Raw genomic sequence first — 114,931 nt, forward strand, 5'->3', positions numbered from 1 at the left:
TCCTTCCAAGTTATGACAGATCTGAGGAACCCTCCGCAGTCATCAGTAAATACTGTCAGGGCTTTGAGAGGTTTTTGACTTTGCAAGGAATTTGGGGCCAAATTAAAAGTCAAATTAAACAGCTTGTGACTTGGTTCGTGTATGGAAATTTTACCAGTGTAACTGTCTAGGGCAAACTGGAGGTGCTCATTTGTTTGGAGCAAATGCTCCAAAGCTCCGTGGTTAATGGAAGGTGTATGCATGTGAATTCGCACCCTGCGAGGGTACGGAGGCGAGCTCTTGCTCTCATAATGAGCTGAGCCATGAGTTCTTGTGGTGTGGTGATACATTTTACAGGTTGGTGTGGCAAAAAGACCCATTCAGTAATGAGCAGAGGGTCTTTTTGGGCAGTGTCCCATTGGAAAATCAGCCCATGTAGTCTGGGTGACTTACCTAAAACAACGAAATTGAAGGGCAGGGTTGGTTCAGCACGGTGAGCCTGGCGGGATGACAATGCCTGCTGGACTTTGGTAATAGTATCTTGGGCCTCTGGGGTGATGGTCCTGGGCGAGTCTAGTTCTTCGCTGCCACGGAGAAGGTTGAACAGTGGCGTGAGGTCTTCTGTCATCACTCCCAGCAGAGGACGAACCCAGTTAATAGACCCACAAAGCTGCTGGAGATCTCGAAGGATCTTTGGGTCATCTTTGATGGTAAGCTGCTGGGGTAAGACAGTCTGCTCGCCTATCCAGAGTCCAAGGAAAGTCCATGGGCAAATGCATTGTATCTTCTCCTGTTGGATCTCAAACCCTGCCTTTTCAATAGCTTGGATGGTCTGTTGCAATGTTAAGTCTAGGTAATTTTGTTCTGGAGCACAGACTAAGACATCATCCATGTAATGAAATATCACAGCCTTCGAAATCTCTTCCGCACTGGGGAGAGGATGTGGGCTACGTACCCTTGGCAAATGGTGGGTGAATTTTTCATCCCTTGCGGGAGAACTTGCCAATGGTACCTTTTAAGCGGAGCTTGCCGATTCAAGGATGGTACTGAAAAGGCAAACCTGGGTGCATCACGAGGATGTGATGGTGAAAAAACAGTCTTTAATATTGTGTTGGGTTGACCCTGAGTTGATGGACAGTCTTTAAGACCAATTACGCTTCTCACAATTTACATATTTAAACCGCACAGAAAGGCGGGATTTCCCCTTTGGTCAGAGCTCGCCTGCTGGAAGGTGGGGGGGCTCCGAGCCTCCCGGCCCCGCCGGGCCGGGCCGGGGCCACTGCCCCTTTCCCCCTTTCCCAACGCTGCGGCACGGACCCTGGGTCGCTGGGGGGGACTGTCCCAGAGCCGCAGGCAGCTAAAACCAGCCATGGACTGCTCACAGCTAAACCCATCCAGCGCGGCTTCTGGGGACAGGCGGGTCCCTCTCCTCTCCATGCGGAGCCGGCAGAGCCAGCGGGAGCTGGCAGAGCCTCCTGTCTGCAGCCAGCACACTTCGTGCTGAACTGAAGAGGACACCATGCAGCCAGCAGCACAGAGGGAGCGAGGCTTTCTCCACCGTAAAGCCTGAACGGGAGCACTCTTCAACATGGCGGCGTCAGAGTCAGAGAGAAAGAGAAGTGGGTCACGTGGGACGGAGCTGAGCATGGCGACAGGAGAAAAGAGGGCGGTGCCGCGATTCTGGCGCCCAATGTGGGGCCTGAGGGCATTAAGAGATAGAGGTGAAAAAGGAATAACAGTTCCTCGATAACTTTATTTTGTGTGCTGGATATTGGAACCTTGTTAGGCAGCACTATGTGGTCTAGTTTACCCTGGTTCGGGTGGCATGTGGCCGTGGCTATATTCTTCCCCTTTGCAGCTCCTTACTTGAATATGGGTCCTCTGACTAAGGCTACCATTGCTGTTATCCAGCTTGCGTTATGGGTCGAGAAGGTGAGGAATTCATGGGTTTTTAACTTCCTCCGGAATGTGGGCACATGGATAAACAGCTATCACACACTGAGCACATGTTTTTGGGGTTATGTTAACAATGGTGCCTTCTGTGAGGAAATGACACCAGGGGAAGTTTTCTCCCAACCCCTCAACCAGTTCTTTGGGCCCACCCCATCAATTTTCGAAGGGTTTAAATTCCCTCTGAATACTAACCATCTGCTGCTGATAGGCCTACTCTATTTAGCATTCAAGGATAAGTTGAGATTGGCTTGGATATCTACCCGGACACCAGCCCCAGAGACTAGAGATCCTGCCCCAGAACCTGACATGGCCCCAGAGAGTAGAGTTCCTACCCCAGAGCCTGATCCTGCCCCAGAGCCTGACACGGCCCCAGACACTAGAGATCCCGCCCCACAGACTGATACCGCCCAACAGTCCACCTCAGAAATGGACTACCCAAACTGGGTGGGGGTACTGGCAAAAGGGATGCAGGAGATGTGCCAAGAGATGGGTCAGGTGCGCCAGGGGATATGCCAGGAGATGGGTCAGGTGCGCCAGGAGATATGCCAGGAGATGGGCCAGGTGCGCAAGGAGATGTGCCAGGAGATGGGCCAGGTGCGCCAGGAAATATGCCAATTGCTAAGGGAATACACCTCCTCAGCTAGTGAAAAACCCTCTCCCTGCCCCAAAGAGGGTGAGTCCGATGGTGCAGCAGTGGAACCCACAGATGTTACAACCGTCCAGGCTTCAGCTGAACCACAAGGACAACCACAGCCAGCAGCAGTCGCCCCTGTGCAAAGGAGGAAGTATAAGACCAAATCAGTACGACCAGTTAATGATGATGGGCAACCAGGGCCCTCACAACCAGCAGGAGAGCCAGAGCCAGAAGTCATCACTGAGTCCCTGTCGCACGACAGTCTCCGTGCTATGCGAAACGACATTGTGCGAAGGGGGCGTGAGCCTTATACCACCTGGCTGCTTCGGGTTTGGGACCTTATGGGTACAAGTGTGCAACTGGATAGTGGTGAGGCAAGGTATCTGGGATCGTTGACCCAGGACCCAGGTGTGGACCAGATATTTGTGAGGGAGCCAGGGCCTCTCTCTCTCTGGGAGCGGCTCTTAATGAGTGTGAGAGAAAGGTTCATTCACAAAGAAAGAATGCAGGAGTATCATCATAGAATGCAGTGGAAGACACTCGAGCAAGGGATCCAACAGCTAAGAGAGGTGGCAATATTAGAGGTACTCTTTGGGAAGGATGGACAGCATGATAATGACCCCGATAAGGTCAGGTGCACAGGACAGATGATGTGGAACCTGGCAAGGCTAGGGCCATCACAATACACCACCTTCATTGCAACGATTGATGCTGACAATACCCGAGAAACAGTGGGCTCTGTTGCCAACAAGCTCAGGCATTATGACAGCATGATCAATGGCCCGCTGAAAGCTCATGTCTCTGCTGTGGTCCAGGACCTCAAAGAGGAGATGAAGGAGATGAGGAAGGAAATGAGGGAGGAGATGAGGGAGGAGATGAGGGAGGAGATGAGAACGGTCAGTGTGGCACCAGTGCGAGTCACAGGCCCCCAAGTCAGAGCCCGCCGTCCCCCTGCTAGAGAGAGAGGGTACACCCCACGAGCTGAGCTGTGGTTTTTCCTGTGTGAGCATGGGGAAGACATGAGAAGGTGGGATGGGAAACCCACCTCTGCCCTGGCAGCGCGGGTGTGTGAACTCAAGGAGGGAGGCACTAACCGAGGGGGTTCCGCTAAGGTGAAGGTAGCCTCAGCCTCCCGTGACCGAGCTGCCAGGCATTACAGAAGGGAGGATGATATGTCGGATCCCCTTGAAGGGACCTCGAGCATGTACGCCCAGGGAAAGAATGATAACCAGGGCTAGAGGGGCCCTGCCTCTAGCCAGGAAGAGGCACGGGAGAACCGAGTTTTCTGGATGGTGTGGATCCGATGGCCTGGCACATCAGAGCCACAAAAGTATGATGTGTTGGTTGATACTGGGGCACAGTGTACTTTAATGCCATTGGGACATGTGGGGGCAGAACCTGTATCCATCGCTGGGGTGACCGGGGGATCACAGCAGTTGACCCTTTTGGAAGCTGAGGTGAGCCTGACTGGGAAGGAGTGGCAAAAGCATCCGATTGTGACCGGCCCAGAGGCCCCATGTATTCTGGGCATAGACTTCCTCCGGAATGGCTACTACAAAGACCCAAAAGGACTCAGGTGGGCATTTGGGATTGCTGCTGTGGAGGCAGAGGGCATTAGGCAATTGAACACCCTGCCTGGACTATCTGAGAATCCTTCTGCAGTTGGGCTCCTGAAAGTGGAAGAGCAACGAGTGCCAATTGCCACCTCGACAGTGCACTGCCGGCAGTATCGGACAAATCGAGATGCTGTGATCCCCATCCACAAGATGATCCGCGAGCTGGAGAGTCAAGGGGTGGTCAGCAAGACCCACTCACCCTTCAACAGCCCCATCTGGCCTGTGCGCAAGTCCGACGGGGAATGGAGATTGACTGTGGACTATCGTGCCCTGAATGAAGTGACTCCACCGTTGAGCGCTGCCGTGCCAGACATGTTGGAGCTCCAGTACGAGCTGGAGTCCAAAGCAGCAAAGTGGTACGCCACTATTGACATTGCCAATGCATTCTTCTCCATTCCTCTGGCAGCAGAGTGCAGGCCTCAGTTTGCCTTCACCTGGAGGGGCGTGCAGTACACCTGGAACCGACTGCCCCAGGGGTGGAAGCACAGTCCCACCATCTGTCATGGACTGATCCAGACTGCACTAGAAAAGAGTGAGGCACCAGAACATCTGCAGTACATTGATGACATCATTGTGTGGGGGAACACCGCAACCGAAGTGTTTGAGAAAGGAGAGAGAATAATTCAAATTCTCCTGCAAGGTGGTTTTACCATCAAGAAGAGCAAGGTCAAGGGACCTGCCCGAGAGATCCAGTTCCTGGGAGTAAAGTGGCAAGATGGACGATGTCAGATTCCCACTGAGGTCATCAATAAGATCACAGCAATGTCTCCACTGACCAACAAGAAGGAAACACAAGCTTTCCTAGGCGCTATAGGTTTCTGGAGGATGCACATTCCCGAGTACAGCCAGATCGTGAGTCCTCTCTACCTGGTTACCCGCAAGAAGAATGATTTCCACTGGGGCCCTGAACAGCAGCAAGCCTTCACCCAGATCAAACAGGAAATTGCTCACGCCGTAGCCCTTGGCCCAGTCAGGACAGGACCAGAGGTGAAGAACGTGCTCTACTCTGCAGCCGGGAACAATGGTCTGTCCTGGAGCCTCTGGCAGAAGGTGCCTGGTGAGACTCGGGGCCGACCACTGGGATTCTGGAGCCGAAGCTACAGAGGATCTGAAGCCAACTACACTCCCACAGAGAAGGAAATCCTGGCAGCTTATGAAGGAGTCCAGGCTGCCTCAGAAGTAATCGGCACAGAGGCACAACTCCTCCTGGCACCCCGACTACTGGTGCTGGGGTGGATGTTCAGAGGAAAGGCTCCCTCCACGCATCACACCACCGACGCTACTTGGAGCAAATGGATTGCCCTCATCACGCAGCGCGCCCGAATTGGAAACCCAAGTCGCCCTGGGATCTTGGAAATAATTACAAACTGGCCGGAAGGTGAGACTTTTGGGTTATTTTCTGAAGAAGAAGAGGAGCAGGTGACACGTGCCGAAGAAGCCCCACCATATAACGAGCTACCAGAGAGTGAAAGACAATACGCCCTCTTCACTGATGGTTCCTGTCGAATTGTAGGCGCTAGCCGGAAATGGAAAGCCGCTGTATGGAGCCCCACACGACAAGTTGCACAGGCTACTGAAGGAGAAGGTGGATCGAGCCAATTTGCTGAGCTCAAAGCTGTCCAATTAGCTCTGGACATAGCTGAAAGAGAGAAGTGGCCAAAGCTCTACCTCTACACTGATTCATGGATGGTAGCCAATGCTCTGTGGGGTTGGCTGGAAAGGTGGAATAAGGCAAACTGGCAGCGCAGAGGAAAACCAATCTGGGCTGCTGAAGAGTGGAAAGACATTGCCACTCGGGTAGAGAAGCTATCCGTGAAGGTCCGTCATGTAGATGCTCACATCCCCAAGAGCCGGGCTAATGAAGAACATCGTAACAACAAACAGGCAGATCAGGCTGCGAAAATAGAGGTGTCCCAGATAGACTTGGATTGGCAACATAAAGGAGAACTGTTCCTAGCTCGATGGGCCCATGATGCCTCAGGCCATCAGGGCAGAGATGCCACCTATAAGTGGGCACGAGACCGAGGGGTGGATCTAACCATGGACAGTATCTCCCAGGTTATCCATGATTGTGAGACATGCGCTGCGATCAATCCGAACCCCTACAAACAACAGATGGAGATAAGGTTCCAGTGGTGCACATGAGAGGTATGCTTGGAAAAACTGTTTGGGTAAAGTCTGCCTTGAGCAAAGACAAACCCATCCGTGGGGTTGTTTTTGCTCAGGGACCAGGTTGCACCTGGTGGGTGATGCAAAAGGATGGAGAGACCCGATGCTTACCCCAAGAGGACCTTGTTTTAGGGTGAACTACCCATGGCTCTGTACTTGTATCAGTATCAGCATGTATATTTGTATATAATTTGGGTAATGCATAGATTTATATGGTTAAAAAAGTTAAGTTTCATGTAACATGTTAGTATGGGAAAAAATTCGGGGTGGATAATGTTGGGGTTTAGTTTAGTCTTAGGTTTTCCTGTTAAAGGAATTTTCTCCCATATGCATGTTGCTAGGGGACAAATAGCTGTACTTAAGAAAGACAAAAAGGGGAGTGGGGCGGGCCTGGCTACTCCTTTGTCTACACCTGGGTGTGGGTCCAGTTCGCTCTGAGCGTCCGGAGAGAGAAGCTGCAGAGAAAGGAGCTGCTGCTTCTTTCTTTTTGGCCGTTCTTTCTTCCTGCTGGAAACAACGCCGGGACCCCAAAAGCCGCTTTCCCTGCCCTGCTGGAGACCGAGCTGTGGCTGCCCTGCTCCGCTGCTGCTTCGAGCTTTCGCTACGCTGTAGCCCTGCTTGCCCTGCCTGCCTGGGCCTCCGTGGGTTTTTCCCATCTGGATACATCTCGTCCGCCACCCGGGATTTGCGTTAGTCCCTGCCGCTCCAGTCTGCCGTTCTAGCCTGCCGCTCTAGCCTGCCGTTCCAGCCTGCTGTTCCTGAGAGCCCGGGATCAGCTGCCCAGGGGTTTGTGAAGCCTTTGTTCCATCCTTTCCTGGGATCCCCGGAGCACCGGTGCCGCGTGTTTCCCGAGCTCGCTCTGGAGCGCCCCCTGCAGCCGCAAGGGAACCATCGCACCTGCCCTGCTCACCGGGAGCCGCCAGCGCCCCTGCCGGCTGCGAGCAGAACTGCACCCGAGGGGAAAGGGCCTGACAGCCGAGAAGGCTGGGACTGGGTTTGTGATTGCTGTTACTGCCATAGTTGTTGTTGTTTTGTTTGACTGGTTATATACATATATATATATATATATATAGTAAAGAACTGTTATTCCTATTTCCCACATCTTTGCCTAAAGGCCCTTGATTTCAAAATATAATAACTTGGAGGGAAAAGGGGTTATATCTGCCACTTCAAGGGGGGCCTCTGCCTTCCTTAGCAGACACCTGTCTTTCAAAACCGAGACAGATCTCAATCACAGCTAGCTTCCATGTGCGAGGCAGCATAGAGGGCGAGGGCAGGCCTGGCTGCAAGGGACCCGTATCTTCAATGGCACTGTTGATTTTACGGAGGTCATGGAGGAGCCTCCACTTGTCTTTGCCTGGTTTTTTTAAAACAAAGACAGGGGAGTTCCAAGGGCTGCTTGTTGGAACTGTATGACCCTTGGTGAGTTGCTCCTCTATGAGGGATTCAAGTGCACATAATTTTTCTTCTGGAAGGGACCACTGATCAACTCACACTGGTCGATTAGGTTTCCAAGTGAGAGATGGGGTGGCGTGCTTTTCAGTGGCCCCGACTAAAAATCCTGCGATGGAGATGGGATTTCTAGACAAGTCTCCCATTGCGATAATAGGTCTCTGCCCCATAAGGTGAGGCCAGCCTTCACCACAAATGGCCGAATAGTGGCAACATGGCCATCAGGGCCTTCTATTTTGATATTATTTGCACTCTGCATGGAAGCTGCGGACCCCCCAATCCCTGAAATACGCCCGTTTACCGGTTTCAGTTTCCAAAGTTTGGGCCACTCGGAGCAAGAAATGATAGTTACATCAGCCCCAGTGTCAACCACCCCTGTAAGATATAACTCCGAGTTTTTATTTCGGAGCCGGCACTCTAAAAGGGGCTTATTGGGACCCACTACCTCTGTCCAATATACAGCTGGAATTCTTTCTTTGTTGTTCCAATGGGGTGGGAGTGGGAAGGCTTGTGCGATAGGTGATCCCTTGGTCAGTCTCCATGGTGGATCAAGGCAAGTTACAGTCACTAGGAGTTCTTTACACACGCCCACAGTCAGGTGTTACAAATATTTGTTCTGGGCCATGAATAGGGTCTCCTAATATTAGGAAGTCTCTGGGGCCGTCTGAGGGCCCATATTGTTCTGTGGGAATCAAGTACATGTCACAATCTGAAAAGTCAATAGACAGTCCGCTTACCAGCTGGAGCCGAGTTCTTGCCTGAAGGTGGTGAAAGGCTTCAGAAACTTGACTCTCTCTGTCCCATTCACAGTGGCACCAATTTAAGCTGTCGTCTGCGGAGTCTGGGCTGTGACATGTGCGGCAGGGTTGAACGCCTTCTGATTTGATGTCACCGTGCGAGGCCGCTCTGTGCTCAGATGTCCATTTTTTTGATGCCTCTGGTGGTGATGTTGGCAAGTAGGACAGTCTGTAAGAGACACTTTACCAAGTCTTTGAGATGGGATTTTGTTTATGAACTCTGGACAGTCTTTCATAAAATGACCAAATTCCCCACATCTAAAACAACACATTTTTTCATTGGCTGTCACTGCCATTACTTCAGCCACTCCCTTAGAAACTGCCTGCGTGATGGTAATTTCTGGAGAAGTCTGTTTCGTACAGACTTCAATCATGGCATCGAGAGTGGGAGCAGGATCAAGAGGGAGAGTTCTCAAAATCTTTTTAGAATTTTCATTGGCATTTGTCATAGCTAACACACATAAGAGTTCTTTTTGTGCTTCTCTGTTTTCAATTTGTCTCTCTACTGGCTCTTTAAGTCTATCAATGAATTTTATGAAAGACTCATCAATAGCTTGCTTGATGTTAGAGAAATTTTGAGATGGAGTGGAATCGGTAGGGGTAAGAAGCAGTGCCTTCTCTGCCGCTCTTTTAATGTCTTCCAAGACTGGCTCTGGAATATCTTGAGCCTGGTCTTGAGGCTTTTCATAATTCCCCTCTCCGCATAAATGGTCGGAGGTTAGAGGTACCTGATTAGCATCCCTCTGATATATGTGGAGGAGGTCCCTTAATTGCTTTTTCCATGTCCTTTCCCACAACATATATTCAGCTGAAGAAAGGAGGCACGACATAATGTTTTTAAGGTCGTGCGGGACTAGAGCGAGTTCAGAGAAGGTGGCTGCTAATAAATTATTAAAGTAAGGGGACCCACACCCATGATCTTTGGCTGCTTTGCACAATTCTTTGAGTTGTGCATATGGGATAGGCTCCCATCTGGGGTTCCTCCCTCTGCAGTATGTGACTGGAGCGACACTGATTTTAGCAGCTAGTTCCCAGTCCCCATCTCTCATGGCTTGTCTCTTCGCCCCAGCCCAGTGATCCTCGACATCTGAGAGATCACTCTCTTCCTCTTCAGAAGAAGGGGACGCATTGGCAGCTGGGGTTCGGAGCAGCCGATGCCATTTAGCAGAACCCAAGATGGACGACTTCCAGTCATGTCTACACCCACTTCCAGTCCCAATGGCGTGGGAACCAGAAGGGTGCAGTTTCCCAGGGGCGGGGTTCCTGATGGAATGGGTGGGGACCGACGTGGGCACGCCCAACGACGACGAGGGAAGGCCCAACGAAGACCCAATGACTCAAGGAGCGGAGCAGGGGAGGGACTGAGCGCATTGGCAAGTGTGGGAAAACCGGGATTTGAGGGAGACAATATGGCGTGGCTGGCCACATTGCTGGCGCCATCTTGTGAGGCAACTGGGGAAGACACAGACATTGGGGCATAAGCAAAAGGGCTGAGGGAGAGTCTGAGACGGGGTGATCAGTCCCGTCTCGAGAAGGGGGCAAAAGGGACTGAGAGGGGGCAGAGAGACGATGGCAACTCTGCATCAACTGATGGGATCCACCTCTCCACCTCTCAATCCCTCTTGTGGAGGGAAAGTGAGTAGGGGAGCATGGGGAGAGGAAAGAGGTGAAGAATTTGCAACAGGAGGAGAAGAAACATTCCCATCACCAAGTGAATGATTCCTCAATTTTTTAACTGCAGCGTAAATTAAAACAACCAACGGAAAAAATTTCCGAACTGAAATGTAAACTTGTGGAAGAAACTTAAAAATCCAATGAACAAAACGGATAAGATCCCCCTTCGAATAATGTAAAATTTTTCCCGTAAGGGCACCCTCAACTTGGAGTTGAACTTCTCGCTGGGAACGGGTTAATTTAGCACCCATTTTCCCCAAAATACTTCCCAACACCAGATAGGAAACTAAAAATAATAAAGAGAATAAGGGTGACCCACTGGAACTTACAAATCTGGCATCAAAAGAAGCTCTCGGGGTGGTCTGCTGATCCAACCAGTCTTCACGGCAGGAAGGTTGTCGGTCGACCCTCGGAGCAGCCTTGATAAAACTCAAAACTGTCTTTGTGTATTGGCAGTACTGAAAGCGACTTAGAGCCCAGCAGCTAAAGCTACTGGGGACACTTTTAGGGACCCCTTTGCAACGGTCCCTGCTTTGGGTGCCAAATGCCGTGGGCGGAGCGAGATGGTGAAATGCCGTGACCTTCCAAAAGCATCCCCAGCCGGGGGGGGGGGGGGGGAAGCTGCTTCGGCGCGGGGGCCAAACGAAGGCACAGACACACACTCGAGGTGGTGCAGCTACTCACTCACACATCCACTATGCGGCGATCAGTGAAAAAGAAACGAGAAGGGTCTTTTGTATAGGTTCCAGCTACGAGGGTTTATTCCACGCATGGAGGGTCCCCGCACAAACAACAAAAGACCAAATGGAGAGCAGGGGTACAACTTTTTATCGGGGTTCCTAGGGGCAGGAAGAAACCAGAACCAATGGGCTGAGGGCCAGGAGGTGGGGTAAGGGAGGGACAAGGGTGCAACAACCAACGGGGAAGAGAGAAGGGCAGGCAGGAGAACAGAAACTAATAGGAGAACCAGGAGAAGGGAACTTTTTAGATGGGGACCAGATAAGGTACAAAGGGGCGGAGACCAATGGGCCAATCTAAAACACAGGAACAGCATACATTAATCTCACACACTGCAACACTGAAACAGAAATTACTTTTTTGTGTGGAATGTCAAGAACCAAAGTAGCTTCTGCTACATGTTTTGGAATTTGTTCCACTTCCTATTATGGTTTACTGTAACAATACATACACACAGTACAGGATTATTGTTTTCTCAGTTCTCTTTGCTTCCAGTCTTCAGGACTGAAGTGCAGAGTATCTGGTTATTGCACAACACTTCTGTGATGTAATATGTAATAAATGTGATATAATTAGATTTGTTGAGGTAAGCTTGACAGATTTTAAGGTCTTGCTTTAAATAAAGCACTTCTGAAATGTGAGTTTAAAAGATGCAAGTTTTAGTCTTACACTTTTTTTTGCTCTTATGATGTTTTCTTCACTTTAAATCTGTATTTTAAAGTAAAATCTGTAACCAATTTAATTATTTCAAAATATTATAGCATGGTTTTTTGACAGGTTTTTTCACAGCTTTTTATAAACTGCAAAACAGCAAGCATGTTTGATTTTATACAAATGTTATCACTTAAATCATGCAAAATACTTCTGTATCATCATGTTCAGGTTATTTATAAATTATATTAAGACAGCCAAAAATACCATGCAGTAGCTTAAAAAAAATTCTACCTTCCTCTTTTTGTGTTCAGTAGTTGCCTTCAAATCTTACCTTCACAGAGACTTTGGTTGAAATAAAGATGGTGACCTGTTTACCTTTTAAAATCCCATTTCTTGCGTGACAGCAGGGTAAATAACCAGCAGTAGCAGTTGGATCTCTCTGTAGTCAGAAAACTTTACGTGGCAGCAACTATTATGTATTATTATTGGTAGTTATTCTTTGTTTATATACCCTTGCAGATGAAGGACATACAAAATAATCCACTGCTTGGCTCACCCAGGAGCCTGTATTTTGTCAAATATTTATTTTAATGTTTCTTATCTCTACCCTTGCTTACACACAGATGTGTGAAAACAGTAAAAATATGTGGAGCAAACATCTGAGCAAAAAGAGACATTCAGTTACAAAGCACAAGGACAAGCCTAGGAACTCTCTCTTGCAGGTAAGGAGAACCAGTCCACTGAATCACTTGCTTAGTGTTAAGTATTACAGGTTACTCAGCAATGTGTTCTTCTATAGCCTTTTTAAAGATGATCAGTTTGCCAAAAATGCTGAAAGTCTGCTGATGGGAGGTAAAACTGCTCTGAAACAATTTACACTCCCCAAAAAACCAGCACAACTTATTCCAGTTGTACACAGTCCTTGAGCATGTGAAATAACATATGAAGAGAGCCCTGGGAGGGAGATACCGTGAAAGCATGAAGCAGATAAAGTAGCCTATTTGCAAGTAGGTCCAAGTGCAGTGGAAGCTCATGACAGTGTCATGAGATTTTAAATTTTTTTTTTGAGGAACACTTAATGCACTACCTCATTCTAAGCGAATGAGCTATGAAGTAAGCATTAAGTAAATGGTCACCACAACTCAGCCTGGCTGAGTAACTCTATCTGCTGCCTTTATAAATAACATCAAATGCACAGACGTTCCCTGCACACTGTGTCAGTTTGTTACTAGTTTCTGGAAATATGTGATGGTCTTGTCTTTCTTTTCCTTCTTACTCGCTCGGAACATAAGTTAAAATTAAACGTGTGTTAGATTTCTGTTAATCTTATCTTCAGCAGCCCTCCTGCTTGACTACATCATTTACGTGTTCGCTTTGGCTTTGTAACAGATAGAACACCAACCAACAAAGTCATTTTATTCTTGACTTGGGACATATTTAATGCTCATTTGTTCCTCTTAGTTCTAAATCTCTATTTTACTGCAAATATGCCAAAGTCTACATTGACCCTCCATCAAAATTAGTGCCCTAAGCTTTTAGTTTATTAACTGGGAGAGGGAAATGGTGATGGGGAGGCAGTAGGAGAAGAGGATTGAGTCGTGATTGCATTGCATCTTATTAGCCAATTATAAATGCATATTCAAAGTGTAGCTTAAGCATTTCTCAGTAAAAAACTTCAAAGGCAGAGAAACAGAAGGTAGAGGGAAGTTTATAACAGATGAGTACAGGACGGAATTGTGAGGTCTAATTCAAGGCTTCATGGTGATTTATGGAGCCACACTGAGATTTTTAGTTCATGTGTATACTGACGCAGGCTACTGGCAATCTCCTGCATTTTTAATGAATAATAACATTTTTAATTCAAAGTAGTTAGTAAACAGAGATGTAAAACCATCCACATCATAATTCAAACACAAAAAGGTCACACTAACCTTGCCAGAGAAGCAATATATAATTTGTGAGGTCTAGATTTCCAAAAAAGGACATAGTTATACTGTTGGTAGTATAAAGAGTGACACATAAAGGCAGTACTGACATTAGGACTCCAGCACACCTGTTTCTGGACACCACTGTTGTAGGGTTTGGGATCGCTTTGCACCACACCATCACAAATGATTTGGGGGTTTGGTACAAAATGAGATAAGTAAGCAAATAGAGAAAAGGAAGGAAGAGGTACTGTATTAATAATAAAAGCATATTTTTAGAAAATAAATTATCTAAAATACTATGTCCTCTGGGTAAACAAGGTAATGAATTATATATGCTACTAATACATTAAGGAAGTAGATAACAGTTTAGGTAGCAAACAACTTACTGCTTTTATGAGCTACCCAAGTCCAGTCTGATTTCTGAAGCTGTCTTTTGCATGTTTGCAACACAGAACAGGAAACCATATTTTCTTTATCATAGGTGTAGAATGAAAGATAGATTTGTGAGCAGGTAGAGGACGTGTCAAAGCAAAAGCCACTAAATACATGCTAATCAGGTATGAGAAGGAGGAACATTTTTTTGTATAAAACGTAGGTGGTTCTATTAGAACTGTGTTGCTGTAAGTGGTTCCAGGAACCCTGGTAAATAAGGTATCCGTTCCCTTTATAAACTATGTTGTAGAAGATGTATTCTAAACTGCAACTAATTTTTTGTTTTCTTATGGATTGCTGAAGACCTAAAAAGGCAAACAGGTGTGCATGCCTAAATGGAAAGGCACATGTGTGAAGCAAGGTACAGTGGCTGAAGTATAGTACCTTTACCAGTGTAGAGGTACCAGTGTACCATTAGACTTCCATCAGGTTAGATTTTGCAGCTGCTTGCCCTCCTTCCTCTTTAAAGGTAAACTGAAAAGCTTGGTTTATTCACCTGGTTCTATGACTGTGCTAAACGCATGTATTAATTGTACACTACAGCTTGGATTCCTGATACAATCTTACGAGCAATATGCAAACAAATGCCCCACTGGTTTTAAATGAGCAAAATAAGGTTAACCATTACAATGTTGTGCAGAAAAAATTCACATCACCAGAGGTTTATGTCCAAAAAGGAGATAGAGGAGTCCTTGTAACTTTATCAATAAACAAAGGGAGAGGCCATTTCCCATGGGATCTCTCAAAGTGTTGGGAGGACATGGCCCCCTTATTATCCTAATTTTCCCAGCTACATCACCCTCTCCCTATCCCCATTGGCTGAGGTACTTGGAAAGTACAGACTTCCAGACTCTCCGTCTACATGTCCCCCTCAACATGCACACTCCCCCCCTGCCCCCCTTCCCCCCCCCCCCCGCCTTGCATAAGATAGTTCTATTAAGTCTTTATTCTTTTTCTTTCTAAAGTTTGGGAATTTAGCACGACCTTGGCTGAGCAATAGTCCCTAGCAAACATTTTCTGAAACTGATCGTTTCTCCCGTTACTTCCTTATCTACAAGTCTCTGGCCCTATTTATACGCAGATTCACAGCACCTGTTTGTAAAGACACATTCATTTTACTACTTTCAGTGTTATGACTTGGGCTAAACAGCACCTGCCGAACTGTCGGTCGTGAGACGTTTTTGCCGTGAAAACACAGCCTATACTTGCCGCAGTCAAGAGGTTTTTCAGTGTGGGTCCGAGCGTCGGGAAGACTGAGGGCAGGGGAGGGCTCTGCCAGGGGCTTTACAGCGGGAATTGGCGTGGGCGCTCGTTCACGAGGCCGGTGTCTCCGGGGAGAAAGACGGGCGGCGGGAGGAGCGGGTGCTCCCGCTGCACTTTGCGTGTCCCTACCGACGGGTCCCCGCTCCTCGGGGAACGCCGATGTGCAGCGGGAGGACTCGGCGGCCCCGCCCGGAGAGCAGCGCGGTAGGACGTGCCCCGGCCCTCGGCGCAGGGGGTGGGCAGGGCAGGGCGGCGCGGCGCGGCGCGAACACGCTCGGCCCGCGTTGCCCGGGCGAAAGCGGCGGCGGTGGCGTGGGGGTCGTGCGGGCAGCGCCCGCGGGAGATGCGGCTGCGGCTCGGGCAGGTCCTGCCGGCGCTGTGCTTCTGCGCCGCCTTCCCCCTGCTGTGGTACGCGGTGTGGCAGGGGAGCCGAGGTGAGAGTGGGCGGCGGGGGCGCCCCGTCCCGTCCGTCCGGGGCGCGAAGGGCGAGTGGCGCGGTGGCACCTGCTGTGCCCCTCTCGCCGTGCCGTCGGGGCAGCGAGGCGCTGGCTCCCGCCCCGCTGCGCCCGCCGGACGGCAGCGGGGGCAGTGGGGCCGTCCCGGCCGTCGTGCGGCTCCGTCCCGCCCTGCGGCGGCGAGTCCGGGCAGGGCACGGCCGGGGTTGCGGCGGGGAGCGCGTCGGGTCGCCCCATCCCCTCCCGGAGCTCCGGACCCTCTCGGCTCTCCGGGCTTGCTGGGTAAATGACGAACCTGCGTGGCCCCGAAGCTCGGCCGTGTGTAAGGCTGAGATTGCGGGTCTCCCTTGTTCCCCCGGGGTCATGGCTTAACTGCACCCAAGCACCATCTTGCGAAACAGCTTACAGGATTGGATCCTTGGGCCGTACTTGTCCTATTAAAAATACAACCCTAAATTTAAGAAATAATAAAAGTTTCTTTTAAACTTTTTTCCTAACTCTTTTTTTTCTCCTTTTCTTCTTACTCTTTTTCTAACAAGCATCTTGCATTAAGATGGAAAGAAAAATCTAAATGTGTTTGCTGTGGCTGTCACTTTTAAAGTGGTTTTGATTTTAATGTCAGGGAGGATAAAGTAGCGTTATCCATCCTGCAACTGTATTTGTTCCTTAACGTACAGTCACTTTTTCCTGTGCATATTTCCAGGACCAGAATGCAGAGAAAACTACCTGAATTTTTGTATTTTATTTCTAAACTTTAAAATGGCACAATGTCTTTTTAATAGGTTATATAGGTGGTACATGCCAGATAGATCTACATAAAGCCATGTCTAAGATTCTCTGAGCCAATATGGGAAAGATAAAACTGATGGTATTTTCCAAAAAGAAATGAGAAGGTGTCTCCAAACAGTATCTCTGAGACTTGGCTTGTTACGGGTGAGGGGGTAGTTGGTTTGGGGTAAGGGAGAGAGAGTGGATCTTTGAGTGCTTCCTACATACACCTTTACAATAGGTTTGGTTTTATAAGTGCAGAAGAATAAGAATAAACCAATTAGTAATTTCTGGGATGAACACAGATAATTTGTGCTAGCAGATAATTTGTTTATATTAATTGTTCCTGTAACAAATAGAAGTGGTGGTAGAGATCATGGCCCCACAATGGCATATTGAATAGTGTGCTGATCCTCCTGCCTTTTAACATTTTTGGTCAGTTATATGGTTGTTTACCTTACAACACTTCATGTTTTCTTCAGTGGCACTCCTGTTAGGAGTGGGGAAGGAAAAATGAAGGGAGTGTCTTAGGAGACTAAGGCCCGAGAGATGTCAGAATGAAAGCATTTATCCAATCTGCAGTTACCATCGTGTTGTCTTGTGGCTCATGTTTTGGGACTCCTCATTACTGATATTCCATTTTCATTTCCCTTTCTTTTTGACGTTTCTTTGATGACATTCCATGATGGGCTGTTTTGCTTTGGGATTTTATTTGTTTATGTTTTGTTTGTTTGTTTGGGGGAAGAGGGATAATGTGTGTTGTGGTGTATATGTGTTGTCTTAACTTCTCTTTCCACAGTTTCCTCCTCCTCCACAGCAAAGTGAGTAATTAATTCCTCTCAGATGGTATAATTTTCCTAATTACTATTATTATTAGCACCTGTTTTTTTAGCAAACTTTTAATTATTGCATATGTGAATATGTACTCTTCAGAGACCCTCTGAAGCTTGGTAAATCTCAAAAATGTGTAAATAAAATAGTTAATATTATTAACTAAAGGATAAAGTAGCAGTACATGGTGAATGACTTTGTATTATGTTTATTTTACTGAAAATATAGTCTTTGCTCTCAAGGGGTGTTAGAAGACAAGCCTTCTACCCATCCAGAAAACCTTAAGAATAGCCAGCCATAGGTAACAACAACAAAGGTTGTTACCTTTTTTCACAGAGAGAGACTCATTGGGAACAAACCCACTAATGCTCTGTTGTTGTCACAGGGTATTTGTTTAAGAAAGTGGTTTGAACTTAATCTTCTGTTCTGAAAACAGGCAGGTATCTCTGCTTAGATGTTGTTAAACCTCTGTTTTTTCTTTCTGCACTGCTGAATTTACTCTCCACTGCCATGCTTAGAGCACTACAGGAATTTCCACTTTTGGTGTATCTCAAACTACCATGTGTGTTTTCTTTTCTAATGCCCTTTTCACTTAGCCCACCAGTTACTGTAAGGTCAAGTACTGTTGCAGCTTGTCAGCTTCCATCTCTTTCCCTCATTTGTCAAATGTTTTCTGGCTCATTTTCTTCCACACATTTGTTAAATCTCCTCTTACTTTTGTTAACTTCTCTGCTCTGCCCATTGAAATGTTTAGACTGCTCTTGATTTTTGACTACAGTCTATCACACTAAGCAGCAGTAGTCTGAAGTATTACCTCAGGTTTCTGTTTAGTTAATTGTTTCTTGGATAGCAGTGATTTTGGGATAGTAAATAATCTTTGTACAATTAGGACGGGGCACCCGAGCTTAGGACTAGTGGTCTTAAGTACTTCTATAACATAAAAAGTACATAATAGCCCTGTTCAGTTTGTCCGCAGTCTCAGAGCCTTTCAGCCTTTGAATATTTGAAGTTTAAATCGGATATTGGCTCTCTCCTGATTTCTGTGCAAATAAAAATCAATAGCTTAAGCCAGTGACCTTTCAATGCCTTACAATAAAGGTAGCTTGAGAGATTTGAGTTGAAATGTATTTGCTGTCAATGACAGCAGTAAGTAATTGGCTCTTTGGTGCTGCTTCTGACTATTATGTGTAGCCTGAGTATTGACTTGGAGTTGTGAGACTAAAATCGAGTACACGTAACTTAAACTGGCATAGCAGGGAAGATGCTCCTCACTCATTCACTTAAAAATAAAAGATCAGAATCTACCACAGTCACTAGATTTCAGTTATTGTGGATAAGACTGTATATATTTTAACTATGGTTAGGAAGATGTTTTTATAGTCACTTTTCCCATTGCTTTATAAATATAAGCAAAGGTTTCATACTAAATATACTGATATTTTTGCGGCCAGGAAAAAAAAAAAAAAGATAAAAGTAATTGTGAAGACAACTGGTAATGATCAGATCTTCAGCAAAAGCTAATGCTGTGTCTAAAGTTGCGTGGTGATTCCTTCAGCATCTTCTGGAGTGCTTGTGAACACAAGCTGCTGTTAGTGAGCAATCAGCTGGGCTGCTGCAGCAATTCCTGTTCCATGTCCTGCGTGGTTTTGCTGTGAAATTTTTGGTACTTCCCCAGGCCCCAAGCCAAACCCGTCTGAAGCAAACAGTTTGTATTTGAGCATAGGAAAGGCTGTTGTTAGGATGATGCAGATGTTTCTACTTGTGAAACTGAGTTACAATTCACATGTTAATTTATCTGACCAAAATTGTTTGCTTTCATAAAGACACTCTTCATACAGATTTGTAGTTCTGAGGAATAGTATACCATTTACAATATATGTAGTGATTTTCTCACACAGTTTTAGCTATTGTTTTCCATGTAAATACTAATCTATTTAAAAAATCACAGGATATAAAAATAATAAAGTAAGTCTAAGGAGGTAGCAATTTTTTCCCCCACTTGAAAAACAGAAGGCAAAAACACATTATAAATTTGTTATGAATTTACATAAAGTTTCTTCAGAGGAAACAGTATTCCTGAATAAAAAGAAATTTTGGTGTGTTTGCTGAATAACAGTGAATTTTTTGTAAGTCACAGCAACGAGGTAAATCAGACCATCTCTTATGTGCTTCTTCATGATGCTCTCAAGAGTTACAAGATTAAATCTCTTTGAATTGATTTGTAACATGTTGCTGCCCTCTTCACCTAAATTTATAGGATACTTTGTCCAAGTAAATTAAAAGTAAGCTTTGCTTGGAAGTTAGGAGAAATTGATGCTGAAAATATGCTGTCACAAGGATCTAGGCATGTTAAAATATACATGTTGAGTCAAACATTGTGAAACCTGAATTTCTTTAGTTATTCCTTTGAGGTGCAATGAACAAGAGAGAAACTGTTCATATGATTACATTCACAGAAGTATATGTAAGGATCACCAAATTTTTTGGTATCTACATTTTTAATTTGTTCCACAAATCGGGGGTGGGTGGGGGAGTTTCATCATTGCAAAGGGTTAAAGAGGTATCTCTGATGAAATATTGTTTTTCCCCGTTGAAGTACAGTAATGTACATGCTAGCCCAGACAGCATGATTACACATTTCTTGTATTTCCAGTCATCTTCTGCCTATGGTGTGATTCTTTGTTTCAGCTGTGCAGCCAAGTGCAGGTCTCCAGGAGATTCTGTTGTTTGTGATGGAGTTCTTTGCAGGTTTCCTGTCCAGTCCCAACTGGCATACTCTGGCTCAAAGCTTCAATTCAATAGTGGCAAATTGACAGATTTGATAAGGAAGTCTTGAATTGCACTGCTCTCACTTCAGCCAATACAGCTTATCCCGATTTCTGAACATGCAGAAGCCAATCTTCCTGTCTTCTCTAGGACTGCTAGACTGTGTTTAATCACCATTTTTCCCAGCTGTCCCAGCTGACTGGTAGGCTATGTCTTCCCTTCATGTGTACATTTCCTTCCAGTGACACTGAGAGCAAACAGAGTTTATTGCACATTCAGGTTTTGCCCCAACATGCAGTTGGGATGTGGCTGAAATTCACAGAGTGATAAGGAAAGAGTTTTTCCCAGTCCATCAATAGCTTACTCAGTTTCTTTGTGTAGTTCTGCATTTTGGCATTAAAAAAACAAAACAAAACAAAGCCAACATACAACAGCCTCGAATGGTCCACTTAAAGCTTAGTATTTCCTGATGCAAAATTTTATATCAAAATTCGTATCCAAGACTTAGAAAAGCTCTGTAGTTTTACTGGCTTCTAAGTGTGTAATTTACTAACTGAAGAGTCTGCTGGTCCTTACTGTTATTTCAGGCAGGAGAGTGCCTAAAGAGTAGAGGAACTTAGTCATATATCTTGTGGTACAAAAAGGAGGCCAGTTATTGTTGGGTTTTGCAGAGAAAGGGATAAGGGAGCATGTCAGACCTCTCTTTGTTTGCTGTACAGTGTCTTGTCATAACCTGTACTTAAGTGTAAACATACGACCTTCATGCTTTCCTAGTGTTGTATATTGAGTCTTGAGGAACAGAGTTTTGCCTAGAAATACCCTAGTTAGTGGCTAGGCATTTAATTAAATGTATGTGTAATTTAGTAGTTGTTGCTACCTCAGGAAGAGAAGTAAAATATTTGAAATACCAACCAGAACAAAGCAATAGCCATTGCTTGAAGTGAATGAGTACTACCTTAAAACCGAAGTATATCAATTACGGGCAAACACCATGCAATATCCATTCAATGTCTATATTTTTTCACTTATTTTAATAGTATTGCTTTCCTATATGGTGATGCTCTGACTGTTTTAAGATCACTTTTAACTACATTCTAATGTAGGGAAAGACTTGAGTCAAAAATGAGGACTGTTTGCCTGAAGAAAATATTATTAGAGTTAAATTGTATTTTCTTTGAAACAAGTTTGCTTATCTATTTTCAGTTAGATACAGTATGTAAATTGTTCAGTAAAAAGTATTCTATGCCAAACCCAAGTCCATGTTCATTAGACAATGGTGTGAGTTTTTAAAATCCAGTTACTAACTTTGATCTGCCTTTAATTCTGTAAGGTGTGTGTTTGTTTTAATACTGGAAGTATTCTGATTCTCTTCCCAGTATGCCCTGTATGGTAATAGAGGAACCCTATCTCCCCTGCCCCAAATTGCTGGCACAGTGTTTTCTTTGATGTCACTGGGTTAATGCAAAGTCCCTCCACTGCCTTGTAGCTCCTGATGTAGGCACTGTCAAAGGCGAATAGATGTCTCAAACATTTTGGAAGACACAAATAATACTGTGCTGTAAGACTCTAAACAAAGTAGTTAAAGGTAATGCACATTGTTGAATTTAAGTGTTTGCCTAAGAACTCGCTGCTCTGACCTGAGACAGAGGCATTGTTTGGGGAATTTTTTTCCTTCCTTACTTGGAGAGCACAAAACCTGACCATGCAAAGCATGTAACAAGATTCAAAAAGGTCTCTCAGATCAGTTACGGGGAGATAATAAACTGCCAGTTATTAGTGCAATGCATGCCTCAGTGGTTTAATATGCCTCATTAAGCTGAGCAGTGGTTCCAAGCACAGAGTATGACAAGATCTTTTGCAGTTAGTGTGCTTATATAGTTTTCTTTTAAGGAGGCCATTAATGAAATTTCAGTTTCTAAAAGAAACAGTCTTTAGGTATGATAAACAGTGTAGCTTGTAATCAAGAAATGGGAACAAGATTCACTGCTAGACTTTGAAGTGTTTTCTTCCCTCCTTTCTGCCACTCCAAATTCTCCTCTTATTTTCTTTTCTGTTTGAGTGTTCGGACAAGATAGTGATGAATTATTCCACATCTCTTAGATATTGCCAGAAATCATTAATGAGACTGGAAGCATTTATGATCATAGAGGAAGTATATGTGTGTGGAGCTAAGAGAAATAATCAGTTGGCTTTTAGAATGAGTATTTGCTTTAGAGATTAGTATTGTTTCTAAACTGTTTCAATATGCAGTGCAGAAAGTTATATATATAATGTATCTATTAGGAGATAACACAAGAGTGCATTTAAAACCATTTAAAATGTTGTTATCTTAAAATTATAGTATCCATAGGTATATATGCCAATGTGTAGTTAACAGTCAGAGGAAAGCTACAGTAGAGCCGAAAATTCACTGAAAAAGCTTTGAGTGCTATCACTATGTCTGGGAGGTGGCTGGGTCTTTTTTTGCTCTCATGGCTTGTAGCCAGTGTAGCCCCACTGACTTTTCCTAGAAGGGAAATTCAGCGAACCACTCTTAGCCCAGAAGAGTGATTCATCTGCAGCTCACCAAGGGGAGAAGCAGCCTTTACATAGAATCCCAGAATATGCTTAGTTGGAAGGGACCCACAAGAATCATTGAGTCCAAATCCTGGCCTTGCACAGAGTCACACCATGTGCCCAAGAGTGTTGTTCAAAAGCTTCTTGAACTCTGCCAGGCTTAGTGATGTGACCACTGCTGTGGGGAGCCTGTTCAACCTGCTCAACCACCCTCTGAGTGAAGAACCTTTTCCTGATATCCAACCTAAATCTCCCCTGACACAACTTCATGCAATTCCCTTGGGTCCCGTCACTGGTCACCACAGAGAAGAGATTAGTGCCTGCCCCTCCACTGCTCCTCCACTTCCCCTCACGAGGAAGCTGTAGACCACAATGAGGTCTCTCCTCAGTCTTCTCTTCTCAGGCTGAACAGACGAAGTGACCTCAGCCACTCCTCATATGGCTTTCTCTCCAGACCCCTCCTTTGGACCCTCTCTAATGGCTTTAATGTTGTCTTTATATTGTGGCACCCAAAACTGCTCCCAGCACTGGAGGTGAGGCCGCCCCAGTGCAGAGCAGAGCGGGACAATCCCCTCTCTTGCCCAGCTGTCGATGCTGTGCCTGATGCCCCCAGGACACAGCTGGCCCTCTTGGCTGCCAGGGCACCGCTGACTCACATTCAACTTTCCATCAGCCAGGACCCCCAGGTCCCTTTGCACAGCGCTGCTCTCCAGCCTCTCATTCCCCAGTCTGTCCGTACATCCAGGGTTGCCCCATCCCAGGGTACAGAATCTGGCACTTGCCCTTGCTGAACTTCCTATGGTGATTGCTCAGCTCTGTTTTGTTGGGGTCTCTCTGCAGGGCCTCCTTTACCTTCATTTGCTTTTTGTAGTTTTGCTGTATGTCCTCATCTCGCTCTTTTCTGGTTTTATTCTGACACTCCTCACTGCTGATGGAACCATTGTTAAACAAGGCATTGCCAAGTCAGGCTGCTGCTGGGCACAGAGAATGTTTCATGCTGCACCCAAAGCTCCGTCTCCCTGGCCCTCCTTATCAGAAAGCACGGTATTTGTAAAAATGCCCTCTATCTTTCTAAGCAATCTGTTGCAAGCAGCTGTTTTAGTTCTCTGTGGATCATTAGAAGCTGAAAGAACATTTTACACATACACACACACAAATCCATTTAAACTTAATGACTGTTGAAATATTTAGTGTGTTTAGCTTCATATTGCTTTCTAAACACACATTTTTTGCCAAATGTTTAGTAATAGTTAATGTTGCTTATTTACATGTGCTCTAGTAAAATTTAGAACATTTAATGTTCTATTTCAAACTATATATTTTTATAACAAATTCATTCTTCACTAAGGGTGAGTGAATATTATGTTCCTTGTGTCAAACCCTTGCTTCCTGAGCTATCAAAATCAAGGGATTACTAAGAATCTTAGTAATTGCTGACTGAACAGAGGGTTCAATTCTGAAAGACTTAAAAATGTAGTTTCCCTTTTCTGGCCTGAAGAAATAGATAAGGCAGATTACAAATGTCAGCTTCTTTGGGTGCACTCAGTGATAGCTGAGTGTTGACCATTTTATTTCCAAGAGGCACCTGTGATATTTTGGTAGGCTCACCTGTAAGTAAGCAAATACAACTGCCATTACTTGGTGCTTGCCAAAATGTCAGCCCAGTGGTGGCATTGGTAATTTTGAGTCACACTGACACTACATAGCTGAGAGGATTGTGAAGAGAGGGACTATGATGTTGTAATTTGTCTGCAATTTCTTTACTAATTCCTTCTAGAAATTGGAATTTTAAAAAAAACCTCACACCCATGACTGTATCTTTAGCTTATACTTCTGAATTTGTCTTGGAATTGCAAGATAAATCTCCACTATGTTTACATGTATTGATGTTCTATCTGGAATCACTTTCTTGCTATGAAAATGGTGTGATGATTATCTGTCAGTCACCTAAATCAGCTTAAACCTTCTGTTTTCATTTTATTCGTATCCATTCTGAAGGAAAAAATCCTAAAGATTGGATTATGGCATTGGAAACACAGCTACAAAAGAAAAGCATAAACAAAAAAGTGTATTCCTACATGGTAGCTGATGAAAAGGATCTTCCTTAGGTATACCAAAAATTTAGCTTGTTTGGTGTTCTAGCTCTGTAGCCTGATGCCTTGTGACAGATTTTTAAAATTTGAAATCTATTTTAATCTATTTTATCTATTTTATATTGTTTAAAGATAGACTCTTCATCTGTTTTGACCTTCCATTTGTTTTTGTTTTCTTTTAATTTTATTCTCCAGTTTTTTTAGGGAAGCCTATTTCAATCAAGTAGAAATGTCTTGTTGCATGCAGCTGAAATAACACAGATTTCCCCTTCCTTCAGCAATGCTAAATTTATGTTCATAGCTACCGTTGGGGTTTTAGTTTAGTCTTAGGTTTTCCTGTTAAAGGAATTTTCTCCCATATGCATGTTGCTAGGGGACAAATAGCTGTACTTAAGAAAGACAAAAAGGGAAGTGGGGCGGGCCTGGCTACTCCTTTGTCTACACCTGGGTGTGGGTCCAGTTCGCTCTGAGCGTCCGGAGAGAGAAGCTGCAGAGAAAGGAGCTGCTGCTTCTTTCTTTTTGGCCGTTCTTTCTTCCTGCTGGAAACAACGCCGGGACCCCAAAAGCCGCTTTCCCTGCCCTGCTGGAGACCGAGCTGTGGCTGCCCTGCCCCACTGCTGCTTCGAGCTTTTCGCTACGCTGTAGCCCTGCTCGCCCTGCCTGCCTGGGCCTCCGTGGGGTTCTCCCATCTGGATACATCTCGCCTGCCACCCGGGATTTGCATTCGCCCCTGCCGTTCTAGCCTGCCGTTCTAGCCTGCTGTTCCTGAGAGTCCGGGATCAGCTGCCCAGGGGTTTGTGAAGCCTTTGTTCCATCCCTCCCGGGACCCCAGGCCACCAGTGCCACGTGCTCCCCGAGCTCGCTCCGGAGCGCCCCCTGCAGCCGCGGGGGAACCATCGCACCTGCCCTGCTCACCGGGAGCCGCCAGCGCCCCTGCCGGCTGCGAGCAGAACTGCACCCGAGGGGAAAGGGCCCGGCAGCCGAGAAGGCTGGGACTGGGTTTGTGTTTGCTGTTACTGCCATAGTTGTTGTTGTTCTGTTTGACTGGTTATATACATATATATATATATATAGTAAAGAACTGTTATTCCTATTTCCCACATCTTTGCCTAAAGGCCCTTGATTTCAAAATATAATAACTTGGAGGGAAAAGGGGTTATATCAGCCACTTCAAGGGGGGCCTCTGCCTTCCTTAGCAGACACCTGTCTTTCAAAACCGAGACAGCTACATAGTATAAAATGCTCATAGATACTAACACCTTTCTTGCGAGTCAAAACATTTTTAAGAGTGTCAAAAAATTTTAGGAAACATTCATTTTATGGGCATTTTACTAAATATACTTTAAAATTTTAATGAGGTAAATAATGATAATACAGACCACATGTTTCCTTCTTTTTTCTAGCCACCTTCTTCCTAGATGTTTTAAACTTCAGCCTTCCAATCACACAGTTCGCAATTAAATTAAGGACTTGTGTTTAATGCAAATAAAACCCCCTGCTTATCCAAAATGCAAATTAATTCCAGTTTGAAGCACCTCTGCAAATCCTCACAAATTTGTGTTACCTCTGCATTTTGCTTCTAGTGTCTTTTACAGGTTAGAATCCCTGGGAATTCAGTTTTCCAGAGGGACAATGGTGGGTCCTAGAAAATGAGAGCTGCCACAGATAAGACTCAGCACAGTCCACAAATAGAATGGAAGAAGTCTCTAAGTAACAACATTTAACTAAAAAAAAAACCAACCCAAACCCAACCAACTAAACCACAGCAAGACCAAAATGAAGCAGAAGTCCCCTTCTACTTTCTTTACTCTCTGTTGCGAAGGGTTGATGTTACTGAAGTATTGCTTTACATTAACCATCTTTAGTAATAGTTCTTAACATACTCCAGACACTTTGTAACTCATAGATGAAGACTGGATGCTTTTAACATCTCTGTTTTATTCTTAATAGTGTTTGATACACAAGACAAGCCATTACATAATTATACTTTTCAGTGTGAAAAGGGTCATCAACATTTGTTATTTGGTGAAAAATGTAGCACCTTCCCCTGCAACTCACAGTCTTTCACTGACTTTTTCCTTATTATGAATTTCGTATTCTTGGTTTTGTCCTCAATTTACCTTTACCCAGCTGTGCTCTCTAAACTCAACCTTTTTAATACTCTTCCAGACTTCTTCTTCTCCTAAATAAACTTTATTATTTTTTATGTGCTTTGGTGATGTCATTTTCTGGACAATCTCCTATTCTTTAACTTCATTCCATCATACAAATCACCTTTTAGAAAAGAAATTATGTTCTTATTGCAGGAAATGACTTAGATATGTACCAACACCAGTTGCTGGAACTTCAGCAGAGACTATTGTATGCTGAAGAGGAAAATAAAAAAAGATCACACGAACTGAACAGTGCCCTAGATGAAATTAAACATATAATTGCAAGAAGAATGAACATGACAAAAAACCACACAGGTTTGTAGGGGTAATCTCTGCTTTTTTTTTTTGCTTTTTTTTTTTTTTAAGGACGCCAATATGTGAAGTTTAGTGACCTGGCTTCTTCCCATTGTTTAACTGAACTTACTAGTTACCTTGCCTTACAGGCTGTTGTACATCTCTGTCTATCTGCACACTGTAGTTACATGCCATAGATTGACAGGTTGATTTTGTCACCTAAGATAAATGATGTGGTTGTGCTGGATCTGCCTTCCTTCCTGGTGAGATTGGCAGAGCTACTTCCCTGGGGAGAGAAGGAAAACTAGAAGTGGCATCTCTGTGCTGGAGGCATTTCACAGTATACCCCAACTTCAGAAAGAATCTGGGTGCGACTGAAAACTACCATTTAACAATACTTATTTTCATTCAGCACAGCAGGCTGATAATCAGATTAAAATAGGGAATTAACCAGGACTATTACAGGGGAAGAAGGAACAAGGTGCATTTCTTCTTTGTATAGTCAGAATTGTTTCTTCTCCTGTTCTTTCCTGTCAGTTTTTGTCTGTTTATCCAATATTAATTCACTGGGACTGTTCAGACGTGTATAAACAAAGGGCTGAGCATTGGCAGGGTGGTGGCCTTAGGAGCTTTAGAATAGAGTCATGTTGTCAGCCCCCAGTAGCCCCACATGCCGTGGGCAAAGAGTTACTGCCTAATGCACAAAACAGCAGTAAAGGAGACTGCAAGTTTCCTTTGCCCCTCCTTTTGATTCTTACTGGAGCCAGCTAAATTTCAGAGAGTATTAAACCTGTCAGTTCACAGGATTTAAGGCAGAAATTTTTTTAAATCATTGAATAATTTTCCTTTTATTTTTCCTTACCCTTCTGCTTCCCATTCCAGCCATGTTTCATTATGCAACCAAAATTAAAAAGTTTATTGTAGTCAATGGAACTAAACTCCCTTGCCAATACTTGATAGGTACTACTTCCAAATAAAGAAGGAAAGTCCTTGCAAAGTTGTGAAGGTGGTTAAAAAAAAACGTTTCTATGCAGCAAAATTCCAGTATATGTAATGGCTTAACAGTATGGAAAGACTTGTGGGTCTCTTTCATACACAAATGTCTGGGCATATATATACATCTGAAAAACGAGGTTCATTCTCTTCTGAGAATTTAAAAGTTTAATAAAAAGACAATAAGAGACACATAAAGCAAAGAGGTAATGGCCGGGTGCCTTGGAGCTCTGCCAAGAGCACACCTGATGCCCAGGGATAGTCCTTTTTTTATACCATTTTTACTGTCTGTTCTTTATGTATATTCAAACTTTTCCAGAACTGTTCTGCATGGCCACTCCTTGGTTCCGCCTTTTTAGAGCATGTGCATTTTTCTGCCTTGCGGTTTTATTTCTTTTGATTCTTAGGCCTGGGCTCGCTAGATGAGAGTTGATAGTAGAGTGGGCCTCTTAACTTCCCCAGACAGTAAGGGTTGATAGCAGCTTTGGGCCTCTTTGCCCCCCGGGCAGAGTGTTGATAGCCACTTTGGCCTCATCCTCTGTTCGCTTGGAGGTTATCTTACCCGCTCACACTTGCTAAATTCTTGCTAAAAAGAAAGAAAACTACATCCACACAGCATTTCTAACATTATATAATATTCACCTTAATACTTGCGAGAAGCCAATATTACGATATGCGTTTATAACATCCATGTATGCTTGTTTGGGGGTTTTTAAAACTGTTTTCTGTAAGGTAGGGAATCTCTTTTTGGTCCTAATTTTCAGTGGGAGTATCTTTTGAAAGATTAAAAACTTAAAATACTGCCCATTCAGTAAGCCTCTGCCTTCCTTGATCTGAGCTGAGTGAATAAAGCTGATGATGGTTTTTGTGATACTCGTATGTAACTTTGAAGGGTGGTAAATTTTGGGAGTTACCTTAGATGCATTTCTTGGAAAAAGTAACTTTCCATCCCAGTCAGTAAACATTCTGTTGTTTTCATCTTTATTTTAAAGTAGTAAAGAAAACAAAATCCCTACTTTTCTCTTAACTGCTATAAGCCTTTTGTTTCTTGAACAGTTTTTAAAGGCCTGTATATGGTCGTTCTTTTTACCATAGGACTTTTTATAAACTGAGAACTTTTGCTCAAGCTGTGAAAACCACCATGTGTTACTTTTTGGGGAAAGCATTTAAGTTTATTAAGTAGTTAAGAAGGTTATTAATCAGAATCTGTGCTTCTTTTCATTTAAAAATTGTTTGCCAACTATGTAAAAAAGCCCGCAAACTGAACAGTTTTTTACTGCTGCCTTTAAAATAACTTCTTACTGTGTTTTAAGATGACTCAATCCTGCAAGTGTGTAGACACAGGGAAATACAGATGGTGCTCCCAGGATGTTCAAGCTTATAATGTAATATATATAACGTATAATCACTTCTGAGGAATAGTTCTGATTGAATTGTGTGTGGTAACCTGCCAGTGTTCAGTTGAGCAAAACAGGTGAAGCAATAGGCTGCTCTGCTGGCTTTTTACTTCATGTGTACCTCTGCGTTTGTTGTGTCTTTAAGGTGATATGAAGTGGAAAGAATTAAACTTCCCCAGCAAACTCCCCATGCATCTTACAAATGTGTACTACTATCTCCCTCACCTTCGAGAATATGAAGATGCAATTTTCCCAAATGTTATTTTTGGGCAACAGAGAACTGGAGGTAGAAAATAAAGTTTGGCTTCGATTTTCTATATGTTTTTATTTTATATTAATTTCTAGCAATGAAGCATACTCAAAAGTTTGGAATGTATTTTCTCCCTTAGCTTCCTAATGTTGTCAAGCTGAATGAATTTTAATAGCAATAGCAAAAGTACTTTAAAAATGCCCACCCCTATTTCAAGTCTTTATCTCAAAGTATTCTGAAAACCTTTTGAAATATCAACAAAAAATAATCTTAATTGAAAAACAAGACTATTTTTTGTTTTAATCATATATTCATATGGCTAAGATGCAGTAGCTGACATTTTTTTCCACACAAAATTATTATGGATGAGGAAGCCAAGGCGAATTTACAATGCATTCAGTTTGCCAATGTGAGAAGCAAAGGGAAAGGTGATGTGATAATTTAAAGGATATTAATATATCTTCAATATAGCTTTTTCATCCACATGAGAAATCAGCTGACGCCTGTAGAAATCATAATGAATTCCAGTGAACTATAATACAAATTTTAAATGCATTGTTCTAACTGTCATGTGCCAGGTAAAAGAAACATGCAAAAATAGTAAGCAAAGAAGAAACTAGTCAACCATTCTGCTGAGTTTTGTATTTTGTTGAAATTTTTACTTTTCTTTAGGATGATTTTATATGAAGAAACTTTGGCAGTGATTTTTGATTTAACTAAAAAAAACCCCAAGCCCTGGACCATGCTTATGACAATGGATAACTTTCTACAGACTTCTCATTAATAGGTGTAGTTGTAGCAATGTGATCTAGTGTTGTAGTTCTCACTGCAGTGCCCCATAGATTCAGTGTCACTAATGAAAAAATACTCTATGTTTAATCTTCTTTTATTTGTACGGGAAAATCACAATAGCAAGACTGCAGTTTAATAAGTACAGGATGGCCTTCAGTATATAAAATGAAACAAACCCCAGTGGTTTAGCAGGATATGTGCTGGGAGGGAACATTGGCACTTTGGTGGTTTTGAGCTGACACTGGCATGGAAGTTAAAAGTGAGAAGCAAGTCACTAACTGCACCTACTGTTTTATTTCAAACTGTTGCTTCCTCACCAGCCTTCTGAGATTTTGGAGAATGGAAATCATCTGCAAGGACTAAGATTCCACAGGTTTACTGAGCTATGTTTGGCCACTGATTTAAGTAATGCCCATACTAATGAAAAAAGAGACATGCTGCTTATGGTCTAATGATATAATACAGCACAGTGGAGTCATTTGCTACTAGTGAAGTCTTTGCCAGGGACAATTTCAGTTCCTTTATTTTTAATAACAACAACATCTTAGTTCTTTTCTTCTTATTGATGCTATGAAAATCATTGATGCATATCAATTAAACTGCTCAGAAGGATTTTTGAATTGGATTTCTTTCTGAGATACACAGCATTCACTTCCTGTGAGAACCTGCTCACTAGAGCAGTGTTGGTTTAACCCTTCCTACATAGATCTCCAAAGCAAGAGCAAGCACTTATTTTGCAATACTCACTTCGGAATCTCAGCAGCAAACACCTACGTGTTTGCCAGAGGTAGTGGCATCTCTAAGTTCTCAAATCTAGACCTGGTGTTTATAACACAGACACAGGTGTCTCTAAACTAAACATAGCTGGAGGTATCTCTCCTTCCAGGTAGTAGAGCAAATGCTGTCACAGTGCTAAGGAAATATTAACTGTTGCCAAGTTTCATGGTCACATCAAATCAAAATTAAAATGTAATTTCAATTTCCCTTAAAATTACGTGGCTTGCGGCATTCTCTCTTTGCAGTCTCCCTGGTGATGGGTATTCCTACAGTGAAAAGGGAAAAACAAAATTACCTGATTGATACATTGCATTCCCTACTGTACAAACTTTCTGAAGAGCAAAAGAAGGACTGCATAATAATCATCTTTATAGCAGAGGTAAGTTTGCGTGGAAAGGTGCAGAATGCTGTTAGACAAAATGGAGATTTATGTCTAAGTGTAATATTGCAGGAGAGGCTGCAAAATACTGTTAACTTGGCCTTTGGGAGGGATTTCTTCAGGGCTAGAGGAGATGGTGAGCAGTTAGTGCCTCAATGTTCGTTTGTGGAAAAAAAACCTGTAATGCAGAAGATTGAGGGTAAAAAGTCATATTACATTTACCAACACAGTCATTGGGTCAGATTTTCCAACAAAACCATATGAACTCATTATTTATCTCTGAATGTAAGGTCTTCCGCTTCCAGAATGAAATGTAAGTTCTCCACAGAAAAGTGCTATAGAACCTGAAGAACATAAACTTAGTCTAACAAATTTTCAATTTATTTATCTGCTGGTTTGATAACATATATCTTGCAAAGCATCTTGACATATTGGAGCCTTCTGCATGTGTTTTGGCATTTCCCATGCAAAAGAAAACTGTTCAGAGCCTTGAACATGTTTGGGAAAGTAAACAATGCTCAAGGTAAGATATTAGGGATAAATACATTTTTTTTTCTCACTCAAAAATATCTTGATTACATCAGAAAAAAAGCTACAGAAGGGATTTAGCTAGTAAAGCTTCTAGAAGGTAAAAAGACTGTGCAATTATTCAGACTTCATATTTATTCTTCATGTTTCTTTTTCCTTTCATAGACGACGTTAAATTTATACATGTATTCATTAACAGTTACAGTTTGCTTTTTTTATGGTTTAGTCATCACTTTTGCAGGTGTAAAAGTGTCAAACAGAGTATAGTTCACTTTAATAAGTTTGGCCATGGCTTCCACTTTTCTGTTTGGATCACAATGATGAGTACAGAGGACCAGTTGTATTGGCTGTAGTTCCTCTTCAGCATAGTTTTTAGGAGCTGAACTTACTTTGCAGTTGGTATTTCCCAATGAAGAGCCCTGGCAGTGATGAGCTTTGCCTGGCTGCCATTCAGGTAAACTTCTTATTACAGGGCTTCAGAGAATTCTGTGAGTTTTTAAGGGTTAATTTGTGAATAGTTTCCCACTGTGGAGAATCCTAGTGTGACACTTTGAACAAACAGGAGCTGCGGTTGTAGTAATAGTCCATATCAGCCAATTAAGGATTAAACTGCCATTCTAAGAATTACTCTCCCTTTTTACCCAACCCAAAAGTCATGTTCTCACAGCTTCCATTTTTTCAGCCATGCAGTAAATTGGAGCAGATAACCATGCTGCTATGAGAGGTGATAAGAACATTTTTTTATGAGAGGAGGACAGGTGTGTTCACTGGTCATGAATCCACACTTTCCTTTTTCCCACAAAGTTTTAAAAGAACAAGGTAAATGTTTACATCATGGGTTAAGCTTGAGTAACTTATTGACTGAGAGTGAGTTTTAAGTTCTGTGTATTATTTTTCTTAGCACAGTTCTTCACTTTTTTTTTTTTACTTACTGCAAATTAAATATATAATCGTTAACAATTATTTGTTTAGTTAAAGAAAAAATCTGAACTCCTAAGACAGTTATTGTGTTGCTTTAGAAATCACATCCATAAAACTTTGTACTCTTAATGTAGTTAACAGATGTTTTGCACACTAAAACTGTTACTTTTTTTGAAACAGCAGCAATGAATGTACTCAAAATTTCCAAACAAAGAGTTGTAAGTTTGTTATGTTAGGAAGAAATGAAATAAAAATTTTAAGTATTACTGGCTTTAGAATATTTTGCTTAGGTGATTTTTTTCTCATCAGCCCTAGGCCTCTTTTGTGATTTTTGGATGATTAACCTGAAACAGCTCTTTTTACTGACAGTTACGTGGCTGTGCTTTACTGGCATAGCTGAACAGATTTTTAGCCAGAAAATAGCCTGGCCTTCTGCAAAAGCAGTGAATAACGAAGTGCAGAATTGGCAGCTGGAGATAGTTGGAAGCAAAAGTGAACTGCATTGACAGTTTCATTGGCTTGAAAAGTCCGTACTGTTCTTTAGTAGAAATGCTGCTGTAACATACCACGTTTGTTTGGAAGGAAAAAAATTAGAGAATAACAATTAAGTATTTGTGTATAAATATTCCCTACAAAGTGTTGTTTAATACAAGAATGGGTGACTTTTAATGAAACCCTCCCTTCTTTTCTTTAGGTGGATGTAGAGTATGTTAAGAGGGTTTCAGAAAGTGTTAAAACCAGGTAAGTCCCTCAGAGTGTAACACTCAACCACCAGTGTGAACACATTTTGAGCTTTTATGGAAAGAATCAGAACATTTCAACACTGAAATGGAACTGCTCAGTAATGAGGCAAAGGTGCACTCTCAGTATGTGTGCCATAACACACCGTGAAATTCAGAACAGAAGGATGTATATCAATTTATTTTTCGTTTCTTATTTGATAAATGTGCTTTAACTAACCAGTCAAGATCTCAGCTTAAATCTCTGATAAATATTTACTTCTGCCTAAGCTTTTTCCCCACAAAATTAATGATGTAATTCATGCACCTGAGACTACATGTATTAGGTCCCCACTGACTACACAGCCCTGCAGTTCTGCTTGCTCTTATTTTTCTTGAACAAGATCCCTGGGGGAGTTGATCTTTTCCTCCTCATTTGAGGGTTTCTGCACATCCTCCTTCACTCAAGGGTTTCCCCCTGTATTTTGTGTGTGGGTTTCCCCCAGAAGACTCCTCACACTGAGGCTGTTAGCTAAGTAATATTCATCATTTCCTGCCTCCAGAAGGTTTAGCTCAGCTGGGAGTACTGTGGCAAGGACAAGGGGAAGAGGCAGTCCTTGGCACTGCCAAGGTACAATCCCTACAGCAATTTAAGCACTCAGATAATTTTTTTTATTTCTTTTTGGCTTTTGCAATAGTTCTGCAGAGTATTTGCTTTGTCAGGGTTACACAGTAAGATTGATTTTTTTTTTTTCCATAATGCTGGTACTCTGATGTGTTTAACTTTTAGTGTTACCTATTTTTACTAATCATAGGAAATGGGAAACTCAGTTTTGAAAGCTCTACCTGTTTTGTGTTGGGGTTTTAAAATTTTTGTTTGTCTGTTTGTCTTTGTTGAGGTTTTTGTTTGTTTGGTTGGTGGTTTTTTGTTTGGTTTTTTTAGCTGGTTGTTTTGTGGGTTTTTTGGAGGAAGGGGGAGATTTGACTTCAAGGTTTAGCTCCCAAAGTAGGTTACACATTTTTTCAATGTCTCTTTAAATGGAAAATTTAATCCTTGGAGCAGACACTAGATCCAGACTCCCCATTTTAAACTCCTGCTCTGTGACAGCACAATTTTGCTTAGAAAGTAGAATTAGAGTTGGAGCAAGGGTAGGGAAACTGGGAGCTTTCATGCAAGGGGGAACAGTTGTGTGTTGTTCTAGGTAGTAGATTTGGTTGTGAATTACTGCTGCAGTTTGGCAACTATCAGGATTGTTAGTAAGCATCTACAGATGCAGGAGGGGCAGGATTTCTGAGACACACTTCTCTCCACTGTTTTCTGAGACTTGGATGAGTTCTTGACCTGTCTGTTCTAATGGTTGTTAAAGACTCCTTCTTGGTTCCAAATTTGCCGTCAGTTTCTTTGCTAGAGTTGTGAATTCCACTTCTGGAGAAGCAGACTTAACTTCGGGGAGCTGCTGTCTGTGGTTGCCCTTAAAAGTCTTTTTGAGGGATAGGGTCTCACTAAGATTCTCTTCTCAGCTTCCCCAGAGAAGTCCAGTCTGGAGCCCTAGAGGTTATTTCTCCTCCTGCTTCTTATTACCCAGATCTTTCCAACCTGAAGAAAACACTTGGAGATTCTGAGGACAGAGTAAGGTAAGATGGCTATATAAAACCTAAGAACTTTTACTAAGAGTGTAAAATAGAAAATTCAGAAAAAGTCAGCATTATTTGAGCTGATAATGTTTTTGCATTTCAGAGCTAAAGGACCTCCATTGTATTTGTAAAAAAAATTTACAAGGGGATCTTGAGAAAAGCTATGCTGCACATCAGCTTCAGGATAAGAGCCAAGGCATCTCCTTTGGGTCTTGACTTTAGGCATCCAACAGGTTTTAAACCACATGGATAATGCCAACAGGCAATAAGCTATTTCATCTGGTCATAAAGGAAAAAATAGAAAAATCTTTAATGTGACTCATAAGGGAGAGGCTTTGTGAACACACAGAGGAAACCCCATGTGGCCCTCTAGCTAACTACTGACAGCTACTGTGGGTTTAATTAATGACCTAACTTTTGGTGATCATCGACTTTTTATCTACTGTTAATATATCCTAAATGGTGATTTCATTCACTCATGTGCCCCAAATTTACTAAGACAGGGATTATAAGCTAAAAACCAATTATTTATTGGAGGAAAGTAATTTTCTTTCAACCAACAATAACTAATTTATCAGAAGCCTCTGCAACAATGCAGCAAGAGAGCTGCCATACTGAGAGTTTAGGCTGGAGGAAATCAGCTAGTATATTTATAAATATGTGTGTATGTATATTGGTTTTATAGATAAACCTTATGTGTTTATACCATAGACCATAAACAAGTTTACATACTTATAATTTGGATCAGTTACACTTTTATGTTAATTAAATACTGATAAATTACTCTCTAGTCTTTCAGTGTTGATTATCAAACATCAACTTCATCATCTGGTAAAATGAGAGACTGTCCAAAATATGTGTTTATATTTAAACCCGAAAATTAAGTTTATCAACCTGGTTTTGTGCTGTACATATGTAAAACCACTTACTTTTTCATCTTTAAATAATCCATGTGTGTTTACCTCTACTCTTCATAAAATGAGTAGAATCTTTTAAGTCATTTGACATGAACAACTTGTTAGACATTTTGTTTCAAGCTCCACTGACAGATGAAAATTTTTTGTTTATTTAATGTTAACTTTTATAGGAAAATAAAATTATTTACAAATGTTTACACTGATTGTAGAGGAATGCTTTTGCACTTAACAATGGGTTAGAATACTCAACCTTACAATTTTATTGTAGAGACAAAAAATGCAGAGCATTAGAAGTTCTCTTATTATAGAAATAACCATTGCAACCCCCTCAAAAAGCTTATCAGAATTTGCTGCTTATGTTTAGGTGGAGAACTAAACAGAATTTGGATTATAGCTTTTTAATGCTATATGCTCAACCTAAGGGAACATTTTATTTACAGGTACGTCCATATTATCATTAAGTAGCAGCAATACCTCTGTACTGATGATTAGCTGTGGCAATTTTAATTTGTTTCAAAGGCCTTGATAAAACCAGCAGTCTTTGTCATCTTCAGTGTATTTTGCCCGTGCTCTTTACAAGCATCCACATATTTCTGTATTTATATATATCTTGCAGCCAGGTACTCTTTGATTAAAACCATCTCTACCTTCCTATTTGTGAGGTTGAATAGCAAGGCAATTGAAGCATGAAGCCCTTATTTGATTAGGTTAAGAAAGTCAGGGTTTAATATCTTTTTACTTACCGCAGCCAGGAAAAACAGTGGTGATAGGTCCATGTTATAGCCCAGATGATAATGAACTGAAATCTTTCAGACAGGGAAACACAAGTAGAGTGATACTTGAGATAATGTTAACTACAAGTTGGTACAGATCCTTAATTCTCCAGAAGATTTTGAGAAGAAGATCCCCATGTGTTTAGGCTTAGCTTTAACTATCATTCTAGATTTGTGCTAATTTTCACTCCATAAAGGTCATAATCACCACCAGAGATTCCAAAATTTTAAGACCTGTTCAATCATGAAACCGGTCTGTAAAATTTCACATAGCTCATTAACGTGAACAGTTTTTTAAAAAGCTCAGAAAAGCATTTTTGCCTCAGAGTCTGTATTCCATAAGGACATCACAGGATTCCTGGAAGCAGACTGCAGGACCTGGCATCTCCTACAGTTTTTCTCAGGATTCAACACAAACACATTTGAGCTGGGCTACTTAAGAGTCCCCATCCTCTGTTCTCAAATGTGGCATAGGTGCTCTGGAGGCAGGTGGACAAACAAAACTGCTGTCTTTTGAACAGTTACGGTTTAATGGAAAATGAAGTATTTTCCTGTGGCTTTTGTATATTTTTAAGAACATTATCCAAGTTTACTGAGTGCACTAGAGCATTAAGGCATAGGAAACCCAGTGAAGTGAAACGTTAAGATGCTGCCAGACACTTGATGTCCCTTCCTGTTACAAAGTTCTCCAAGCATTCATATTTGCACCACAATGACTTACTTACATATTTGTATTTCTAAAGGAATTTGAGAACATGTGTTTTCTTATCTTGATATATAATGAGACATTATATAAGGACTGAACTGTGTTATTAAGAGCAAAGCCTGGATTGTGGTGGTCTGGTGGGAGTTATGTCTGTTTTCAGACTTTTCTCAAAAAGAAACTATACTTTCCTCATACCATTCCTCATACTGTTCCTACTATATCCTATTCTTCGTTTGTATGTCCAGCCTGCATCTGCTCCTGTAGCACAGATTCTGGTCTGCCCAAAAACTACTCTGTAGAGTGCAGGTGAAAAGAATGAACACTTGCTGCCATAAACTTAGTTATGTCCTTCCTCTATTTAGAATTCTTGTATTAAAGGAAAGAAAATAACTTAAAACTACTTTTCCTTAGCCTGGTACAAAGATTTACTACAGTAATCTTAAGCAAAACTTGAGCTAGCTTAGATTTTATTAAGTTTAGTCAGGAATAGTATTGATTGGGTGGCTGATACTAACTCTCAAACCTTGAAAGAAGATAAGAATACATAATTAGTCTTGATGTCTACAGAATAGTTGATGTTATGAGTCACACAATATCTTTGCTGAGTAAACACTTGTTCTAGGATACTGCTGAACCAGGATTTAAGCAAGTAGTTTTGTGAAGTCCATTGAAGCTAACAGGCTTACACTGGGGATGAACCTTACTGACTGATCAACTTTTCTACTTAAAGCATCTCTTCTCTTCTCTTCTCTTTTTTTTTTTTTTTGTGTGTGTGAAGTTTTCTTCATCAATAAAAAGCTGAGAGAATTTTGAGGTCCTTGTTTCCACTAAACTGCCTAGCATCCACCAGAGACCCTTGAAGCACTTACAGTTATGGGATCATAACATAGCCATAAAAGCAGGCAATCCAATCCCAGCCTAATAGTGAGGAAGTGTATTTGTTATTTCTGTCCATGTAGACTTTGTTCACTGAAGGAATCAAACATTTCAAATCTGAAAGAAACACAGTTTTTAAGTGTTTTCTATTAGCACTGAGATGAAGCAAAAAGAAACCATTAAATAAATCTCAGTTTCTTCAGTTAAAAACTGTTATCAAGTTCTAACTTAATGTGTAGTAGTTAACTGAACTACTGCTATGCTTTTTTTATCACCTCATATGGACGCTGGGAAAGCTTTGTGTATTTATATATATTATATATATATATACACACTAGTAATACACATTGCCAGCAGCATTTCTCTAATGGATTTAAAGCCTGAGCAATATCTCAGTGAGTTCACTAGGACTCTTTAAATGGATTTTTTTTCTTCCCCTCACTAGACTCTAGGTTAGGCCTGCTTTTCGGTAGAGCTCCTAAAAGGAGCTTCACAGTCTCTACATATTCATTGTCAGTGAGTCAAAATGTAAAAATATTCTAATAAAATTCAGAAAGGAAGAACTTTCCTGTCTAATGCCTGAACTTTCATAGTATTCTTCCACTTTTTTGTTACTGCTTCATTTTTACTTCTCTTAGTCAGATAACCTGCATAAGAAAAATGAATGGAAACCCATTTGTTGCCTATCATGTAGGAAATTTTCATAGTCTTGCCGTAGTCTCTTGCCGATGTCTCTTTTTTCATTCAAAAGCACTGATGAGTGAAGGGAAGTTAGCTGTGATCGTGTGTTTTGCTGGTCTTCCCATGGCAATGGGGCAAGATGACTAGACAGTTCATTATCTTAAACTTCCTGATCCAGCTGTGTGCAGCCACTGCATAACCTCCTTTGCTAGATAAGAGCATATGAGAAAACAAGTGGCTGTAAGCTGAAGGCAGAAAAAAAAATCAAATTAGAATTTGGGTGCAAAGTATTAAACATTCAGGACAATAAAATGTTGTACAACATACCGAAAAAACCTGATACTGGAATCTCTAAGCAATGGGATATGTTCTCCAAGAAGATGTGCTTTAGTTGAACACAAATTACAGGGTTAAATAAGTAACTTTTAATGGCTTGTGCTACATGAGATATCAAACTACATCCTCTCATAATCACTGTCAACTTCAGGAAAGACCATTTCAGACTTTTCACTATTCAAAATTACTTTCTGTTCATAACCACATTCACAATCACTTTGCATCACAGCCTCTGTGCTTTTAATCTTCACTGGTCTTGGATACTTTTCTATGGTGTTTCTTGATATGGTGGCCTCCCTAGGTTTTTGAGATACTCCAGTCTGCTTTGCATCCTTTTTTGGTGCCCCTCAATTTCTCTTTAAGGGTTCTCTAAAACCTTCTGATTCTTTGCTCTCCTCCCTTTACATCTTGCTCCTGGCTAATCCTCTAAGATCATTTAATTTTATGCAAGATAAAATTAAGGGGGGGAGGAGGGTAGTTTGTTGTTCTCTTCTGCATAATTGTCAATTCAGCTCAATCCCCAGATCTCAGAATTTGTTAAGAAGCATTCATCTTGATCAGTTTGTCTATGTCTGTCTATTTTTTATCTTACCATCAGCAAAAGCTGACAGAGTCAAAACAGATCTCTTAATCTCATCTTTCTAACTTCATTCTATTTATTCCTGGGTTCACTGTTGCCAACATATTTCTTGTCAGCGAGCCCTACACTTGCAGTGATGCCCGAATTCAGCTAAAACCTGTGGGCCTGATCTCTCAAGCTCTTGATGATGACTCTGTGCTGAGTCAGTTGAAGACACAAAACCAGCAGGAAATCATGTTTTGTTTGTTTGGTTTTTTTCTCAAAGGATTAACTTTCTAGCTATTTAGCTTTCTGAAGCTGGTTCCAGCACCACCAGACATGCAGCAGGGCCAGTGAAGTTAGAATAAATTACTGTATGATTACATTACACCCCAGCAGTATTCTCCTGAAGGCTTAGCCTCCTCTTCCTGTGTTTTCACACCCATACTGAATTCAAACCATGAATTATTTGCTCCTTAATTATTTCTCTTGTGTCATTGCCTCGAACCTCCTTGTCTGGATTCATAATCCTCAGCTTTAGTAGCAGGAACAGCTTCTGGCTTTTCAGATGCCCAGTTCTCTGAAAGCCAGGCAAAAATGAAGCCAAGGCTTTTCCCATTTCCTTGATGGATGTCAGTTTCCTTTTCCAGGTACCCTTTAGCTGGCTCTACTATTGTACTCTGTGCCAGCCTTTACAACACCTTGAAAGCTCTGTGTATTCCTGTCTGTCAGTGTGATTCACACAGCACACCCCTTCATTACCAGTATTCCCTGGGACAGCTTGCTGTCTACTGACATCTCAGTAATCATCCACAGTCCATCTCAGTCACTTTGTATGAATGACAAAGTCTGCCCAGGCTACCAGAGCTTTTAACCATCTGCTTTAGACACCTTTCCTTTCAGACAGTTTGCCCCTGTTGCTTATCAATGCTTGTACAACCTAAGTACAATCTGTTTATTGTTGTCTTGCTTAACCTCTTGTCTTCTTGTTTAATGTTTTCTTCTAAGTGAGATCTCTTTAAGGCAGTGAGTCCTCCTTCATCAAAAAAGGGAGAAGCACCCATGGCATTATGGTCACTCCTGTAAATAATTATTTAATGAGTGATACTAAGCCAGAGATATATGTAGAAGCTAGAGAGCAATCCACTGTAGCTTGGCACAGCTTCAGTACATGCAGTACAGCAGTCAAACACAACACAGTTTTCACTTGCATGTGGCAATGTTACCACCCCCTCTGCAAGCAATAAAATCACTGCTTGCCTTCTCTTTTTCTCTGTTGCATTTTCCCCCCCCAGCTGGAAGATGATATTATAGCCACACCTGATTATATTGAAAGTATAAAAACCTTTGCTGCTCAACAGTCCCAAGATTGGATGGTTCTCGAGTTCTCCCAGCTTGGATTTATTGGTAAGTATTAAGACCTCAGCAGGATCAACTGGATTTGGAGCTGTGTAGATCAAAAAGGTCTGTCTTGGTTTGAAAAGACAGGTGTCTGCTAAGGAAGGCAGAAGCCTCCCTTGGAATGGCAGATGCCACCCCCCTTCCCTCTGAGTTATTATAATTTTGAAATCAAGGGGCTTTTAGGCAAAGATGTGGGAAATAGGAATAACAGTTCTTCACTATTATATATCTCTATGTGTATAACAAGGCAAACAAACAACAATAACTATGGCAGTAACAGCAAACAATCACAAACCCAGTCCCAGCCTCCTCGGCTGTCAGGCCCTTTCCCCTCGGGTGCAGTTCCGCTCGCAGCCGGCAGGGGCGCTGGCGGCTCCCGGTGAGCAGGGCAGGTGCGATGGTTCCCCCGCGGCTGCAGGGGGCGCTCTGGAGCGAGCTCGGGGAGCACGTGGCACTGGTGCCCTGGGGTCCCGGGAAGGGATGGGACAAAGGCTTCACAAACCCCTGGGCAGCCGATCCCGGTGTCCGGCCGGACCCTCGGGAACAGCAGGCTGGAATGGCAGGGACGAGCACAAATCCCGGGTGGCAGACAAGGTGTATCCAAACGGGGAACCCCCCGGAGGTCTGGGCAGGCAGGGTGAGCACGGCTACAACGTAGCGAAGGCTTGAAGCAAGGGCGGGGCAGGGTGGCCATGGCCCGGCTCCCAGCAGAGCAGGGAAGGTGGGCTTGGGATCCTGGGGTTTCTCCAGCAGAAGGAAAAGCGGCCGAAGAAAGCAGCTCCCCTCTCTGTCTGAACGCTGAGACCAACTGACCCCACACCCAGGTGAAACAAAAAGAGCCTCCAGCTCTTTTGTTTTTCTTAAGTACCCAGCCATTTGTTCCCCTAGCAACATGTATGGGGGAAAATTCCTTTAACAGAAAAAAACCAAAAAACCAGGAGAGCTCCTAAAACCCCAACAAGGTCTCATTCAGAATTACATCTCAAAGCATGGAAGGACTTGCATATCAAAACTTCCTCGGTTCTTCAGGAAACATCCCACTGAAAGTAGTTTACTTTTTGTTCTCTTTAAAACTGTCTTTTTAATACAGATTCTCTTCAGCATAGAATCTAGAGTTGGGTTCCCATAATGAGGAAATTGTTCCACCTCAGGGAACTATGTGCCCCTGTAATGTGTAGTTGTCTTTTCAAGAATTGAATTTGAGCAATCTATTAAAAAAAAAAATTGCTTCCTTTTCATTGTGGAGGAGACTATGCATCCCATATCATAGGGCTGGATGATCAGCAACTCTTCAAAGCCAGATTCTATGTGAAATTTTTCATTAAATATCATAATTACTTTTATGTGTGCAAGGCTGGTATGATACTTAAACGTTTATTTAAATAAATTACATTTAAACATAAAATTGGTGATTTTTGCATTGCAATCAAAATATAACTTCTTGTCTTGCTTTCAGGAAAATTGTTTAAATCAGAAGACTTGCCACTCATAGTGGAATTTTTTCTCATGTTCTATAAGGATAAGCCCATAGACTGGCTTATAGACCACCTGCTCTGGGTTAAAGTGTGCAATCCAGAAAAGGATTCAGTAAGTATAACTGTGAGTTTATGAACATAAGTAATATTCAAACACTCTCAGTGACAAAATTTATTTTCAAAAAGTGGAATATAAATCTCTGAAACTGGACTTACTTTGGACTGACCAGAGTTTCTGCTCCTTCTTGGGTTTTAGGGTTCAGGAGTTTTAACTAGTGTAGCCAGTTCCTGCTCCAGGATTTGCATGTGTTACTTTTGTGTTGATAAAGGAGCAAGAAGAGACAGGAGTTGTGCAGAGCAGGAGATTAAGGGGAGCGGAACAAGCAAGCTTCAAGTTTTACCCTGTAGCATAAGTGACTTCTGGGGATAGCAGAAGGTCCCTGGTTTTAGACTTAGTAATGCACTGCAGAGTCTCTATACCCACTTCATACAGATAGGAGCAAGCTTTTAAATCCTGCTGTGTGGGTTAGGCCAGCTCATAGGAGTTAGAGTGAGCCTCAAGGAACTAATGTACATTCTTGCCTGCCTGTGAAAACAGATTAAAAACGAGATGTTATTATGTTGACATCACCCATTCCAGATCTAACATGTGCCAACTTACATCTGATAGATGAATATTTTACTTTTATTTTTTAAATGGCTGTTCCAGCTTCTAAGACCTGATTCCTACCTAAAATGAAGCTGTGTTCCTGAAAGTCAAGCAGGCAGCTAATGGAAGTCTGCTCTGACCAAGCCAAAGCAGAGTGGTGTCCACAAGTTTCGACTGAGTTTCACTTCTGCATTTGCAATTTCAATTGCTGTGGGTAGTGAAAACCTACTTGGACAAGTCAGTCTCACATGGCCCTTGGGTGGGAATGACCAGTGGCATGACCCGCTGGGACTATTAATGAGAATACAGAAAATGGAGAATGGGAGAAGGCTGGGGATCCCAGCTGCTGTACCTTCTCTGTTTGAGAGGTTAAACCAGTGAACTTTCCGATAGGGACCAGAGAAAGCAAGCTGACAACTCCTCACCCTTTCTCCTTTCCAACCAACTAAGAGTGCCAAAAAGTGATGACACATTGTGCTTCATGGGAGGGTCAGCAGGACACTTGTTTGTGGTCTCTGTGTGCCATGCTGTGGTTATGGATGTTTGGCATGCGTTTATGTAGAATCATAGAATTGTTTGGGTTGGAAAAGATCTTAAAGATCATCTCGTTCCTATCCCCTGCCATGGGCAGGGACACCTTCCACTAGACCAGGTTATTCAGAGCCCCATCCAACCTGGCCTTGAACATCTCCAGGGGTGGGGCATCCACAGCTTCTCTGGGCAACCTGGTTTTGTGCCTCACCATCCTCACAGGAAAGAACTTCCTCCTAATAGCTAATCTAAGCCTACTTTCTTTTAGCTGGAATCCATTGCTTCCTGTCCTGTTAATCCAGGCTCTTGTAAAAAGCCTCTCTCTGTCTTCCTTGCAAGATCCCTTCAGGTACTGGAAGGCTGTGATTCCCAAAGCCTTCTCTTTTCCAGGCTGAACAATCTCAATTCTCTCAGCCTTTCCTCATAGGAGAGGTACTCCAGCCCTCTGATCACCTTGGTGGCCTCCTCTGGATTCAGCGAGACAGGTCCATGACCTTCCTGTGCTGGACCCCCAGAGCTGGATGCAGCACTGCAGGTGGGGTCTCACCAGAGAAAAGCAGAGAGGCAGAATCCCCTCCCTCCCCTGCTGCCCACAGGGCTTTTGGATGAGGACATGTTTGGCTTTCTGGCCTGAGTGCTCACGGCTGGGTCATGTCCAGCCTCTCCTCCACCAGCACCCCCAAGTCCTTTTGGGTAGGACTGCTCTCCATGTGCTCATCTTCCAGCCTGGATTGATACTGGAGGTTGCTCTGACCCAGGTGCAGCACCTTGCACTTGGACTTGTTAAACCTCATGAGATTCCCATGGGCCCATTTCTCAACCTTGTCCAAGTTTTCAGCCTGGACTGACTATTAACATACCAACAAGGTTCAGCTACATCTGCTCACTAAGATGTTGCAGAAGACAGTTTGTGATGATCAGAGCCATCAGATCTCTGCATGGTTCAGAAACTTTGTGATGTTTACCTCCTGTGAACCATCATCCATTTCTGGGGTCCCCAGTACAAAAAAAAGTCAAGGACTTGTTAGAGCAGGTGCAGAGGCCACAAAAATGATCAGAGGGCTGGAGACAGGCTGAAAGAGTCAGAGCTCTTCATGAAGATTGAAGAAGAGAAGGCTCCAGGGGAGACTGTATAGCACCTTCCAGTACCTAAAGGGGGCTTATAGGAAAGAGGGAGAAAGTCTTTTTATGTGTTGTGACAATACAAGGGGCTACAGTCCTAAACTGAAAGAGGGTATGTTTAGATGGGGTATAAGGAAAACATTCTTTATGGCTAGGGTGGTGAGTCACTGGCACAGGTTGCCCAGGAAAGGTGTAGATGCTGCATCCAGTGTTCCTGACCAGGCTGGATGGGGCTCTGAGCAACCTGGTCTAGTGGACGGAGTCCCTGTCCACGGCAGGGGGGGTCAGAACGAGATGATCTTTACAGGCGTCTTTGAACCCAACCATTCCATGTTTCTGTGATCATATCCAGTGGCCTGTGTCTATCACCGTGCAGTGGGAACTACAGGCTGCAAGGGTGGAAGCCTTGGACTCAACAAGCAGCCTTATCTCAACTTCTGCAGAAATGACCACGCCAGCCCCATGCCACCGATTATTCTCAGCTGCTGCCAGCACTACTTTTGGTAGTGCTGCCATAGCATAAAACAAGAGATTCTAGAGCCTGTATTATTACAGGGATGAATTGCAAACCCTGTCAGTAGAAAGATCACAAATTTATTTTCTCAAAATGATTTCTTCTTTACTGAAGTATAGTGTGCCTTTCAGAGAAACAGCTGCCAGTAAATCCATTTGCACACAATATATTGTGGTTTTACATTGTTTTGCTGAACATCTGCTGTGGACAAAAATAAAAATACTTACGTTTTTTTATAGCTTTCCAGGGCATTTTGAACTTTTAATTAGTACTCCTGTGGAAACCATAAATCCCTCATGAGTTTTGGTGGTTTTAAGCCAGCTGAGTGAAGACTTAATCACTTCTAGCTTTAGAAGGCATTAATATAGTTAATGTAACATTTTTCTTTTATAGAACTGAAAGCACTTGATGGAAGAGGTAAGCACATTATCCTCTCAAATTTTAAGGTATGAGATCTGGGATACAGAAAAGTTAAATGTTCTTCCAAACTCATATAATAATTCTGTGGCAGCACCAAGAGTACAACCCAGAGAGTCTCATTTTAGTTCTTTGCTTTGTTCCTTGCCATTATGCTTCATTGCTGCATTAATTACTGTGGCATGTTTGTGTCATTGTATCAAACTACGATGCACTATAGAGACAAAGAAAATAATTACATTTAAAGAAGTAGTTTGCTATCATTCAAAGATCAAGAAACTCCAAAATTATATTACAGTTATTTAATTCCTTGGTATATGTTATGTCCCAGGTGTAGTAAACTGGAAAATTGTGGTTGAAATACAGTATTTAAGGGCTTTATCTAATTATGTGATAAAAGATCCATAACTTATAGTACATTAAAAGCCTTGCAAACACAACAGAAAGAGGCAGAATTATGACGGTTGAAATGTAACCAGAATCTATCTTAAGAAGGTCAGTTTTGGTCAAAATAGTTTAATTAGAATGATATGGAAAGGCTAAGAGTTGAAATAAAGTTTGCCAGAAACAGCTAAGAAATCAATCAGTTTCAGATTTGAGTCCATTTTTGTCACTCTGAGATGAGATTCATCGCATACTGTGCAGAAATCCCTGAATTACTGGTGGTTGAGCCTTCAAATCTATGTAACAGCATGAGTGGAATTACGAGTTTTGGTCTAGCAACAGTGTATGTGACATAAGGTGACTGTTAATTTAAGGATTACTCATTTAAATATGGATAAAAAATCTGGACCCATACCCTCAACTACATAATGAAATTGTCTTATGGAACATAGTTTGTCTCTCCTTGATTTAAATAATCCTTCACTCCCTTTTACTTTCTTTCCAGACACACTGTGAAAAGGAGAAGTCAAAGTTACGTATCCGTGCTAAACCATCTCTCTTTCAGCATATGGGAGTTTATTCATCATTGGCTGGGAAGATACAGAATTTGAAAGTAAGAATAAGAAATTAATGCTGTATTAAATTACATGCTTGTGTTCTGACTTTTCTCAAAGGAGTTTCAAGGACCACATCTTTGGCATTAGATGGCATTTCCATATCCAAATATGTTGTTTTACAGATTTGGTAGAGAATATTGATCTGGCATCTAAGCTGCAGATGGGGCACACTGCTCCTCCACAAACACCTTTGAATCTCTCATCTGAACAGGAGCATTTCATGGCATATAGGAACCCTCCTCACAACACAAGGTTTCAGATGCTCTGCTCCATGATGGTTTGTTTTGGCTGAGCAGGTCGCATTCCCAATATGAGGGACAATTAGGAAAGAAGGTATATTGGTGGGACAAAGGTGTGCCTAATGTGATGGCCACAGATTTTTAGGGAGAGTTTGCGGGGCAAACCACATATCTGATAAGGACAAGAGAAATGATGAACCAGACTTCAGGAATCTCCTGATGGTGCCATCTAGACTAGTGACAAGATTTCTCAATTGGATCAGGCTAGAGATTGACGTAGCCTTTAGCAGAGCCCAGGAATCACATGTTCTGGCAGAAGGCATCCTAGACAACTATGAAATAGCCTCCTGTGAAGATTTTTATTTTTACATCTTGGCAGTTAAGAAACAATCAGTACACCTCTGTCTACAAATTGTAACATTGAGTCCCAGTGATTACACTGGAATTAATATTCTATATCTATTAAAAATAGATTGTATATTTTTTGACACTGAGGTGATTATTTTCTGGAATAGCTTCCTATAGTAATTATAGATATCAATGCACTTTTTTTCCATTGTATGAGTGAAATTATATTTCTTTATATCAACAGGATAAACATTTTAGAAAAAATCTGCTACTTAAAGCACATAATAATCCACCTGCAAAACTGGATACAAGCCTAAGAATATACCACCAATATACCTTGGAAAAAGTTTATAAAGGACAAGACTGTTTTTGGGCTTCAGCTCCAGTGGCAGGTGACTACATCAGGTTCACATTTTTAAATCCACTAGAAGTTGAAAAGTAAGTATTACATGGTATGGAACATGGAAGCCTACATATATCCACTTTGGAAATGCTTGAGTCTGTTCGAAATTATCAGTGCTCAACTGTTTTCATAAACCCTTTTACTGACAAAAAATCCATTATTTGCTATTTATCTTATCTTCCTTTTGAACTCCCCTCCTGAAAATACATTTCTTCCTTGGTAATCAGAGAGCTTCTTAATTTTTTTCCTTTGATTTCTTCAGGTAAATATTTTACACTCTCTGATGATAATTCTCAAAGGAATTTAACTGATTAATTTCATCAATGGAGTCAATGAAAGCTTTATTTGTGTAGTTGCCAACAGGAAGGCTGTTTGCATGATGTCAAGTCTGTATCTCCACCTAGTGAGCTGCAGTGAATGACAGTTGTTACAATAAACACTGGTGTTCTGTATTAATCAACTAGTTTATGCTTTATGAAACTTGGGTAGCCTGTAGTTTTGCATGTTCCTGTTACTGGGAAGCTGCTATGGATGAAGCTAACTTACAAATGGTATTGTCTAATGGCTGGTCCCAGCCCTGTCACATTGCTAGTCTGTGAAAATGTATGGTTAATCCTATAATATTTGGTGGTTTTAGGCCTTGAATATTTGATATCAGAGGAGAGAGTTTGATGCTTGAAATTCTCTTAGTTCTTTTTGGATCTAAACCCCTAAGAACTATTAATGCCAGAAATTTAAAACCAAACAGGGATTTTTATTCTTAAATGGTTTTGACTGGATTCTTGTTTTGCCAATGCTCTTGCTTATTGGCTATAAAGGAAATTGTTTGGAAGCACCTGAGTTGACCAGTATTGATAAAAAAGGGGAATTCTCCTGGCATGTAGTATATGGCTTAGTAGAAACAGAAATTTTTGCTGCCATTCACCTTCCAGAAGCCCATTCCACTTCAGTCTGACAATTATAGGAACAGATGAGAGGGCAGATCTTCCTTAGCTATTTAAACATGGGAAGGTAATTTATTTGGAACTTGAGCACTAAAAAAGGGGAACACTTGCATTTGTGGTTCCAGAGAAAGATGATTTAAATATTTGTTCTGTTTAAAATAAAAAGACTCTATTATGGTTTGGTTTACAGTTTGAAGGCCTATTTCTGTTCTCTATAGTCCAAAAATATGTAAAGAAAATGTATCTGAAACTTTCCTTCAAAACTGGAAAGAATTACTTCCCTAGAACTCTTCTAACGTATAAAATACCTGCAATAATACACCTTTATCATCAGGTACTTGTTCAGAAGTGGAAACATGGAGCACCCTGGTGATAAACTGTTTAACACTACTGTGGAAGTGTTGCCAGCTGATGTAAGTCTTTCATTTCCAACCGTATTTCATTTTCAGAATTATATTCAGCATAAAATGTCATACCCTAGAAAATACTTCTTGAAATTTTATTGCTTTATTTTTCACAGGAAATGCTAATAAAAGAATTGGTTGATAATGGAAGTAAATTAAACTACCCAGCAACCAAAGACGGGTATCTAAAAATAGGTAAATTGTTTATTGTGACTTCAAAACCAGAAATTTTGTTCCTACATATAAAGTGTTTCTGCCCTTAAGGATTTCATTAACTCTGTGATAAATTCAACATTCCAAGGTGAACTAGTAAGGAAAAGAAACCCTTTGCATTACTGCGTAGTATATGGTGTTTGCCAGTGACTCTCCTATTTTGGTTTAAGTATGACCAGTGGCAAAAGCCAAGACATCTAATTAGAAGGAAAACTAATTACAGTCTCTGTAAAAGGTTTTCCTGGCAAGATTTTGGTAGCTGGGGTGGAGGGCTGGGGGTGGTGGGGGAACTACAGGTGTGGCTTCTGTGAGAAGCTGCCAGAAGCTTCCCCTTATGTCCAGTGGAGCCAGTGGCAGCCAGCTCCAGGATGGACCTACATCTGCCCAAGGCTGAATCCATCAGCGACGGGAGTAGTGCCTTGCGGGATAAAATATTTTATAAAGGGGGCGTAAAACCTCTGTGTAACAGCAATTGAAGCTGGAGAGAGGAGGGAGAATACATGAGAGAAAAAAACTCTGCAGACACCAAGGTCAGTGAAGAAGGAGGGGGAAGATGCCATGCTGACTCCCCTGAGGAGGAAGGAGCAACAGAGACAATATATGATGAACTGACCACGATCCCCATTCCCTGCCCCCCTGCACCCCTGGGGGTAAGGAGGTAGAGAAAATCAAGAGTAAAGTTTAGCCCAAGAAGAAGGAAGGGTTGGGGAAAGGTGTTCTTAGATTTGGTTTTATTTCTCATTACCCTACTCTTACAAATAAATTTTTTTTTTTTTTCCCAAGTCAAGTCTGGCTTGCCCATGACAGTAATTTGTGACTGATTGATCTCTCCTTGTCCTTACTTCAACCCATGAGTCTTTTTCAAAAGACTTTTTTTTCCTTAATATATTCCTGGATCTAATTTATAGTTCGTAATATAAAGCTTTTCACAAGTTTGCTTGGAAGTATATTTCATTCTAATAAATGTTCGTATGGGTCTTGTGGGTTTTTTTTATTTAGGGGCTTTTGAAAATGGCATTGCAGAAGGCAGCATTAATCGGTCAGTAGGAAGAATACAGGCTATTCGTTTATCAGTCAGTTCTGATTCTCCAGTCTGGGCAATACTGAGTGAGGTAAGCATGTCAATAAAAGCATTTTTATTATTCATTATGAAATGAGTTTTGGTTTTTCCAATCATATAGTATTGTTAATCATTAATTTTATTTAATTTTGAATGGAATTTTGTGTGGAAAAACTCACACAAGTGAAGAATTATATTAATTCTTTTCAGGAGATAAATTTACTTCATTGAAAGTGCTGGAAATGCTCAAATGGGATGATTCTCCAGTTTTGCAGTGCTGTAACTGTAGTTGCTAGGACTTGGATTTTGACAAACAAAGCTTTTTTTCAGTCACCATCTTGGATATTAATTACATTATGTCAACATTTTCAGATGAACCTGTGATTTTTTAATTCTTCCAAGTTTTTCCCAAGTGTTTGAATGTCTATAAGTCCGTAAATAGAAAATACTTAGCAGAAGTCACTAAAGAGAATTACTACATCCTTAAACCCTAGCCATAGCTCGAAGATGGGAAAAAACTAATGTCTTAGGCAAAGCTCCTGCAAGATTTTAGAAAATAACAGATTTTGGTTTTTTCCAGGTACTTATCAAGACATCTGAAAACTGAAAAAAATACATTTTTGATGTGTTACTTGTTATGTATTGTTTGAAAACAAGGCTGACTGCAACAGAAAAAAAAAGGACTGGGTCAAAGGATCAATTCCAAACCCATTTAATTATTAATACTCTGTATTAGGAAAGAGTAGAGATAACTCTTACGTCTTTATATGAAAAGGTATATGAAAAGAATGTTAGTAGTTTCTAGAAAATGTTCGTGAGTAATATGTCATATAAAAATCTCACCTTAGCTTGGCAACATTAAATAGATATTATTATAAACAATTGAAAAGGCATTACAGCCTGCCTCAGGGACTAAAGCATAAAGGTATAAAAAGTTTCACCAGAAATAAAAATACAGACATTTTTGAAAAATATTAAGGATGTGATATTCAACTCCATTAAAAACTCTGGTCGATTTTGTAGGGAAATCAGAACTGAAGGAAAAGTTGTCAATGTTCATTACAAGGATTTAAAGTACTTCATAGGAACAACTTAATGTAATGAAAATTGATCTCAAACTTAATATAAGTGTGTTTCACCCTTAATGTAGCATAAGTTATGTTAAATATTTTTTTAAATGAGAAGTGCCTACAAATTACCATTTGAATAACTTGAAACTTAAACAGGTATTGTTTGGAAGATTGTAAAACTTCTCAGTGAATTGTGCATTGAATTAATAACAGGAAATAAGGGTATTATGTGTAACTATATTTTTGTAGAAAGAAAATCTATTTAAATAAAATTTTGGATCCTACAATTAGATAATCAGTGTGTACTGATATTTCAATCCTTGTCATAAGTCAAAATTCAACATAAATTTGAAAATAAAAAGTAAACCACAGTAGTGTCATTTGAAAAGTTTTTGGGAAATGACAATCCACCCTGGACATCTACCTGTTAATGTGCAGAATTCCGGTATCACTTCCTTAGCACTTGAAGCATGACTGCACCCTCATTCCCCTGCACAGGCATTGCATCCTGACAGCAGGAAATAAGCTGCAATGTGTGGATTTGTATTGAATGGGTTACATTAACGCAGAGTTGTATTCTTAATGCCACATTTAGAATGAGATGGAATTGATTTTTTTACATTAAAACAGTTCAGAAGAGTGTTTTTTTAAAAAACAACCTCTAGTAATATTTTGATAATATTGCTTAGAGGATTATAGTTTATTTATTTTACTGTATTTATTTAGACTTTTATGTACAGGATTGTTTATGTACTGTGGTGCTATATATATGTGCATGTAGATATATATACATACATATATTGGACCAAATATTGCAGCCTTCATTAGGTTAGGAGTTTAATGCCAGTTAAGAATTAGTGCAGTAATACAGCATGCTTAGAGGTATGCTGTGGGACACCTTTATCCCTCAGCATTTACAGTGAAAACAAAAAATCTTATTTTGCCATTGCTTTCACTGCAGCTGATTCACTGTTGGGCGTAGTGTCTGCATTCAGGGTGCCTTGCATTCACTTGTTACAGGGCAGTGTCACTAAGGAGGAAATTCCAGAGCAATTATTTAATACAGTGAAAACATAGAACATACTAAAGTAATAGATTTTGCTACCAAAACATCTTATTTTCACAGTGAAATGAGATTTCACTCTAGTTGAAGCGTACTTTCAAGAAGCTCATCAGAATACCTGAAATTGTATTAGGAAATGACTGGACTTAAAAAGATATATTTTTAAATGTCATTTTTCATTCTGTGCTGCCAGCTTGGTGCTTCATTAATTGTTTCAGTTTTTATATATTTTACATAACCGTTGAAATCACAGAATACCCTTCCCATCACTCTGATGTAAATGAGGTTTTAGTTGATGTTGTAAATTGTTGGGGAAGATGGAACAGGAAAACCTTGGAAATATGATTGCCTGACAAAAGATTTTGGGAATATGAAAACTACAGGCAACATCGAAATGAAAGCCACTTTTGAAATACCAGGTCTTAGTTACTGAACAACTAGAAAACAATGGTATGGCCACTGAAGTAATCCCCTCTTGATGAAACAATACCCTCTGCTTGCAAACAGGTCCAAGGGTCAGAGCAGACCCTACTAGCTCAGCAGAAGGGGTCCAAAGAGTAGTTTTTAGAAGTTAAGATGTAACACTCTATGGTAATATAAGAACTCTTATAGGCTGTATGTAAATGCTATAGGATTTGTATCTTGTATTAGATTGGTTAGTGACAATTAGAATATTCAGTACAGAAGATGATTTATTGTATTGTAACCAGGACTTCAGACATTCTGATTCTGATTCTCACTTCTCTATTCCTCTCTTCCACTTCTACTCTTACTTCCACTCTTGCTCTTACACCCTCTCTCTCTCTCTCACCTGCTTACTCTCTTGGGCCTGCTCAGAGCTGAGTCTAGCAGCTCTGAGCAGTGCCCCAATACCCACGCCCTTTACAATAAACCGACTGTGTCCCAAGACCTGCCTATAGAGATCTCCATCCGTCTCCGTCCCGACCGAACCCGCCCGTAACTTACAGTAAATAATCAATGCTTCACAAGAACCATTAATTCTTCCCTGTGCTTTTGCAAGCGCAGAGGTTTTCTGCACAGTCTGCAGAACCACAACTCCACTATAAAGCCAGAGGAACCTCCTAAGAGGAATTTTGTATCTGGATTTTCACTGATGAAACAATAGCTGAAAAGTGAGTATTCCAGCCCCAGGAAGTTTACATCAAGGGAGTGCAGTGGAAGAATACCTCAGCAATAGCACTTCTGTGTTATTGGCAACAACCACCGCTGGCGAGTGAATTACCTGGGTTTGTTCACAAGGAGTGGTTATGAACACGCAGCTTCCTTTCCACCCTGCAAGCAAGATCTTACCTGTGGTTTTCCATGTAATAATCCTATGCACTGAACCTTCACACACTACAGTTCCAAGACCAGATCAAAGGCTGAATAGAGGCCTTCCCATAGGAAGGCTTCCGTTCAGGTCCAGGGAATAAGGAACTTCCTCTAACTTTACAGGTGACTGGTTTTGAAGTCTAGGCATTGTGATTGTAACTTACAAAACCAAAGATGGTAAACTCTAAGTTAAAAAAATAACTCCAAAAAGAGTTTCAGATTCTCAACCAGATCACCAGGCTCACTGAATGGGAAATTTTACTTCAGTACTTTCATGTGGTTTAAAACATAAGTCTCAAAAATAAGATCTACCTCATGCTCATTGTACATGTACTTAATCAGTTTAAATGTCTGTGTGGTAAGAAAGCACAAGTTCCAATCTAGTTCTGTTACCAAAATCCTCTGAAAACATTGGGAAAAATAAGACTCCCTCAACACTTTTATTGTCTTTTTATTGTTAGGGAGTAAGGCATTACTTTATTCTTGGCCAAGAGGTGTGTGCAGCTGACAGTTTCAGCCTCTGTGCTGGCACAGATACAAAACTTTTTCACTTATTTATACATTTTTAGTAAAGAAAGGAATTTGATGCCCAAAAGATAGACTGGAAATAGTCTATGTCTGTATCTCTATAGAGCAGGTATTTGTTTATTGCAGTGCTGGTGGTGAGGGGGATTTTTCCTCCTAACTCGCTCCCCCTTGTCAAGTGCTGTGGTATATTTATACAGTAAATTTTGCTTAATGTTGCTATGTCATTACAGCATCATCACATACGTGCTGGAACTAATTTACATAGCATGATCTCATGGTTATTAGATAATTCTTTGTACTGTGTGTGCACTTCCCCAGTTCGGCGGTCTTGGGGGTCTTTGATGAAGGCTTCTAAAGTCTTCTTTGCACTTGAACTTTTCAACTTCATTTTCGGGGTATGTGCAGTTACGATGCTCTTCGGTCCGTCCGGTCTTAACCGGCCTAAATTCTTTGTTTTGTGGCTAATTGGCTTTGGCTTGCCAATTTCTCATTAGTACTACACTTATCTATCTCTAAAACTGTACACATGGTAAGTTTGTTGGTTTTTTTTTTTTTCTCTTTTCCTCCATTCTGCATATAAGCAACTAGTTAACTATATACTAGCCATTGCATTGTATAAAAAGTTATTAAACTAGATGATATGGGCATCAAAAGTTATGATTCAGGCTATATAAGCATCAGATTATAGGTATAGAAGTTATGATTCAGGCTACATAAGTAAAAGCTATGATTCAGGCTATATAAGTAGAGAAGGCTATGCTTCAGGTTATACTGATAAAAAGTCATGATTTAGGTTATGTTGATGTTAAGGTTACATAGATATCTTATAACCTGAGCTATATAGGCACTTTGTTATTTTGACCTAAGTTATATAGACATCAAATCCCTCCTTTTCTTTACTCCTTTGTAAATTCTTTCACAAGTTATATTGTGGTCTCTGCGTGCATTCCTTGAAAATATGTTCTTTTTTCTATTTTGTGCCTTAACTGGTAACTTTTCCAGTCATCATAAGAAATTGTAGTCTGTTTGCAATACCACAGGAAACATTGACTGAATACACAGGTACAAAGAACGATTATTCCTAAAAGCATGAATAAGTGTTTTAGCAAATTGAAATTTGGGAGCCAAGACGTAAGTGATTCCCACAAGTGGGTTGTCTATGAAGTGTCATCTTTTGTTACTTCATGGAGTACCCTGGCATGTTGCCAGATTGTGTGTATATCTGTTGCTATTTGCCCTGATTGATCTACATACGTACAACAACTGGTATTTACTAGGGTACAAATTAATGCTCATTGGTTCCACGTTACATAATTCTCTTAATTAATTAGTATTCTACCCTCTATTGATTTCTTGCTCTTCATGCTAATTTGGTCCACATCCTTTAGTCCTTTTATCATCTTTTTCTCAGATGGGGAGTCCCCAACTTTCCAGGTGTTAATCCCCTCTCTATCTTCTGGTTACTTCAATATCCTTGAAAGGCCACAAATTTAAGATCCCAGTTGTCCAATCTTTAGTTCCCTTTGGCTCTTTATTGAAGCTTGTCAGGTTAGTTTTAACAAACTTAAGATTTCACTGATTTAAGGATCACAGTAGAGTCTGTGAAGAAAACCAGTGCTGGCTAAAAGCAGGCATTGCTTACAATTAATTAAAATAACTAATTAAAAATTAGTTAAGAACATACGACTTTCAACAGTTTAATATTAATAATGTTTTATTCAACCCATTTTGATTTTCACTGGAGCACGGTTATTCATTTCTTTGAATGATGTCTCCATTCTCGTCTTAAATCTTTTGAGGGACTTTTGAAAGAGGCAAGCCAACACTCGTCTTCAGTACAAATGGCAGATATGAACTTGGCTTTAATAATTTATTTAAAATGTTTTTATTTCGCTCTGCTTCTCGGTACGTATATTGGAGCGTCAGGGTGAGTGTCCAGCTGTAACAAAGTGTTTCGTTAATTTGAGGCTACAGGTGTTGGAAAATTCTTTTTCCGGTCCGATCCCTGGCTGCAGCCGTGTGGGGCAGGGCGATGGGCGACGTCCCATACCGCGGACCGCGGCCATACTAGCAAAGCCCCCGTCAACGCGCCGAATGCCGCGGGGCGGGGCAGGCCAGAGGCGGCAGGCGATTGGCTGAGGCACCCCGCGCTGGGCGGGCCGGCAGCCGCAGGTCGAGCCACACATTGGCTCTCGCCTCACGCCGGGCACCTCCGATTGGCGCAGCTCGCTGCCCATCTCCTGCGCCAACACACGCTCCGCGGCAGCTACGCTCGGCTATGCCGTGCGCGCGGGCTGGGTCGGGCTGCGCGTGCTGCGCCGTGATTGGCCGGCGCGGCGCGGCACGAGCGGCGGCACCTGCTCCCGCATCCCCGGGAGCGGTGGGGGTGCTGCGCGCGCGTGCGCGCCCGGGGATGTGCCGGGACGACCGGCTGGGCCCGGCTCCGGCTCCGGCTCCCGCTCCCGCTCCCGCCGCCGGTAACCGCCCGCCGCGGGCCGGGCAGCGCCGGGACCGCCGCCGGTAACCAGCGGTAACCGCCCGCCGCGGGCTGGGCAGCGCCGGGACCGCCGGTAACCGCCCGCCGTGGGGGGAGCGGCGTCGCGGTGCTTGGTAACCAGACCTGGGGAAGCGGCGGCCGCCTAGCCTCGCGATACCGGCGGGAGATGCGTGTGGGCCCCGTGTGGCGAAGGGAGGGGGCGGTGGCTGCCCTGCTCCGCCCCCCTCTATTCAGGCCCCGGTGGGCAGTGACGGCCCCGGCGGGCAGTGACGCCCCCGGCTCGGCCGCGCCTCACGGACGGCGAAGGGTCCCGAGGGTGGAATGGGGGGGAATTGGGTGAGGGCGCCGCACGGGAGGATTTGGGGGTCGGCCCCTTACCCGAGGCCGGGTAGGAAGAGCGCGGCCTCGCAGGTGACCGGTGGGGTAACGCCTGCGGCCCTCGTTCTCCCTTCGAGGTATCCAAAAAGGGGGTTCGTGTTGGATACTGACAGAACGCCGGATGGCCGTTTGATCCAAACGTCTGTTTCGTTAATTGGAAATTAACGTGTTATTGGAGGTTTTAATCGAGCTCGCTGTAGCAGCAAAATATCTCGAGGCACCTGCAGGAGCGCAGCATTGCGGCTGGAGTAACTGCTGAATTTCACATTCGGCATCCATTCCAGCACAGGGTGCTTAACATCTCAGGTAAAGGGAGGGAAGTACAGTTTTCACACCCAATAAAGGAAAAATTAAAAGTTGCATAATAATTCTTGCATGCTTTTCATGGAGCAGTTTCAGCTGGATGTTGTCTTATGTCAGGTTGATGCCAATGCAGCAGAATGGGGGAGGAATAAATCAGCTCATGGTTGCAGATGGAAAAAGGGATATGTGAAAAATCCTCCACTTTTTTTGGCCCTGGATGGAATTGATACTTGGCCCTATGAAAAGCCCATGTGTTGGTACTGGATGCAGGAGCTTTGGACTTCGGAGTGAGAAAGGCTGTTAATGGCCGTCTTATGCCCTTTCTGCTTGAGAATCCAAAACTCTGAGAGTTACATGGAAAACGCATGACCATTTTCAAAGTCCAAAGAAAAGTTAGTAATCTAAAGGATCCTGACCTCTTATTTAGTTCTGCAGCAAATGGAATAATGATGCCACTAACTTAATGGCAGGTGTACAATACGCAAAAGGCCATGGTGCGGAGGTCCAGAGGTTGACACATTTGCACTGTGCAATGACAAATCAAGTGTCGCGGGTTCGGTTTGTAACCGGGCAGAAACACCAATTTAGTGTAGTGGTTTGGTCCAAAATACTCATTACTGTTTATCTGCTGTGAGATAAGAATTAGGAGAAATGCAAAGCAGGCACCAAACTTGAAAGAATATAAAGAAGTTTATTAACAGACCTAAAAGAAGAAAAAAAAATCATACCACCTTCAGAACTCTCCTCCTCCCCCCACCTTCCTCCCTTCTCCCACTGACAATGTGAAAAGACAACCTTTAAGATGTTCAGTCTGTTTACCACTTCCATAATAACCTTGTTCAGTCCATTTAGAAAGAGAAGTCTCTTCTTGCTCATGCTATGAAAACATTATCACAACAAGACAGCCGCCCACTTCCAAATATTGTTCAGTCCATTTAGGAAGAGGAGTCTCTCTGCCTGCGTGTGAGTCCTTTCCCCCGACTTGCAGCTTTTCCCGCAACTGCTTTCGAGGGTCCACTCTTGAAGTTTTTTGGGGTACAATTTTAAGGTTGAGCCGTTCAGAAACAAAAACAGAGGCCCTTCTCCTTCCCTGGGAGCAAAGGGTCTTCCTCATCTTCATCGTTAGGACTATCTCTGGGAGCATCTCTAGGAACTGAGGTTTTCTCCTTTCCCATTTGGAGCAAAAGTCCTCATCAGGTTCATCTCTAGGGACTGAGGTTTTCTCCTTTCCTGTTTGGAGCAAAAGTCCTCGTCTGGTCCATCTCTCCCTGTCCAAACTTCTCATGAAATTACAGCTGCGTCAGCATCTGCCTATCTCAGCGCAGGTGCTTTTGCTTACGAGCTGAACACTCCACCCCCCATATCTTCATGGAATTACAATGGGATATTCTTATATATCATAGCTTCACAACAGAATTTCAGCTTTAAGCACCTCCTCTCTCTCTTCCCTAGGGTTTTCAGCTCTTCACAGCAATAAAAAGGGTTAATCTCACCTCGGCCTTGCAGCTTTGCAGCTGGAATGTTGAATTTTTCTTATCGCAGTGGAGAGGGGGGAGAGCCGAGCCGCTCCGGCTGCCCACGGCAAGGCAGTGGGGGGGTTCCATGGCTGGAACAGGTCCATTGACTCCAGGATGGCCGTGGCCCGTCCCGGCCTGGCCCAAGCAGGGCCTGGCCGGGCCCGCTGGCCCCCACTCGGGCCCCGCAGCCACCTGTCCCAGCGCCGGAAACGAGAGAGAGCTTGGAGGGGGAGTTTGTCTATTCTTAAATGTGGATCACAGAGGTGATCACAACTTTAAGTGGCTTAGAGAATTGTCCATATTCAAACTGGCCAGCTGATAGGTTCTATCAGTTCCCAGAGGAAACTGTAAGCACCCCTTAGCAAGGACGTCCCTTCCGGGACTATGCTTGCTAACCTATGACATCAAGTCATTCAGGTGGGAAGGGACACCAGGAGGTCTCTCCTGACCTGCTGCTCACAGCAGGGGCAGCCCTGAGGCTGGTCCAGCTTGCTCAAAGATTTTGTCTGGACTCTCTTGGAAGACCCCAAGGACTGAGACTAGGCAGCCTGTACTGATGCTTACCTGTCCTCTTGGGGAAAAAAATTCTAATATCCAGTCAGAATATGCTTTCAGCTTATGCCGTTGTCTTTCATAAATACTAGTCTGTGTCTCAGAAAAAGCAGCTTGTTACTTTAGGTGCAATATTCTGCTGATGTTGCAGCACTGTTGCTGGTCCCTAGAGCATGCCTTGTATGTCTTAAATGTCTTTCTGATGTGTAGCTGTGCTGTGGTCACCCATGGTAGAAAGTGACTGAGCTATGCAAAATGTATGTTTAAAATTACAGGTCTGAACTTGGATACATTGACAAGACTGCTAGTAAATATGTTTGAGGTTTGTGTAAGAGCCACAGACTCTTTTAATTTGCTTTGTTCTGCTGATGAAGTTTTAACAGTGGGAATCCTTTGGGCTTGTTTTTATTGCCACCTTGAAAATAGAACAAGAAAAGTTTCTCATAGATCTTCATGTATTAATTAGGAAAGTTGAGTAGGTTTTAAAGATAATTAAATGTGTAGTGTGAGTATCTGTTTTGAGACCAGAAACTTGTTGGCTTAGTTGAAAGATTTATTTTATATTCTAAGACTGTAGTGTGGCAGAGTTCACAAATGTAAAAAATGTCTTGGGTTGGCTAAAACCATCTTTGCCTGGCAGTTGAGTGATAACTGTAATTCATCTTGATAGCATATTTCAGCATTTCTGGGATTATTTTAAAAGTGTATCAAAAGGTCAAATGTTGAAATGTGCCTTCTCTTCTTGAAGGAAGAGGTAAGAGATATAATTGAAAGCTGAACGAAATTAGGGAAGTTGTAGGTAGGATCAGGGAGTAGTGAGAACAGTGGGAACAAAGTGAAAGCATCAGAAATTTTGGAAGGGAGCTGTTTGGAAAGGTGAGTACTAGTGTGACTTCTTGGATGCCCTTGTTAGTCTGTGTGTGGAACAAAAGTGAATGGGACTAATTACAGTAAAATTTCAGTTACGTAAGTGAAAAGCATTTTGGATCATACACAAATACACCTGAAATGTACTGGAAGAGAAAGCTGTATCTCTTCATCTGCTTTAGGAGAAGCAGAGACCATCTGCTTGACAAACTAGCTAAAGTGAGGTAGGCAGGCTGTATGCTAAAAATGCAAATCTGATTCCTGGTTATATGACCTATATATATGACACTATACCTAGGAGCTAAGGAGTCCAGAAGGTATTGATATGGAATTCTTTGACTGCTTGTCCTAATACAATGATTAAGGAACAAGAAAACGGGGTTGGTAAAACTGACACTCTTCAGGCAAAGGTGTTCAAAAATACACCATAAGATTAAATGTTCACCTGTGATAAACTCAATTGCTTTAAATCTTCAGGGCAAGATTATTTTAAGTTCTAGAACTGCTAAGGAGGTCTATGAATTAACATTATCTCTAGTTTTTAACTAAAAAAAAAATCAAATACAAAACCCTGGTAAAATTTGCAGATAGCTGTTGAAATAGATCACCTGCAAAAAGAGGGAACCACAGACTTGCCATCTTCAAGCGAGGTTGTAAAGTCCCACATAGAATGGCAGAGATTGTGGACAGTAGTGGGGGAGAAAAAAAGAATGGTAATATGATTAATGTAGTTTTGTGGAAAATAGGTGTTAGTCCCAAAAAAGGAGGCTTTTGATTATTTCCTAGTATTGACATAGTACTAGTGTGCGATACTTCTTTATGATGATCCTGTGTTTTGGCTCTAAATAGAATCAGTGCAGTTAATATAAATTGGTAAGTCTTAAAAGAAATAAAGCCTGATACTGTTAGATCTCTATATGTGTTGCTTGATAAAACTTGCAGGTGTTAAAAAATGAATGATGAAATAATTATTGCTGCAATTATAATGTTTGAATTGCTTAGCAAATTTGATAGAGCCAGGAAAAAAGAGACTCACACTTCCAGTATAAAATAGTATCTGTAATTGCTGGGATATTTAGAGTTGTAGTGTTAAACAATTTAATCTCTAAGGAGTGATGATGTAACTGAGAGGGCGGCTGCTTTCTCAGGTGCAGAAGGCACAGCAGCAGCAGAGCATTTAGTATAACTAGTAGTGGCTACAAGTAATGCAAGGTTTGAAAATGTCTTAAAATAGCAAACTAAATACTGGCATTTGTCTTTATTTAAGCTTACTGTGAATAGAAATTAGTAAGAACCAAATGATAAATACCTGTGCAGAGATGCCTAGAATCTGTCTTCATTCTATTTCCAAATTCAGACAAAAATAATTTCAGAAAGAAGCATTTTTTTGCAAGATCTTTGAGGAAACTTGCATAGGCATTTTTTTGACACAGCACTTCTTCAAACCACTGGATACTCTAACATAAAATTGTATTTGTATGTCTTACAGATATGAAACAAAAATACTGGGCAACAGTCTTTTTCACAGCAGATTAGACTGAGAGGCTGGGGCAGTTGTCTGCTATTGACATTCATACTTACACAGATTAAAGATTTTCAGGTTTCCCTGAAATTAGGAAGGTATTTGCATTTAAGCTTAAACTCTTGCTCTACCTAACTTAAACTTGAAAATTATTGGATAATAATTTTGAAACAGAAAATATTTTCTAAAACCATCTTATACTTTCTTTTGGCACTTACAGCTAAAGTCAATATACACTCTGCACTCATCTAACTGTAGTCATTGGAAGTCAGGGCAAATACAAATGCAATTCTGGTGGTGGATTCTAAATTTATAATTTTATTTTTCCTAATGAAAGGGATGTTACTTATTGCTGCATTGTAGAGACTGATTCAATTCAATTACTTGTTCAGATTGTTTACAAATGAGAAAAATAAAAGCAGTCTTGCTTAGTTCTTAAAAAAGCATATATACTGCAGTCTATACCCTTGCTAGATTTGGCAAGGTAAAGGAACAGGCTACAGGCACTTCCATAGGGAAAACAGGAGGGAAAAGAGAGTCTGAGTCAGGGCTTAATAATAATTAAAAAAAAAAAAAGGCAAATGAAGATAATATTACAGTGGCAACACTTTCTGATAGTTATTTCTCATTATTTTAGTGGGGTTTTTTTTTCTCTTTTAGGTAGAGTCTGGGGTAAAATTGAAAGAGTATTGATAATATCCTTGAAATGATACTTAAAATCTAAAACTTTCAGTTCTTCAGATAACCAGGATGCACTTCCAGTGGGACTGGCTGTGCTTGGGTGTCCTAATAATTAGCTCAGTGACTGCAGGAATAGAAAATGAAGAAAATCTGGATGCAGATGTCGAAGTGGAGAATTTTGACAAGCAGTCCCAAGAAGCTGATGTTGACAGAGAGAAATCTTCTATAGAGGTAAGATTATAGAAGTCTTTAGTTCAAGCTGGTTAAATATGAGATGCATAGTCAAAACTAGAGCAAGTTAATCTGTGTTTGACAACTGAGTGCATGTCAAATACAGCAGTCTAAGGTTTTCAGTAGCTACATGTGACATACAGGGCAAACTTAATGAACTAATGTCTTATGCCCAAGTGTAAAATCTCCTGCCTGTGGTCGATAGTCATGAAAAAGGTTTTACTTCAATCTGAATACAGAACCTTTTGTTGCAAGTCCTAACATGCCACTTCTAGAGAAGTAAATGGTAAGCATCTCGATCTCACTGAGACTTTGACTTTAGACCAGTTTGACTTCATCAGTCACAACTGCCTTTTGGCACTGTCTCTATTACCAGAAAATCTGTATGCTGTTCTTCAAAACAGATGTGGGCAATAGATGGGAAAACAGAAGAATGGAAAACATATATAGAAAGAAACAGGGAGGAAGCCGATTTGGTGAAAATTCAGAAATTTTTTTTGGGTTTTGTTTCACATAAGATGTAACAAAGCTTTAGTTAGGAGCTTTAAACAGAGGAAGCAACTTCTAAAATTCAGAGAAGTGAAGTTGCTCACTGTTGGGGGAATGCACTCAAACTATTGAAATGTGGGTGGAGGAGAAGGGGTTTTATGCTGCTAGGTATTTGGAATGAACAAAATCTGTTGATCTGCCTGGGTGGATTACTTCTGGAGGTATGAGAGTGTATTTCAAATGAAAAATTGTAATTTATGTTGGGACATGTATCTGTACATATCTCTTAGGTTGTGTACCAGACTCCAAAGCCAACGGGGGAAGTGTATTTTACAGAAACCTTTGATGAAGGATTGTCTGGGTAAGCTTATGCCTTAAAATGATAAACTTTTACTTTCAGGAGTTTAACTTACAGTGGCAGGACTTACTTTGTTTTCATTTTTCTGCTAGTATCTTTATAAAAATTAATTTTTACAAGGGTTAGAATTGGGAAGGCTATTAATGCTTGCTCCAAATAGATCATAATGTTAAGCTGGACACTTAACATTCCAGATATGTTACTTTTTTGTGTCTGTTTTAAGGAAGCTTTTAATAAACTCTGAGTTTGTGGACATTAAGAAAAATAATACAAAGATTTAGCCAGTTGGGTTTAACTAGCTGAGAGGTGAAGTGCCATTACATTTCAGTAGCAAGCTCTTTCTTTTCACATGATCTTAGGTATGTGTCAATTCTAAATGTTAAGTGCAAAAGCAGCACCTGTGATGACAGGAAAAATTATTAAATAGAAGAGGTGATAATGGTTGTCAAAAAAACCAAACAAACAAACCACTGAAAACCTTGATTAACAGATGCAAATATTTAATGGCGGTACTTGAATGATACCATTCATCCAAATTTCTAGCTTTTTGAGATCTGTTATAAGATTAGTTTGTCTTCCTACTAAATCTAATGTTCAAAGTTTTAGCTACTATGCTTGGGATTTTTTTAGTCTAGCTATACATAATTTACATAAAACTAAGGCGTATGGGAGACAGGTTTATGGGAAAGTAAGCAGCATGTTGCCTTTCTTCCCTAAAGTGTGGAAAAGAGTACAAATAAATTGACTACGTAAGAATAGAGTAGCTTTTTTGAGAATGGACCTTGAAAATCTTTCACATGACTTGTAGAGATGTTTTATTTCCTCACTGGTCTCTCTCATGGTAGGCCAAGGATCTTGTTTGTTATTTATGCTGTGAAGCTTTCCCAGCATCTCTGTTAACAGTGAACAAATGTGACTACAATTCAAGCAGAAAAGATAAAGTATTCATCCCTGAAACACTCCATGTAGAGGATAGTTCAGAATGAATGAAAACGGTTCTTTCCTGAATAAATGATTAGAATGTATTCTTGTAATTGATACAATGAAGAGTTCAGCAGTGCTGTTGGCTTAAGGTATTCCTGTGCATGGCTCCAGATAGAACCAGTGTATGTCCAGATGAGGGTGGACTGCCCTTTTCATTTTCCTCCTCTCCATATGAGCGCTTTGTGTAGAGACTGTGCATATCTTTTGGTAACCTTAATAATAGGCTGAGTTTGCCTTGCTCACAGAGTCAAGGAGATCTGCTGGATCTCCTGTGTGCAGTACACTTGGAATCTTGTGTTTGTCATTTGGACACTTACCATTCCCTTTTGTCCTCTGCTATGCATGTGTACTGTTACTATCAGATAAAATTAAGATTCCTTTGGCTGAATTCTTTTTCTTTTCTTATCATATTGAAGGTATTATACTTGAAACTTGCTATTTTCTGTGCATTTTTTACATTATATGCATATTACATTCTGCCAAACTCAACTTTTACATAAAACTGAATTTTATTCAGAATTAAATAACTCAGGAATTTAATTACTTTAGACTTATAATTGTATATTCATTGACATTTTTAGGAAATATTTTGAAATGCTGTTATTAGACTACTTTCCTTTAATTTTTCTTTGCAAGTTCTCTGAACTACACACAGTTCCATGATGCTAACTCACAATCAGTATTACAGGTTCACAGTCTAGAAGCAAAAGCTGTTTTTCCTTTGTTAAATAATACAGCTTTGCATAGATAGTTCAATGACTAGTACAATTTTTGTTTTAGGTGGGTGTTGTCTGTAACACTGAAAGAAGACATGGATGATAATGTTGCTAAATATGATGGTAAGCAGTTTTAAAGTTTACCTCCACTACGTAGTTGTGGATGTAATGTTCTGTTGCTTTTTGAGAAATAACTACTCTTTCTTTGAGAAATAACACAGAACTTATCTTTGAATATCTAGATGGCATAGGTCAAAAATGTTAGTTTGTATAATGACTGTTAGCCTGAAACTGAGATCTGAAATGTTGCTCACTGGGTTACTTAGTGTGAAGATAACTTTTTTATGTCATTCCAACAATGTATTGCCATGGATGATACCAGAATACCCTCTGGCATCTGAATATTTAATACTCTTTATTTACAAATATTGTTTCTTTAGAACTGTCTTCTCTGAAATCATGACAGAGATATTTATCACTTCAATTTCAGTTGTTAAACAGGTTTCTAAAGCATCATGTTCCATCTTGCTCCATCTGTCCTACTGATTCATGGATTGGTCTCTTGGTACAGCCTCTGAAACAGGAAAGTTAAAACCGCATGATTTTTTTTTTAAATACTTTTTCAGATTGCCTGTGCTTGAATGTAGTGGTTCTTGTACAGTTTAGTCTTAGAGTAGCCTAAAACAAATTTGGAAAGCAATAATGAAAAAGTTGTACTGATGGTTTAATCATTTGTGCTTGTGATTTCCTAGTCTAGAACTGGCTGCTTAAATGTAATTTTAAACCATTTGGCTATGCGTGATCTGTGGCAATAATTTGCGACCTGAGTTTATTTCATTCAAGAGGGAGTGGGGAGAACAGAAAAAGTTTCTACTGCAACAGAGAAGTATTTGCTACTGTTCTTATGTCAAATGAAATCAATTAATGTTAACAGAAAGTGGTAAGCAAGCATAACTTGCAGAACTTTGGTGTGCAGAACAGAGTAGAACTGATGATTCTAAATTTAGTGGTTACCAGGGTAAAACTGGTAGTTGGGTTACCTAGGTAAAACTAGGAAGTTGCAGAGGAGATATCCACGCAGATGAGATGCTTATGAGAAGTGAAGTCTCTCTGATTACTTGGTTTCATATTAGATAAAAAATTGTCTTTAATGTCAGAAAAGTTGTATTTGCCTGAAATCAGAAAATTCAACATTTAATAAAGTCTGTGATAAAGACACATTTTTGAACTACTTTCCAATTCTTTTTTTCAGTCTTGTTGTTTTGCCTTGCATTTTTGTTTGGTCTTAGTTTCCAAGAAGGAACGCTATTGAAGAGGATGGGATTTTTCTCCTTCCTGTTTATTAGGCTAGAAGAAACTAGGAATTTGTTATTGACTTACATATCTGCCTTTCCTTAACAACTTTGACTAATCACACTTCAGTTGAATAAAAGTAAATCACTGTTGCATTTGCATTTTACAGTTTATGAATCTTCTCGAAAATACATGCTGAGGAACTCCTGATTGTCGCTGTTGAGATGGTCACGACACATACACACACACACCAACTGCTCTGGGAAAAAGCCTTCTTTAATACTCCATAGCCTCTTTTATACAATTTCTTAGCATTCGTGTTACATGTTCATTTACCATTGGCTTACTAACTACAATACAATATTATTGATTGCCTATAACTAGCACACATTCTTGCTACATATCAGCCAGTTTCCCTCCCTTCTGCAGGTGTCCATCCTCCCTCTTTGTTTATGCTTCGCGCTTCTGTTGATGTTACAATTCTCATGGATACAAACTGAATTCTCAAGAGTACACAATGATTGTGCCCAAGTCGAAATCTGTAAGACTTTCAGACTAGCTGTTGGTTCCCACACCTGATGTTTTCCTCCTTTTGACATTGACACAGGCATTCTTCAAGATTACAGTGGATTGTAGAAGTAGGGTGTTTTGTGCTGTATTCTTTCCTGGAAAAAAAGCCAGTGAATCTTGTCCTGTTAATCTGTGAGACAGTGTAACTGCCCTTTTAGAAAAAATCCTGTTTTTTGGATATTGGACACGTGTATTCAACTGTATTTCTCCCAAACTTAGAGAATGTATAAATATAAAATCTTCTATTTTTAAAGCTGTAGGCTTGTTTTGGACTAAATCTGATAATTCTTGGAAAGACTTTGGGGAGGAGGAGGGAACTTCATCTACCTTGTGATTTGATTTGACTCAAGAGATTCTAATTCTATGTAAGCAGAAAAAAAAGTAATGATGCAGGTCTTTAGCTTTACGCAGTGCTTTGTGACTAATGTTTTTTATGTAATGATGGTAGGAGTAAATGCAAAATCTGGAGAAGTATTTTATGTTCCTCTAGCCATTGCAGGATATCACAACGTAAAGATACAGATCTACAGTATTAAAGTTTACTTACGGATGTTTGTAAATTTGAGAACAACATGGAATAACATCATTGACGTCAGATGCCAACATTTCTTCCCTACTGTGGCAACTAGTCTTTATTTGTTGCTAACTCTTTGCTTTCAACAAGGCTGTGATTTCTTTACTTCAGACTGCATTTTTTCAAAGACTTTTGTGTGTGTGTGTTTTAGGGAGATGGGAAGTAGAAGAGCTGAAAGAAAACGCTGTGCCTGGAGACAAAGGATTAGTATTAAAATCAGTGGCAAAGTATCATGCAATATCAGCAATGCTAACAAAAGCATTTTTTTTTGATGATAAACCTTTGATTGTTCAGTAAGTAATCCTTCAGTTTTTTTACTTGATGTTTATTAGTTAAGGTAAAACGTTTTGCTTTCATATAAATGTTTTGACAGTAGTTACTAATACGCAGTCTTAATATATTCATAATTAGAACTGCGGACTAGCAGTTAATTTGTATTTTTCTGATACTTGGAATGTTCTTTTTAACTTTCTCTTTGCCCAGATACGAAGTGAATTTTCAAAAAGGCATTGACTGTGGTGGTGCATATATTAAACTTCTCTCCAGTAGCAATGACTTGAATCTGGTATGTCCTCTTGCTTAATATTTGCTATCAGTTGTTCACTTGAGGAACAGCTTGGTTCTCCATGGGAGATGCCTGATATCCAGGACAGATGACTTTTGTGTATGTTTTGTAGGACTTTCTGTATTAATAGAAGCCATAGGATCTTAACTCATAACTTGTGAAACAATTTTTTTACTGAACAGCACATATGTATTATTGTGTATTCCAAATACAGGAAACATGAATAATTAAAAAGATACTGACATAACTGTAATGCAACATACTCTGAAGGAGAATAGCTATATCTGATATTTTCAGGGTTGTTTGTTGCTGTTACTTAATGCGGAGAGAAAAAGGTACTGATAAAATACTGGATATTAATATCCTGGGGTTTATCTTTATTGGAAAATAAGATTGTTATGAAGAACAGTAACTAGCTCCCTTCCATCTTTTGCTGTAATGTTTGTAGAGGGATAGAGATACTTGGATGTTTTGATTTGTGACAGGCATTCCTACTTAACATAAGGATAAAATCTAAATATATATATATGTATCCATATATATTTTTTTTTCATCTTCCTTGAAGAGACTGAGCGATAGTCCATTCCCTGAGAACAGAGAGGACCCAGCAACTCCAGAGGGCTGTTGAGTTCCTTTCATGATTTACCCTACCACTTTTCATTTACCTTTTAGAAATGGGTAACTATGCTCTATGCCAAGGAAAAGAAGTACCAAAAATGACTTAATAAAATGTCCAGTATAACACATGCTCAGTTTTCTTGCTTCTACAGGAATACTTTTTTGACAAAACACCTTACACTATTATGTTTGGACCAGATAAATGTGGAGAAGATTACAAACTACACTTTATCTTCAGACATAAGAATCCTAAAACTGGAGAATATGATGAAAAACATGCTGAACGTCCTGATGTAGACCTAAAAAAATTCTATTTGGACAAGAAGACACATCTATATACTCTTGGTATTGTTTAATTCTTACAAGTTTAAATTGGAGAGGAGAGATTAAAAATGTGGTTTTGTCTGCTGAAGTTTTGTAATTGAGTCTGCTTGTTTGTAATAGCCTGTTAATTCTGAGTGGTGGTTGCTTAATGATTTGGGTTAAATGGTTTAATGACTGGGCTTAACTGCAGGACATAAAAGTAGCTTTCAGATGCTACTGTTTAGTATTCAATTACAGGAAAAAACATATCAGCCCTGACTAGCCTTTATTTATAAATGCCTTCAGTAATTATTATAATAAAATATTTTTAGTGGGGATGATATTAAAATGTACAACTGCCCAATATTCTTGGAAGGTGTCAGAGTTCAGAGGAATTCAGTTAAATCTGTAGCATGCCACACACCACTCTTTTCCACATGTTAAGAGTTCTCACCAACACCTGCATGTGAAGCAGTGTGCATGAACAGATAGGTCAGCACAGACTCTGAAGTGAATGAATATGGGCTGGTTTTAATTCATGTGACGACTCTTCATGTACCAGTAAACTGTACAGAGAAATGAAAGTTAATTTTTACCCCCTTTTTCTAACTTCTGAGGAAGAATAGCAAACAGAGAAGAATGGGCTGATCTGTGGCATGCTGCAAATCCAGCCAAAATGACTGTACTTACGAACTTCCACTGAATAATAATAGAAGGCATGTTCAAGTGCTGTGCCACGAGAAAACTTAGTGGTTTCTAAAACAGATTGCTGTAGTATGCCACAGCAAACTTTCACTTTTAAATAATGGGAATCTTATAATAAAGGAATGCATGTGTTCCTGTATTTGGGTTGTTTGTTAGAAATTATGAATCGAGGTACTTAAACTTCGATTGCATTTATTCTGTTATAATTGTTCAAATAGACTCCATAGAGCTATGTGATTCCAATGCATTATGTGACTCGTAACAGGAGTTTAAAAATTAGTTCTTTGTATTTTATCTAAAGGTGATATGGGGATTTCATTTTTGCATTTATGGATATATATACTGTTGAAAACTTTCAGGCTGGAAGGCCATTGTTAGATATTATCGAACTGTTACAAGACTGTTACTCTGGTTTTCTTAACCTGTCTTTAGAAAACTGTCATAAAAGTGGAATAGTAATTACTTTCACTTACTAATTTTCATCATGTTGAATGGACAGTTGAATCTGCTATTTAACCAGTGAGCACATTTATAAGTGCTTGTTAGAAATGGATCTGGATACATCTGGATACTGAGTCTGACACTGCTCAGTTCTGTGACCTTGGCTTCTCAGTTACACTTGCTAACATCCAGCAAATTCTCTTCAAATGTTTAAGCATTTGCAGTGTGGCATTTGAGGGAAATGGCTGTTAGAGGTTTGATTCTGAGAGAAAATGCTGCGTCGATCCTTCCACTATGTTACTGGTGCAGTTCTTGTGTTTTCATGCTTTCAAGTGTGAGATTGTAATTTAGTAGCAGAGATGCCTTTTGGGGTAGAGATTCTTTTTTCATTGTCTGTGCTTTTGAAGTAAAACCACAGAATTTTCCAAGTTGCTAGGTTTTTGAAAAATCTCTTAGAATGTGTTTGGATGTGTTTCAGCAATTGAATTTTCTTCGAGTTTCATTTTTGGGGGCCTGATTCAGGTCATAGATCCCCTCAAGGGCAATGTTTGTGTCCAGATCCAGTGCTTGAGTGAGGAGTCTGTCTCCTCTGCTAGTGAGGATCCTGTTTGCTGTTATTTGACTAAGTCTGTGCTCATTCTATAGTTTGGGTTAAATATATTGGTAAAATAAAATGGCTCCCTTATTTCTTTAATATAAATTTCTTCAATTTAGTGCTAAAACCAGATGACACATTTGAAATATTAATCGACCAAACAGTTGTCAGTAAAGGAAATCTTCTTGAGAATATGATTCCTCCAGTAAATCCTTCCAAAGAAATAGAGGATCCTACTGATAAGAAGCCTGATGATTGGGATGAGAGACCAAAAATACCTGATCCAAATGCTGTCAAACCAGATGACTGGTAAGGAGAACATTTTTATTTAAATTTTATTTATTTTTAATTTAAAATTTCTTTTACATACATGTTATTTATTTGAAAGATTTGACTGGTTTTATTTTGGGGTTTGCTAATGACAATTGGAATGCATTTCACTAAAAGCACTGAAATTTGAAAACATAATTGAGGTGGGTATAAGGATCTGGTCATGTTCAAGGAGACAAATAAAAATTGTTATTTGCTGATTTTGTACTCTGCATGGTTGCAATTCATAACTAAGATTGCTACACCTGAATAAGAAGTTTTTTCTACCATAAAGTCTTAATTTACAATGAATTTCTACTTTTGTGTGAACTACTGTTCTTATGGCAACTCGGGAAGAGTAGGGAAAAACTCAGTGGGAAGACCTGACTGACACCTGCCACTTGATATCAGCAATATCTGGTCTAAACAGCACTGTAAAACAATGTAAATATAATAGATATTTATAAGCAGATAATTATATGTCTAATGCTCATGATCAGCGAGTCTAATTCTGTTGTTGTGTTTTTGAAAATCATCCCTTTCGTGCCAGTTGTAGTCCTCTGAACAGAACATTGGTCCAAAGTCAGGCTGCTGTATTTTCTAACCTAAGTCTGTAATTGAAGGGATGAAGATGAACCTGCCAAAATAGAAGATCCTGATGCTGTTAAGCCTGAGGGGTGGCTTGATGATGAACCACAGTATGTTCCAGATCCTAATGCAAGAAAACCAAAGGACTGGTAAGTGCAGGTTGTTAATGTGTCTTGTAGATAAGACTGTTCTGTGGCAGATTATTAGTTGTGGAAGTCAGTCCAAATCTCATTGTCTTTTGAGACTGGAAGTTGGAATGTGTAAGGTATGGCCAAATATTTGTTGGTGTGGGGGACTGCTTCTATAAAAACGTGAATTTGTCCTTGCCTTCTGTTTTCTGAAGATATATAAGCAACACCAGAATATGAAGGACCCCTCTGAAAGAATTTGCTATAGTTTAAGTTGATAATTTGAAATCATAATGTAAGTCTTAAAGGGATCTCTAAGCATCCTGGCTAGAAGTGTTTCAAGCTGTCTGCAGAGGCAGGAATGTAATTGAAGTCAGTCATGCTATGGTAGTTATGCACATGTGACCTTTAAATAAAAAGGTGTAGCACTCCTTAAAAAAAGTTGGGTACTGTTGGGTAAAGTTCTGTGAGCTGCCCAGAGTTCTGAGGTTGTTACAACAATATACATGGACCCTCACTTCAGACTGCCAGTGTTTGACACCTGACTGACCTTAAATCAGTTGTTTGTAATTCTTTTTTCTCTCTAGGGATGAAGAAATGGATGGAGAGTGGGAAGCCCCTCAGATCCCTAATCCAAAGTGTGAGACTGCACCTGGTTGTGGAGAGTGGGTGCATCCCATGAAAAATAACCCAAAATATAAAGGAAAATGGAGAGCACCTATGATAGATAATCCTAACTATCAGGTAATAGCCAAATTGTAGGTTATTGCTAAAAGATACAGAGTTCAGCAGAGCAAGCAAGTCACAGTTGTATATTTATTTAGGTTTTTTTACAGTATATTTATATTTTAGAGTAAGTCTGAATACCCTCACTAATTTGAGATTTTTTTTTGCTTTTCCTTTTTTTTCCTTTAAGTATATTGGGAAACCATAATGCTTCCTATATTAAAACAATTTATCTGTTTAAAGTTGCCTTTTGTACAATTTGCATTGGTACCATTTATTTAATATGGTCTTCGGAATTGTATTCTGAATTACATTGGCGTTTTAAATGTATTTTGAATTAATATTTTTTTTATATTAAAAAATGAAGCCTTTCAGTAAGCAGATCGTCTTACTAGTTCAGTTTTAGAGGAAGCATCAATTTTGGATAATAAATTCTCTTCATCCCCTCCAAATATAAGAAGTAATTGGCTGGATATTAAAGAGAGTTACTTTGTATTAGTTATGGCTGGGGAGTACTTGAATCTGATGTCTCTGAGGGTAAGATCCTAAGCAGGTTTGCAAACACAATTTGGCTCTAATTTGCACAGGTTATCATAAGGCTGAATTTTCCTTCCCTAAAATTTTCTCTAGCACTTCTGGTAAGAGTCAGTTATTACTGTAACCTCTACAGGAAAAAAGAAAAATCACTTAAGAAAAATCACTAAGCCATATAACTGAGACCCATCTGCCAAAATCCTGTAGGCTATTCCAGTTCTGTTTTAGGTAGGTTAAACTACTGCTTGTCTTTTTAAATAAAAGTTCTTATTATTTTAAAATCTCTTTCACAAGTTGTTCTTTTGGTGATCTATAGGTAATGTGATTACATTTGTTTCCATTAACAGGGAATCTGGAGCCCTCGGAAAATACCAAACCCAGACTATTTTGAAGATCTTCACCCATTCAAGATGACCACTGTCAGTGCTATTGGTTTAGAACTCTGGTCTATGACGTCTGATATCTACTTTGATAACTTCATCATATGTTCAGAAAAAGAAGTAGCAGATCGCTGGGCAGCTGATAGCTGGGGCTTGAAAAAATTAGTAGCAAGTGCTAATGAGGTATAACTTTACTATGTTCTTGATAGTAGAAAGTAGTGAGGAAGCTGTGGTGTTGGAATAATTTTCTGTCAGTGCTGACAGAATATTAATTTGTCTGCAATTAATAATTTTGCTGAATAACTCTGATAGGTTTTCTGTCTTGTAGTTTGACTTTTTACCTTTCCCAGATCAATATTTTGTTGAGGTTAAAAGGGTACTGCATTTTACTTAAACACCTAGTGAGAAATTGACTTCCTGTGAAGCCTTCTGCTGTTCACATTGATATTAGAAATTCAGTACCTCACAGCAAGTGAAAGAATGAAGGCTGAGTTACTTACACTCAAAGACTTCCCCTCCTGCCCCCTGCCCTCTATTTTCCCTTGTGGCAATATCCATGATATATATTCTTTAGATGCTTTCCTCCCATGGAGGAAATGGATAGTCTAGTGTTTGTTTCTGTTTAATAATTTTAGGCCTTTGGCTGCTTAGATGCGTGTTATGCAGCTCCAAAAATATTGCATGTATGTTTATAGAGCTGCATCTGTTCTTCTGTTTGTATATATGCATCCACATTTTGTTTGTGTACTGCACTTTGGCGGCCTTCCTCTCTCCTCCCTATGCTGTGGGATGGATCTGCCCTGCCACACAGGATCATGAGCCAGTCTAGTGGCTGCCTGCACTCCTGTTTCTGTCTAACAGTCCTCTATTCCCTTTGATTAAATGCCAACAGCAGGCTGCAGTTGTGGGGGAGAAATGATGGGTTGGTGGCAAATGTGGCCAATTCCTTACACCTGCTGTTTGGCACAGAGTCGCGAGTAGCAACAGCATATCTGCCCATGCAAGCAGGAAAGCTATCTCTTCCCACAGCCTTACCCTTTTCCAAAATGTTTGGGTTTATGTCTGAACCTGTATCCATACCTGTACACACAATGGCAAAAAAATTCCTTTGAGTCCCTTCGTTCTACTGTGCCTCTCAAACTTCCTTAGTTGCTGATTGACACTGAACCGTGCCATAAATCAAATCCCTCCTGATGGGAGAGAATGTTCTAAAAGTCCTTGCAAGGAGTTTCAAAGATAAACTGAGACTTTTCCTGGAGTTTCAATGCTGCTGGATAGTTGTTTATTAAGTCTTATCAGAGGAACAGAGCCACTAGCGTGACCCAGGCATAACACAGAGCACAGAAAGCAGGAGAGAAGTCTAATTATCAAGATTTACATGGCCTTTTAAAGATAATTTAACCAATAGTTACCAAAAATATATATTATTTTCACTTTCCTACTAATTATTCAGTAACACAGGAACTGCAGAATTCTCTATCCAGTCATTCCAAACTACTTTTACTGCAGAACATGGAGTAGTAGAAGAAGGAGAAGAAGGTTTAGAGAACAACAACAATCCTCCATTTTGATATTTTTTACCCTTATCTATTTACTACAAAGAGAAGCCCAAAACCTCTAAATTTTCACCCTGTGACAATCTTACATAGTAGTCTATCACCTAGTTCACACCACTGTATTTTCTAGTTCTTGTCTGACTGTTGGTAATTTTTTCCAAGGTTGGAGGTTAAAACAGTGTTGTTCAGGGGGGTAAGAACCCTTCAAAACAGGCAGAGAAATATTCTCGGCACTCTGGGTTCCTACACTGATGTACCTCTTCCAGAGATGCACCAGGCACTTGCCTAAGTGTCTCTACTGTGTAAGTCAGAGCTGGGCTGGGAGGACAATTTACTCCCTGAATAATTGGCTGTCAAAGGAGAGAAGGTGGTACTACAGGTAGAGCCAGCATTGCTCCTCAGGAACTGCTGCCCTCATGTTCTTGATGCTTTGGGAGCTTTCAGCTGAGTTGGCATAGTGCACAGGAAAAATAGAGTAGCTGGGAAGGGTGTAAAGTATGAGATTGCCAAGACTCCAAATGTGACTTTACAAAGTTGAGTTGTGGCCAGTCTGGTATGTTTGGAGTTCTACATCTGTTCCTTCTTACTCAACACCTGCCATTTATTTGCAATTTGTAGAGTTGCTGCTTTACTAATATTGAAATGCAATATTGTTGTAGTCATTAAAATGCAAAGGTAAAGAAGGGTTTTGCACAACCTAAATGTATACAGTACACTTCATGAACTTATTTAAGTGTTGAGAGGGAAGTAAAAGCAATTCTTTTAAATATTTTTTTTTAAATACAGCCTGGTATGTTTAGTCAATTGGTGACTGCTGCAGAAGAACATCCATGGCTCTGGGTTCTTTACATCTTGACTCTAGCTCTCCCTGTTGGTCTAAGTGTGTTGTTCTGCTGGCCAGGAAAGGTTAGTGAAATTTACTGTATTTTTATTTGGTTTTATTCTTAATACTTTATTTGGAAATTCTTGAGCATCTGTGCAACAATTTGTACTTTCAATGTGCCATTGGTATTACTTAGCTTACAGTGCCTGTTTAATTCTTAATTGGAATTGAAATATAAATAGATTTTTAATTTGTTGTAGAAATCAGATGAGTATATTGACTTCAAAAAAACTGATGCATCTAAGCAAATTACAAAGGAAGAACTAAAAGAAGAGACAGAGGAGTTTGAAGATGATGAACTAGAAGAGGAAAAAGAAAATGAAGATACTGGTGAAGATGGTAAGATAAGTGTGTCAGCTTGCAGTTTGGTTAAAGACACGAATAGAACTAGTTCATGGATTGCATTGCCAGTAATTGCAACCTGTTATCTTAGACTATGTGAAATGTGCTTTGCTCTGAGCCTTTTTTCCTCTTTGATAACTTCCAGTGAGTGGCATCCATGGCTAATAGCTCTGATGAATACAAGCAGAAAGTAAGGCTCTACTCAGTATTTCTTCACTTTCAAGAAATGAGCATGCTTCCAACACTATTTTTTATGTTTGTAGACAGTGATACATATTTTATCCCTTCTAAATATTTCCTATATTGAGCACATTTTAATTATTCAGATATTAGTACCTGAAGCAGTCAAAGTCACTTTATTGTCTTTAAAATGTGTCTGGAATAGCTTTAAGTCTCTAACATAAATCTGCTTATGCCTCTCTGGGAGGGTTATACTATTCTGTTGGTCACTGATTTCAGTTATTCTTCTTAAAGCCTGACAATACAGTAGGCTTGAAATACTGAAATCTGCAGCTTCCTTTTATGTTGCTTTTTAGCAACCTGTTGCATGCCTGCAGACGTGTGTCCTACTGCCCAGGGGAGAAATTAATGACCCAGTAGGTTGAGCTGTACTTCAGCATCCAAGGATAAAATCATCCCATGTTACTGTATCAAAAAGTACTGAGTACTACTCAGCTTATAGCTTTGAGGTGCTGTTAGCATTTTCAACTGTGTCTGTATAATGAATAAAAACCAAAGCACCTAACTTACAGTGCACTATCTTGACTTTCATGAGGAAGTTTTTAGCTTCAGAACTCTGCAAGATTCTGCCTCTTATTTCGCTCTTCCATGGTGAGAACAAAGAAAGTGACAAGGGACTGGCATGGATAATTAGAGACATGGCAGACATTCATGTTTTGCTGGGGTTTTTGTCTTGGTTCTGACATCACTTTGTATTACTGACTGAAACTTGGTGGGTTTTGTCTGTCTTCGCACCATGTTCCATGAGTGTTGATGACTTCTGTCTGTATGACTTAAAAGTTTACTCAGCATCAGCAGTTCCCATGCCAGTACTGACAGTATTAAGTACATTTTTGGCACAGTGCTTGCCACACCAAACTTCGTCTGTCTGCCTTGCTATTGGAGAGCCTTAACCAAGGCACTTAATTACTCTGGTTATGCTACATATATTCTTTACTTCAGCTTAAATTGTAGGTATGTGATTTCAGCATTGTATCTTCCTATGTTTTCCTTTTGATCTTACTCTACTCTACCTCTTCTTTGCTCCTGAATTGCAGACTCTGTTTCATTCTACCCAGTCTTGATGCAGATCACAGATAGTTTGTACCTAATATGCTGCTGTTGCAAGGCTGCCATTCCTCAATTCCGATATTCTTCTGTTAAGTCAGTCAGTTAATTTAGTTAAGTACAACACATCACTTAATAAATAATACACTAAAGTGTGTGTTTCAATGTTAGAAATAAGGTCCAGGAAACTGCAGAGGAACACTGTTCAGCTCTTACAACTTTCTTAAATTGTGCTTGGAATGGCTGTTTGTGATGTTGTAAAGGTAAGTTCTATTTTAGACCTTTACTTTTAGTTACTAAACAGAGCAGAGAGTAAAACTAACCTAGCTAGCTTTTGTATGACTATTCCAGGGTTTTCCAATTAATTCTAGGCTTCAGAGGGAAGGATTACATTTTGCTGTCATATGACTTCATGCTTTCTAGCTTTAAGAAGAATTGCCTAGCTTCCGTTAGCTTCGTGCCACCTTTTACACTTGCAGGTTGAAACCTTCTTTTCTTCTATTGCTCTTTTGCCTCTTCATATCTGAAAGCATCAGAGAATTTGTCTTCTGCCTCCTTTTCCTGATTCTTTTTGCTACAGAGAGAAGAGAAATGGAGGAGACAAAAAGAGAGCTTATAAAGGATACAAAGAAGATGGGAAGGGAGGCTCCTGTTTCAGGTACTGGGAAAGGGAAGCAATTTGGGCCAGGACTCACAAGCGGGTCTCTCCTGTTTTCTTCCCTCTGCTTCCTTGTTGATTGTAGAACTTCAAGCTGGTGGATGCCAGCTTCCATCAGGTGCAGATGCAAGTTTCCTCTGAGATTTCTCCCTATGGTATCTGTAGTCATAAATATTTTCCACTAGTACCTTTTTCTCCTTATGATTTTTATGGTTCTTTCATAGTCATTATCTCCTCCTTTGTTTTTTTGGAGTTGAAGGCAATGGGAGTTTGAGCTGTGGAATACTGAATGACTTGAGATCTGCATTGTATCATGGGACCATTTAAAAAAGAAAGAAAAAGGAAGTGTGGCACAATAGCAAATTTTAGAAACACTTGGAGATTTCTTTGACACCAGTGACAATGAGTTGCTGGCAGAGTACTTCTTGAAGGGCATTGTCCCTGGGATTTATGGTTTTATTTAGTTCTATGTTAATTTTTGTGGCATTGTCTAATTGTCTGCGTTGTCTCCTTGCTTTCCTTGACCTCTAGAAAGATATTGCAAGAAGTAAAAGAATGTTACCACAAAATGGAATTTCAGGGGCACAGTCTGAACCTTATTTATCAAGTTCTACATTTATTTATATGAAATAATGCTTAAATTACTATTTGATTAAATTTAAAATAATAATTTTAAGTAGTATAGTTGTCCACTTCTGAGTTTTACAGCTTCTGATGTCTGAAGTATTTTTGTTTGGGGCTTTTTCCCCTCTATGGAAAAAGGTACTTACAGGAGGAGCTGGATTTACATCATTTATCATTTCCAATCTCTTCATTAGAATAGGAGCAAAGGCTTTGTGAATTTCTGCCAAGCTCTTCTATTAAGAGCATATTTTTAGGACAGAGATCTTTGTCTACATCTTTCTTAAACCATGATCTTCATTATTTGGTCATATATTTCCTTTTGATAATAGAGACATATTGTAGACATGTACCAGGTATATTGACAGATGGCAAAACTAACTTAGTTCATACCAATTAGCGAAGCTCTGTTTGGCTCAATTTATAGCTATACTGCAGCCAAAATTCTTGGTAGTTCTACAGAAGTCTCAAATATTTTAATAAATGAGGTATTTCTAGATTTTCATCACCAAGAATCAGGAGAGTCTCATGTTACATATGACTACATTCTAAATTTGTATGGATACTTTTGTTTCAGTTTAGCTGAGATATAACAGTAAGAATTTGGGTGTGGGTACAGTTTTGTGGTATTTGTTTTTGGTTTTTTCCTGGTTTTTTCATACCTAAGTGGTGCTTATGAGATGTAGGTGTGACCTGACAAGGACAGAATTGAGCACTAATTCACTGCTGTTTTTAAATAAGCCACTGGCAGACTGTTAAGTTTTAAAATGCTAATGTATATCCTTTTGTCAGATTTAAGATTCCTTGTTTACTCTTGATAGAAAGTATTGCAAAGGGTACTGGTAGTGCAGTAGTAGTGCAAGCTGGACATTCTTGGAGTGAGTTAAGGGGAGTACATTCTTTTCTGACTACTTTCTGCATTGCAAAAATGCACAAGAAGGGGGGGAAGAAAAGAGCTGCTTATCCCTCAGTCAAAACAGTATGCCAGAAAAATTCTCTGTTGAAAAGGGGAGTACCCTTAGGATGTAGGTGTCTCCCATGCTGGATAACTGGTAACTGCAATATTGTACTTCCCCATCTAAGTCAGAATTTAGTCAGAGTTGGGATGCCTGAGTTGTCCTGTTTTGGACTGTGCTCTCAAAACTGTCCAATACAATAACTAGTTTTAAAGTAAAGTAAATCGAGTCCTTTAAGTCAGTAACAAGTCTGAAGACAGTATGGGCTATTATGAGAAGAGGCAAAGTTGGAGCTGTTGAAATTGGTTATTAAATCTGACAGTTACCACTTGCTACTAATTAATGAGAATTCTATTCTCTGTATCACAGAGATGTTTTTATGGGTTATTCTAAACAAGCAGTTCATTCTAGGACTGAAATTGGCTTATTTTCCTTACTAATATGTCTGGATATAGTGTATTTGTAATATAGTTCTGTTTACGAAGTAAAATCAACTTCTTCTGCAGAAGATGAAGGTGAAGGTGGTGAAGATATTTATGATGATGAAGAAGAAAATGAAGTTCCAGATGAGGAAGAAAATGAAATTGCAGATGGAAGTCAGGAAGGTGATAGGTTAAATAAATCTGATTCAGAAGATGAGGTAAGTTTGCATTTTTCCCTACTTTCTCCTCGCCATTGTCTGACATCATACTTCTAATTAAGCCCAGTTACCTAAAACAAGTGTTTTTCTTCTGTTGAGCCATAAAACAAATCCTGAGGTAGAAATATGTTTTCCTTTGACACCTCAAATACTCTGCATAAATACAGGTATTAGTATAGAAGTGTTCAGGCAGCTCCCTAAACATGGAATGTTTTTACAGAAGTATAGTTTTTAACAGACTGTTAAATTAATTTTAAGTCTTGAAAATTTGGATGCTGCAGCAGATTGGTCAGTTTTCACTGTGCTTCTTAATTGATAGAACATGTGCTTCCAACTGAATAGCCTTTTCCTGAGACCTAGAAAAACCGTAAGTTTTCCAGTTACGTTTTGGGTTTTTTTATTCCAAAATAAGGTTTTAAGCAAAATGACAATACTGTTTTTGAACACAGCATCTGCAGTTTCATTTTTCTTGTGCAGATTAATCTAGTCATCCAGATATTCTACAAAATGTTTCTCATAAACTATCATTGTAGATGGAATTCGTGCTTTTCTTGTTTGTCAACTGCTCATTATTCTTTCATTTAGAAACTGGTGTGTCTGAAGCACTTTAGATCCACCCATTGGTCATCTTGTGCTTGTCACTCCCTAAAGGAGTCACTTTCCAGGTTAAGGGTGTTGTTTAATGTAACGTTAACTCCTTTTCACGTAAAACTTTCTAGGAAACTACCTTGCATGAGATTGCATTGTTTCAGCACTAAAATTTTTTATTAATTACCCCTTATTCTATACTTTTTCTTGTTCCTTTAAGAAGTTTTCTTTTCCTTGTACATTCACCCAGTGTCTGCTGAACCCTGCTAAGAGTCACATGATTCCTTTTGAAAATAATAGCAAGCTCTGAATGTGTCTGTGGCATTACACAGTGTCACAGTGATGCCATGGCTTGCTTTTCTCTGAGTATTTTCAGCATATAGGTGTTTCTGTTGTGAATTGGCTGGAACACATCATGTACCCCATGTCCTCACTCAGACTGGGCCACATTCTGTGAGTTGTTCCTTCTAAAAGAGGTGCCCTGCTATTAGGTGATGCAGGAAAGTGAGGAAGCAATGCATGGTCTGCGAATGGATTTCTTGTTGGAAAGGCTTTTCCTGTGCCTCCATAAGCCCATTGCTTTTAAACTGGGAACAACGCATTTGATTTAAGGACAGTTTGCTCTATTTGTAGCTCTCCAAAGGGAACAGTTAAAATGTTTTAAATGTGTCTTACTTCAGAAGTGGAAATTAAAATTAGCAAAAGGTGCACTTTAAGGAAGTTTCTAAATTAATTTAAAAGTCACCACTTTTAAACCAGCAAAGACATGGGCAAAACCAAATTTTTGACATCAGTTTAGACATAGTATCCTCTTCCTTCTGAATATAGAAATGAAAAGTCTTCTACCCATTTTATTAATCATTAGATCAGTAGTGTGGAAAAAAATGTCCTATCACTTAAGTGCTGCATTTAGTGATAAAATGACTGGGGGGTTCAGGAGGAGGAATAATGTAGCATGCCAGTTTCAATAATTAAAATAGGTTTACAATGCTAATGCTGAATTTATTTTTTTTCCAGAATAAAGAAGCTGATGAAGGAATGGGAGATAATCCACTGAAATCAGTGCGCAAAAGAAGAGTACGAAAGGACTGAGTTACTTCCAGCTGGTGTTTTCAGATCTAGAGACAGTGACAGTAACTTTTGGTGTGCCACTTCAGTGGACCTGGCAAATTCCTGAGCTTTGAAGGGAAAAGGGGGGGCTCACTGCTTTTTAGCCTCCTATTTTAATTCTCTGACCTCTTTAACCATCCCAAACTTCCTTAATTCCCTTTTTTTAAGGATAAACACTATCTGTGAAGAATTAGCTCGTATTTCAAATTCAAAATAAATGGGAAATTACAAGTTGACAAACTGATTTTTAGGTGAAGATTCTTAAGATTTGAAGTTTCTTAGAAATTAGTATTAGTTGGAGATAAACTTATTCTAAGTATTTTTTTAAATGAATACATTATAATACTTTTGTAGCTCTAGCACAAAATCAGCTGTTTACAGTTTTCAGCTAAAAGAGGATGGTAGTATAGATGTAGCATCTATAACAGTTCACATTGCTATGAGAAAAGCTATTTTTTTCTGTGCAGAGCTATATGCAATAATTGTTTTTGTATGATGATTTTGTGCTAGCAACAATTTTTATTGTAAATTATTTATTTTAGTTGATCTTGTTACATGGGTGGTCACCTGTTCACTTTAGGCATTGGTTACAATAATTTATTTTCAAGATATATTTCAAAATAGAATACAAGTGGTAATTGATGTGACTTGTTTTACTTTTGAATGCAGATATCAAATCTGCAGAAGTGATACACAGATGACTTTTTCAAACTTTTACACTTCTCATGTTCCAAACCAGAGTGGTATAACCTGTTTATAGAATACTTGCTAAGTGTATATTGTCACCTAAAAATATTTATTAATTCTTGCTTAATATGAAATTTATTAATATAGATAAGAATTTTTGATGGTTTTAAGTTTTTTACGATGTGAGTAACTTGAGCATTCGCATAATGTAGTTTAAATAAACTGCATATTGTAAAGAACCTTTGTTTTGTTAAAGTTCAACTGTATATTAAACAATAAAATTTCAGTCACCAGAAACCTCTTGCTGCTTGGCAGCTGCCTGTAGTGGTAGTAATAGAATGTGTAAATGCTAGCAAAAGTAGTCATACATTACAAACAAGTAGAAATACATTAATTCATAAGGAATCGAACAGATTTTCTTGTGCCTGTCAAAAAATTTGTCTGCTTTAAAAAGAAGTATTTTCACAGCAGATTCCATGAAAGTGTCTTAAGAAATGAATGCTTAAACCTAATGAAGAAGCCAATGTCCTCAAGTGCTTCAAGTGTTTGAAAGTTAATTATATTTTACTTTTACTCGGTGTGAATTACATGGAAATGTCTCGTATGTTTTGTTTAATTTGGGGCTTTTTGTGTCTTTTTTTAAGTTAACTGCAAGTTCCCACCTCTTTATTTAAGGTCTCCATGCAAAGGTAAGAAATGAAGGCTCCAGATTACTCTTCAGCAATAGATGGAAGCTGTTACCAGTGTGGTATCCTGCTAGTAACAGTTACTGTGAGCTGTCACAGAGCATTTCAGCTCATCTTTTAAATTAATTATGTCTGAGCCTGATAAAAGTCGTTTGGAATTGTTACAGCATTTGGATGTTGTTCTGGGGGTCTGGTTTGTTTGTTTGCTTAGGGGTTTTGGAGGTTTTTTTTTTTCTCTGATACGATATAGTTACTCTAGTTACTATAGTTTCTTTGATGTGATTTAGTTACCCCATGGGATTGGTCACCCCATGGGGGATGCTCATCTTCCCTTAGTATTTTGAACTTAAAAGTTCCCCTAAAGTATTGATTGACACCCCATCAACTTTGATCACCTAGAACCTAGAGATAGTATACATCCTGAGTAAGCATATCAGCTTACTCAGATCGAGATTTATGCTGGTAATTAGAGGAGAAATACCAGAGATGTTGGGGATTTGAGACTCTAGATGTAGAAAGCCAGGCAAAAGGGCAATCCCTTGATTGATACAATGTAACAGTGAGATTTCACCCACACTTCCTGTGCATTGTCCATTTTTATCTGAACAGGTATTTCAGAAAAATACTTAATCTTGATATATGGCTGTTTGAAAGAGCTTTAAAATTAACAAAATAATGATTTTCAGTTCCAGCATGTCTTGCTATTAAAACTGTCAGTCATCTTTGGAACTGCATGCGTAGCAAGACCTCCACAGCCGGCACTCCCACTGTCTACGTTGTAGCTTGGTAAAAGAGCTCTTACTGAGGATGCCAGATCCCAGACTGAACACTTTTTACATGCAGGGAAGGCCAAGTAGTACTGAGGCCCTTTTATTTAGTTACAACTGAAGCTACTCTTCCGTTGGCACCCACATTCATGAAGGCATGATGAAGTAATTCTGGTTTCTCTCTAATGTAAAGCCCACTAACAGTGTAGGAAAAAGTAACATTTCTAACTTGGCTTGACAGTCTCCCACACAGAGAAGTGCAAGTTGTAGATTTTTGACAAGACTGGACTACCAAACCTTTTTACTTTAGCAAGAACAGAAAAGTAGATAGAAATGTACGATTCATGGCTGAAAATAGCAAGTGAATCAGGAACTGAAGCTTTGCTAAAACTAGATTCACTAACCCAGGTTTAATCTCAATTACATCTAGTTTTTCAGAGAGCTCATCTATGTAGAAACCATTAAGATGATCGCTAACCCTACTGCTTTTTCACCTTTTGACTACAGATAGTTATGAGAAGTTTTAGGGTTTACAAATGTTAAACCAAACTAATCGAGACAAATGAAAAGTTTTTATTTGGTGTAAAGTCAGAAATACAACATCTTTAAAATGTTCATAAGTTAAATGAAGGCCACAGTAGTGGGATGTAAAATGGCATGGAGATGAAATAACTGCTATATACACACTGATGGATAAAATACCACTATCCGATCTACAATACCAAACCATAATTTTAAGATTACTTTATCCTGGGAATTGCTGAAGTCTAACAAGCACATGCTGTGTTACCAGATGATCTCCTACAGTGCAGATGGAGATGGCAGTGACATGGCTTTAAAGCTACGATGGCTGTAATGCAATGCAATCTTTAGAAGTCAAGTGCTTGCTGTGATTGTTCTTCCTTTAATGCTCAAACTCTGGACTAGCCGTGTGATCTACTCTACCTGCTAGCAGTTCTTGGATTAATTTAGAGTTCCAGTAATGTGTGAAAGTAGTCCATAGAAGATTAAAATTAAGTTTAGATGTTGACAAGGACTCCATGACACAAATGGTATCATCATCCATTTTTCATCATTGGGTTTCTTGACCCAGACTTGTAAACAGCCCTCAAGACTGTGCTATTAGTGCTTTGTTTACAGTCTTTTGACTTTGTTTAGAGTCTTTTGACTCCCATGAGCATTGTACAACCATTTTAAATGGGGAGAAATGGGAAGCCTCACCTTTGGGAGGGGGAACCTCACAATGTCAACTTACACTTAGAGACACAGCAGTGCCTAGCTGCTAAGAAACTTGGAATTTGAGAGGGATTTACTCTTCTATTACACTTACTCATTCACACCATGCTTGAGAGAGATCCTTGAACTAGTGGTTTCCTTTCAAAAGGTCAAGTAAAATGGCTTCATTACTGAAGCAAGAACTCAGTCCTAGCTAACGTCCATAAATAAATCTGCAGTGCTGCTGTAGGGCAAGATGAAACAGATGCAACTAAGTACTGCTAAAATTTACATACTTGTTTGTATTTCAGCTTCTGTTTTCCTTTAATACTGATTATGCTGGACATGCTGCCTCTGTGGGAAGTGCTCAGACCCCTAATCTGGGCTGAGCCCCCCTACAAAACCTGCTAACAGCCAAGCCAGTAAAAAACAGCACCTTGACACCAGGCATTGCTCAGAGCAGCACAGTTTTGAGAGGCAAAATCCACCTTTGTTCCACTGCATGCTTCTCCCCTAGATGCTTTTATGCAGAGCCTCAAAAAGCACTTCACAAGCTTAGGCTCTGAGGCAGGAAAACAGCTGCTCTGAGGCCTGAAGCAATGAGAGGTTTGGCACTTCAGGAAGAAAGTAAAAGGTGGGAAGGAAAGACTAGTTCTCAGTTCCTCACTGCAGATTGTTCACAAACATGCAGAGCACTGCTGACCTCTTTATGGAGAGTTTATCACTCAGGTTTTTACTTAACTTTTCATCACACAACAGAAGAACTTCAGAAGATTATACATTGTGATGATGTGCCTGATCATTCTTCAGGGAAATGGGAAAGTGGCAATAGTTTCAAGTGCACATAGTACAGCACACTGGTGATACTGCATCAGTTTGGTATTTCCCTGATTAAGTTGCTTGCCCTTGTTCCTCCTCTCTTACTCTCCCCCTTCCCAAAAAATCTGAGGTGTTTTTCTGTATGCAAGCCCTGCAAACAATGTCATACTGTTTCTACTTCACAGAAATGCTGAACCGGTTTATAGGTTTTTGTTTTGTAGAGCTATGAACGGTACTACACAGTAAGCACATCTCAGGTGAAAAAAGTGATGCAATTAAACTCTGAATATTTTTATCAAATGGGGTTTCAACACAATATTGTAACTATTTCTTGGCTAGTCGAGAATTCTACTCTAAGACATCAGAGTGCCAACAGACCTTTGTTTAACCTGACAAACTGAATCTGCTTTTTAACAAGGTATGCTCATTTTTAAAACAAATATGAAAATTTTGTAATTATCTACACTACATTTGCACATTGCTTAATCTTAATACACAAACTTCTGTCTCCTGTTCATGATAATGCTCTTAATTCTGTTTATTACCAAACTTTATACTTTGAGAATCCAGTAAGCCACAAACTGAAGTATTTTAGCTTATGTAGCCTATGCCAGTTAAAACAAAAAAAAAAGACAGCAGCAATACAATGACATAATCTGTGAGTCAACCCTTACTTCCTTTTGCTTTTTGTGTCAGTTGTTTGGAAAACACTAGATGCTGACATCAGATTTTCTATATACTGTCCAAGAACTTGGTTTTCTGATTTCAGTTTCAAGTTTTCTTCCTTAACAGCATCTACGCGTGCTGAGAGATCTGCGAAGGTGATATTATAAGAAAAATATTAGACACTATTGCATACAATAATGAATACGTTATACGGGCCTACATCAGACTAGTCACACCTTTAATGCAGAAAACATTACCATCGGGTATTATGTTATAAAACATTCTCCTACTCAAGTTTTACCTAAAGGCCATTTTTCCTATATTATTTTGTAGCACAGTATTTTGACCCACTTGTTAAACTTACTGCTAGTCTGTAAGTTTATTACTTTCTTGAATTTTTGAATTAAGCTATTGCAAACTAGTTTATTGAGAAACAAGAGTTCAGTGATGAGCAGCCTCAGATGTGTGTCTTCTAATAAGCCTGGACACATTAGATGTATCACCCGTTCTACTTGCTGTGTATTACCAAGGTTGAGCAAACGTAATGTTGCATAAAGAGGAAGAAAAAAACTATTTCTAAGACCTTGGTTTTGTACCTTCAGCTGCTTTAAGTAACATACTTCTGGACACTGTGACTAAGGGCAGAGCACTCAGGTTCTCTTCTTTTACTTATTACTGTGTACTTGTAAAAAAATCTGATGTGTCAAGCTGCTAACCTTCAAGTGTGTGCTGCAGTTCCAAAACTTGATTAATAAGCCGTGTTTTCTCTTCTAATTCCACCTGATTCTCAGCCTCAACAGCTGCAATAAATCAGGAGAGTTTTAGTGCAACCTCTGTTAACAGTTAGAAATTATACAAAATAGAATAGCAATGAAGAACAAGAACATTAAGAATTTATACCATCCATGTCAGCGTTCATCATTGTAGTAGGGGCTCTTTCCACTTTTGAAGAGAGTTTTCTTGAGCGATACTCTGCTTAAAGAAAAAAAAAAATGAGAAACAAAAAACAAGAGAGGTAGCAATTATTGGAACTTCTGTTACATTTGGATTTTAGATGCATTTTTTTAATTCTGAAAGACCAGTGCTTTAGTCTAAGGCAGAGCAACCTTCTTCACCATTCTTTAATTATTTTTCCTAGGCCTCATGCCATGCATACCTATGATTCGTTGAATAACTGTGCCTCTGTTTACAAAAATTACTGATCTAGATTACTGCAAAGCATGAAATATCGCTGTTTTAATTATGTAATCGCCGCCTTCTCAGCTCCGATCATTCTGGAATGGGTTATTCCAGAAGTGGCTATTCCTGAATGCCGAAGAGGAAGGGCCCCGCATTGTCGTCGGCCCCCCCCTCCTCCCAACTCCCACTCCTGGCCAGTGCACGGGCCTGCGGGACGGGGATCACGCCCCTCGCATCCCCCCACCCCGCCCGTTTCCATCTCGCGCTGCAGAACGCGGCAGGTGCGGTAACAGGCCGGGGGGGTGGCAGCACTGCAGAGGGGTGTCCCCGCAGGACCCGGCCGGCAGCCCCGCGGCCCTGCCCGCACACCCCACCATGCAGCTCCAACCTGGGTCGGCCTCACGCCCACTCCCACCCGCCCCGCACCTGCCCCGCACCTGCCCCGCACCTGCCCCGCTGCCGCCGCCTCCCGCGGGCTGCGCCCCGGCCCGGCCCGGCCCGCTCTACGCTCCCAACGCGCTTGCGCCGCGCGCGGGGCGGGGCGGGGCCGGGCGCGCGAAGAGGCACGAGTGGCATCGCCTCTCGTCACAGGGCGGTGCGGACGAATGCGGGGCCGCGCGTCACAGCTATGTCCCCTCACAGGCTGCTGCAGTCGTACCCGGCCCCCTCCCGTCATATCCCGCTGAGTACCAAGTAAGATGATGTTTCTGATTAATGCGTTCTGTGTTCATACGCCAGTGTTCAAAGCAGCGGTCCTCAGTGGTTGGTCGCTCTGAGTAGTGTTTAGAAGAAATTAAGAAAAGGCATTTGTTCCCTGGTGCGTAACCCCTTCAGATGTAGGTATGTTGGGAAAGCCTGAGGAAGGTCCGAGAAAGCAGCATGTGTATGGCTGCTGTTGACTCCCAGGTGCTCGTATGTGGAGCTTTGGGAGAGAGGAGCCCCTTAGCCGGAGTCTAGCAGGCCCCAGTTCAGTGCCCAGCTGTTTCCAGTCTGGCACATCAGTAGCCTTTTTCACAGCAGTGTCCACAGTAAGAAACTTGTAATTTAGCTCCGTGCCTCTGGGTCTCACAGCACTGAGATCACATCACATAAGAACCTAAGTAACTTCACGGAGTCGCTCTCATCTAATGGCTCAGTAGCTCCAAAACAACACTCCTGTGTCTTTGTTCTTTCCCTGGTTCCCTGGAGGGAATAACCCTTGCAGAACATGCTACACATGGTCCTCACTTTGACCTCATAGCACAGTCTATGTGCCACAGCAAAGGAATGAAAAACATTCATGACCCGAGATAATTTTAGTGGCTTCACTGAAGTGATTGCATTGCATAACCTGTAGTACTATGTAGTTTGAACCATATGTTGCAGTGAAATATATTCATATTGCATCTGTAAATTGCAGTAATATATCTGGTTATAAATAAATAATTCAGTGCTGTGCAGACACTCAGGAAGATAAAGGCATTTGGGAAGTGAGCCCTCTACTGTATTTTTAAATACACTTCAAAAAGTGTATATTTCTAACACCTTCATCTTCTGGCTGCCTCCACAGTATTATTATTGTGTCAATGACATTTTTTAACCTTACAATCAGTTAAGTTCAGATTAGACTGAATGCTATCCAAGGTCTAAAAACGTACTGCAATTAGAGTCTTGCTGTCCGTCTGTACTGGAAAATGAGTCTGTTTCCAGTTTCACTAGCTAGTTCACTTAAAAGCATATCACTGTCCCTACAAAAGGCATTTTTAACACAGCAATCCTCCTTATTTCTTGCAAGCAGTCCTCTCAGGTGGTAGCTGGGCTTCAGGAGCTTGTTAGAAAGTTTCCTTCATTGCTGTTTTTAAAATGCCAGGTGCTTGAACTGTTTTGATCTTGCTTGCTGCACTGGCCATGTGGCAAACCTGGCAATCAACAGGTTCTCCTAATTCTTTCTAATGAAACAATCTCCAGCACTTTGATTAACGGGGAAAAAATTATGGCCAGATTCTCCAGGTGTATGCAGATGGATGGAGACCTTGCTTACCTGGTGAAGAATGTGCTATGTTTTCATGCTGTAAGAGGGGGAATAATTATTGTAGGCTGATCTTGAGGAAATGCTCCTCTCTGCTGCAGAAATTCCACTTTTCTTGCTGCATTATAGGTGGAGATTATTGTTGAAATTGTCCCAAAATTAGCATACGGGGGAAATCCTTGATGTTAAATTATGGGACAGAATGAAAACCAGAGATATTGGTTCCTGTGCTGTTGTAGCCAAAACAGTAGTAATTTCAAGAGCTGCTGGTTTACCTCCTGTTTCCTTTTTGGTATGTGTGCTGTTGGGGGTTCATTCTGCTTTGCCTGGTTGTGGTTTCTCACTGTAGTACTTTCTTCTGATTCTGAACTCTGATGTTTGAGCATGAGCACCAGGATCAACTCCTTTTCAGAAGTCAGCCTCTGTGAGAGGTTTTTTTGGTTTTACTTTCAAGAAAGCTGTTGTTCTGAGCTTTTACTGTTGGCATTGCAGAGAGGTTATCAGCAGAGAGAGCAGACAGCATTCTTAGTCCACAGAGTGCTGTGTGTTATGAGGTTAGCATAGAACGGTCCAGGGACCAAAACATTTGGATTGATACTGCTGGGTGTAAGTTCCGCAGAGAGAATGCCTAGATCATCCTGTGTTCCCTTAAAAAGGCGTGCATTCCTAACCCTTCCTCTATTTTCCGCTGCAAAGAAGGAAACTCCAGAATTCTAAATATCCAATGCACGACTACTTTTAAACAAACACCAAAAAACATGCACACACTCAAGAACCCCAAAACACAAATGCAAAAATGCCCAAACCCAATATATAACAGGATAAAGTATCCACAGCCCAAAGTATTCTTGTATGAGAAATCAACCAAGAAACCAGAAGCTTAACGTATCACATGGCTTTTCAAATTCCTCACCTCACCTGTCTTGCATTTATATAATACATTATCAATTTAAATTTTTGTGCACTTTAAATGTAAAGCTTTAGGGACTTAGGATATATCCCCAACAATCAGATTCCTTTTATATCATAGAATGTGCCACAGGGAAGGCACCTATGCATATTATGACACCAAATTGGGTGAGAGTGTTGGTCTGACAGGTCCTGCACTTGGGGCACAACAACCCCAGACAGTGCTACAGGCTATTTTCTAAGGCGTTTAGTTAAATCAGAGGAGGCATTCATAATATTGTCATTATATTAAATCTATAGGAACAAGTTTCAGTTTATAAATGCAACTATCTGTACTTATTTGTATCCTAAGTTCTAGTCAGATTTTCTAAAAGTAGCTGATGTCACTGGCAAAATGAATTAATTTATTCAGTTTCACTGAAAGAGCAATTTTTGTTTAAAATACAACAATCTCCCTAGGATATAAAGTATCATTAATAGTTTTCCTGAATTCATGTACAGGTACAAACTGAGAGGAGAGGATTTTATTGCTCTGCACTCTGACTCTCAGTCATTGCTGCTAACTACAAACATTTTCAGATGTTTTATTTCTAAAACTCTGTTTTACATCCCGTTTTTTCCATGGCACACAGTGCAAACCAAAAAGCCTCTGACTTCCCTTTTGGCGACATTCCAGGCAGCAGAGGCATTTGCGTAAGCTGACTGATGACAGAGGCTTCACTGTTCACCACTACAATAGAAATGTATTCTCTTTTTCACTAACAGAGGAAGGCATTGAGCGTATTTCTGAGATGACTTTGCTATTCGAACTGTAGTGTTTGCTCCTTTGACTAATTATTGCCACAAAGCAAAAGATACAAATGAACACAAGTGGCTTAAGTCTTTTTCCTTGCAATGCTAACTCATGAGACCATTTACATCAAATCTTCATCCTTTTGTTTCTCTGCAGAAATAACAGACTCTGAGGACGGTTTTTTTTTCACTTAATGTTGCTCTACACCAAATTCTCTGCAATTCTTATTATTCTTTCAGAGCAACCTCAAAAAGCTTCTGTAGCTTAGTGCATATCCTTGTGCAAATTTACGATTAGGGTCTTCTGTTAAATGCAGAATTTGAGTGTTTCTTAGATTGTGCTTTTTCCAACTAAGTCAGTTCATACAAAATGAGCAAATACTTTGGCTTACATTGTTCTAACTCCTCTGTGTCCGTACTTATTGTGCATGTCTTGGTTTTGCCTTAGGTACTGAGAATGGGACCTCATCAGATGATGTGACCTGTGAACATACAGTTGGAATGAAAAAAGGCAGTCTCTTTAGAAAGTGTACAAAAAGCAAGCCTCAGAAAGTCATAATTTCTCTTTATCCCGGAAGAGACCTGCCTTCATATAGCTACATACGGCTATATAGTCAACATATAGCATCCTATCCTTTGTGAGATTGAGCATGAGTGCAAAAGTTCTCATTTCTACTGACTCCGCAAAAATGCATTTTTAAATAGACTGAGGTGTTGGGGTCCCTCCTCTGCCATGGAGCCCTGGGAGAGGGGCCCTGAGGGGAGACACGGGGTTTCCCTGCCCCTGGTCACCTTTGTTTCCCATTGGTTGGTTTGGGTTCCCTGGTGTGGCCAAGGACCCTCAGGTCCCGTGACTGCGGAGTTCCTGAGCTGAGCCCCAGCCATGCGGCTGGAGAAATAAACATCTCTGAAACATCTACCACGAATCTGTCCATATATACTTCCTTTCCACGGGACTCCTGGTTTGAAATATGCTTGTTGCAGTAATCCCCGCTGCAACACTGAGGAACTGAGCTCTTTGCAGCTTTGGGCTGTGAATACCAACATATGTTACATAACATTATCCTCTTAACTGTTTGATCCTCCTTGTAATCATCAGCTATAGGTTTGCCACCAGATTTTGTGGAAGGATATCTAGCAAGGTTCCATAAAGCTTTACTAGTAACTTAATGAGATGAAAAACTGCTTTGTCTTTCTATAAATTAAGGGTTTGTATCTGCTTTTAAAAGGATGGGTTTACATGAGAAATGTAGTCACTAATGTTGGCTTTCTGTAAAGCATATTTGAAAAAAGAGTAAGATAATTTCTAGGTACTCTACAATGAGGAAAGAGGGCCTTGATCTGCTTATTTAACATTGATTGGAAGTACAATAAAGACATTTTTGCAGATGTTGGACAGCATTTCACTGTTTTGTTTTACTTTTGGTTTAATTTCCTCTGTGCTTTGTTTGGGTAGGTAATTTTTTGAGGGAACTTTATCTAGTGCTGTGAGTTTTTAAATTGAAAGGTACTTCTTTCATTGATGGTGAAAATATTTTCACAAATGTTTTCCTTGATTTCATGTGCTGTTACTATTGTCATTAAAATACTTACCAGAAAGTTTCTATGTTGCTACCATTTTGTGTTTGTCTTGATTTACATGGAAGTGTTTTATTTTTAATACCCGCATACTTAACAAATAGAAAGACACTGCTGTTTTGAAAGAGCAATAGCTATTAAATATTCATGGCTTGTGCTTGGTTAATGAGGCTCAGTAACCCCTGTTACTTTGAAACAATGGCTTTTCACTGTACCATAGAAAGTTTGATACGAAGGCTGTATTCTGATTATCCTTCAGATTGTATGTATATAGCATGTTGTTCTACTTGCTTGTTTAGTATCTTTCCAGTATGTTTTAAGAAATGGGGAGAAAATTTTATGCAGTAACAAATGTGCTGAAGTTCATTAAAACCAGTGCACCTTTGTGAACCTTTTTAATATTTAATTCAGGAACACTTGCATGTAAAACATTGTCATTCACAGACAAAGTCCACTTAGGATCTTCGTATTGGAAGCCTAGTTTCCTTAGTCCTTGCTCGAACTTGTTCTTGTCCATCCTAAGGAATCTTTTTCTCTCTCTCACTGTGTAGACTTTTAGCTTCCCTGCTCGTCTGGAATTGATGCTATTCTCCAGTCTTTCTGTTAGAGCCTAATAAGGCCCACTCTCTTTGTTAGCTTCAATGCCCCAGAGTTACTGTAATTAGTCTTAACTTCAGCTGGGAGAGTTAAGGAAGACTGTTTCCTACAAAGTTTATCATAGTCTCTTCCTGTTATAGGTTAGGAATTTTCCTACATTTTCTAACCTCCAGGTGTTGCCCCCTGCCAGATGAAATGGATCAAGGTTATCATGTTCACCGTGAATCTTACTATATTTACCCTCTGTGCCTTCAAGCTATAAGCTTGCCTGAAAATGTCACTTGTTTTCAGTTATTCTGATTTTACTTCTACTTTCTGAGTGGTGGTCCCCACCTCTTCACTACCAGGGGAAAAGCTGTAATACTGGTAGCAGATCTTTAATAAGGAAGCCTCTGTATTGTGAACATGAGCTTTCTCTGACCCTGGGTGTTCTGTTTCAGTCAAGAGTCACGCAAATCTGAAGTGTTCTGTTTCTGAGGTGCAGTGTTGGGGTCCCTTCCCCCCTGCCATGGAGCCCTGGGAGAGGGGCCCTGGGGGGGAGACACGGGGTTTCCCTGCCCCTGCTCAGCTTCATTCCCCATTGGTTGGTTTGGGTTCCCTGATAACGCCAAGGACCCTCGGGTCCCGTGACTGCAGAGTTCCTGTGCTGAGCCCCGGCCATGCGGCTGGAGAAATAAACATCTCTGAAACATCTACCATGAATCTGTCCATATATACTTTGTTTCCATGGGACTCCTGGTTTGAAATATGCTTGTTGCAGTAATCCCCGCTGCGACAAACTGGTGGAGGAATGCGGGCAAGATACCAATCCCTGAGGAAAATTCGTGAGTAAAATAACCACTCTAGACCTCTCTCTTCTCATCTTGGTTTGGATATTCTCTCTGGACTATGGAAGAATCATGGGAAATGGGGCTCTCTGAGCCACAGAAAGAAATGTATCTAGAAGTTAAAGGAATCCTTGAACAACAAAACAAAAAAGTAATGGAACCAGGAGACCTAGAACTTCTTTTTAACTGGCTTTTCAAAAATTTCTCCTATATTTCTCGAGAGTTACTTTTTGATATTGAACCTCCTGGATCTTGTCAGGGGTGTTTTTGGGACGAGATCTTGTGGGAGATGAAAAATCAAACAGAACATGTATTAGTGATTGAACCCTTGCGTGGATCCATGGTAGTCAATGAAGCTGAGCAGGGGCAGGGAAACCCGTGTCTCCCCCCCTGGGCCCCTCTCCCAGGGCTCCATGGCAGGGGGGAAGGGACCCCAACAGTGCAGTACAGTCCTATTTGCTGTGTTGCTAAGGAGATCTCTTTTATAGCAGTGACATCTGTCAGGGCTTGGCTTTGAGTATCAAGCCCCAAATGCCAAGATTGACTTGGAAACCCACTGGCAGTTGGTGCTTGGATAAGAGAGTTTTTAACCTTGTGCCTCTGTTTTCTCAAGGATATCAACATTTTCCAATCTGCAGGGTACTGAGGTTAGAGCAGGAGAGGAGGCTGGTGGGTGTTCACCTTCTGAAGAAAGAGACTTGACATCTCCTGAAAGACTAAGAAAGCTACATGGCAAAAACACCCTTGTGTGAGACAGGGCAGACTGAAACCCATCCAGTATTATGGAGTCATCCCTACCTCAGCTACTTCTGGATGCTTTGCAAAGATAAGACGATTATGCCACTGAATGCTGCCCCCCGTCTATTCTTGATATGTTACTAGCTGTGCAGCAGGTCACAAAACAGTGTCCTATAGGATACCTTTTCTCTACTCTTCTACACCCTGCTACAGGAAAAAAGTGAGATTCATTGTGAGGAGAACCCTTCATTATTGTACAGCTTGGACCAAGCTCTGCCAAATTGTCTTCTTGTGAATAGTTCAGGCCAACCACATCTTGGTGTCAGTAGCCCTATGTGAGGTACAAACGAAGTGCATTCAAACATCCAGCTCAGCCCCATCACACTAATATGGAATTGCTAATAGAAAATTCTGTTCTAAAATAAGATGAACTTAGTGGATTTTGGTTGTTTTTTTGTTTGGTTTTTTTTTAATATAGGAGGTAAATACAGCATGCACAATAACATTCTTTATCTGAAAAAAAAAAGGGAGGGGAAGGAAATGTGGCTCGTATTGTTCAAAAATAAGCCCTTCAGATCCCTAGTAGTGTGAATTAGCACAGCTCTTTGGCAGCCATGCTGACATGATCAAGTTGATACTCTGGCCACACCCTTCTAAATAATTTATTGTCAATTCATATTAACTCACTCCATTTTTCCACTATGTAGGACTCTCCTACTTCCCCTTACAAGTAATTTTTATTCCGTAAGTGGGGAGGAGGGGGCTGGAGGGATAGGCAGTCTTTGCTTTTGCAGTTTCTTTTATAACAATTAAAGGCTTAACAGAGGGGCTTTAGAATACCACCTTATTTCCATTACCAATTAACTTGCATCACTTCTCATGAGTTCTCAGTAGAGTATGTCAGAGGTTTGTTATTCTGTATACAGCATTATCTATATTTTATTTGATAGTAGTATCTACTGAGTTAATATTTCTGTAACAGTGTCTCTCTAACCAGTAAAAGCTCTATGTGCTCAGAAGACGAGTGTGTATTACCATACGCTAATATATGAAAACTGTGGTAGCCACCATACCCCCAAACCCTCAATTCTTAGCTCATCACAAGCCTTATTCAAACTATGCAACTAAAAAAAGTTTGCTGGAGGGTATTTGCTAAAAATATGTTGTACCTGGTAATCAGGACAAACTTGCCTGCTCCCACAGTGCTGTTATTCAGCCTGTGGAATTTGCATTGTATCAGTAGAGTACTGCAGTCTCTTACCTGAATCATCTGCCAAAGAAATATTGGTGAATGTGCCATCCTCCTCATCTGAAGGTAACTCCATTTTGCTGCCCTTTCCCAAAGTTTTTGAGATGTGTGTTAAGCATGGCAGTTGTCAGCCATTTTTAAGCACACACGTGATTTCTCTGGTTAAATCTTTAATGAGTCCAGCACAGGTGTTATTGGCAGGTGCACACGTCTTGCTCTGTGTGCTGTCCCTTCTGAACCTTGAGCTCTTTGCGGAAATTGTTCGGCTGCAAGGCTTCTGACTTCTCACTGCTTCATCAGACAAGTGCTGAACAAACACTGCTATTACAGCTTCTTTCTATAACAGAATTGTATCCATCCTGGCTGGCTTTTTGTTATCATTATTCTTTATTTTCTCTAGGGCTGCACATGGGGCTTTCTTGGAGAGGTTTTTTGATAGAGAAAAGAGCAAAAGTAACTTAGTGTTCAAGAAATGTTGCTTGCAATCCAAGAAAATGCAATGGACAGACCTGGGAGCAGCAATTTTAAAATACAGTCTTCAAATATTTAGGAATGTGAGTGGTTTTATTTACATGAAACAGCTGCATCAAAACAAATCAGGTAATGTGAAAAAGTGAAGTTATATAAGTGAGTGTCTGACATTCTGTGGTAGAAGACAGGAAGAAGGAAGAGAAATCAAGTCCAAAGAAAACCCCCTCCCAGTCATCTTATTTTGCTTCTTAAAGAGTGCTGGACATAGTTTTAACATACTAATTAAAAATCCACCTATAATTACTTACTTAAAGAATATCTTTAAGAGTATCTTTTGTTTGTACTCCTAGAACACAACGTTTACTTGCAGTTAATTTGAAAATGTAAAACGGCCCTGGCCTTGATTGAAGACAGAATAGTGAAAGTGAATAGTGGAATCACTATTTTCAGGGTGTTGCGTGTTCAGAATCTACCTGTCCTTTAGTTTTTTAATTTTGTATTCAGAAAAAGACTGTAAATTAAGGGTGTTGACAAATACTTTTTTTTCTTATTGTAATTCAGAACCCCTCTAAAGTCTTACTAAAAATCAAATCCTAGTTTTGTGAAGCACTGAATGAGAATTCTCTGAATTTACAGTTTGCGTTTCACACTTTTTGGCTCGTGAGACAGCTTCTATGTGCAAAGAAAATGCATATAACTTTGCAGGACAAAGGGCATGAAACACAGAATCACAGAATTAATTAGGCTGGAAAAGACCTCTGAGATCATTGAGTCCAACCTTTGACTGATCACTACTGTGTCAACCAGACCATGGCACATCCAGTTGTTTCTTTAACACCTCCAGGGGTGGTGACTCCATCACTTCCCTGGGCAGTTCATTTCAACGTTAAAAACCCTTTCCGTGAAGAAATTCCTTCTGATGTCCAACCTGAACTTTTCCTGGTGCAGCTTGAGGCTATTTCCTCTTGTCCTGTTGCTTGTTGCCTGGGAGAAGAAACTGACCCCCATCTGGCCACAACCTCCTGTCAGGGAGTTTTAGGGAGTGATAAGGTCCCCCCTGAGCCTCCTTTTCTCCAGACTGAACATCCCCAGCTCCCTCAGCTGCCACTCACAGGACTTGTACTCCCTCAGACCCTTCCCAGCTCCATTGCCCTTCTCTGGACACGCTCCAGCACCTCAATGTCTTTCTTGTCGTGAAGGGCCCAGAACTGGACACAGCACTCGAGGTGTGGCCTCACCAGTGCTGAGTACAGAGGGACAATCACAGCCCTGGTCCTGCTGGCCACACTATTGCTGATCCAGGCCAGGATGCCATCGGCCTTCTTGGCCACCTGGGCACAGCTGGCTCATGCTCAGCTGCTGTTGACCAGCACCCCCAGGTCCTTTTCCACTGGGCAGTTTTCCAGCCACTCTGCCCCAGCCTGTGTTTCTGCCTGGGGTTGTTGCAGCCCAAGAGCAGGACCTCACACAATTGGCCTCAGCCCATTGATCCAGCCTGTCCAGATCCCTTTGCAGAGCCTTCCTGCCCTCCAGCAGATCAACATTTCCACCCAACCTGGAGCTTACCATCATCCACGAGCTTACCGAGGGTGCACTCGAACCCCTCATCCAGAGCAATAATGATACCAGACTGGACTCGGCCCAATAGTGAGTTCTGGGGGACACCACTAGTGAATGGCCACCAAGTGGATGCGGTACCATTCACCACTCTAATGACACCAAGCACTGGAATTGTTGCAGCTTACAGAAATTATAAATGTAATGCTCCTTTTTGGTTTTTTTCTTCTGATCTTTTAATTGCTTTGTTTTATTTAAGCTTTTCTGTTGGTGTTAGTGAAGTTATTGAGAGCTGCTTTCAGACGTTGTTGAAAACCAAACGTCTTGCATTTTCAGAACTGTGTTGAGCTGCTCATTTCTTGCTTCATACTGATCAGAACCAGGTCAAAACTTACCTTATTGGTCTTGGGGTTCTCCTGCCCAAGGATAGGGGTTGGATTAGATGATCTTGATAGGTCCCTTTCAACTCAGCATATTCTATGGTTCTTGATACTCTGTAAAGAGACTTACTGGTTTCATTCCAGATCCCTGAGTATCACAAGGGGGTTCTGGATCAGTTGGGTTTTTTTTTTCTTCTTTCAGGGATGCAACAGCATGCTTTGAAGCTCTCATGATGAAGATAAAGCTAGGAAACATTTTGATCTTTTGTCTTTATTATGTCTTTTATTGTTCTCAGACATGTTATATATGGTAGAAGCATTTCAGCAAAATAGTTTGGAAGGTCAGTTTCTAAAAACATATGCAATTATGTAATCTGTTAATCTGTTACCTCTGAATTTTTAAAAATTGTATGCTTGTGGAACCTAAGGGCTGTATCTTGTCTGAACTGTGAAGCCCCCATCCGACTGGTGTAATTAACTTCTCGAGCCTGTATCAATATTGTTCTATTATATTGGCCGTACAGGTACCCTCTGGTAGATACACTTTCCATGTAAATTATTAGCTGGTTTTAGACAGCCTGTCACAGCAGCCAAGTGAGTATGGATGTTGTGGAGTTGTTATTCATCTCTAGATCAAAGCCATTAGCAGAAGTGTTGCAGAGCAAAAGCTGTATTTTAATGAGTCAGTAAGAAAGACTCCTCCAGGTGAAGGAGCATATGATTCAGGGAGGAGTTGGGCTGTCTCCTGAGATACACCAATCCCTGCAATTTATGGAGTCAAGCTCTTGTATTGGTGCTGAGTGCATTCCACTCCATATGGCGCCAAGGAGCAAGTTACCTGAGGAGTTTTTTGTCTTGCCCTACAGAGTCAAGACTCCAAGGCTCAAAAGTAAGGCACTCTGCAAGTGTTTCAGAGCTCATTAAAGCTCCCTGTGAAAGGAGGGCCTTTGGACAGATGGCTTGTTTGATTCATTTCCTTAATCAGTGCCTCTGCCTCTGAAGGAGAGAGGGAAGGTATAGATACATGTCTTTGGGTGCAGGTATCTGCCTTTATGCACGTGTATATAAACGAAGACAATGTGGGACTCAAGACCTACATTGTTTACAGAAACCCTTTGCTTCCCATGAGGACCTGGGAATCAGGCTTGTGGGAGACTTACATAGATTGCTCATGGGAGACTCATTTACCAACACAGTGATGGGATTTAAAAGAAGTCTACAGTGTGATCTTGTTTTTTTCTTCCCCTAAGAATCTTCATATTTAAACATGCACCTGTGTTCTATAACTTTAAAGGCACTGTAGAATTATCTGTGGCTTGCTTGTTTCTATGAGTGCTATGATGAGAAACATTTTCTTTGGTGGTGTCCTGATATTTTACTAGTGAATAAACATCTTTGGACAGGAGATGCCATGTTGAAGTACCCATTTCTTGCTGTCACCATGTTTCTTTTAAAAGGAGGAACATAAAGGAACAGCAGCAGACAGAGGAAGAAAAAAGCTTAAAAGAAAGCTATGTAATGGAATTAACCGTCACACCACAAGGAGTTTAGTAATTTCCATGAGTGAATTATTTTCACTGGAGTAATGGACATTAATGTAAAAGTTAATTTGGTTATAAAATAGTTCATCTTTCTGAGGACTTCATTACCAAGTTGAGCAGAGGTTGTGGAATGCTGAGCAGCTGTCTGGCTGCCTTTTAAAATAGATGTCAGGAACTGTCAGAGGAGGTTGACGGTAGGGGAAGTATGGGGACATCATCTTCTACAGCTGCTCCTGAGCCTTTTGTTTGACTTTATAGCAATAATATCAGTTCACATAGCCATGTGCTGGCCCGGTTTTGATGACTGTTGATAACAAGCACATCAGTAGATCACTGTCTGCTTGTGATGGCCAGGAAAGCAGTAGATAAATGCCCAAGAATGTCTTCAGGCTTGGTACTGAAATGAAGCTCAGGATTTTGTAGTTGGTCTGTGTCAAGGGCACAATTGCAGAAGGGTGTAGATCCTTAGATTTAAAACACTGTAGCTAAACCTGCCTGGTAGTAGGTTTAATTTTTATTACTGTAAGTACTGTGTAACTGTTTTCTAATTAAAGTGATTTAATAGTGACCTGAAAAGGAAGATGGCTCTGAGTTAAGTATGGATTTATGGAGTATTTTAGCTAAACCACAGCATGTGCTATGACTCCTGTTTATACTAACAGCATAACAGTGCTTATAGCAGCATGGTTGAGGCGGACTTCAATACCATTCCTTTATCTAGGGTTCAGCCTTGCTCTTACAAACTGAGCTAGAACATCAAAACATTCAACAGCGCTCTTCACCTGCTTAATTAATTTCCTATTACAGTGCTAATTTCTTATCTCTGTGAGTGCACAGCTGCAATTTTCAGTGGCTCTATTTCAAAGAGGGAAGAGTTCAGTCGCTTGAGACACATTTTTGCTGTCTGCACCCCTTGGCAAAACCTCTCTGACTCCTTGTCCCAAAGGTGTAATCCTCTAGATGTGCCTTCTCTTGCTCTGGTACTTTCTGCGTATCAATAATAGAAAAGTTTTGGGATTTTTTTAAGTCAGAAAAACACTCAAGTAAAAAAAGGTTACTGTTGCTTTCAGAGAAACATCTGGGACAGAGAGAACTGTTGGTAAGTAAGATCCTTGTTGCAATGCAGGTGTAATGGCTGATCTTCCATCAGGTGCAGTCCTAATGTGTTCTTCTGCTTTTGTTATACAGTGGTTTGATCAAGAGTCTAACTTGAATGCACGTTTTGCAAATGTGGATGTATATGATATAACCAATGCAGTGTAGTAAGTAAGCCACTAAAAGATTCTGAACTAAGAAAACTACGTTGTGCATTCTTAGGAAATGTATTCTTCTGCTTTTAGGCCACACATTTAAAAACAAACCCAAAAATACTCCTTTTGATTTTTATTTTTTTTTTCAAATAAGACAATAAGTTCTGAGCAAAGTATTAGGAATTCTTTTTCTTACACAAAACATTCTAAAATGCATCCAACATAGCAGTTTCCCACTGTATATAAACCACAGCATTTTAAAACTACATTCCTTGTTAGGAAATGGCAGGTGCCAGTCCATTTCTCTTTTAATGAACTTTGACAGAGGGAACTGTGGCATGTTTAGTGCATGCTAATAAAGCATTAATCATACCAGTGAATTCACAGGATGTTCAGTGCTAGGCTGACTGACACTGTGGGACAGTAACCTACTTGCAGAACAACAGTTTCCTAAGGTGGTGACAGAAGTATATGAAATGTGTTGCTCACAAATTTAATCTGTAAGCTATGTTTATGCTTGTCAGTAAGTGTCCTAGGTGTTTATTTTCTTCCTCTGCTTCCTTTCTCACTCACCCCTTACTAGTTTAAGGTACTTACAAGCCATGTTGAGGCTGTCTTCCAGATTTTGAGACGCTCATGTTATGCAGATGCCCATCGTTATTTGCAAATGCTGCTTCTGAAGTTGCATCCAAAATCACCACCTAGGAAGCAGCCACAACTGCCCACTTGTACTCATATCCCCTGATTCACTACATTTGATTTTCATGAATGCATACATACTGTTCTTTTCTGCATGGATTTTTTTTTTTTCTTATTTGGACCCACTCTCTCAAAATGAGTGACTTGTTCATAACATCTGGTAGGTATGTCTTAAAACAGACCCACTTTCCTTCACACTTGTACATTTTACCCTCAGATTTCCTGTCATGTGTCTTTCTAGACTTGGAGAGCATCTTCTAAATTAAACGTCTTCTAAATTTAAAAAAAAGGAAAATTAAAAAATCTACTATTTCAGACTGCTTCACATACTCCTTAATGAGGAGGTATCTTTTCAGCTTTTTACCGGCTAGCGCTTGTATTTCAATGCCTTAGAAAGCCTCGAGCAACTGAGAGAGGTAGCACGGGCAATCTAGCATTTAGTAGCTCTAAAATCAGTACCTGTATCAGCTGCAAAGCAAATACCACCAGCAGAAGCAAAGAGGGAGAAATACAGCTCTCTGCTCGCTCAATTTCCCGCAGTTAGAAGCTTTCAAAAGAAACAGACGACAAGAGATGATCGCAGAAAGGTAGCAGAGCCAAGAGAGGGCGGGGCCTCCCTTGATTGTCTCTTTTATTTGGAGAAGGGGAAAGGGGAGGACTGGGGGCAGACCCAGGGTGACCGGCCAATCAGACACTGCTAAAGAGTTTGAGTTACATTTGGTTTTGCCCGCGCTTAGAACAAAGGAGCTCGGAGCACATGGCAGAGGCAAGTGTCTTGGGGAGGGGGAGGGGAAGCTCAGAACAGGCAGCAACACCTTAAAGTTTGATTCTGTTATGATTCCTGGGTAAACCAGACAGTGACTGGGCAATGGGTGAGCCTATCTATATTTCACTAGTGTGTACTTTTCCTTTCCTGTTCCTTTTTCTTTCGTCTGATACATCATCATTCTTACCTAGGTGACTCAGCATATGTACGCTGTGCAGCAGAACAGGACTCTTCCCTGGACTTTGGAATGATCAATCTGCTCCTCTCTTTGAATGAAAGCCCTTTCTGCTTCAGTCCATTGATCTATGATTCTAGAGATAGCACTAATTCAGGAACAGGCCTCAAGTAATTTCTGCATCTCTGTTATTTCACAGTGTTCATTGAAGAGGGTACCAGTGTAGAAAATGATGAGACACTTTTTTTCTTTCATCACTTTATAGTCATACTAAATATTTCCTCCACGTCTTTAGAATAGAGAGATGTAGAGCATTTGGCAGTGCATATCCTGTCCCAGGGTGTGTGTTCCTTCTGCTTTTGACAATGTATCTGACCACTAGCATCCTTCTGAAGTGAGCGTGACCCAAAACACAGGAACTCTTCCCTTCTTCTTGGCCATCCCTAGGCCCCTCCAAGTCTGTAACCAGCTGACCCATTTGCTTCTTCCGTTCCATAGTGCAGATAAATGCAAAACATTTCAGATTTTAAACGTGTAGACATTAAAATTATCATTGTCAAATGGATGGGGGAAGCTTAATCCAAAGAAATCTTGTTGATTAACCAACAATTAAATGCATGTAATACTAATAGATTTTACTTTGTAAGAGGATTCCAGAAACAGGTGGATCCCAATATAGCCACAGAAACTTTCTGCACAACAGTTTAAGTACTGAGATACCTAGCTGAAGTACTTAAGCTATGTAAATGTTGGGGTTTTAGGAGTTCCCCTTCTGGTTTTTTTCCCTCTTGAGGAATTTTCCCCGTTTATGTTGCTGGGGCAACAAATTGCTGGGTACTTTGGGAGGACAAAGGACCTAGCCACTGAGAGTGTGGTCCAAGAGACTACTCGCTTTCACCTGGGTGTGTGGGTGGTGGGTGCTTGGCGTTCAGACGGAGAGAGAGGCTGCTGCCATCTCGTCAGCACTGCAGGCTTTCTGCTCTAGGCTGCCTTCTTTCTACCAGAGAAACCCCAGGATTCCCAAACCCTCCTTTCCCTGCCCCCGCTGCTGCATTCGAGCCTTCACTACTCTGTAGCCCTCGCACACCCTGCCTGCCCAGACCTCCAGGGGTTCCACTACAGCTCCAGACTTTGATACATCTCATCTGCCATCCAGGATTTGTGCTCATCCCTGCTGTTCCAGCCTGCTGTTCCCGAGGGTCTGTCCGGACACTGGGATCGGCTGCCCAGGGGTTTGTGAAGCCTTTGTTCCATCTCTTCCCAGGATCCCAGGCCGCCATTGCCGCGTGCCCCCCACGCTCACTCCGGAGCGGCCCCTGCAGCCGCGGGGGAACCATCACACCTGCCCTGCTCACTGGGAGCCACCAGCGCCCCTGCCGGCTGTGACCGGAACTGCACCCAAGGGGAAAGGGCCTGACAGCCGAGAAGGCTGGGACTGGGTTTGTGATTGTTTGCTGTTACTGCCATAGTTATTGTTGTTTGTTTGACTGGTTATACACATAGAGATATATAATAGTAAAGAACTGTTACTCCTATTCCTCATACCTTTGCCTGAAAGCCCCTTAATTTCGAAATTATAATAATTTGGAGGGAAGGGGGTTGCATTTTCTTTTTTTCATTTCAAGGCAGACTCCTGCCTTCCTTGGCAGACACCTGTCTTTCAAACGAAGACAGTAATTTTAGTACAGATTTCAGTGCTGGCCTCAGAATTACAGCTGGTTTCAGGAGTAGAGTAAGTTGCCTTATTCTGCAGCAGCAAGGCAGACATTGGTACATAGTCCAACAGGGTATCAGCCTACCAGCTCTTCTGCATCTTCTCTCTAAACCTTACCACTTACCAGGGGCAAAAATAGGGGAGATACACAAAGTATTTTGCCATTTCAAGCCTTTTTTGCAAAATCAGATGCGATCTCTTCATGGCCTGTATCCTGCCTACTCTGGGTTTGATAAACTTCATTGGATACTCTTACTGGTCTGTCTGCTGTTGCTGCAGGCTTTGAAAGAGAGTCATGTGGAACTGCATATGCTGGTCTTGGGTACTTTGTGTGTGTACCGAGGGAGGACTTTGGCTTGTTCACAGCCCTGTAATATGCAACTGGTGAAGAGGACTGGGTCCAGGGTACCAGGCAGAATTCCAAGCCCTTGATGACTTATTAGCTGAAACAAATATGGCATTTGTCATTTTCTCTGCTGAAGCAGTGACCAAAGCGCATAAGCAGGCTGCTGCTCCTCACTTGGAGCACTCTGCAGAATAAGGTGTGTGTCAGTCAAAGAATGACAAAGTCTATGCATGTATATCTATTTTTTCAAAGCCCCATACTTTAATAAATATTATTGTCACTTGCATGCAGATGCCCATTTGAAGATCTCAAGTTTCCTGTTGTCACACATCTGGTTTCTAGAGGAATCTGCAGCGGAATGCAGTCATGTGACACATTTGCTCAGTCATTTGTTTTTTTGCTTATTTTTGGATGTTACCTATTTGAGCTGCAGCTACGCTGGCTTTTCTTTAGTACAAGTCTCCTGAAGGGTTATTGCTGACAGCATCTGTGGCCAAATCTGGTCTGGGGAGATGAATTATTTAAGGTAACTAATGTGTTTAATGGACTTGATGATCAATAGTGCTTATAACAATACCATAGCAGGGAAAATCTCAGTTGAGAGTGAGAGATGTTTTCATGTATGATAAAAACAATTTCTGGAGGAGGAAGGGGTCTTTGGACATATTTTTTCCCCTATAAAATGGGCTATTTCCCAGTGACTTTAGTAGAATTGTGCATAAATCTTAATTTTGAGTCTTAAAATAGTTAGTGTTTCCTTAAAAAAAATTTCCCTCTGAAATTATGTGAGAATCTTCATGGGTTTCATTTCTAAAATGCATGACTTGTGATAAGGAATGAAAGCTAAAAGAAGGATACCTGTGAACTCTGGCAGAAGCTGAACACAAATGTGAAGTATCTGAATGTATTAAGGAAAAATTCTGGTACTTTAAATCCACAAGTCACAGACTTTAAATGGTGGAGCAGTCACTTTGTTCCCATGTTTCACTTTAAAAATGTTTTATCAAGGCAAGGGGGTTTTTTCAGAAGTTTAATTTCTTTCTTTTTTTGAGACTGTGGAAGTGGTTCCAAGGTGTTTGTTATCTTTTATATTTGTGTTTGAGTGGCTTTGCTTACCAAATTTCCTGGGTGGGAGTTGCATTATCTTGAAGAAAAGGTTTTCTGTTTTGATTTTGGAAAGCTGAAAGTAGGTGGGGAAAAGAGAAAACAGTAAGAACTAAATGAAACTCAATTTCCAAACCAAGTAAACTATTCAAGAAGGGAGGAATGAAGGTGTGACAGAAATGCCGAACTCCAAGATTCAAAAATGCTACTCTGTAAATGGTTTGACCTGAAAAAATAATATTTGGATTGTTTTTAAACATTGTACTTTTTAGCCATGGGCAGTAATGCTTCTAACACCTCTTTGGCCCCAAACAAATCTCTTTTTTTATCGGGCATCAAATCTAAGATGTCATGAAAGTGTATAATTTCAAGATACAGGAGGAAATACACCATTATTTGGACACAGTCCAGGATAAAACTGCAAGAGTTGTAAAACTTCATGTAGTGAGAACCAGTTGCAAGGCTCGTGCAACAGTAACACTACATATTCTATCTGAATGTCTGGTAAAAAAAACTCACCAAAAGCCAACAAACAGAAAAGTTGTTCTCAGAAGTTGCAAGTCTAATGATGGAATTTCCTGGCATGGTCCAAAAAATGGAGCAGATGAAGGAGCAGCAAGAAGCCTTCATGTGTCTGTGCCTCAGCTGAAATTTCTGTAAACATGGGAGGGGACCTCAAAGCCCTTCACTCACCTCTGTGCTGTGGTTCACATCTTCCTAGGCTTTGATCATAAATATAAGGCAAGAGCCTAGTACCTGTTCTGGGGAGAGGGATGGGTGGGAAATCTGGCCTTACTTTTAGGAGAACTGCAATGAACAACTTAATGTGAAATGATACCTTCATAGTGCAAAGTTAAGATTGCTTTATAATTATCATGGGTTTTGTCCTTTGGGAATGAAATGCAGCGTGTTTCATTGGAACAGTTTTAGAGGTGTTTCATTGGAACAGTTTCAGACAGAAAGTGAAGGTGTCTGCACATACAAGAAATTAATGGGTGAAGAGCTTTCCTAAGCTCCATGGATTCTCTGTAAAAGAAAAAAAAAAGGGCTTACTAGTTCTCCTCATCTAGTGTATGAAGAGACAGATCCTAAGATACATGCATGGTTTTTCCTTTGACAAACTCTGAGGAAAATTGTGGTTAGGAAGTAAACAAATAAACCCATCTAAGCATCCTCTCAGGATGTGACTCTTTACAGTACTTTTTTCATTAGTCAGACCAAACTGTGAGATGATGTATTTGCCTTACAAAGGGAAAAGGAGACATCTTTTTTCTTGATAATCTTTTCCACAGAAGGTCCCCTTCATCCTTGACTTTCCCAGTAGACCTCCGTCCTTTTCCTTGTATTAGTTCCCAGTGAAGCAGTAGTGCCACACTCCAGCAGTGTTGTGAATCAACAGCCAGGCTTCCGTAGTGAGTTTGACATTCATTAATGCTAATTTTTCATGCTCTGTGTGTTGTATGTTTGCATGTGTATGGATCCCAGAACTCTACAGCTATTTGATTTGATTATCTGAGAGTTTTCTAAAATCCATTGCTTTGTATGCAAATTATCCTCTTTAATGAAAGTAGGGAAGACATTTCCAAGCCATTTTGTAATGTCCCTAAATAAGTGTCTGGAAGTGGGCCCCTTGTCATTTAGATTGAAGCTGGTTTGAAGGACTGCTACATAAAGTGTTAAATTTAATAAATATTCCCCTCTCCAAGTCCATGGCAAGCATAGCATGAGACATGTGGGGTTTCGGGGTGGTATCTCTCAGATAAGATTTTAAATCATTATGCTTCTGGCTAAATTCCAAAGATGGACCCATGGGAATCAGCTAAAGGGTGCAATACCAGGCTTGACTCCTTTGGAAGGGATTTTCTTGCTGTATTCTGAACTGGAGAGTGTTGATATCTGATCCAAAGGAGGGCAGTGTTTTCTTTTTTTTTTTTTTTTTTTTGAAAGGAAGCATTTCTTTCAGTTTGTTTGAAAAAGAAGTCTGACTGAGAGACTTTTCTACATTTTTTTAAATTGAAGTTGCTGTGATAGTTGTTTCTTGGGTCAGCAGAGTGCATGGTCAGCTTCCAATTACCAGTAGCTAATGGGGAAATATATTTTACTAAATCACTGCCTTGATATAGTGTCATTGATTTTAAATTATGGATGAGGCAATGAGCATTCTCATATGCTCACAAAGCAGGTCACCAAGGTGAGCTAGACTAACACACAGTGCTTGTGGCATACTAGGAATGCATCTGTCATCAGTTACTGCAAGACTAACTTGGGAAGTCCAAGGGTAGTTCATTTGCATTTCATTCTGCTAAATATGCCTAACATTTATGTACAGTTCTTGTAAGTTTTTTGGTTTTTTTTAGTTTGTTTGGGTTTTTTTTACAGAATGTATTTCTGAGCAGACTAGAAAGTAGGACTAAACAAATCTATAAACGCTCCTGTTTTGGTGGGAATGTTTGGTGGAGTGCCAGAGTAACAAAACTCAGCAACTAATTCTTATGCACACAGAGCAAGGAAATCAAACCTCAGCATTTCTAGTTCTGCTTTTTGTTGTTGTTGACCCCTAATTTTAGCACTTTTATGCTGTGAATCTAATATCCACAGTACATATCCCTAATTTAAGTCGATTTCATCACTCAAGTAAGTGATGCAGTTGTCATCTGGACACACAGATTTTTAAAAGTTTGGCCTATGGATATATAAATAAATATTAGGAATTCAAGGTCTTTTGGTGGCTCAATAAGCATAGCAACATTTGTAATGCTGAATTTCCCTGTACCATAATTGCCTTCACAGTAAAACTTACCTCAGGATTTAATGTAGAGCACAGTAATTTGTGAAGTTCTTGCTTAAAACTGTGCCAACAGCCCTGCAAAAATGCTTTGTCTTGATTTTTTTAGCTCTGAAATATTTTTGATTTCTGACAAAATGTATTTTTAAATAACATTTTTCCAGAAATGCCACCTAGAAATACTACAATTTCCTATAGAAATTAAAAAGTGTGCCAGGAAAATTTACGTAAGTGTAGTCCTCCGTAACAAATATGACTTGAGCTTTACTGGCAGCTCCTCAGGCTCTGCCCTGCAGTATTTTCTCAAAGAAACTGTGAACCTCTTTGATTTCATTATTGTTTATATTTATGGTGTACCTGATACTTAGCTGCAGATGGACAGTTCACTGTGTTTGATGCTGTACAAACAGAACAAGAAGATCACTGCTCCGACGAGGCTGCAATTAAGAGAAACTAAAAAGAGGTGGAAACATGAGGAGCCAGTGTGATAATGGCCATATGCCAGATAGTATTTTCAGCACACTCACAATCTGACTGTTGTCAAAGTTTTCTTTAGAGCATCAAGGGAAAACTGTGGAGAAAGGTAATCAGACAGTATTGTCGATATGTTGCAACTGTCTTTAGGGAATCACCACTTTGGGAATATAACAATTAGGCATCCCAGCTTGCATGGCAGTGTGATTAGAATGGAGCATCTCAGCAAGGCACAAGAAGGGGAGGGAGGAAGAGAACTGAGAAGTCTGAGCAATCAAAATGGGTTGAGTTTGTAGTAGAGAAGCAGCTGCTATTTGAAAACTACAAGGAGAGAGAGATGGCCTGGTCAAAAAAAAAAAAAAAGGAAGAGCCAAGAGAAAATATCTTTGCAGTGGTGTTTTGAATGAAATAAGACAAGATTGCATCTGCCAAGGCCAAGGAGAAGGATGTTGTGGTAATCAAGATGAGAATCAGAGTTCCAGCTGTGTGGATGGGTAAGGAAAGTCATGGCTTAGATTTGTTATCCAGTAAGAACATACAAGACACACAGGTTGTCTGCTTGTGCTGAACAGATTAACTTCTAATGGAAAGTACAAGTCATCTGCCTCAAGCAGGTGTTTATTAAAACAGTTGTCAAACTGTTCATTTCAGAGGAAGTGGGAGGAAGGGTGAAAAGACAGGTGAAAGAGGTAAAGAATAAACTGTAAGAAGGTTTTTCAAAGCACTGCTTTCATATGTCACCATACCACAGCCAGAGGCCGATGGCATATATCTGATCATAAGGTGAAAGTTGGTCTTTTTCTTCATTATTTCAGTGCTTCTCAAATCAGAAGCCGTGGTGCTATAACATTGAAGGAGTGTTGTGCATCCACCCCTAGAGGTGATGATTCTCATGAGCTAAACTGAACCATCAGGGCCTGCAGGATTCAACAGATACACCTCTGCCTCAAACTCCAGCAGAGCAACTTACTGGGCTTAAATTATTAACCAAGCCCTGACTTAGAGGTTTTCACCAGCCCTGTGTTGTGCTGACAGTAACCACTTTCCTAATGAAGTTTGACTTGATTCTCCTTCCTTACTTCTTAACAACGTTTGGGTTCTTTTAAATGTTATTTACTGAAAATGCCATTGGCTGGAGTAACAAATACATTGTTTTCTCCCAGATCATGTACAAGTAAACCAGTTTATTTGTTAGAGTTAAGACTACAGACAGAATCTGGCAAACAAGTGGTCGCAGAATTTGCTGCTCTCTGGAATATCTAAGGGTGGTAATTGGGCCTTTTATTCTTCTGACATTCAATCCATGGAATAAAGCTTTAATGTAAATTGATTTATATGGTTAAAAAGATACATAATTCTGTCTCAGTATTACACTTCACAGATAAAAAGCACTGAGTCCTAGTTGAGTCATTACTATATTCTGTTACCAGGGGTCTTTCTCGTATGGTCCCCAAACAATCTTTTCTATGTAATGAATATGAGTTCATGTGAAAGATAGCTTGTAGCTCAGAGCACTTCCTTGGAATATTTCCCTGTGAAATCTTGTTGTGAATGTGAGGGAAGGATTGCTCCAAACAAGCAAATGTTTTGATAGCTACTCCTTTTACTTGGTTGGGTGATGAAAATAAGTCCTGAATTCACAAAAGCTGCAGTTGCATGCTGTGAGATTTCAGAAATAAAAGAGAACAGTGCTGAGACCTGGGAACCTTTTCGGTAGAGTGACTTTGCTTCTTAAGGAAAAAAAACCCCACAAAGTGCAACACATTTATTACAATGGGAAGCAAGATCTACGTTTCTGAATAAATGTGTGGCTCCTTCTGTTGCTGAAGAGCAGTAGGTGGTGTACAAAGAGGAAGGAATACAAAGAGCTCAAAAATCATGTAACCTGTCATGCAAGGTTTTAGATGACATGATACCTCTTTTCTGCTAACACTGTGTTGTTAAGATTTCACAATCCAAGGAGGCAGACAAAGTCTTCTGCAATAATTAGAGAAATGAAAATTCTTTTCCTGTCAATTGTGTTGCAGTAGAAGAATGTGTTGTCCTGAATTATCTTTGAGGATCTCAGGAACCTATTCTTTGCTTAGGGTGCTTATGGAAGAAAAAAAATCAAACATTCATCAGGTGAAATAATGTTTGTTTGGCTAATATAATCCTTGCTTCTTGAGTGGCACATTAACTTCGCCCATAGTTTCAATGCCACTTGAGTGACTTGAATAACATTTAACTCTTATGTTATCTTGGGGTCATTTTATACTTGGGTCTCCTATTTCAATAAAAATATCAATAGGAATAGCACTTACAGCTACATGTACTTGAATTACAGCTTCCCTTTTGTGAAATTACTGCAACAGGCATCTACATCAGGAACAAGAATTTATCATTTGTTGTTCATTGCCAGAGATTTGTTATTTTTTTACTTAAATTTCAAAACTTTCCCACCTATATTTTGTAAATATGTGTTAGTTTATTACCAGTTAAAATATTTGGTATATATTGTTACAGCCCAATTATTATTATACACACAACCTGGATCTCTGCATTTGCTATACCACTCTCCTTTGGGTGTCATGCATTTTCAAGTCCTTAAGAGCTAGTACATATAAGAAACAAAAACATCAGTGTGCTTGTTTGTTGAAATGGTCCTGTGCCGGTTTGGACAAATTTGGAGGAAAAATAAAGTTGCCCCAAGACAGGTCCCTAAGTTTGTAAGTGGTCCTGCATTCAGGGAGACATTTTCTTTTAGTCTGTGCTACTGTGGAAGCAGAGAAAGAGGAATGCTTCTTAGAGACTGACACACTAGGAAATCAGAAGACAGAATGTGGAGGGCTGGGAGCCCTTGGCACAAGAGCCCTCTGCACTCCCTTGGAGGAGAGAGGGCTGAGGGCAAAAAGACTTTCCCCAGAGATAAGCAACCTTCCTCTGGGTCATGGTGAGAAAGTGAACCACCCCCAGCATGCCTTGTTTCTATATGGTAATAGCCTGTACCCAGTTGGCTAGTTGGTTTCTACCCCACCCTCTGCCTTCCCCATATAACCTCCGTCCCCAAGCCGTGATGGGAGGGAGTCTTTGTCCCTGGACTTCCCTTCACAGAGGCTGCGGGACAATAAAAGCCACCTCTGTGGAATTGCCATACGAGGCTGCTGTCTCTCTGTCCCCGAGTTCGCCTTGGGTGGTTTCACAAAGAGCTGAATCACACGAGCTGGAATCACTTGAAGCTGAGAAATGCTGAAATCACTTGCTGCCCAGGGAGGCTTGCCACCACCTCTGGAAGAGTTGTTCCTTGCAGGGCACTCTCTCTAGGAAGGTCACAGCACTCTGGGTTGACCACCCCCGGCCTCCTAGGAAGCAATAACAGAAATTCAAACTGTATCACTGGTAAAAATGTCTAGGATAAGTTTGGGCAAGGTCTGGTTGTTCTTCTCCCTTTTTCTGATTTGGGAATATCTCTTCTATGATCTCTCTGGCTCATCTGTTTATACTCTTTGCCCTACTCTGGAGAACTGTTTGTTATTTTATATTTGAACAGTACCAATTTTAGTGGGGGTTAATTTATTCCATTAGTAATCTCTGTTCCCATTTGACATTCAGTTGCTCTTCCTGTTCCAGTACTTGTCAAATACTCACTTGCACTTGTTTAAGAAAACTTTGGGTTTTCTAGTGAAGATTTAAATTTTTGATTAGCAAAGTTTGAATGCAATTGTCTTCAGCATCTCGTTTCCTTGGCAA

General features: G+C 40.6%; 3 protein-coding genes and 1 long non-coding RNA gene across 16 annotated transcripts; 2 read left to right on the top strand and 2 right to left on the bottom strand.

Annotated features, from left to right (window-relative positions):
• The first annotated feature begins 15,123 nt into the window (after window positions 1-15,123).
• Window positions 15,124-52,527, top strand: MGAT4D (MGAT4 family member D). 2 transcript variants are annotated; one of them, XM_042051951.1, is made up of 15 exons: window positions 15,124-15,723; window positions 27,065-27,226; window positions 29,741-29,881; window positions 31,660-31,793; window positions 33,937-33,983; window positions 35,483-35,596; window positions 36,878-36,953; window positions 41,740-41,851; window positions 43,302-43,432; window positions 47,443-47,550; window positions 48,386-48,579; window positions 49,823-49,901; window positions 50,009-50,087; window positions 51,105-51,217; window positions 51,376-51,739. In XM_042051951.1, the coding sequence occupies exons 1-15, from the start codon at window positions 15,633-15,635 to the stop codon at window positions 51,394-51,396; spliced, it is 1,602 nt and encodes a 533-aa protein (XP_041907885.1). In that variant the 5' UTR covers window positions 15,124-15,632; the 3' UTR covers window positions 51,397-51,739. The 2 variants fall into 2 exon arrangements, with proteins under 2 accessions (XP_041907885.1, XP_041907884.1); XM_042051950.1 differs by lacking the exon at window positions 51,376-51,739 and adding an exon at window positions 51,746-52,527 and having other exon boundaries at window positions 15,125-15,723.
• Window positions 52,528-57,421: 4,894 nt separating this feature from the next.
• Window positions 57,422-84,207, top strand: CLGN (calmegin). 12 transcript variants are annotated; one of them, XM_042051963.1, is made up of 17 exons: window positions 57,714-57,728; window positions 60,681-60,727; window positions 63,528-63,706; window positions 64,486-64,556; window positions 66,318-66,376; window positions 68,842-68,983; window positions 69,174-69,255; window positions 70,026-70,218; window positions 72,037-72,226; window positions 72,850-72,963; window positions 73,530-73,686; window positions 74,550-74,765; window positions 76,925-77,044; window positions 77,222-77,360; window positions 79,231-79,308; window positions 81,392-81,525; window positions 82,111-83,180. In XM_042051963.1, the coding sequence occupies exons 3-17, from the start codon at window positions 63,545-63,547 to the stop codon at window positions 82,294-82,296; spliced, it is 2,043 nt and encodes a 680-aa protein (XP_041907897.1). In that variant the 5' UTR covers window positions 57,714-57,728; window positions 60,681-60,727; window positions 63,528-63,544; the 3' UTR covers window positions 82,297-83,180. The 12 variants fall into 12 exon arrangements, 11 of the variants coding, with proteins under 11 accessions (XP_041907889.1, XP_041907890.1, XP_041907886.1 ...); XR_006020344.1 differs by lacking the exons at window positions 57,714-57,728; window positions 60,681-60,727; window positions 82,111-83,180 and adding exons at window positions 57,422-57,635; window positions 78,822-78,913 and having other exon boundaries at window positions 81,392-81,464; XM_042051955.1 differs by lacking the exons at window positions 57,714-57,728; window positions 60,681-60,727 and adding an exon at window positions 57,422-57,635 and having other exon boundaries at window positions 83,131-84,207.
• LOC121676045 lies at window positions 79,078-81,392 on the bottom strand. The gene is made up of 2 exons (XR_006020345.1): window positions 79,346-81,392; window positions 79,078-79,224 (listed from the first exon to the last, which is right to left on the bottom strand). It is a non-coding gene; the product is annotated as an uncharacterized LOC121676045 (long non-coding RNA).
• Window positions 84,208-85,916: 1,709 nt separating the features above from the next.
• SCOC (short coiled-coil protein) lies at window positions 85,917-89,788 on the bottom strand. Its single transcript, XM_042051964.1, has 4 exons — window positions 89,691-89,788; window positions 88,964-89,035; window positions 88,780-88,863; window positions 85,917-88,210 (listed from the first exon to the last, which is right to left on the bottom strand). The coding sequence occupies exons 2-4, from the start codon at window positions 88,983-88,985 to the stop codon at window positions 88,068-88,070; spliced, it is 249 nt and encodes an 82-aa protein (XP_041907898.1). The 5' UTR covers window positions 88,986-89,035; window positions 89,691-89,788; the 3' UTR covers window positions 85,917-88,067.
• Between the last annotated feature and the right edge of the window lie 25,143 nt (window positions 89,789-114,931).

Source organism: Corvus kubaryi, unplaced genomic scaffold (genome assembly GCF_017639235.1).
Source record: "Corvus kubaryi isolate FWS band 111438036 unplaced genomic scaffold, C.kubaryi_AGA036_p1.0 77, whole genome shotgun sequence".
NCBI classification, from domain to species: domain Eukaryota; kingdom Metazoa; phylum Chordata; class Aves; order Passeriformes; family Corvidae; genus Corvus; species Corvus kubaryi.

Coding starts and splice junctions, on each gene's coding strand:
- MGAT4D (XM_042051950.1), top strand. CDS start 15,633: ATGCGGCTGCGGCTCGGGCAGGTCCTGCCGGCGCTGTGCTTCTGCGCC. Junction 41,852..43,301: donor CTCCCAGCTTGGATTTATTG/GTAAGTATTAAG, acceptor TCTTGCTTTCAG/GAAAATTGTTTAAATCAGAA. Junction 43,433..47,442: donor GCAATCCAGAAAAGGATTCA/GTAAGTATAACT, acceptor CTTTCTTTCCAG/ACACACTGTGAAAAGGAGAA.
- CLGN (XM_042051952.1), top strand. CDS start 57,437: ATGCCGTGCGCGCGGGCTGGGTCGGGCTGCGCGTGCTGCGCCGTGATT. Junction 66,377..68,841: donor TAATGTTGCTAAATATGATG/GTAAGCAGTTTT, acceptor TGTGTGTTTTAG/GGAGATGGGAAGTAGAAGAG. Junction 72,227..72,849: donor GCTGTCAAACCAGATGACTG/GTAAGGAGAACA, acceptor CTGTAATTGAAG/GGATGAAGATGAACCTGCCA.
- SCOC (XM_042051964.1), bottom strand. CDS start 88,985: ATGATGAACGCTGACATGGATG. Junction 88,864..88,963: donor GATGAACGCTGACATGGATG/GTATAAATTCTT, acceptor GATTTATTGCAG/CTGTTGAGGCTGAGAATCAG. Junction 88,211..88,779: donor ACTGCAGCACACACTTGAAG/GTTAGCAGCTTG, acceptor TCACCTTCGCAG/ATCTCTCAGCACGCGTAGAT.